This window comes from Ochlerotatus camptorhynchus, unplaced genomic scaffold (genome assembly GCF_037179485.1).
Source record: "Ochlerotatus camptorhynchus isolate MF236.1 unplaced genomic scaffold, CSIRO-AGI_Acam_v1.1 ptg000128l, whole genome shotgun sequence".
Taxonomy (NCBI): Eukaryota; Metazoa; Arthropoda; class Insecta; order Diptera; family Culicidae; genus Ochlerotatus; species Ochlerotatus camptorhynchus.
In genome coordinates this window covers 5,010,193-5,137,500 of record NW_027040618.1, presented here as the reverse complement: position 1 = coordinate 5,137,500, position 127,308 = coordinate 5,010,193, and the positions used below count along the sequence as shown (strand labels likewise).

The following is a 127,308-nucleotide window of genomic DNA, read 5'->3' as shown; positions in this document are numbered from 1 at the left end:
GTCCATATCCTTCTCCTGTTTCCAACGCCCACCTTCATCCTTACTCCTTCCCGTTATGTATTATGTGTTATGTGTTGTTGGTGTGACTGAGTTACAATTTTTAATTGGACCGTTGGTTTGGGAGTACATATTTACAAAACAAGAATATATTGCATACAAGAAACTGACATACAGATTGAATTCACAATGAATACACATATACCCTATTCCTCGCTCTCGCTATCTCCTGATTTTTCTCGCTCGAAGTGAACCAATAGGGTACAGGAACCAAAACGGTAACAATAGCAAGGAATCAAAACAATGTCATATGATTTCTGAGAGCTTCGTAGGAATTCGGGGATTTGGGGTTTAAGCTAGGGAACGTTGTAGAACTTCAAGGAACTTCATAGATCTTTATGAAGTATTTTAGAACTCCAGGAAACTTAACTTAATATGTTCTGGAAACTTTTTAGAAGCTCGATTAATTTTATAGAAGTTCAGTTTTTTTTTAACTTCAGTGAACTTCTTGAAAATGTAGAGAATTATATAGAAGCTCAGCAATTTTTGTAGATGTTCAGATAACTTTGTAGAACTTAATCAAAATTTGTTAAAATTTTGCTATCTTTAACTAAGTTTAGCGATTTTCGCAGAAATTTGAGGAAAACCGGTGAAATTCAAAGATATTTTTTTCTTTAACTTCAGAGAACTCTGTAAATCTTTAGAGACTTCGTAGTTGTTTAAAAAACATCGTAGTTATACAAAAAACATTAACGAGGAACTCGTAGAGCTTTCGAGAATTTCATAGATATTCAAGGTATTTTTTAAGAATTCAAAGAGCTTTGTTAAAATACGGGACAACTTCTTAGGAACGCGAACTTTGTACAAGTTTGGGGAGATTCATAGAATTTAAGGGAACTGTGTTTCACTGGGGTCTCCCTAAGCTCAATCGGTAAAGATGCAGCTACAAAGCCAGACCATCATGAAGGTGGCTGCTTTCGAATCCCGGTCCGGTCTAGGAATTTTTTGGGTTGAAAAATTTCTCGATTACCCTGTATACGTCCACCGAATGACCGGTTGGGAAACTAACGATTTTAAATTGGCTCACTACTTGACCAGTAGACTGATGCAAAATTTGACTTTTTCGCTCCACAGTGCTTAAATGGTTTCAAATCGGGTCCTGATTAGCCTCCCAAAGTTACAACTCATTTGGTTAGAAACAGACTTCGCACAAGCCATTTGAAGTTTACATGTAAATTACTATGGGAAATCTCAACTTTTTGTTGATTGCCTTCTAGTCTTTTTTCATATCGAGCTGCGAAACAGTTCGATAGCCATTATTAAAGAAAATTTTCTTAGCTACAACTTTGCTGAAAATCGTTTTTATGTAAAACGAGACAGGAAAAAGTTATTAATTATTTAAGAGATTGGTAAACTTATGACATGATCAAGCAGCTGCTCTGTAGGGAACACTGTATTTTGCAGTGTGACATAGTAGCCAAGATTTTGGTGTCCTATTCAACGCCCCAGAAACACCAATGTTGCCTGCTGAGCAGTTGATTGAGCATGATCATAAGACATCAGTGCATTGAACCATTGATAACTTTCGATCCTTGCATTTAATCAAAAAGTAGTCTTGGGCAGCTTTGTAGCTGGGAAAATTTCCTACAAGTACAGTTGAAATCTTTTGAAGCAGACCGATATGGTGAATTATTAGATAGACATGAACAAAAATCTTGGTTTTACCATAGTGATTCCCATACAAACTTCAAATGGTTTGTGCCATCTCAGTTTCTCACCAAAGGGGTTCAAATTTTGAGAGGTTAGTCAGGATCCGATTTGGAATCGTTTAAGTATTGTGGAGCGAAAAAGTCAAATTTTGCATCAGTCTATTGACTAGCCTATTGGTCCCAAGCAAATCGATTAATGCACCCCATTCTAGTGGAAATTCTAGTACTACACAATGTTTGTTATGATTCGCTATGAAAGTTTGACAGATAAAATGAGGGGTTCGTGGATTTTCCTATGTTTCGAGGGGTGCATCGATTAGCTTAGGACCGAAGATAGTACCAAAGCTGAGCCAAAAATTTGAGCACGTTTCTTCGGTACCTTCTGGTCTTAGAGTTACCTCTATGGTATGACTGCACTTGATGCTCAATTAACTAATGGTAAAGGCATCGAATGCTCTCAATTAATAACTGTGAAAGTTCATCCGGAAAATGCATAGAAGTTCAGGAAACTTCGTAGAACTTCAGGGAACTTCACAGAAAATCAATGAAATTCTTAAATGTAGAAAGAACCGAGGGGGATGACACATCTAAATCTCAATACTAGATGCTCAACATATCTCAAACTAGGGAATCAATCTTCGAAAACTTTTTTCTTTTCTCGCGTCTACTTGCATCACGCATCATCTAATTGAAGGAAATCTTAAGAATCGACATCAATTTTCTTTCTATCTACTAAGCGTGCGCGTAGCTAACCACAGAAAAACTCATTTTTTCCTGCCTCGTAGATAGAGTCGCCCCTCTCGGAGAGAACTTCTTAGTTGTACAATGAACTTCATAGTAGTTCAGCTAACTATGTAGACGTTTAGCGAATTGCGTAGCAGTTCAATAAACTAGACCGGCAGTGAATGTTGTTTAAGTTCAAGGAACTTCTTAAAAGCTTGGTAAACTTTCTTAAAGCTCAGCAACTACTTAGTACTTAGTACTTACTTAAGGGATCTTCGTATCAGTTTAGGTAACTTCGTAGCATTAAAAAAAAATTCAATAAACTTCCTTGATTTGTTTTCCGTCGATCTTGTTTTCCGTACTGAGCACAAATGCTACCGACGCCAGGAAGGCAACTCCCACATCTGGACCCTACCTATCAACCCATCAACTCATGAACCGGGGACCAACGGCTTTACTTCCCTCCCGAAGGAAGGCGTGATCAGAGATGTTGTGCCTCAGAACATCCCGGCGGCGCCGACTGGGATTGAACCCAGGCCTGCTGGGGTGAGAGGTAATCACGCTTACCACTACACCACTGGCGCCGCTGTTCTTTAAACTTCGTGGAATATTAGAGAACTCTGTTTAATTTCAGGGTACTGTCCAGCTGTTCAGCTGTTCGGAGAAGTCCACAGATGTTCTGAAAAGAAGTTTAAAACAAAATTTCAAGGAGTTAGGTGCTCAACGAGCAGCACCGGTGGTGTAGTGGTAAACGTGATTACCTCTCACCTGTAACTAGTGTAACTCTACTGTCTGTTCCCGGTAAGTTCTCAATAGCAAGAGACCTCTCGAGCTGGGTCTCAAGGTCGGCTTACTACTGGGCAATCGGAGGGGCTACGCGACCAAACGTGCAGAATACTGTCACCTGATTAACGTTATGGAAAAAATGCAACTGTGGTTCAAGATGGAATCAATTTATTGAGGACAACTCTTGTTTGAGAGGGGGTGTAAAGTGGGTGGTTTATTATTTAAAAACGTACCGGTACTGCTAATGATGATGACTGATGCTGAAGATGGACGGCTTCGACGACGATGGGCGAACGCTCGCTGGACTTTCTGTACTACGAATTCTGCCAGATTCGGTGTGGCGATCGTAGTCTACGTTGGCTGAGTGGCGAGTGAGGAAGCGGTTTCGTTGGCGCGTGAAACTACTATAGGTCCTCCCAGGGGTCTTCCCTCATAGACTTACATCGGCAGAGCCCAGGCAAGGCCGGAGTTACTCTACCGAGAGGCGAACGTCTCCTTGGCGGTTATGGAGGGTTCCCGAGACCAATTCCTTCCAGCCGATTATTTCTGGTCTGGCTTGAGGAAGGCTAGTTCCTTTGCTTTTAGACCTAGCGGCCCCTAGAGACTGCTGAGCCGGATCACGTGCGCGTCGGTTGATCTTGTCAACGGACAAAATGGCGGTGTGTACCAAACGGTAATACAAAAGTTCCTGTGAGGGTATCGAATGGACGTTAGTTCAGCCGTTAGCTATAGTTTGGGCAGAGAACTATTTACCTGAATTGTGCGGTGGTGCAGCAAATTGTCACACTCGAATATTACCACTCACTACTGGCTATTTCAAGCACTTTAACTGTTCAACACCGTTCACACGTGAACGCCTGGATAGTTATGAGGAATGGCGGGTCGTTCGTGGGCTATCTGACCTCTGTCCCTTCGCTTTTCCATCCCTCCATCCTATATCCCAATCCAAAAAATCCTTTCTCCATTTTCCCGCCTGCATCTGCTTGCAGTAGTTACACCCACTGTGCTGTAACCTATCCCCACTTTACTGTTATACAATTTAAAGTTTAAACAATTCCCTACTAACAATATTTCAATACATAATATTTTAATAATCCTACTAATCAATATGTCACTGAAGTTATCCAGTACCATACCATCCAGCATGTACTAATTTGTAGTACAGGAAGCCATCCAGTACCATACTATCCAGAATGCATCATAAATCAACTATTGCATACTTCACGGCGTAAATGGAGCAATTGTGCTAAATTAACTTTTAAATCAAAACTTACAACCATTAATGATATTACATATAATTTAACCATGTATGGTGGGAAAACCAGTGACAAACCATTCCAGCTCTTCACCTAAAATATTCTAGAATATCTAAACAAGATAAACATTAAGACATCATGGCTAATTGTTTTGAAATTGTTTGATTGATTTTTTTTACTTCAAAGAGGAGTTCTTCAAAGAAATTTTCATATTATTTTACAAATACTTGCTGGATGGGAATACTGAGTCAAATATAATTAAAGTGATTTATTCAGAGTATTCAGTAATATCTTAAGAAGACATTTGCATACTTAAACATCATGGCTAATTGTTTTGAAATTGTCTGATTGATTTATTTTTACTTCAAAAAGGAGTAAGTATTTGCAGAAAAAATTTTAAATTTCCTTGAAGAACTCCTCTTTGAAGTAAAAATAAATCAATCAGACAATTTCAAAACAATTAGCCATGATGTTAAAGTATACAAATGTCTTCTTAAGATATTACTGAATACTCTGAATAAATCACTTTAATTATATTTGACTCAGTGGGCCGTATGAATAAAAAGATTTTACTTTACTTTCCCGTGCTATTCTTACGGGAAAAGTAAAGTAAACGCTTTTATTCATACGACCTAGTATTCCCATCCAGCAAGTATTTGTAAAATAATATGAAAATTTCTTTGAAGAACTCCTCTTTGAAGTAAAAAAAAATCAATCAAACAATTTCAAAACAATTAGCCATGATGTCTTAATGTTTAAATGTCTTGTTTAGATATTCTAGAATATTCTAGGTGAATAACTGGAATGGTTTGTCACTGGTTTTCCCACCATACATGGTTAAATTATATGTAATATCATTAATGGTTGTAAATTTTGATTTAAAAGTTAATTTAGCACAATTGCTCCATTTACGCCGTGAAGTATGCAATAGTTGATTTATGATGCATTCTGGATGGTATGGTACTGGATGGCTTCCTGTACTACAAATTAGTACATGCTGGATGGTATGGTACTGGATAACTTCAGTGACATCTAAACAATACCAAATTACTTATAAAAACGTGACAGTATATTAAAAATTATGCACAAATTAAAAATCATACAAATCTTGTAACAAACGGTTACACACCCCAGCAGACCTGGGTTCAATTCCAGTCGGCGCAGCCGGGATATTCTGAGGCATAACATCTCTGATTATCTCAAGTAAAGCCGTTGGTTCCCGGTTCATGAGTTGATGGGTCGTAGGGTCCAGGTGTGGGATCGACGGAAAACAAATCAAGGAAAAAAAGGTGCTCAGCAAACATTGCATGGGATTTAGAAAATTTGTATAAGTTCAGCTATCTGGGCAGAAATTCAGTGAACTTCCTAGAAGTTTAGTAAAATTTGAATAAGCTATTGAAAATCGAAGAAGCTCAGAGAACTACTAAGAAGTTGTAAGTTCTTGGAACTGAGTTCATGTTCAAGAAACCTTGTGGAAGTACAAAACCCTTCGTAAAAGTTCAGGGAACTTCGTAGAATTTTAGACAACTTGGTAGATATAGGGAAAATGGCTCTAATGCTGGCCTATGGATCTAAGATTGGGCCCATCGCTAAAAATCTGCTATAGGCTTTTTGACATGGAGCCAATGAATATTCACAAAACTCCTACTATCCGCACCAGGTAGATAAAGGATCATCAATGCTATTTAAATTCTAATAATCAGAGAAGGTGATTCTGGTGACATTCTCATTGCCATCCCTATGGTGCGCTATGATAAAAACAAACCAAAATCTTATCGCAACTCCTCCACACCAGCTTCCCGCTCAAAAACAAACATTTGCAGACCGGGATGAGCACCCTTCTCCGCCTGCCACCGAGACTATGGAAAGCAAACTGCCCATAAACACAGACGCAATTATCCCCATCTTTTTGGCGGAGCGAAAATATTTTCCTCATCACAGCTTATTTAGAACCCCCCGAAGTTGAGGTTAAACCGTCGGCATCGGCGCTACAGTTCCAGGCAAAAATATTAAATTAAAGAAGACGAAAACGAAATTTGACCGACAATCGCGAAAATAGCCCTCGAACGAAACAACTGGAAGTGAAAGTGTGGTCCCAAAATTCCTCCCCAAGAAAGTCATTCCAACTTAAAGGCTCCGATTTTCTGTCGATTTATGAATACGATTTGAAGACGGTAGGATAAGCAAACCAGCAGAGCAAGGCGGAAGTGAAAATGAAATTAGGACTTTGTTTCGGTAATGACGGCTATCCCGGGATAATTGATTCTGTTTGTTAATTAAGGGAAATTTCTTCCTTGATGAACTCTCGTTTGATGATGTTTTCAAGTTTGTTTGAAGATTCATTGCCACGTGTTGAGGCTCCCGCAAACTGAACCAACCAAAGGAGACGCATGGTAGTTAGTCTAACGGTTAACAATCTCTTACAGCCGCAGTGACCTGGATTGCAATTGTCAGTAGGACACCACCTGCTGCATTGGCGCAGTCGGCCGGATGTGACTATTATAGGCAAATAGATTCCGGTCAAACTTACGCCATTTACTCGCCAAACTATGGGAATCTCTATCCACCGAACACGGACTGCCGGTGGGTGCTAACAACGACACCAGGATCCAGAATAGCGCTATCTTGCCCGGACGTTTACATACCACAGGTAAATTCCGACAAAGTTTCGAAGAACGGACTTGACAAATATTGAACCATTTCTGTGTGTGTGTTCGTCAAACAAATAGAGCACATCTTGCTACTACGATAAGCTGGTGGTTTCAACCGGTGGGAAAATGGATCTTTCCGATGGGCAAGCCTACTGCGGAACGGGAACGGTGACGACGGAATCGAGTGGCAGTTCGATGGTCGTTTCGTTACAAGCGTCTTCGATGACCAATGGCGGGCGATTCTACTGTACGGCAACCAAGATCAATTGCCAGTGTGGGATGAGCCGAAAGGTGAGAGGAACTCGTGCGGTGGTGGGGGAATTGCTTGCGTAATTAATTGCTAGCAAATTTTCACAGAAAAAGATAGTCGGAGGAACCGAAACGTTGGTGAACGAGTTCCCGATGATGGCAGCAATGGTGGATACTGCGAGTGGAGCTGGAATTTTCTGCGGAGCTACAATCAGTGAGTTATCAGGATTTAAAGTTGAGGGGGTGGTATCCGATAAGACGGAAGCGTAATGGCCTGGCGCCCACTGATGGTTGGAGCCAAGTTGTTTGTTTCTATATAGGGGAAATGGCTCTAATGTTGGACTATGGATCTAAGATTGGGCCCATCGCTAAAAATCTGCTATTCCCGATTACTTTTACGAAGGGATGTACCACCTTTTGTAAACAATGCATTTGATTGTCAATTTTTCAATTGGCAAATCAAAGTTGGCACTCGTGGAGAATAGAAGAACTATGAGAGTGATGATGGTTTCAAAATTTTACACGGGGAGGTATACGAGTGCAATCTTAAATAGCTTTTATTTTGCAAATGGAGCATTTTATTTAAATCTGGTTGCTGCTGCAGTTGTAGAAAAGCTGAAATCTACACAGCTAAAAAAAGTAGTGTAAATTACCGTTACTATGATTCACATAAATGGAGCGTCATATATCATACAAGTTTAGATTATAGATCATGTAAATTAATGAGACATGTCATGCAATATTCCATATATTGTATGCAAGTGTCCACTTTTGTTTGCAAAATTTCTTGCAAGCTGCTAGTTTACGTGAAAAGGAAGTTTACATGTATGATTTTTGCATGCATGGATGTTTACATCGCCAGTCAAATTCAGAATTTTTTGGTGTGTATGTCCACACATAAAAATCTGAAAAGATATTATTTTTTCTATATTATATGTGCATTAATCAGATTTAAATAAAATGCTCCATTTGCAAAATAAAAGCATTTTAAGATTGCACTCGTATACCTCCCCGTGTAAAATTTTGAAACCATCATCACTCTCATAGTTCTTCTATTCTCCACGAGTGCCAACTTTGATTTGCCAATACACGACGTGTAAATATTTACATGATTGACAAATTTCAAGTAATCATGACATTTTGATCTTTGAAAACAACGCGCATTAGAAAAAGAGACCTACCATAGAGGTAACTCTAAGACTAGAAGGTCCCGAAGAAACGTGCTCAACTTTTTAGCTCAGCTCTGGTACTGTCTTCGGTCCCAAGATAAACGATTCAACCCTCGAAACATAGGAAAATCCACTAACCCCTCATTTTATCTGTCAATCTATCATAACGAATCAAAACAAACATTGTGTAGTACTAGAATTTCGACTATAATGGGGTACGTTAAATGTTTGCTTGGGACCAATAGGCTAGTCAAGTAGTGAGCTAATTTAAAATCGTTAGTTTCGTATTTATTGTTGGACCTACTGCGTCAGGATCTGTCATCATTACCTAAGTTTTGTAAACAAATCGTAAATATTTACGCTGTGTACAGAGAAGAATTTGTCGTAGCTGGTAGCTTGACCACGCATACTAACACTACCATTAGATAGGAGAAACTTGACCCTACCTGATAGTAATGATAGTATGCGTGGACGAGCTACCAGTTACGCCAAATCGACGATCAAATGCATTGTTTACAAAAGCTGATACGTCCCTTCGAAAAATTAATCGAGTATTTATCAATTTTATCTAGATGAACGCGTCATTGGATCGGTACTAATGGATATATTTGGTCGCTATTGGAAAATCAAAGTTGACACTCGTGGAGAATAGACGAACTATGAAAGTGATGATGGTTTCAAAATTTTCCACTGAGAGGTATACGAGTGCAATTTTAAAATGCTTTTATTTTGCAAATGAAGCATTTTATTTAAATCTGGTTAGTGCTACGTTAGTAGAAAACTGGAGGACTACTCAATATAAAAATAATAATTTCTTTTCAGATTTTTAGGTGTATACATAGATTTCAGCTTTTCTACAACTGCAGCAGCAACCAGATTTAAATAAAATGCTTCATTTGCAAAATAAAAGCATTTTAAGATTGCACTCGTATACCTCCCGTGGAAAATTTTGAAACCATCATCACTTTCATAGTTCTTCTATTCTCCACGAGTGCTAACTTTGATTTGCCAATTGAAAATTTAGTCGATTGCTGAATTTATGTATGGGCCCAAATTAGGGGCATGTAGGACTCATTACATCAATTTCCCCTATATAAAGGGTGATACGGTCAAAATTTGGTCAAAGGAAAACGCGTGTAAATCGGTGAAATCGTTTATTTAAAAAATCAAATTAAATTTCTTTTTCAAGTTCAATTAGTATAAAATTCAGGAAAAATATTCAGTTAGGCTTCCGCTTTTCCAAATCCGAATTGCCGGGCCTTACGCTTGACCCCTGCCATCAGATTTTGTACAGCCACCTTGTCCACCTTCTTCGCCGCAGAAAGCCAGTTTGCCTTGAACTGCTGCTCGCCCTTAGCAGTTTTTTTGGTCTTCTTTAGGTTCCGCTTGACAATAGCCCAGTATTTCTCAATTGGGCGGAGCTCTGGCGTGTTGGGAGGGTTCTTGTCCTTGGGAACCACCTGCACGTTGTTGGCGGCGTACCACTCCATGGCCTTTTTACCGTAATGGCAAGATGCCAAATTCGGCCAAAACAGTACGGAACAACCGTGTTTCTTCAGGAAAGGCAGCAGACGTTTATTCAAACACTCTTTCACGTAAATTTCTTGGTTGACAGTCCCGGAAGCTATGAAAATGCTGCTTTTCAAGCCACAGGTACAGATGGCTTGCCAAACCAGATATTTCTTTGCGAACTTTGACAGTTTCATGTGCTTGAAAACATCTGCTACCTTTCCCCTTCCTTTTGCCGTATAAAACTCCTGTCCCGGAAGCTGCTTGTAGTCGGCTTTGACGTAGGTTTCGTCGTCCATTACCACGCAGTCAAACTTCGTCGGCATCGTCGTGTACAGCCTCCGGGATCGCGCTTTGGCCGTCGTATTTTGTTTATCATCGCGATTTGGAGTCACTACCTTCTTGTAAGTCGATAGTCCGGCTCGTTTTTTGGCTCGATTCACGGTTGTAGACGATACACCCAGCTTATTTGCGGCATCTCGGATAGAGAGGTTAGGGTTTCGCTTGAAACTACCGGCAACTCTCTTTGTCGTCTCAGCGGCTTCCGGTTTTCGATTTCCCCCCGATCCAGACTTCCTGGCTGTCGACAAACGTTCCCCAAACACTTTAATTACATTTGTAACGGTTGATTTGGCAACTTTTAGCGATTTTGCCAACTTTGCGTGCGAGTAGCTCAGATTTTCGCGATGCGCGAGCAAAATTTTGATACGCTGCTCTTCTTGCTTGGACGGCATTTTGACAACTGAAGAGTGAATTCCAAAATCAAAATAGGAGCAACATTCTACACACACACCTTCAAAATGAGGGGTGTTCAGGTTTTTTAAATGCAAAATTGAAAGAAATACGTCAAGTTGATATTGACCAAATTTTGACCGTATCACCCTTTATATAAAAACATACAGTCTTCAAATGATGATCTCAAGGCGGTGGGCCGTTTTTTTTTCAGGCGGCATCTGAAACTCTGAAAGGTCACACTAGTCAAATAATTGCAACACAGAAACTACCATCAAGATAGCGCTATAACATGTTATAACCATAGAGGTAACTCTAATAGTACGTTCAGACTACAGAGTTATAACATGTTATAGTGCTATCTTGATGGTGGTTTCTGTGTTGCAATTAGTTGACAACCGTTATAACATGTTATAACTCTCCAGTCTGGACAGCGTTTAAAACGCTGTCCAGACTGGAGAGTTGTAACATGTTATAACGGTTGTCAAATAATTGCAACACAGAAACCACCATCAAGATAGCGCTATAACATGTTATAACTCTGTAGTCTGAACGTACTATAAGACTAGAAGGTCCCGAAATAACGTGCTCAACTTTTTGGCTCAGCTCTGGTACTATCTTCGGTCCCAAGCTAATCGATTCACCCCTCGAAACATAGGAAAAACCAATAACCCCTCATTTAATCTGTCAAACTTTCATAGCAAATCAAAACAAACATTGCGTAGTACTAGAATTTCGACTAGAATGGGGTACGTTAATCGTTTGCTTGGGACCAATAGGCTAGTCAAGTAGTGAGCCAATTTAAAATCGTTAGTTTCGTATTGATTGTTGTTATAACTCTGTAGTCTGATAGTACGTTCAGACTACAGAGTTATAACAACAATCAATACGAAACTAACGATTTTAAATTGGCTCTCTACTTGACTAGCCTATTGGTCCCAAGCAAACGATTAACGTACCCCATTCTAGTCGAAATTCTACTACTACACAATGTTTGTTTTCATTCGCTATGAAAGTTTGTTTCGAGGGGTGAATCGATTAGCTTGGGACCGAAGAGATTACCAGAGCTGAGCCAAAAAGTTGAGCACGTTATTGCGGGACCTTCTATAGTCTTAGATTTACCTCTATGTTATAACTCTGTAGTCTAAACGTACTATTAGCACAAACGAAGTGACAGACGGAGCAGCTCGAAAACTTTGGTGACGCATCTGCTATTGCATTTTTTTAGTGTACCACATGGCAACACCACTACTACTGGATTGTACCACATGGCAACACTGCTACTAGATTGAACTAGCATTTTCACCAAATGTACTAGAATGTTTTGGTTCTATCTCTTTCACTCTACTCAAAACTGAAATGCATAAAAAAAATGACAAAATGATACGCATTCTTTGCACACTGTCAAAGAATCATTGTACACAAAATCAACTTTGTTCAAATCAAAACAAAAAAACTAACCCATCTGGTGGATGATGGCATAAGCTTCCAAGAAAATTCTATTACAGTGAACCACATTATTTAAATGGATTTCTTTGCCAGTTAGTCGTCTGTCACTTCGTTTGTGCTATTAGCATAGAGGTAACTCTAAGACCAGAAGGTCCCGAAATAACGTGCTCCACTTTTTCGCTCAGCTCTGGTACTCTCTTCGGTCCCAAGCTTGTCGAATCACCCCTCGAAACATAGGAAAAACCAATAACCCCTCATTTTATCTGTCAAATTTTCATAGCGAATCAAAACAAACATTGCGTAGTACTAGAATTTCGGCTAGAATAGGGTACGTTAATCGTTTGCTTGGGACCAATAGGCTACTAAAGTGGTGAGCCAATTTAAAATCGTTAGTTTCATATTGATTGTTGGTTATAGTACGTTCAGACTACAGAGTTATAACAACAATCAATACGAAACTAACGATTTTAAATTGGCTCACCACTTTAGTAGCCTATTGGTCCCAAGCAAACGATTAACGTACCCTATTCTAGTTGAAATTCTATTACTACACTATGTTTGTTTTGATTCGCTATGAAAGTTTGACAGATAACATCAGGGGTGTGTGGATTCATGCAGAACATGCAGGGGTGAGTGAAATAGCTTGGGACTGCTTGGGACCGTTGTTCTGGTACTGAGTGAGCCAAAAATAATAATGATTTTCTTCGGGACCCAGTGGTCTTAGAGTTACCTCTATGGTTATAACATGTTATAGCGCTATCTTGATGGTGGCTTCTGTGTTGCAATTATTTGACAACCGTTGTAACATGTTATAACTCTCCAGTCTGGACAGCGTTTTACCTCTATGGTTATAACATGTTATAACGCTATCTTGATGGTGGTTTCTGTGTTGCAATTAGTTGACAACCGTTATAACATGTTATAACTCTTCAGTCTGGACAGCGTTTGAACTAGAAACACTGGAATAAGAGACCAGCGGAGACACTGTTATGATTCCAATCGAACTGTCAAAAGCGGTTCCAATCTGCAATGTTTACAAATGGTTTGCTTCAATTAGGGAGGAGTATTAAAATCGTTTAACAATCACTCATGAACTCGCTCGTCGGTGCATTTGCTAAGTCACTAGCAAGCAGTTACAAATGCAAGCGATGCCAGGATTGCTTTGATGTTTATCTTGTTGCCAAATTCATGTTTTTTTTCTCCGCTGGTCTCTTATTCCAGTGTTTCTAGTTTGAACGTACCCTGTGTTTATATATCAAGCTGAACATTGCATTAGGTCCTAAGTAACATTGATCGATTCTCTTCGTCGATTTCTCTTGCGTTAATAACTTGAGCACAACATCGTTTCTTGTTGTGTTTGTCATATTAGATGCTAGATAAAAGCATCATTTATCGATCTGTGTGCTGAAAATCCCTGGGAATGTCTTGACATGGCCGTGGGGATACAAAGAGAAAGTCGACGAAGAGAATCTGTCAATGTTACTTAGTACCTAATGCAATGTTCAGCTTGATATTTGTCGATTCAATGTTAAACGCTGTCCAGACTGGAGAGTTATAACATGTTATAACGGTTGTCAAATAATTGCAACACAGAAAGCACCATCAATATAGCGCTATAACATGTTATAACCATAGAGGTAACTCTAAGACCACTGGGTCCCGAAGAAAATCATTATTATTTTTGGCTCACTCAGTACCAGAACAACGGTCCCAAGCAGTCCCAAGCTATTTCACTCACCCCTGCATGTTCTGCATGAATCCACACACCCCTGGTGTTATCTGTCAAACTTTCATAGCGAATCAAAACAAACATAGTGTAGTAATAGAATTTCAACTAGAATAGGGTACGTTAATCGTTTGCTTGGGACCAATAGGCTACTCAAGTGGTGAGCCAATTTAAAATCGTTAGTTTCGTATTGATTGTTGTTATAACTCTGTAGTCTGAACGTACTATTAGAGTCGGTAAAGTAGAAGTCGATAAAGTAGAATATTGTAGAACAGTTAACTATGATGTGCAAAACTATGGACGAGTGCACCGATGAATTTGAGTTCACTCACTCGAGAAAAAGTGACACAAGCTGCGGGCAATGTTTACTAATCATGAAAACATTTAGTGTTCATGATTAGTAAACATTGCCCGCAGCTTGTGTAACTTTTTCTCGAGTGAGTGAACTCAAATCTATCGGTACACTCGTCCATTGACCAATGCACAGAATGAACTGCATGAACAAATTTGACGTTTGAGCGGTGCCGTGTTTACAAAAAAAGAACACATGAATAATACTCGCGTAACATTTAAAAATGGCCTATCAACTTATGTACACAAAACTTGTTATACATTTTTCGCGCGAACCGAAGTACGCTCATGCAAATCAACAACACCATCGGGTAGGATGAATTCTCTTCTTTCCCACAGTGGTTTGGTTTGCGTGGGCGTTCTTCGACTCGTGAGAAAAGGGCCTAACAAGTTGTTTATAAAAGGTGATAGGACCTTTTCTAAAGTTACGCGAGCATTGTGTTCATTTTTAGTAAACACGGCACCGCTCAAAAGTCAAATTTTTTCGTGAGTTCATTCCGAGCATTGGTCAGTTGATGTCAATGAGCTGGATTACCGAGGTGAAGCAATCGGTTAAGTTGTGTGAGTAAAACCCCTGTACGATACAAGCAATTAGTGACGTCACTACTTGCGTTTACGTTGATTTTTTGGTTTACTAATACAACCATATTTCACGATCTGCTTCACCTCTCTCTGTACCTCATTGAGTTGATGTCACCATGTGAGGCACATAGACTCGAAGTGTGTCAAAATTCGAACCAATAGCGTTGAGGCATGGTTCACAGCATAATAGTACGTTCAGACTACAGATTTATAACATGTTATAGCGCTATCTTGATGGTGGTTTCTGTGTTGCAATTAGTTGACAACCGTTATAACATGTTATAACTCTCCAGTCTGGACAGCGTTTAATAGTACGTTCAGACTACAGAGTTATAACATGTTATAGCGCTATCTTGATGGTGGTTTCTGTGTTGCAATTATTTGACAACCGTTATAACATGTTATAACTCTCCAGTCTGTACAGTGTTTAAGATTCACACATGAAATGGATATGGTTCACAAGAGTGCTCAATCAAGTGTGAGACACATAATGATGACGTGTTGAATTTTTTGAGTGTGCCATAAACGAACCACCAGAACGACACTTCATTCATATTAAAGCCTAGTATACAGATCGAAGCGAAACGAAATTTGAAGCACGCGAAAAATCATGAAATTTCGCTAGCGAAAAAGGTTGTGAAAAAATGTTTGTGGAACATTTTCCAGTTTCCTTTTTTCGCACTTTACAGTTCATGTGAAACGAAATCGATCAGTTTACACCTCCGGTGAAATGAAAATCTGACAGATACGCTCTCCCGAAACGTCAACTTTTCGCTTAGCTGCAGCTCTTTTCGCGAGCGCTGCATGCGCGAAAAAGAATAAACGTAAGCGAAAAAGATGCGATCCACAACATTAGATTTCGCTGGGTCGTATCTGTATACAGTTCAAAGCGAAGTAAAAAAATTGCCAATTACGTTTTTCACGCTGGTGAAAAATTTAGTATTTTGTATGAGATTTTCGCTTCGCTTCGATCTCTATACAGGCCTTAACGGGGCTCATTTTTAATTTGAACTTCTACACGGTGAATGAGAACGACCCAAATTTGAGTTTAGTTCACTCATAATCGCCAAAAGTGCAGGACTCAGCGATGAGTAAATTTGCCTCATGTTTTCCCAGGATTTTCCAGGGAAAAATTCCAGAATTTGAGAAAAGTAAAGATTGGATTCGCTCAGTCTATTCGTACTACTCCGAGACAGAATAAAATTTTCGTCAATTTCCTCATTTTCCGGCAGATTTTTTAGGTTTTCCACAAGAAACCATGAGACAAATTGTACTCATCGCTGAGTTCCTGCACTTTTGGCGATTATGAGTGAACTAAACTCAAATTTGGGTCGTTCTCATTCGCCGTGTAGTATACCTATGAGCATCAGGAAAACGTGATTCAGATAGCCTTTTGCTTTGTTTTGTTTTGATTTTGCGTTCCGTTTCACATTGTTCAATTTTGATTTTCTCCTTTCCATGAGCTAAATAACGTTTGAGATATTAAATTTTGTAGTTTGCATCGCGTGCAGATGAGCGTGGTTCAAATTAAAAAGTGTCCAGATTAAAGACGATCAGATTACCGAGGGTCCACAGTACTTGGAAGTGCGATAATGCAAGTATCTCTTCATTATCTTTATTGAGAAGACTTTCAGCCATACACACTTGATCTAGCTCGGTGAAAATCTCCAACAGCCGATTACCTCGGCATTTGCTTTTACTGATATCTCTGCAAAATATCTGTTTGTTTGCTGATATCTCAGCAAAATGTTATTTGTTAGCTGAATCTCGGCGATTGTTTTACTGAGTCTCAGCCAAATAAATGCAGATCTACTCGGCTGTTGGAATCTCGGCAAAAAACTAAATTTGTAGACTGATTTATCTCTTTAATGATAATAAATCGTCACACATTTAAATCTGAATTTAAATGCAACGAGATACCAAGGTGATTCAACCTGATTCTACACTTTTATTATATTTTTGCAGTTCGTTTAAAATAAGCCCGACAATGCTATTAACATTAACAAGTCCAGTCAAAAATATTGACGTTTATTTTCAATACTAGAACATGAATTTATGTGGTGAGATATTTAATATAAACGTTGATGTCACATGACTTCTAACATGGAATACGTTTGATATCAACCAAGTTTATATTTGTGGCCAGAACAAACTGAGTTTACGTTTAAATTTACCTCAAATATTTTTGTATCGATGACAGGTTTGTCTGCGTGATAAAATAGGGAAAACAACATTATTTGAATTGAATAAATTAACTATAAGAATCCTCAAGAATAATTCGAAATCTAGGTATATGTGACACATGAAAACCAAAACATAACAACATACCGTGAGCCTTCGGTAAACTGACCGATCTTAATCTGCACACTTTTTAGTTTTTTTTTTTTTGTTTATTAATTTATTTGATAAGGCTCAACCGAATTAACTTTACAGAGCCGAGGATTATTGGTCACTATACAATACATTTTAAAAATATAGTCAAAAGGTACAACACAATAAACACTTTATCTTCCGCTATCCAAAAAGCCTCCTCCATCAGAACTGGAGCCGCTTCCAGTAGTTTCATTGTATGGCAAATTGTTGTACGCCAACGAGGGTCAGAGCGCGTCCATTGCAGCAATGGACGCAAAACGTGGTCAGCACTCACACACTCATCACGAAACGGTTGCTTTCCAAAGTCGACGACGCATCGACCGAAAGAACTGCTGATGAAGAACAATGAGGAGGACCACACAATGGTTGCTGCCGAGAAAACAGACGATCGCGTAGCACACATCGAGAGTGGTCTGCTTTTGTCGACAGCCGAGTGAACACTCCACTTTTAAGTTTGAACCCCGCTAATCTACATGCCGTGCAAACTAAAAATCAAACGTCATCTAGCACATGGAACAGGGCAAAGTGAAATGCAATGCTGCAAAACGGAACGGTTACCAGAAACTTGCTTTTCTGATGGTCGTAGGGTACTAGAAGTTCAAATTAAAAATGAACCCCTTTAGTATGCACGCAGTGTCGTTCAGATTAACGGGGATCCACTGTCTTCACCTCAAGAATAATTTCTCCAACGCACGCAAACGTGGAGCCTTCAGTAAAGTTGCTTGAAATCATATTCCTTCTCGAGGGTACACATCTAAATCTCAATTCCAGATGCTCAACAAATCTCACACTAGAGAATCTATCTTCGAATAATCTTCTTTCATTTATCGCATCTACTTGAATCGCGCATCCTCTTTTTGCAAGAAATTTTTAGAATCGTCATCAATCTGCTTTGCGTGCAGCTAACCACAGCAAAACACAATTTTTCCTGCATCGCAGATAAAGCCCAACAAACAATTGAGAGCTCTTATAAAACACCTGAGTTGATCAAACGTTGAATAATAGCTTCCAGAGTTGAACAAGAATGTAGTTGTATTGCCATTTGATTAAAAGTTTTAAAAGCTGTTGGAGCACTCTTAAATGATTGTTTACGTTCGGTTTAACTATATGCTTTATAAGACCTACGATAACTTTTATAGCACCTTAGTAAACTGATTCACAAGAGCTATACAGAACGTGGAATAAACGCATCAAAACAAACCATTGGGAGCTCTTATAAAACACCTGAGTTGATCAAACGTTGAATAATAGCTTCCAGAGTTGTACAAGAATGTAGTTGTATTGCCTTTTTGGTTAAACGCTTCAAAAGCTGCTTGGAGCACTCTTAAATGATTGTTTACGTTCGGTTAAACTGTTTGACAGGAGCCTTATAGAACGTGGAATAAACGCATCAAAACAAACCATTGGGAGCTCTTATAAAACACCTGAGTTGATCAAACGTTGAATAATAGCTTCCAGAGTTGAACAAGAATGTAGTTGTATTGCCATTTGGTTAAAAGCTTCAAAAGCTGCTTGGAGCACTCTTAAATGATTGTTTACGTTCGGTTAAACTGTTTGACAGGAGCCTTATAGAACATGGAATAAACGCATCAAAACAAACAATTGAGAGCTCTTATAAAACACCTGAGTTGATCAAACGTTGAATAATAGCTTCCAGAGTTGAACAAGAATGTAGTTGTATTGCCATTTGATTAAAAGTTTTAAAAGCTGTTGGAGCACTCTTAAATGATTGTTTACGTTCGGTTTAACTATATGCTTTATAAGACCTACGATAACTTTTATAGCACCTTAGTTAAACTGATTCACAAGAGCTATACAGAACGTGGAATAAACGCATCAAAACAAACCATTGGGAGCTCTTATAAAACACCTGAGTTGATCAAACGTTGAATAATAGCTTCCAGAGTTGTACAAGAATGTAGTTGTATTGCCTTTTTGGTTAAACGCTTCAAAAGCTGCTTGGAGCACTCTTAAATGATTGTTTACGTTCGGTTAAACTGTTTGACAGGAGCCTTATAGAACGTGGAATAAACGCATCAAAACAAACCATTGGGAGCTCTTATAAAACACCTGAGTTGATCAAACGTTGAATAATAGCTTCCAGAGTTGAACAAGAATGTAGTTGTATTGCCATTTGGTTAAAAGCTTCAAAAGCTGCTTGGAGCACTCTTAAATGATTGTTTACGTTCGGTTAAACTGTTTGACAGGAGCCATACAGGATGTGGAATAAACGCATCAAAACAAACCATTGGGAGCTCTTATAAAACACCTGAGTTGATCAAACGTTGAATAATAGCTTCCAGAGTTGAACAAGAATGTAGTTGTATTGCCATTTGATTAAAAGTTTTAAAAGCTGTTGGAGCACTCTTAAATGATTGTTTACGTTCGGTTTAACTATATGCTTTATAAGACCTACGATAACTTTTATAGCACCTTAGTTAAACTGATTCACAAGAGCTATACAGAACGTGGAATAAACGCATCAAAACAAACCATTGGGAGCTCTTATAAAACACCTGAGTTGATCAAACGTTGAATAATAGCTTCCAGAGTTGAACAAGAATGTAGTTGTATTGCCTTTTTGGTTAGAAGCTTCAAAAGCTGCTTGGAGCACTCTTAAATGATTGTTTACGTTCGGTTAAACTGTTTGACAGGAGCCATACAGGATGTGCAATAAACGCATCAAAACAAACCATTGGGAGCTCTTATAAAACACCTGAGTTGATCAAACGTTGAATAATAGCTTCCAGAGTTGTACAAGAATGTAGTTGTATTGCCTTTTTGGTTAAACGCTTCAAAAGCTGCTTGGAGCACTCTTAAATGATTGTTTACGTTCGGTTAAACTGTTTGACAGGAGCCATACAGGATGTGGAATAAACGCATCAAAACAAACCATTGGGAGCTCTTATAAAACACCTGAGTTGATCAAACGTTGAATAATAGCTTCCAGAGTTGAACAAGAATGTAGTTGTATTGCCTTTTTGGTTAGAAGCTTCAAAAGCTGCTTGGAGCACTCTTAAATGATTGTTTACGTTCGGTTAAACTGTTTGACAGGAGCCATACAGGATGTGGAATAAACGCATCAAAACAAACCATTGGGAGCTCTTATAAAACACCTGAGTTGATCAAACGTTGAATAATAGCTTCCAGAGTTGAACAAGAATGTAGTTGTATTGCCTTTTTGGTTAGAAGCTTCAAAAGCTGCTTGGAGCACTCTTAAATGATTGTTTACGTTCGGTTAAACTGTTTGACAGGAGCCATACAGGATGTGGAATAAACGCATCAAAAGAAACCATTGGGAGCTCTTATAAAACACCTGAGTTGATCAAACGTTGAATAATAGCTTCCAGAGTTGTACAAGAATGTAGTTGTATTGCCTTTTTGGTTAAACGCTTCAAAAGCTGCTTGGAGCACTCTTAAATGATTGTTTACGTTCGGTTAAACTGTTTGACAGGAGCCATACAGGATGTGGAATAAACGCATCAAAACAAACCATTGGGAGCTCTTATAAAACACCTGAGTTGATCAAACGTTGAATAATAGCTTCCAGAGTTGAACAAGAATGTAGTTGTATTGCCTTTTTGGTTAAACGCTTCAAAAGCTGCTTGGAGCACTCTTAAATGATTGTTTACGTTCGGTTAAACTGTTTGACAGGAGCCATACAGGATGTGGAATAAACGCATCAAAACAAACCATTGGGAGCTCTTATAAAACACCTGAGTTGATCAAACGTTGAATAATAGCTTCCAGAGTTGAACAAGAATGTAGTTGTATTGCCTTTTTGGTTAGAAGCTTCAAAAGCTGCTTGGAGCACTCTTAAATGATTGTTTACGTTCGACCAACCACCAACCACAATTTTGTTGCTAAAAATAGCACAAGTGATAGGCACGTTTATATGACCATAAGGCAATGATTATTCGACTGCAAGAGAAGTCACTCAAGATGAGCTTCATATACTTCTATCATATGATCAAAATATGTATTCAAGAATAAAGCAGATGGAAACAGAAGCGGCTGGCAATCCGGGATCATGAGTTCAAATCTTGCTTCGAGAAACCCTCGGTGGAGTAGAGGTAAATTATATATAGGTGTTATTAATAAATGCAAACATTAATTTAAGACATATATCATATAATCAACGATAACATTTCTAGATAAATTCTCTCAATTAATGATTAGAGAGATTAATTGAAAGAATATCAATCCAAAGATCAAACAGATGCTTGTTACTACTTCCTCCATGATCACAGAATGTGAATTATGGCATAATTACATATTTTTTCAATGTGCACAAATAATTTAAATTAATAAAAACTGTACAAGCAATTATTTTGGCGTACCACGACAATTGTTAAATTAATTTTAATCTGTGAATATTGTGAGTACTTACACAACGGTTATTAAGGAGTCATTAAAAAGTGCTATAAACGCTTTTCACCGCTTGCTGTACAATGATTATTTAGGAGTCATAAAAGAGTGCAACAAACGCCTCTCAGGTTCACTCTCTACTAAATTTCAAAGCAGCTGTCAAGAAGTGTCTACAAACGTTGTATAAGAGCTTTCACCAAAATAATAAAGCTTGAGTTTAAATATGTATCTATAAACGTATTATAAAAGTTGCTTCTATCCGGTTGTTAAGGAGTCATTGAAAAGTGCTATAAACGCTTTTCACCGCTTGCTGTACAATGATTATTTAGGAGTCATAAAAGAGTGCAACAAACGCCTCTCAGGTTCACTCTCTACTAAATTTCAAAGCAGCTGTCAAGAAGTGTCTACAAACGTTGTATAAGAGCTTTCACCAAAATAATAAAGCTTGAGTTTAAATATGTATCTATAAACGTTGTATAAAAGTTGCTTCTATCCAGTTGTTAAGGAGTCATTGAAAAGTGCTATAAACGCTTTTCACCGCTTGCTGTACAATGATTATTTAGGAGTCATAAAAGAGTGCAACAAACGCCTCTCAGGTTCACTCTCTACTAAATTTCAAAGCAGCTGTCAAGAAGTGTCTACAAACGTTGTATAAGAGCTTTCACCAAAATAATAAAGCTTGAGTTTAAATATGTATCTATAAACGTTGTATAAAAGTTGCTTCTACTCCTATACCGCGTATACATATAATGCTGTAGTTGAACAGGTTCTCCAAACCAGTGTAAACAAGAGTTTTACAGCAGTTGTAATAAACAAATTGTACAGTTATTATTCAGCATGCAGTTGAATAAAATCACAATGGAAGCGTTTCTTCAACAAGAAATTGATTTTGGGCAAACGTTTTACTGAATACGTTAGACAACACCTTTGTGTTGCAGTTGTATAGGTTCTCCAAACGAGTGTAAACAAGGGTTTTATAAAAGTTGTGGTGAACACATTGTGCAATTATTATTCAACATGCAGCTGAACAAAATCAAAACGAAAGCGTTTCTTCAACTGGAAATTGTTACTTGGGAGTCGCCCCTTCTCGTCCATTCTTTACTTGCAAAAGTTGACTAGAGTGATCCCGATTTAAATTTAAATCCAAAATGTTACTTGAGCTGCATATTTCAGCTAAATTGAAGACAATAAGACTTCAATCAACCTTACTGAATTTACACAGCTTCTAAGACTTTGTTAGATAGGTACTACGAGTAAGAAATTGCGTGAAAACATTCTCTCTTCCATATTTACAGTCACAAATTACCACGCACTAACCGCCGCCCACTGCCCCATCGGGCACAGCATCGCCAATCTGGCATTGCTTGTTGGCGACCACAACATCACCACCGGATCGGATACAACCTACGCTGCCCTCTATCTGCTGGCATCGATCAAGGTGCACGAATCGTACAGCAAAACCACTAACCTGAACGATATAGCGATCGTCCGAACCCAGAAGCAGATCATCTTTTCCAGCGGCGTCAGCCCGGTTTGCCTGCCGTTCAAATACTACGGAGCTTCCTTCGTGGGGATCGCACTGGAAGCTGCCGGTTGGGGTTCAACGGATTTTGGTGATCCCAAATCGAACGCACTGCTCAAAGTTGAACTACCGGTGATCGATCCAAGCAAATGTTACCAAACCTACACTAATTTCGCCTTGACGCAAATTTGTACATTGGCTGCGGGAAAAGACACGTGTCAGAGCGACTCTGGTGGCCCACTGTTCTACACGGACTACTACAATGGGCTCGTTTATCACATCGGTATCGTCAGCTATGGGATGGCCTGCGCTACCAATGACCCTAGCGTGAGCACCAGGGTCACAGAATACCTCAATTGGATAATGCAAAACACTGCTGAATGGAATTATTGTTATCAATAAAGATGAGTGCATTGTACAAGATGTATGTGTTTTACTGGTTCAGATGAGAAATATTTACCCAGATGCGTGTTCAAGGCGAGTCTGGCTGAATTCTGAATACGATGATGACAAATCGACCATTACTCTTCAGTAGTGATCATGATCGCGCAACGATCGATACTATTTTTCATATTATTGCCAGCTTTGATAGAAGCTTGGTTCGAAGGATGTGATCAGCAGTACCAATTGGCGGAAACTGCCAATGTACAGCTGGTGTCGCCTTTCTATTCCAATGGAAAGTATCCATCAGGAAGCTCCTGCCGCTACATGCTCATTGCCCCTCCCGGATATAGCATGCAAATGAGCTGTAACATCAATATCGATACACCGCAAGGTTCGGCTTGTTCAACCGAGCTATTCTACATCTCAACCGAAGGTTTCTCCTCGGTGACGGGAAGTGAATTCATGTGCGGTTCAGGCACAGTGAATCGAAACTCTCTGTTCAACAAGATGATGGTCGCCTACACTTCGTCCAGTTCAACCAGTGGAGGGTCCTTCAGTTGCCAAATCCAGGTTCAAAAGCAGGACTGCGACTGTGGATGGTCTCGATCGCAAAAGATTGTCGGTGGAACCGAAGCCGGTGTTAACGAGTACACTTCGATTGTCGGGTTACTGGACAAAGTGACGGCGAATGTGTTCTGTTCCGGAGTTATTGGTAAGTGATTCAAGAATGCCAGATGGATTCGTTTATTTATGGAAACCTATAGTAAATTACAGATATATTGTAACGGCCGCTCACTGCGTCCAGAATACGCCGAACCCACAGCGTATTCAAGCTCTCGTCGGGGATCAAAACTACCGAACGGGCCTCGATACGCCATACTCGCAACTCTACGACATTGCAAGCATAGTATGGCATGAGAACTACAACCAGGACACCCGTGACAATGATATCGCCATCTTGACGACCACCACGAACATGCAATGGACCCGTGGAGTGGGACCGGTATGTCTGCCGTTCAATTACTGGTACTACGATTTCAGTAAACTGCAGGTGGACGTGGCCGGATGGGGTACTATGAGTTTCGGAGGTCCAACCAGTTCAACCTTGAGACGTGTCACGTTGGATGTGATAGCCAATAGCCAGTGCCAGGTTCAGTATGTCAACGATCAGAAGCTTTGTGCTTTTACGCCCGGCAAGGATACCTGTCAGTTCGATTCAGGCGGTCCGCTGTATCTACGGGGAGTCCAGCGGATGTATTCGATCGGAATTGTCAGCTATGGGGGAGCGTGTGCCGGATCTACACCTTCGGTGAATACCAGAATTACATCCTATTTGGGATGGATCCAGAGTAAGACTACTGATGCCACTTATTGTGTTAAGTAAATTGAGGAAAAAATTAAAGATTATTTGTTCGCATAGCGAAGGTTTTTCCGAAAAAAATATGTTTTTAATTTCTTCAATCCTGTCTCCCAACAAACAATCTTCTATCGAAAAAAAAACAACTACTTGATGATTTTATTCAACTGCATGCTTAATAATAATATTACTATTTAAATTCTGTTCAGGCTTTGTTCACACAAATCTGGAGAATTTATTCAACCACATCATTGAACTAATTGGTGTTGGTCGAGAAGCTTATAATCGACTTACATGAGATGTACACGGTAAAAAACATCACGTTCATGTAAAGTAATTTGCTGTTGAATTTGCACTACTTGCCAAACATTGGAATTCGCTGTGCAAAACCCTTGGATGAGATCATATCGAAGCACGATGAAATCAACAGCAAATCACTTCATTTTAAATTGTATTTGTTGTTGATGTGCTTTCACTTGAAGTTTAAATAATTTATGTTTGGATTTAATTTTGGCTGAAAATGGGTTTAAATAAATGTACTATTTGTTCATACTGAAAGCCTTACTATATGTTATTCAGAATATGACAATATCATATTACTACCCAGATCACATGTTTCCAAGTGAAATTGAACAACATCGCAAGGCTTTTAGTAGAAGTAAGATGAGACATTGAGCAATAAATTTGATAAGTTTGACAATGTTTTGTAATCGAACTTATCTGAATAAAACACTATTATTGAATACAGCAGCAATTTCGTATTACTCACGCTCTTGAACGCAAATTATTTCGGTTGAAGATGGAGAACTATCGCTTCTCTCGCTTGACCTCATTTGTTGTTGACTTGCCATCTTCGAGAGTAATGGTTGTCATGTGACTCATGTGCGGTTTTGACAGTTGCTTCCAAAAGCAAAACTAAGGCCGTTCGCAATGCTGTTGTATTTTATAAGGACTGTTTCAATTTGAAACTAGAACAGAAACGCACCTCTCGCAATGCTGAGTTGCAGTTTCATAATTCGAGCACTATTTTGCACCAGATTTGCAACTGCTCGACTATTCTGTTTTATTTCTGAGCGAGTTTGAAACACGAATGGAACTCTGTTTCAAATTTCTTTGGATGTGTTGAAGATGTTTCGAAGAGCTCCACAAATAAAAAACGGAGAACTTCATAGAGAACAGTAAAGTTTATGGAACTTGATGATTACAAACATGTTTTAGAACTGTGCGTTGCGCTGATCGTGTTGCAGTTTTATTTTTGACAGTTTCAAATTATAGAATTGACGAGTAGTTTAAAACAATTTTGAAACTCAGCATTGCGAACGGCCTAATTAACCACTTCATTCGAGCAGCTAAAATGACGTTTACTACCACTCGAACCTTGAAATAAAACATTATTTTCAGATTTTTTGCTTCTAGAACCTCGAGAAAAGTAGCCAACATGTGTACGTTTCATAAAAAAAATTGAAATAAGTTGGTCTAGTTTTGTGAAGTCGCTGGTAGAAAGTCACGCCAAAACTGCTTGACAAAGTGGTCAAATTGAATCTACGTTACGGTCGACCAGCAGATGGAAATGATGAGAAAATGAAAATGACGTTTCGCTACCTGTCAAATCGTATGGAATATTTTTTAGTACATCATCACCTAGGTGTCGCATGCACTGGTGCAGTTTCGCGTAGATTCATCAATCAAATTCAATGCATGAAAACAGTGGTGCCAATTCAAATGATAATCATTTTGATTTGAAGGTTTTATACAGTACATGTATTTCAACGACAAATCACTTTATTTCAAAAGGTAAATAACTTGAAAATCAATGATAAATCACTTAGATTCGTAGTGCCACATAACGGACTGAGTCAAGTGCAAGAGCATTTGGATTAGATGTGATAACTTTTTACCGTGTAACAGAACATATTCGATCAAATTTTTTGATGATTCAGCAAAGTGTTGATTATGTGATCAATTTTTTTTTGGAACAAAATATCATGCTTGATAAATATTGATTTCACAAGCTCCTTTGATATTGCGAGATTATCAACATGTAAAATGAAGCTGAGCGTTGACTCTATACAAAAGTTATTCCGGTTCACATAGTTTTCTTAGCAAGAGGAAGTATAGTTTGCTATCTCTCTTTACTCTTCACCGATGGCAGACACGAACTGGGACACGAAGCTACTGCTGCCAAGTGCCATCAGTGACGGTATTTTCAGAAAATCATGAAACTCAAACTCACCACGGTTTAGCAGGTGTAACTGGTGAGTTAAGTTAGCTTGATATTCGTAGCTACGATACCACCGCTTGTAATCCACAGTTGCTTGCTAGTTGATTTGTGTCTACAAAAATCATGCGTGATCTTGGGCATTGCAATCATTGTTTCCTTATAGTACGTTCAGACTACAGAGTTATAACAACCGGTGGAAACTTACGATAGTAAATTGGCTCACTACTTGACTAGCCTAGTGGTCCCCAACAAATCTATTAACGTATCCCATTCCAGTCGAAATTCTACTTCTACGCAATATATTTGTTTTGATTCGCTATGAAAGTTTGACAGATATAATGAGGGGCTCGTAGATTTTCCTATGTTTCAAGGGGTGCACCGATTAGCTTGGGACCGAAGAGAGTACCAGAGCTGAGCCAAAAGTTGAGCATGTTTCTTCACGACCTTCTGGTCTTAGAGTTACCTCTATGGTTATAACATGTTACAGCACTATCTTGATGGTGGTTTCTATGTTGCAATTATTTGACAACCGTTATAACATGTTATAACTGCTCAGTCTGACCAGCGCTTTAAACAACGATGCTAAATACGCTTGATTCTCATGTGAAGTAACGTTTAATTAGACTCTATTATCACAGACTTACTAGAAAATTCCTTCCTTAATAAAATTTGTGTGGTTATTTTGCTTTACGACGTGTTCGGGTATCATCCAAACCTTTTGTGGAATAGTTCTACCATTTGGGTTATCGTTCATATTATATTTGTTGATTAGAGTTTTCTGTTCTGAAACTGTCCCCACCGACAAACCGACATGAATGATCATACAAAGTATCATAAAATGTCTGATCAAAGCACAAAACTGACATCTGCCGCCGTGTTCGCGAAAAATGTGTATCCTAGCCACGAACACACATACTAAATGTATGAGTTGGTTCGTGTCTAATCTATTCCGGGCAAATTATTTTTATCTAGATAAAAAATTTCTATGGTTATTATTATTTAACTTTATTAAGGAGGCTTTCAGCACAGAACAGAAGGAGAAGTGCAAACAAATCGGTGAATCAAAAAGTGGTTCGTTTTTCTGCTCAACAAGCGATGTGTTGTGGTAGCGTTCCACACGGGCTTTCTATGTGCACTCATACTATCATAGCATGCTGCCTATCTTAACTGCAGGTAGAAGATGCCTTCTACCGCTAGGTGCGCTAGTGTTCGCAAATGACAAGTGGAGCCACTTTCTGATCCGAAGTTCCACTCCTGTGCTTTCAGCCTTGGGCTGGTTCACCTCCAAAATTTCTATGGTTTTGACATATGGGATCGCTGCACATTTGAATCCGCCTATATGGATTCTCGATCAAGAGTTAAGTTTTAGTTTCATGTCGGTTTGTCGGTGCTGTCCCCTTTCTCCTCAAACTGACAAATCAACTGATATGTATGCTAGAGTCGGTGTATAATGAGTCACGCCAAGAGTGAAGCCAAGTCTACCTATTGAACTGTCAAACTGGCTACCTATCGTGCAAAGTAAATAAACATTACGATGCTATGAAAGGTCCACGAAAGGTATTGCAATAAAATATAAAATATAATCGAAGAAATGAGCATAAACACGCAGTGAGCGTTAAATTGTCATGGGATACGCTCGGTAATGATTAGTAATGAGAATTTCTACTATTTTTTGTTAAGATAATTTGACAAAATCACTGATATAATGATTTACTACCGTCGCAATATTTTTTCTCTCGCTAGAAGTCATTTGAAGTTGACGTAGAAGTCCTCTGTTGCCAAGTGAAAAGAAAGGGAATCCTTCGAAAACCGTGATGCGAGTTCAACTGTTTTTCTCTTGGCGTGACTCATTATACACCGACTCTAATGTATGCGGGGTCCCTCAAAATAATTTCTTCAATCACCCCTCGTACAAAACCGCGCGGGCATCAAAAACTTCTTTACCGATTTCAGCGTAACAGAGCATCAGTGAGAAACGTCAAAATTGTGTTTATCTATTTCTCACCGCTGCTGGTGCGAGTCATCAAACTTGCAGAAGTTGCTTTAGTTTTCCACCGCGGAACCACCTAAATCCTAGCAAAACAACCACCATGGGCGATCGCTACAATATTCACAGTCAGCTGGAACATCTGCAGAGCAAGTACATAGGTACGGGCCACGCTGATACGAACAAATACGAATGGCTCACCAACCAGCATCGGGATTCGCAGGCCAGCTACCTTGGCCATTACGATATGCTGAGCTACTTTGCCGTGGCGGAAAACGAATCCAAGGCTCGCATTCGGTTTAACATCATGGAAAAAATGCTGCAGCCTTGTGGACCACCACCGGAGAAGCCGGAGGACTAACCTGCTGATTTCATCTAAGATTTTCTCATTCACGCAAATAAAACATTCTGATGAAATTGATAAAAAAAATACTCTATTCAAGCATCTGCAGCAACCGAAACCTGACTCGCACTAGTTGCGTCTAAATCCTCCTTGTCTTCCTCTGGTTCATCCTCTTCCTCCAGATCGATTTCAGCCATATGTTTCTGCACCTTACTAACGAGCATCTGCTGGACTACCGGAGCAATTTCGTTGTTCACTTCGTTCAGCCGTTGACAGGCCTCCTTCAGTTTATCCAACGAAATGTCCCCTGCTTGACGGATCTCCGAAGTCTGATCCAATGTGTGCAGCTTTGCCAGAGTAATGACTCCATGGTTACCCCTCTTTCCACCTTCCAGGCAGATCCGTTCCTCCGCCAGTGTCGGATCCAGATAAATGTGATCTTCGAAAACCGCAACCGTGGTTGCCGTAACGATATCAAACATCGAAATAGTCGCATCGCTCAAAGCCAACCCGGCTGCCGTGATCGCGGCCGCCAGTACCGAGCCATCATCTTCCAGGACATTGGCGAAGATATCAATCTGAAAATTGGGAAACAAATGCCGACAAACGACCGGCTGCAGAGCTTTAGTCATGGCCGCCGCCAGAGACCGTTCCTCGGCATCCGTCTGTGGATTCTTCCGATGGGTACAAGCGAACGGGGAAAACTTAAAATCACAGTACAACTCGCCCAGTTCTCGGAATTTGTTCTGCTTGGGGATCTCGCGAGGATCGAACACCGACACTATCACCTTGGTGTTGCCCAGTTCCAGATAGGCGGAGCCTTTGGCCGTTGAGACGACACCGAGTTTCATAACTGAAATTAAATCGTGAACAAATAATGTTGAGCTGAAGGTAAATTTAAATGAACGGTAACTTACAATACTTCCGGCTTTCGGTATCCTTTCGGCCACACTTCCGTTTACCACTGGGATCGAACACATCCGCTAGCCGATCTTCAAAGGTTTTATCCCGGTTCTTGCCGAATATTTGATAGGGAAGGGATCCCTCCGGTCCGTTGATTCGTTTCTGATCAATCGGCATGGTTTTCTGGTGAGGAAATTGTTTTTTTTTCAACTACAACACAAAAGTAATGCAAAATCAACGACAAAACGATGCTACTCACGGCGGGTTTCACGGATTTTCACGTGCGTCGTATGTTTTTGGATGTTTTGCTTTTGCGTTATATTCGCGTTTGACAGTTTCTTCGTTTGTTTTGAACTTTATACACGCTATTTCAAAACTACCCAAATTTGGGTATAATTCACCCAGATCGGTCAAAACTGAACCTACCCAAAAATGGGTACGCTATGTTGGGAGAGACAAGTTGACAAATGGACAACATCGGCATGAATCCGTCGACAAAAACGGCCAAAATGAACATTTATTGAATATTGGCGTCCTATAAAACTAAACGATCCATTCAACCTCTGGTGGTGAATAGGAGAACGTCAAAAAGAGTGTTGTGGGCATAAATTTTTGCCTTGAGACATAGGAAGCGGAACACTTTTTTACTTTTCCTGATAAATTGATTCATCTGAGATGCTGCAAAACTTAATCTACAGTTGAAAAATTTAATTCTGTAACGTTTTTGAAAAGATCCTGCAGGTATTCAAGAATATTTTTGAAAAATGGAAAATTAGAAAAGTGCCTTAGTGGTTATGATCTTCCGGATTTCTTGTGTGTGAATAGTTCAAGAGCAAATTTTCATTACGTCGAATGTAACAAAGGTAAACAAAGTCGAGCTATCAGTGTCAATCGATGCTCCTGCTATTACACTATATACTGTCCGAATATAGGATCACATCCCATTTTTAAATTTATTTACCAGTCGAATTGCTTTTTGACGTAATCACCTTCCGATCAAAATAGTTTTCGATGTTACTTAAGTCACCCGATTTCTATGGAGATGCCGTTTGCCTTAAGTAGCAGCACTGAGAAACCCGTGAAAAGTGTACTTTCGTCGTTTCGCTTTCTCATTATTAAAGTGAATAAATCGAACGGTTTGTTGCTAAGATGATCTCGGTGGTCCTAAAATGATGAATGGGCTGCACGTAAGGAGACGTAATTGATAATTCTCCCGAATATCCTGGTAAATACACTTTGACTTAAGTAACAATAGGGGCCACCAAACGACGTATAATATCTTTTGTCTTAAAAACCAGTATTTCTTAGCATGAAAGCTAGCGATTTGCCTTTGTATGATTAAAACCCGGCTGAATATGTTAAACATTGCTATCACTATGGGATTATATGTGTTTAATTGGAAATAGGAATAAATTTTCGGTCATCCAAACAAAACTTTATTTTTCTCGGATCGGTGCGAATGTTACTTACGACATAATGAAAATTTGCTCTTGAGTTAAGGTGCAAATCAGTTCAGATTTGTGGAAAATCGTACAATAAGACAATTAAATATATGATTTGAGTAGTAGCTATACTGAAGAACCGAGAGATGTCGCCCCTTCATTGGTAGGAAAATCATTTTTGCAGTATGGAGAATATCAGAAAATCCACGATTTGTGACTAAACCTCGGACTAAACATGCTTTCACAGAAGGAAACAAATAAACGAGTGTTTACCTTATAACCATAGTAATGTACTCGTGCAATTTTTGTGCACCTGAAACTGCCCATAAAGACGATAATGAATAAAAAGTGAAAATTTTCATGCATTTCCAAATGGTTTCCTACCATTCCCATACATTCGAAGTGACTGGCCCTCTGGATGTGGATGATGTCAAAAACAACAAAACATGATTAATTACCGATGGAAATTGATGAATCTACGCGAAACTGCACCAGTGCATGCGACACCTAGGTTTGAAATCCAAAACCACAAAAGTGATGATGTACTAAAAAATATTCCATACGATTTGACAGCTAGCAAAACGTCATTATCATTTTCACATCATTTCCATCTGCTGGCCGACCGTAGCGTAGATTCATCAATTGGCAAGATTTTGAATGAAAAATGCTGTTATTTGCGTTGGGGAAAATACTTATTCTGATGTTTACAAACGGTTTGGTTGACGTTTCTTCTCGAACTCGCGTGGCGCACTCTATGTTGATGGTGCTTTAAAAAGGCGTATAGTTAAGCCAATTGATGAATCTACGTTACGGTCGACCGGCAGATGGAAATGATGTGAAAATGATAATGACGTTTTGCGATTTGCTATCTGTCAAATCGTATAGAATATTTTTTAGTACATCATCACTTTTATGGTTTTGGAATCCAAACCTAGGGGTCGCATGCACTGGTGCAATTTCGCGTAAATTCATCAATTCAGTGTCAACATTTCAAAGGGGCGTAATTGCATTTGTAAACAATGACTTTAGCCGTCGATTTCTCGTGAATTAAAACTTACTCATGAAGATTAATGACACCAGCAGGTAGAGGAATGTTTCCTTTACCAGCTAGCATTGTTAATTTGGAGGGATGGACTTTTATTTGCGAGAAATCGATAGCTAAAGCCATTGTTTACAAAAGCAATTACGCCCCTTTGAAATGTTGGCACTGAATTGATGAATTTAAGCAAAGGTAAATCTGAAACCTAGTTTTCAGATTTGCAATTACAAAACTGATGATATACTTTACTTTTGTGTAAATTGTAAATTCTCAAATTTACGTGAATTAAACTTAAGGCCGGCGCACAATGCATACGTTTTCGGGTTTTTTGACAGATAATGCATGGGCTAACTGTCAAAAAACCTGAAAAAGGTATCTATTGTGCACCGGCCTTTAATTTTGGGTAGAATATATCACCTTCACCGTAAACACCTTCCAATAAAAATATTTTTCTATGTTACTTAAGTCACCAGATTTCTATGGAGATGCCGTTGGTCTTAAGCAGGCTTGCAATTGCTCATTATAGCTAAAATGCTAGTTTTCGTAATTATGAAGCTATGGGATACTATAATGATAATGTTTATTTAAGAGGCGAGAAGATGTGGTAAAGTGTGTTTATTTATTATCGCTGATTGCTCACTCATCGCGTTGCTCAGCGTTACAGCTAATCGCTATTGTAACCCTCTGAAAGCTAAATTGACAGTTTTATGTGTCATACATTGCACCTTGTAAATAAGAATTAGGGCCCATGCATTAATTATGTCACGCTAAATCGAGCAAAAAATCACCTCCTCCCCCTCTATGGTGACGTTTTTCCTATACCTTATGCATTGCTTGTCACAAAATCTTAGACCCTCCCTCCCCCCTTAGAGCGTGACATAATATATGCATCAACCCTTATCATTTTCATTTTCATTTTCATTTTTCATTTTCATTTTATGATGTACAAGGGGGTCAGGGGCCATGTCACCGATGTGAATATTCACACCATCCATAATACACCAGGGAAGGGGAGAGGAGTGAGCAACACAACATCTTTACCCATGGGGGTTAAAAAAGTTCTGCGAGGTATACTTATGGTAAACCAGCTGCTCAGGGATTGTAGAAAGGAAAGGATTGGGTAGGTTTTGTATGAAAAGCGAATAAGTTATTATCGTATCGTTGAAAAATGAACTAGATTACATCACACCGTCAATAAAAATAAATTAAAAGATATTGAAAGAGATTATTAGTGAGTTTTAAACTGTTACCTAATAGAAATACATTTGTAAAATTATCTCCATGTACTGAACAGCCATCTCTCTCGCCCTCCCGCCGCCTAAACGTCTGAAGGAGTGTGACGTCAAACTCCGTCATCCATTCAATCAGCCGGAGTACGAAAGAGCGTGCAATGAGCGTCAACGACCTTAATAAAAAGTGGGGGAACACCATACCTGAACGATACCACAAATCGTGCCACCGTATCACATATTGTTGGGATGATAACCCGAATAGGTTGTTAGGCACTCCTTATGGTTATCGTTCATGCGGGTGTTTCTAAGCAATTTACATCTTATCAACCCTCTGTGCGACTCAACCCGTGCAATGTATTTAATGTTGTGTGCTTTATCATGAGTGGTCACGGATCTGGCAATCTTCACATGACTATGCGTCCCGGTGGCGACGACTACGATCTAGCCGGTTTACAATAGGTTTTATACAAGAGTACTAGAATAGATCGGAGTATACTTACAGTTTCAACGTTCCTATGAACTCCTTGTTTACCTTCAATCCTACTTCCTTCTCTTGTTGTATTGTGTTTCTGGATATGCCACTTCCATCATCTCTCTGACACAAGATAATGGATCCTCGCTCCGGAATGTCTTCAAAACTGGGGGGATTAAAATCGCTCCTCGTGCACAACCCTTCCAGATGACCGAAAGAGCGCCCGGTCCGATTGGTCTCACCCGATATTCTTGAAATACTTGACATTTTGAATAAAACGTTGCCATTTTCAGACTTCGTGTTGTTAGTTTTCTTGAAGGTCTTGTGCTTAATGCTTGATTTGTCTTTCGCTTCGTATTTCTAAGAATTGACTCTATAAATAGATTAAAAAAAAACAAAAACAAACACAACGCTTCCCGCCCACAAGCTGTAGACCGAGTGCAGAATCTTTGTGATGATGCTTTCCAAACGTGCATATCCATAGAAATAAATCCAATTCAATAAAGGATTGATTTCCACTGCGACTAAATCCAGCATTCCTACTAAAATATCAAATGCTGTGCTTAATCATTTATTATTAAAACAGAGCAATAAACAATGTACGGTGATGATTAATCTGTTAATATGCTTTTATAAGCGGGTTCAAATGCACTTTTGGTAAGCATCAACACTGATCTGGCAACACTAGTGTGCATCTTTCCAATGTGGTAAAGATCCAGATCAGCCCTGGGACCTGGTAGCCTAATTAAACTACCTCAAGGTTTTGCCAAAGCCCAGGGTAATATATGCATCAACCCTTATCATTAAAATATCTCATAGCTTCATAAATCCGAAAAATAGCATTTTAGCTGTAATGAGCAATTGCAAGCTTGGTCTTAAGTAGCAGCGCCGAGAAGCCCGTGAAAAGTGTACACTCTGAAAAATATTCACGTCCGATTGACGTGAAAACATAGGTGGTTAAATAAAATGCTCCATTTGCAAAATAAAAGCATTTTAAGATTGCTCTCGTAAACCTCACCGTATAAAATTTTGATACCATCATCTCTTTCATAGTTCTTCTATTCCCCACGAGTACCAACTTTGATTTGCCAATACGTTATATCAAATTATTGAAAGCGCTTGCCGGAAATTGACGGGCTGCTTGAAAAAGGCCAATAAAATGGCACATTTTAATTCGAAATTTCCGAAGTCTATTATTTCGGATATTTTTGACCATATCATAAATAACTTTCTTAAACACGCCGTCGTTTATTGGCAATATCATTAAAAATTTTAAAACTACAACACTTTGGAAATTTCGAAATATGAATGTGCTAAAGTTGGCCATTTTCCGGTAAGCGCTTATAATAATTTGATATTACTCACACGAAAAATTCAGCATATTTGTAGTTCTGTGTCAAAATGTGTCACTGTAGCTAAAAAGATTCAAGACATTTGAGTCCAGGGTAAAAACCGTTCTCCGCAACTTTCAACGAACAGATTAGCAATGAAAACTACCAACTTATTATTGTAAAACTATTCACATTGTTTATTTCAAACACTCGTTGATAAGCTACAACCTTTGGCCTCTAGTGCAACACTGACAAAGAGTGAGATTGTAGAAAAATCTGTATAGAACAATACTTGGGTTGTCTTTTCTACCTATGATATCATCATGCCAATTATTAGATTATCTAGACTGACTATAACATCATCCATGATGCCTAGAACTACGCTTGGATCCAATAAACAACGCTAGATTTGCTGATATATTGATAACAGGAAAAGTTCTCGATAGATTGCTTACTAAAGCTTTTCAGACTACACAGAGCTTCAACTATCTATTTGTCTATACTCTACGTGGTGTGAGAGAAAAGTTTAATCTGTGCGTCTACTAACACGTGTGATCACTCTAAAACTTAGCATACGGTATTGTTGATAAAGTCGTAACACCCCAGGGTGTTCTCGCTTTTCTTGCCCAGTTTGATACTGTTGAGCTTATATTTGACGTACTCTTCAATCCACGCCTGCGTCAGGTCCAGATACTTCTCCGGTGGTCCTGGGAGGTAGTCCCTGAACCCAAACACCGGTATGGCGGCCTCTATCTGAGTGCCATCGACCCAGTTATTGTAGCTGTTGATCGTGATGATCTGAGCATTGTTCTTCAGTGCCGTTCGCCATGCTACGTCAAAGTACTGCCCATTGGAGCGATAGCGTTTGATATTGGAGATTCCGTGGCTTTGGGCACTGCGAGAGTATTTTTTCCGATCGTAATACCCGGGACCGATGGTCGGTACAAACATCAGGTGGTAGGTGTCGGCAAACTTTTTCAACTGTGACCAATTCTTCCACGTGCTCACGTAGTTTGCTCCATTGCTCGGGAGATACGTGTAGAAGCCGTCGAACCCCCCTCGCCGGACGATCGATTTGTGCTCTTTGGTAGAGATATGTGCCAAGACGATGGCATCGTAATTGGTTCCACGGATTGTCAAGATCCCGTTCCGGGACAGCAGCCGCATCCAATCCGCGTCACCGATCTGATACGATTTTCGTATGTAGAATATTGGGAGATCACGTTGCTTCGAGAGGACTCGGAAGTAGCTCAACGTGCTTGCTTGATCCTTTCCGAACAGGTCAATGAAATACTTGATAACGTTCCGGATGCTTTCAATTGTTCGTTCCGGGTATTCCAAAATCTCAATGGCGACCTTGAGATTGTGAATGGCAGCGGTTTTGAAGATGGCCCGTAGCAAACCCTCATGGAAGGTCGGATGCCATACGAGGATCACAACTCCAATCCCACAGTTTTGGATGTCGTTGAAGTGCTCCCTGATGATCGTTTCGGTTGTGTTGTACAGCTTGCGTTTTGGATAGAATGCAACATTGATGATCTGGTCGTCGTTTGGACGGAACGAAACGGCGGAACCGTTTTCGGTGATGCGGCTGACGACCTAGAATCGAGTCTGGTTATACGTTGCCAAACGCTTCTTAGCGATAGATAACTCACCCGATCGGTTGGCACGGTTGGATGTGGCTTATACCATGCTACCGGAGCATAGTAGAAGATCTGGATGTTCCGGTTCAGAGCAATTGTGCGGTTCCGTCGGGCGGGGGTACTGAGCTCGGTGTTTCTTCCACCGGCCAGTCTTTTGATCTTGTCTCTGATGATGCGAGATTTCACCTCATGTTCGTTGTACTTTTCCGGTACGAGGGCAGCATTCTGACTTCGCAGCAGCTCGTAACTGATCACGTGTTGGTCGGGGCCCGGAATCAACGGCTGTACGACCTTTTCCGGAGTGTTGAGCGTAGAATAGAGACAGAACACCAACAACAGCACCGAGGACACTCCGATGAGGCAGATTAGCAGCTTCATCGATTTGATGGAAAATTTAAACTTGAGGAAGGACATTTTCGCAGGTTGATGCAACGGAAGGATTATAAATTAACTTTTTCACAGCATGATTTGTTTGGGATAGAAGTTCAGCTCACTGATCTGTGAAGAACGCTTCTCAACTTGGAAAACGTCAAACGAGAAGTGTTTTATCGCATAAAATTTGCGAATTGTTTCGATACAAGGGATTAGGACTAGTGTACGCATGTGCGGAAACCAATCCTGGAGAATGGTATTACCAGCTGTTCTCCCCACATTCAAAATGAGCTGATGAAGAAGGAATGTGTGTAAGGGTAGGCGTGTAGTACGAGATGCATGTTTGTAAACAGAATTCTATTATTAGAATATGCCGCGACGGGCGGGAACCTGCATCGCGGGTGCGAATTATATCGGTAGGTATTTACATATTGCATATTGCACGCTGTAGTATCGAATCGATGAGATGCGCCTGTTGATTCCTTCGGTTTGTACGCTGTCGTGCAGCGTGTGGCATTAGTACTGATACTTAGCTATTTTTAGAAATAATTGAAGAATTGTGCGAAACTGATTTTGCTGAAAGATGGCAGTATGAACACATGGATTGTCATCGAACATCATGCAGCCAATTTACTCTGACTAAAGGATACCTTCTTATTACACCCAAACAGACGCTGTTACTCACTATTTCCCACGATCTTCGCACCGTGATGGCTCCTCAGATGTGCTCTCAGGGCGTACTTATTCTGAAACGACTTACCACATTCCTGGCATATATCCTCCCGAGGATTCTTCCAGTGGGTATTCGTCTTCTGATGTTGACTTAAGTTGGAAGACGTAGCAAACTTCTTCCCACACCCATCCAAGGTGCACACGTAGGGCCGCTCTCCCGTGTGAACCCGTTCGTGCTTTACCAGTGCCCACCGGAACAGGAACCCTTTGGAACATACCGAACACACAAAGGCCTTTTCCGCCACGTGCGACATCATGTGAGCGTTCAGAGTCTTCCTCAGCACGAACGCTTTCCCGCAGATTTCGCAGGAAAACTTCCGCTCTCCAATGTGCACCGATTCTATGTGCGACCGGAGCTTGGCGTTGGTGTAGAACTTCTTTTCGCACGTTCCACATGTAAATGGCCGGATTTTTGTGTGAGTTCGCATATGTACCGCCATGGCCGTGGACGTTACGCCACATATAGGGCAATTCTTGTTAGGCGGTGGTTGTATCGTTTCAGGCAATTCCTCTTTTCCTTCTGCTGCTTCTTCCTCCTCCTCCTCCATTTCTTCGTCTTCTTCTCCGTGTAGCATCTGAGTCACCTCGGAAGTTGCCGATACCCGATCCTCGTCCGACAAACTCTCCTGGATGTATTCTTCGTCCACATAAACCTCTTCGGTTTCGTCCGCTTGCTGTTGTTCATTCTGTTCACACTCATCATAAACTACCCATTCCGTTTCGGCATACTCGCTTGCCGCTTCCGGTTCGATTCCCTCGACGTCCACTTCCAGCTTCACCTCGTCTCCGCCATCTAGCGTGACGGTTTCCTCGGTGTCCTCAGCGACCGATCCAACATCTTCGCCGTTGGAAGCAACCATCACTTCGTATGCCACATCCAGGGCGGTGGGTTCCTCGAATTCGATTTTTTCCTTCACCACCTCAGATGGTTCGTCGTCAAACTTTGCATTGGGAAATTCCTTCAAAAGCCTAGCCTGATCCAAGAGTTGCATCGATTTCTGTACCCTTTCGCGAAAGTTCTGAATGGAGTGTAGCAAATCCCGGCAGCTACCGCAGATGAGATTCGGGTAGACATCGTTTTGTGTGATCTGGAACATTGAAAACCGTAATTTAGCTGAGAAAAATGTTGTTCTGGAAATGTGGAATGCACACCTGAATTCCGAGTATCGTCAGGACGCTACGGACGGTAGTGTTGATGGTAACGATGTCGGCTTTTCCGGTGATTTGTTCGTATAGATTGCCGAGATCTTGTGAATTTGACTGCAAGCAGAAGCGACAAACTTTGGAGTAGTTTTCCACCAGCGATTTGATGTGCGATAAGGACATTTTTAAGGCGGAAAACTATAAAAAAAAAAAACTTCGACTTTTAGTAATGGAACAACGGCGATTGATTAAAAAGACGCGAATTTCCAATCAAAACAAAAAATGAAAGATGACGACAATTCCAAACATCATAGTGACGCTCAGATTATTAATGTGAATATTCTAATGTTTTCAAAAGGGTCTAAGCACCCAACGCTTTAGCACAAAAGCACGCTAAAAAATAAATTTTAAAATATTTCTGATTGCATCTGAAACTGGACTGTCCCAAAAATGCAAAAAGTGTGTAAAAGCGCACGTTTCCGTCAAATCGTTTTGATGTTTTTGGAGTACTTATTGCTTGCATAATAAGGAATAAGTGCATCGAAGACACCAAGACGATTAGACGTAAACTTGCAGTTTTATAACACTTTTTAATAAGTGAAAATGCGCTTATTAGTCCAATTTGGTGTGAAAGGCGCAATATTTCGAAATTTCGATTTTTCACCAACGTGAAAAATCTAATTGACTAAAATTCAACTTCACTTGGAATTGTAAACATATGCGATCCATGTGAATGCAGTGAAATCGACTATTTTTCGCTGACGTTTACTTTTTTCACGCATGCAGCTGCTTGTGAAAAAAACAGCAGCTAAGCGAAAAGTTGACGTTTCACACAGAGAAATGATTTTTAAATTCAAATGGATATATTGTTGGCTCAGGGCCTAATATATTTTTGGTATTGATTCAAATATAATATTCGGTTAATTCAAAGAAAAATATTTTTGAATCAACAAACCGGTTGTAGAGTCAATAATCTGTTTGTTGATTCTAAAAACCATTTTGTTGATTCAAAAATATGTTTCGTTGAAATAGTGATACAATACGTTTGAATCAATAACAAAATACATTAGGCCCTGAAACAAAAATCCATTTTTCTGCGTGTTCGAGAAAGAGCGTAGGTACCCTAATAAATAAATAATTTTCGCAACCTGTTTTCACTAACAAAATTGTTTAATTTCAATGTAATTTCATGCAAATTTCTTGTTAGAATAGATGAATCTTGTACAAAATGCATAATAATATTTTGTAATGCAAAATATAAAGCTACTTCAAGACTTATAAATTACAGAGTACATGTTAAGGTTTGAAATCATCTGCCGATCAAACAGCAGACAAAGCCGGTCGACTAAATCCATCGACGAAAAACTATTAAGGCTCTGAACCATTTGGTGGATTATTTTAACTTTTGGTTAAAATTTGACAGATGGAAAGTTATCGATTAACCCTGCTATCCGAGCATGGTTATTTCTGACAGACAAGAAGTTAAATTTTGACTACCATGGCTCGAAAACCGGTCGATCGACAGCACGGGGATTTTCGAACATAGAAAATAACTTTCGAAATGTCACTTTTAACCACGAGTTAAATTTAACTCGGCAAATGGTTCACAGCCTAAGGCTGTGTTCCATTTGGAAAATTTTCACTTAGATTTGACACTTCGTAAATAAATTAAGATGTTCGAAAAATCCTCTGTTGTTGATTGCGAGGTTGATTGGCCAATTTTCGAGAAAGCGTCTGTCAAAATTGATTCCTTGTCTGTCAGAAATAAGTCTGCTGGAATAGGCGGTTTATTTGAAAATTTTCCATCTGTCAAATGTCTGGATTTTCGAAATTAAACAACCCAACACTGAAACAAGGACCATAGTTAAGAATACTATTTTGAAGAAAACACTTAACACTTACATACGCTTAATACTGTTACATCTACTATCTGACTTCAATATGATTGAAAACCAATGTAGACAAATGTACTATGATCACCGACGAACCGACATGACACTGGAGCATTTCGTTTGTCCGCAATTCGATTTGTCAAATGAGCGATTTGATCTGTTTAACGGGCGATCAGATCTGTCAAACGAGGTGAGACGCAAACCAAGTCAATATAAATTTAACGTGTGTTAGTGTCCTTGCTCATGATATGTCGCGATCGGATGAGTAGATGGCGGTATAGTGTTTAACATATTTTAAATATGGCGTATTGGGCAAGATTTTGAAAGTAGCTTCTATGAGCTGTCACGTCGGTTTGTCGGTGCTATGATTCTGACAAAACTACTATGCTTGCTCAAACTTCATAGTAATTTTAATAGAAAAAATAATTGAATTAAATGGAATTGTTTTCTGCAAAAAATCTATTGGTGGGGGCGTTTAATTTAAACCATCAATGTAGTATTTTTGACGATGGGTTTTGTTTCCGTGAAGAAAAAATCGACTAAGTCCACGTAAACAGTACCACTGAACTGTCATCCGATCGGTGCTAAACTAGAAATACTCAGAGGGAGAGATGGGCGGAGAGAATGTTTTGAGCCAAATGAACTGTCAAAATCTGAGCCAATCGAACATTCCCATTAGAATTTTTCCGAGGATTTCTTATTCTTTCTAGAATAAATTTGAGAGTATTGCAATCGAACAGAAATTCAATCACCTTTATGTTCTGTGTGCTTCTCAAATTTAACTAGTTTTTGGAATCAAAAACAATATTCTAACTCTATTGATTAATTGATCTTCGTTGGTTAATGAATGGCACCAAGAAATGTGCAAAGTATTGCGATGCAATCAATTATTATTTTGTACGTAAATCGAATCAAAAATACAAGTCATTTGAAATACTTGCTTCTAGCAAGGGTTGCAAGATAATTTAGGAACAATTCCCTGCTGCCGAATTGTATTTTCTTTTCTCCGCCTATCTCTTCCTCTGAGTATTTTGAGGCAAAACCTTATTGATCGATGGTCCGAAAGTAAGGATAACAATAACAAACCCTCGAACAAACCAACATTTTTGGCTGGAGCGAACCCTAATAAACAAATACCATTAACGAACTGTATCCCGGATGGGTAAACTATCCCACAAATGGTTTGGATGATACCCCAAACGACCCCAAACACGTCGTTAAGCTCTCTTTTATGGTTATTTTTATTAAGGAAAGTGAGGATAACTTGGTGGATTATTTTAACTGTTGGTTAAAATTTGACAGATGGAAAGTTATTGATTAAAGGCCGGCGCACAATAGATACGTTTTCGGGTTTTTTTGACAGATAATGCATGGGCTAACTGTCAAAAAACCTGAAAACGTATCTATTGTGCGCCGGCCTTAACCCTGCTATCCGAGCGTGGTTACTTCTGACAGGCAAGAAGTTAAATTTTGACAACCTTGGCTATAGAGCTTTTTGACGTTTAATCGACGCACACTACTGCACCATTTCAATCGAACGAGTGTGAGTAAGAGGGAAACATTTTAGTGGGAAAACAAACCGTCCATTCATTCATGTGTGCTAGATAGAGAAAGACGATTAAACGTCAAAAAGATCTATGTTCTTCTTGAGAACCGGTCAATCGACAGCACAGGGATTTTCGAACATAGAAAATAATTTTCGAAGTGTCACTTTTAACCACGAGTTAAATTTAACTCGGCAAGAAAGAGAGAGAAGGATTAGTAATAGTCCATTTTATGAAATCTCGCGTAACTTTTCAAAAGGACCTATCTAACAATTGCGTCAATTTGAGAAAACCGAAGTTGAAGTTCGAAGGATTGTTTTTTAAATTGTTTTAAAATGGAACAATTTGGATCAAACTTTTAACCGTGATTAATCAATAATAATTATAAAAAGTCAATAATAGCTGTTTTTTATAATTTTAGTTCAGGATTTATGCTTTATCGAGAAAAAAAATCACTTAGGACTTTTTACTAATCATGCTGTATATTGGACAAGTTACATTGGACGTTTTGTCACAGCGATTGTTACATAGGACTTTTTTATTTTTGCACGTTGATATTAAATAAATGGTGCAAGAGAACCAGAAAAGCTTTAATATCAGAAAGCTGGGACAACAGAAGCTGGAAGGTGGAGTCTCGGATGTAACTACAGAAGCTCGAAGTTTGACCAGCAGAAAAAAAAAACTTCCAAGTATTTATTTACTGGTAGTGTGGTTCTATTTTACACCGGATATTCTGTGGAACTGCTGTTTTTCATAAGGTTTTTCATGTGAAGAATGAAGCATTATGTATTAAAGTTAAAAGTAAAATGGTAAACCTCCGAGTGTGTTTTCCATTCAAATCTATGATTAAAAAACGAAAAAAAGAACAGTGTTGTACTTTGATTAACTTTATTTTCAATACCGATGAAACAGGTGACACTTGCCACGTAATTACCACCCATAACTACACAACTGTCTTAAATGAATGTGCATAGGATTAATCAATCACTATCTGCCGGATCCAAATCGGCGTCGAAGTTTTCACTCACCGTGTTTTTTTGGTTTTCTTGCACGTCCAGGAGGAGCCAAGGTCTTAAGGAATGCTTCATAATACCATTTCTGAGCGACAAATGGCAGCAGACGGCGTAGATCTTCTTGTTTGGCAGTGGGTAGTTGGATAGGGGTTGTTAATATAGGTTTTTGCTGAATGTCTCCCAATCTTCCAGTCTTCGATGAAAATAGTTGGATAAAACGAAAATTTTCTTCAACAACATCGTTTTTGAACTTCACCAAGCCAGGTGAATCAGAGGAACAGCAGAACACTCTAGCATCTTTAAATCTGAATGGTTCATTCGATGTGATGAACTTTGGAATCGTGTATCTGGTATCCAGAGCCAACAAATCGAAAAAATCCTTCTGCTCCATATCCTTCACGACAATTGGAGGAGACCGTCGAATGGAAGCAATAAACAAACTCCAGTCATGAGGGGTTTCGATGTTAGTCTGCGTCCTTTTCTTGGCCCGTTCTATTGCCGAGTGAATCGTATCACATTCCATGTGGCTATGGCCCGTAGCCATAAACTTATGGCATATGGTCAGATTTCACCCTTCAGATGCTGCCAATTCTACAACGTAAGCCATAAGAAAAAGAACTATACGGTTGTTATTTTGTCCAGCGCATCTATCACTGTACATATTAACTTCCTCCACGCATGCCGGTAGCCCTTTCAAATAATGCCACAAGCAAGATCCGATTTCTCTCGATCCCCGTTTTGCACGCGTTTCGTCCCAAATGTAACATACCGGAATATTTGCACCTATCTGGGTCTCATATACCGTAAGGTTATATGTATAAAGTTGTCGGCTATAAAATGCTTGACCGCATGTGAGATAAGGTGTAGCAAGTTGCTTCTGAAGGTCGAAAGAAATTGTTCGCACCGACATATCCTGATCCGCCCGCTTTCGATCAGCTTTTTTCTCGTCATAGATACGTTGAGCCGCTTGCTGATGTGCCTCCTTCCGTGCGATTATCTGCTGTCGCTTTTCCTCATCTGTCTCTACCTGAAGCTCGATTTTGAAGGTATCACATGCGTTGCATGTATCAATTTTTGGCTTTCTAAGGCTGTGAACCATTTGCCGAGTTAAATTTAACTCGTGGTTAAAAGTGACATTTCGAAAGTTATTTTCTATGTTCGAAAATCCCCGTGCTGTCGATCGACCGGTTTTCGAGCCACGGTTGTCAAAATTTAACTTCTTGTCTGTCAGAAATAACCATGCTCGGATAGCAGGGTTAATCGATAACTTTTCATCTGTCAAATTTTAACCAAAAGTTAAAATAATCCACCAAATGGTTCAGAGCCTAAATTTGAGATTTAGGGAATTGAAGGCAAGCCGATAAGTATTATAATGGACTGGAATGAGATTGTCTTCTCCACACTGGTCTTGGTAAAGCTCATACATGCGCTGAATAGTCAAATCAGACGACAAGTAGAGTCGAGACGATTTCTCACGACCGTAATGACTTTCTGCAGCTGGAAAAGACTTGATATGTTTGACGATGTAGTAGGCATGCTCTGGACTAATTTTTATTCGGGAACAATTGTTCTTCCGCTTATCATCTGCAGCAATTCCTTGTCCCAAAACAAGTTTATCAGCGAGACTACACACAAAGAACAAAAATTGTTGCTATAAAAATAATGCATGATCAAATTAAAAGTTTCTCAAATTTCGTAGTTTTAACTATGAACATTTTCAAAATAAAACATATTTTTTTGGTTTAAAAGTGTTTCTTTCACTTTCAGCTTGTAATTTTAAAAGTGTATTTTTTAGAATAAAAGTCGAAAAACTGTCAAAAACCTCTTCATTGCAAAGTTTTTGACAGTACTGGACCACCGTTTCCCGCCAAATTGGACATGTGAAAAAAAAACGAAACCAGCAGCTAACATGAGCAGCAGCAGTTTCTTCAAGTTTCAAGTTCAAGTTTAATGACAGGAGCTGGTTTGCCTGCCAGAATTTGATGATATTGATAAATATTGCTTCTCACAGCCGTTAGGTAACCGCCTCCTGTCAAAGTTCATTCATGAGTTGAACCAGAAACGTCTCATAAAATGCTCTATTTCTAGAAAAACTCAGAGCGAGAGATGGGCGGAGAGATTGTTTTGAGCCAATGAACTGCCAAAATCTGAGCCAATCGAACATTCCCATTAGATTTTGTCCGAGGATTTCTTATTCTTATTAGATTAAATTTAAGAGTATTGCCACAGACAAACAGACGTAACACTTCATTGTGTATCTTCGTCTACGCATTTAACGGTTGATTTGAATATTATCAGTTCCGCGAACTACTCGCCACGGCGCTGGCATCGTATCACTTTGACGTTTCTATACATTCTATAGAACTTTTATGCAATATTGTTTGCGAGTTAGCGAGCAAGCTTGTTTTCCACAAGAAGCCCGAGAGATGTCGTTACTGAGGTCCTATGTTTTGAGATACTATGTTTTCAAGAAAAACTTTTTCAAAGAGTTACATCTGTTTGTCTGTGGTATTGCAATCGAACAGAAATTCAATCACCTTTTTCGTCTACAATGTGCATACTTCTTCAATGTCTTGAACTAAAACTCGACTCACAGTTGCCAGAACGTATTTGAGTATTTTCCAACAAACATCTAAAACTGTATAGTAGCTTATTCAGCTTTAAAGAAGCTTATACCTGATACGGTTATTAATCAGCTAAAATGTTTGATGAGTTGAAACCCTAAATCTCTAAAATATCTCAGATCTTCCACGACCTCATCAGTTCCATGAACACTAATTAAGGTGTATTAAAACGTTTGAAGCTTGCCTCAGAAGCTCTTCTGAACCTCTTCGAAATCTACTTAACAGTTCTGATGTTTGCAGATCCTCTCTTAAGCACTTTTCAAATCTTCGAAGCTCACTGAACTAATCAGTAGTTCGTCAAACCTCTGAGAAGTTCTATATTTTTTCTGATATGTTCAGAGCGTTTCGTAGAAGTTAAGTGCACTCCAGGAAATTTTTAGATAAAGTTCTGAATTTCAAAGGAGATCAGTAGACTTCAGAGAAATTTAGAGAAGTACAAGGACCTTTATTGTAGTTGAGAAAATTTCAGGAAATACTTCAAATATGTTTGGGTGAAGTTCAGAGGAGTTTAGTGAAATCCAAAGAAATGCATTTTAAATACAATCAATGGACTTCAGCGGAATTTAAAGAATTCCAAGAAACTTGATTGAAGTTTAGGGCATATAAGAAAGGCTCAAGAAATACATTTTTTTAACTCTTTATTTGTTCCAAATTAAAATTAAATTACATTTCATTTTAATCTAGGTGCTCCAGCTGCTACAGTTACGTACCAGCCTTAATTGTTATGAGGTATAGTTAAGTGTGTTTACATTGATCCTGCTTTGGCAATTCAGTATTTTAAACAGGTTTTCTATACCTGCATGTCAGTATAACAATTTGCATCTTAATACGAAACATTAAAACTAAATTTTATCTTAACATAAAGGGAATTAATCGTTGAAATTGAGGATTCCAACGATTTCCGCCGGAAATTATTAATTATTTTGTTGAACATATGTTCTAAAGTCTCAACATTCGAAATTCTATGTACCTCGGCAGTACTGTACCATGGAGGCAACTTCCAAATTATTTTCAGAACTTTGTTCTAAATTATTTGTAGTGCTTTTTTTCCTGGTAGTGCAACAACTAGATCAAATTGGTACAGTACAGTATGTCGAGCTAAAAACTTGTTTAAATATTAGAAGTTTATTCTTCAGGTAAGACTCAAGAAATTCCTGCGATTATTTTAGACTAGGTTACTTGATTAAAGAGACTTTCAGCCATTGACTAGCTCGTCTCGGGGAACCCCAGAAGCGGGTTCGAAATATCTCAGAGATTTTTTTTTCCTTTATTAAAGAGACTTTCAGCCTTGGGCTGGTTCGTCAACTTTTTGGAGAGACGTTTAGGAACCTCACAGAAGCTTAGTTTGGGGTTCTTCAAAGAAGTTTAATTTTTTTTCAAAATATTTGAAGCGTTTTGCAAAGAGAACATTAAGAAAAATTAGCAAACTTTTCAGTACTTTAAAATTGTCCAAAGAACCTAAACAAAACTCAAGGTTGAGGTTCCTGCTTTGAAAACAGAGAAAATGGTCAGGATACATCCTATCATGGATAATAGGACACTTAGTAGAAGTTCAGAAAGGGAGATTTACAGACGGGTTTGTTGGTTGTCCTTCATTAAAGAGATTTTCAGCCGTAGACTGGTTCATCTATTAGAAATAACTGAAATATTATTATTTTATTATATATACTTTAACCACAGACAAACAGACATAACACATTGGATATTTCTCAATGTAAAACATCGTCGCTAAAACATTACCGCCATCTGTTGAGTACACTGTGGTAGGTAGTACGCTGAACAGATGGCGGTAGTGTGTAAACGTCAAACGCAAGGAAATTGACTATGCGCGCCACAGGTGGCGGTGCTACCAACTACGATACTTTTAAATTTACCGTTAAATGCTTGTTCGAAGAACAACTTGCGAGTGTTATGTCTGTTTGTCTGTGCTTTAAAAACAACTTGGATGGTATGGGGTCACCTTTGAGCATCTCTGTGGAATGTATGCTTCGGATAACTGCTTCTAATTTCTGCAGTGATGGTGCCTCGTCACACTAAGATTATTTCACCGAAATCTGTGAAATTTTACCGAAATCTCAACAGCTGAACGTTCGGTGATTTTTCACAAATTTCCTGTAATTTTTCACCGAATATCTGTGAAAAATTACAGGAAATCTGTGAATAATTACCGAACTGTTTATCGCAGCTGTTGAGATTTCGGTAAAATAATCTAAGTGTTGACACATTTTGGAAACACGGAAATGTTCACAACTTTTAACAAAATTACACAGAGACATAAAGAACCGAGACAGCTAAATTTGGATTTTTAGGTTTACATGTACATTTAAATAAATGTTAAATTCCACGCTGCTCAAAACTAGGATTCCTAGTTAAAATGCAAATGGTTTAATGTGTATCCGTGCCATGCGTCTTGGTCCGGTGCGCTTTCAGTGCTGCTTGAGTCTGGAAAGCCTTTAAACAAAGCGAGCAAATCTCCACCGCTACTTCCTTCGAGTGGTTGACGGTTTTCTGATGCTGAATCAAGTTTGAAACCGTAACGAACCTCTTTCCACATTCTGGCCAGTCACAAGAGTACGGTCGCTCGCCGGTATGGATCCGTTCATGTGCCGTCAGTGACCATCTGAAGAGGAAACTTTTCGAGCAATAGGAACACACGTGCTCCCTTTTGTCCGAATGAGACATCATATGGGCTTTGAGGTTCTTCTTCAGCACGAATGCCTTTCCACAGATTTCGCACGAGAACTTTCGTTCTGCGATGTGCACGGAATCGCGGTGGCAGCGCAGTTTTCCACTGGTGTAGAATTTTAAGTCACATATGTCGCACGCGTACGGCCTATCGTTGGAGTGGGTTCGCATATGGACTGCCATAGCCGTAGTTTGAGCACCACATATCGGACAAATGTGATACGTTGCTGGCTTACGTTTCTTCAGTGCCTTTTGCTTTGGGATGATTTCTAATTTACACTCCTGAATGGGGATGTAGCCATTTTTCAGGTAAGCTTCCTCGGATTCTTCTTCTGGTTCTGGATCGTTTGGACCGGTGCTGCTTTCGCTCATCGAAAGCATAGTTGTTGCGACTTCAATTTCCTCCTTCTCCTCGACTTTCGTTTCGTTGTCGTATATCTGTTCGTCGATTACTACTTCCGATATCAATTCTTCGTACAGTACATTATCCAGGGGTTCCCTGTCATCTATCACGTACTCGTCCGAGTCATTTTCAGCTTTTATATCGACCGGTTGCTGCATGGCCATGGCTTGCTCCAGCAGTTTCATCGACTTTTGGGCATTGTTCCGGAAGTGATGCATCGACATCAACATATCGCGACAATTGATGCAGACAAGCTTGGGGAATGCGTCACTTGGTCCAACCTGTTTGCGGAGGGATTTAATTTGTTTTTGCATTAACGTTAACATGAGTAAAACAATTTTTCTCAAACCTCAATTCCAAGCATTGTCAACACACTACGAATCGTATTATTTATAGCAAATACATCGTTGGCGACTTTTTCATAGAAACTGCTCAGTTCATCCGCTTTTGTATGCAAACAGAAGCGGCACACTTCGAAATTGTTTTGCTGTATTGACTTTAACCTAACAGAGTACATGTTTAAGCTTAAAATAGTGTAAAACTTTGATCAATAATCGAGCCGACAGCTGATCGCCCACCGATCGTTAATCGATAGAAGTTTGTACAAACTACCGAACAGGGTTGCCAAAATTACAGATTAATTAAGTTTTTTTTTAGAATTTTCATTCACAGATCACAGATTTAATACAGATTATACAGATTTTTTTGTTTTTTTTTTTATAAATTAGGAGTTTAAGCTTTTGATTGTGGTTAAACAGTAATAATTCTTCAACCTTTGTACAATTTTTGTATCACCTACTTTTATCCACAAATTTTATTAGCTTTGGCATGCTTTGGCCCCATAACTTTTCTTAAAGGAAATACATAGATTTCCTAAAAAAACAAAGATAAGAAGATTTTTTTGAGCAAAAACACAGATTTTAATTTGGTAGCCCTGCTTGAGCCGGCCGAACCGAAAGACGAGAACAAAACAAAACACCATGAGTGACATTCAGCCCTCGCGCTGTGAAAGATGCTATGAAGAGCTTTTTTTCCGCCTCTGTAGGCATCGAAATCCCACTCCGCAGCTGTCAAAGTTCGTCGTTTTTCGTGTTCTCCATCTCACGCTGCTTTTCCGTCCGAGGAGGAAAACTCGCACTTCTCCACTGTTCGTCGCCCGAAAGACATTGTGCGTGAAAAAATAGTGAAGAACCTTTCTTTTTTATTATTTTCCCAGCAAATCCCACAACTAGCGATCCCGAAAAGTGAGTGAAAACATACCTCCCGTCGTTTCCCGTGTAGTGCTGTAGTGTACGTGTGTGTGGAAGGCAATTTGGACCGGAAGCCGATTTTAGCCGATCCCAAACTGGGCCCCAAAATTTTCACAATTCCCGAACCCCAATCAGGAGCACCAGCAGCAGCGGTAGCTGCAGCAGCAGACAGGGACAAGAATCTCGTGCTAGGAGAGCAAAAAAAAAAAGATCACGACGACGACAGCGACGGACCCGTGTTGAAATAAGAAACCTGATAGTGTTCCGAATGGCCCCAAGAAAGTAGGAAAATACAGAAAAAAACTGGCAGCGGTAGCAGTTTTTGGACTGCTTTTATTTGTATAAGGGAATTTTTACCACAGTGAAGACGGAATTTGTTGATCCAACACGTCTAGCCATAGAAGAGGTCTGAATAAGGCGAAGAAATTCGCGAACGTGGTCGTGATTGATTGCGTGGAAAGAATCTTCCTCGCTGCTTTCGATTAAGACCCAAGAGATCACAATGGAGGAGTCGTACCTAAAGGATTTGGAAACGGCTGCTCACATCATAATGGTAAGTTTTTTCTATTTTTCGAAAGAAGTTGGATTATATCCTCGGGAAAGTAGATTTAAGCAGATTTATAAGCTAAACAAATCATAAAACAAGAACATCGTTTTTCCCCCAAACTGCTAGCGCGTAACCAAAACAAAGCAACAAAATATTATTGATTTTTCCCGTGCAAGCAGAAGCTGTAGCAAAAGGGTATCCACCCACCCACTTATACACACATACAAAGTTAGTTAGCTAGCGAACCAACTACTGTTTGACGTCCACCTGCATTCACGCACGCACGATGCACAGCTGAAACGCACGCGGATGGCTGTTGACGTTGGTTGGTGTGTTTGTAGTACCTAGCTATCCTTACATGACTCTATTTTGCGATGCATCGTTTGATCGTGGTGCAACCTTGAGGGCAACCCGCAAGGTAATTTCTTTTGTTTCGCCGGGAGTGAGCGGGTGGATCTAAAGGCAAATGCGTTCAAAGTGCGACTCCTCAAATGTAAAATGCTCTTGCATGTTCGATTGCATTTTCAGTTCCAAACACGAACTGGTGGTTGTTTGCTTTTGGCGTATTTCGGGACTGTTTTCAGCTCTTTGTTGTAAGCGAGAATCTGAGATGCGAAGGTAAACGGATGGTTAAAAATAGGAACTTACTTGGCAAGGTCGTTCCGTTTTGTCTGTCTGTCAGAGTTGTGCGTCTCATCTCTTGTTCGAGTAAATAAAGATGAATAAATTGTGGAGATTCTTAATCGAACTTGGGATGATCTCGTAGATAAAATGCATGACACGTGGTAAGGGCTATCGATCTGTCCTTAAAATGTATTCCTAAGGGAGCTTGCATTAAGTATGTCACGCAAAATTCAAGGAAAATTAACCCCAACTCCCCCCTTTTGTCACGTTATTTCTATACCCTAATGTATAGTTGGTCACACATTTGTAAACCGACGTTAGGACGTTTTGCACTCCAGCGTGGATACCATACATACGTTGTTGATCCTTATGCATGCTTGGGACAATTCTTGCGCAACACGAGAAAAGGGCCTGTCATTGTTTATCGATTCTCTTGATCAATTTTCTCTTTCGCGACTAACCCGACTGCAAATGAATTTCCCATTCAGCGTGTTGTTTCAGGTGCAAGCTAACTGTCAAACTGTGCTTGCCGCTTTGCTTATGTTGCCGTGGTAAACCAAAGAGAAAGTCGTTGAAGAGAATCGATCAACGAGGATAGGCCCTTTTCAAATGTTACCCGAGAATTCACAAGTATGTGTTCTACGGATTGTTGTATTTGGCATATATCGCACCGTGTGTGTCTGTCTGGTACTATGGAATAATCATGGGTAGCTGGAGTGTGACCCGTTCTTAGACGCGATAGGATTCGTTGGTTTTTCCAGCAGGACTGATTGGACCATTTCAGCTTTGGGCTCAAGCATCTTGGATGATCGCTTTAACCCATGTTTTGATGTCGCCAGCTGGCGTTTCATTGGTATACAAACTTGACTCCCGACCGAGCTATTTCGCAGTGTCCGGGTAGCCAGGCAAATCGAAGGTTGTTATTGACCGCATTGTGTTTTATTGTTGTTTTACATCAACAGGCTGGATGAAGCCCCAATGATGTTTACCTTATCAACTGTAGTAAAAAAATACATTCAAGCTTGGTCATAACATAAAAAAAACATATATCTTATAGTCAGTTACTCCTGCCAGCTCCGCCGCCATGAGCCCCTGGGTGTGCCTCTGCTGCGATGTCCTGCCGGATTCCAATCCAGCGCTTGCTTGTCGAAGTGTGTGGCCAACCCACCTCCACTTTCGCTCTCGAATTTCTGTTGCTATCGGCTTCTGATGACATCGACGATAGAGCTCGGCATTCGAGATCCAGTTGTGAGGCCACCAGGCACGAATTATATACCGCAGGCATCGGTTGATGAAGACCTGCAGCTTTTGAGTGTTCTCCGCTGATACACACCACGTCTCGCTGGCGTATAACAACACAGATTTCACGTTCGAGTTGAAAATTCGGACTTTGGTGCGTTGACTTATCTGGTTGGATCTCCATACGTTTCGTAAACTCGCAAAGGCATCCCTAGCCTTCTTGATTCGTGCACCTATGTCGCTCTTGGTCTCGCCGTCCGATGCTATTTGGCTGCCCAAGATATTGGAAACTTTCGACCATCTCCTCTGCTTGCCCCGCTACCGTAAAGTTGGAAGGGTTGCCCGTGTTGATATCTAACGATTTGGTCTTGTTGACGTTGATGGTGAGACCCGCTGCAGAGGAGCGTTCGGCTAGGTCATTGAGCTCTGCATATCAGAGCGCCGTTGTGCTAGTAGAGCAACATCATCAGCCAAATCGAAGTCGTTGAGATGCTCCATGGTAATAGGCTGCCAAAGCAGCCCACGGTTCGGTACACGGTCAATTGCACCTACCATGATCTCGTCGATTACGATGAGAAACAGTAGCGGTGATAGTATACATCCTTGTCTCACATCAGCGACTACCCGGATAGGGTCGGACAAGGCTCCGTTATGCAGAACTCTGCACGTGAAAGCCTCATACTACGCTTCGATGAGGTTGACGATTTTATCCGGCACTCCCTTGCGTCTCAGGGCGCCCTACAGATTCTCGTGATTGAGACGGTCGAAAGCTTTTTCGTAGTCAATGAATACCAAATAAAGGGACTGCGAAGCGTGGTCCACACAAGATCTTCCGGCACGGAATCCTGCCTGCTGCCGTCGGAGAGTCGCGTCGATCTTCTCCTGTATCCGATTCAGGATAACTTTGCACAGAACTTTGAGAACTATACACAGTAACATGATGCCTCGCCAATTGTCGCACACAGCCAGACCCCCTTTCTTTGGAATCTTCACTAAGATTTTTTTTTTCTTTTTTTTTTTTTCTTTATTTTTGTGATTTTTAGCCGTAGGCTAGTTCATCACTAAGATGCCCTGCATCCAGTCGGCCGGAAAAGTCGCGGTGTCCCAGATATTACAGAATAGTTGATGCAACATTTGTGCGGATAGCATGGGGTCAGCTTTGAGCATCACTGCTGATATGCGATCGACCCCTGGAGCCTTGTTGGATTTCATGTTTCGGATAGCTGCAGTGATGGGGCCTCGGAATTGACGCGAGTGATGCGCCTCACCCTAGGCGGATCATGCCGAGATGTTGATGGCTGGTTGGCCGTCGAAACTTGAAGAAGTTGTTCGAAGTGCTCAAACCAGCGTTTCAGCTGGTCAGTGGGGTCGGTAAGCAATTGTCCAGTCGTGTCCTCCACTGGCATCCTCGGGTTCATCCTTGCTCCACTCAGGCGTCATGAGATATCGTAGAGGAGGCGTATATCGCCAGTGTTTACGGTTTTCTCCCCTTCGTCGACCAGGGAGTTCACCCACGCTCGCTTGTCCCGTCTGCAGCGCTTGACTTCCTTCTCTAGAGCCAAGTACCGTTGACGGGCTTCGTTCTTGGCTCCTCTGGTTCTCGCCCGCTCTATCGCGGCTTTTGCTTCTCTACGCTCCTCAATCTTCCGCTAGGTTTCATCTGTGATCCACTCTTTTCTCTGGGTGCGCAGCTCACCCAAGTTGTTCTCGCTTGTTTCTATAAAGGCATTCTTGATGGCCGTCCATTGTTCTTCTATGCTGCCACCTTCTGGAACGTCCGCAGCTCGAGTCTTAAGTTCTTCAACAAAAGACCTTTTTACCGCTGGATCTTCAAGTCGGCGTGTGTTGAACCGCCGCCCGAGTCTCTCGTCCCGTCGCTGGATCCGCGCCATGCGTAGGCGGATTTCGCCGATTAGAAGGTGATGGTCACACGCGATGTCGCCGCTGCGTTTATTCCGGACATCAAGAAGGCTCCGTCTCCATTTTCGACTGATGCAGATGTGGTCGATCTGATTTTCGGTATGTCCATCACGGGAAACCCACTTGACTTTGTGCACTGGCCGATGGGGGAAGAGCAAGCCCTCGATCACCATGTCGTTATTGCCACAAAATTCTGCAAACTGCTCACCATTCTCGCTCATTTCGGCGAGACCATGGCGTCCCATGATACGCTCATAGTCCGTGTTGTCGGAGCCGATCTTCGCATTAAAGTCGCCAGTGTAGATCTTGATGTCACCCTTTGGAACCTTATCCACAACGGCATTCAGTTGACTGTAAAAATTCTCCTTGTCCTGTAGCTCTGCAGCATCGGTTGGCGCATAACATTGGATTATGGTAAGGTTACGAACCCGTGTTCTAAATCTGGCAACGATTATCCTCTCATTAACAGGCTCCCACTTGATGAGCGCAGCACTTGCCTTGACGCTAAGTAGGAGACCAACTCCACGATGGCGGGGAGCGTTTTCACCTCGAATACCAGAGTATAGTAGTACCTGTCCTGACGGCAGTTTGTGTTCTCCAAAGTTTGGCCAACGAACTTCACTCAGTCCCAGGATTTCTAGCTTCATGCGTCGCGCCTCGTTGGCGAGTTTTGCCAGTTTACCCTGCTGGGATAACGTCAATACATTCCATGATCCAATTCGTGTCCGTTGCCTTGCGCTAAAAGTCGTTGCCGTTAAATCAGTTCGATATCTTTCTCCGTTGGTTTCTGTAACAATTGTAAAGGTTTCAGAGACAGTACGTGGTTGGCCTAAGGTCTCCTATCCGCCGTGATGGGGCTGCCATCTTAGGTGTAGCTTCCGGGGAAGAGCATATCTTATTCAGCCGCTGGATGCCAGTCAGACGCTGTTTGAGCCGCCCCTCCATGGTGAACAGACGCTCGGGTTGACGAAGCATTTCCTCTATCACCGTGCTATGGTTATCGCGCCAGTGTTCGCGTCGCACCTCCTCACTGTGCTATTGTCGAATTGACAACATCTCCCAGGCTACGCCAACCAGCTGTGTCCATGTTTCAGCTGGCAGTCTTTTGTGATCATATTACTCGTGGAGGCGTGAGGTAGGAACTTATCCACAGCTCGTTTACTTCCTTTTTTGTGAACGGGAAACATGTGCGCAAATTTCCAGCAAGATGGAAATATGCCACTGGAGAGAGACATTCGAAACAGGCGAAGAAGCGGAATTAACAAGCTAGCAATATGTCTCTTCAAAAATACAGATGGAACTCCATCAGGTCCAGGATTGAAGGATGACTTGAGCAGAGTCGCGGCCTTAGAAATCATATCAGCATTAACATCAATTGCACCCAGCGTTTGATCATTTACTAGAACGTTCCTGGCAGCCAGGTTAATATGGTCGTCAGTTAGTATCTCAGTTAGAAAATACACTGGCAAACTTTTCGGAAAAAAGGTGGCTTATATCGAAAACTACAAATCCATAAGACTGGCAACTGTTCCCTTCTCCCATACAAATGTCAAACGTCACTGATAACAGCGCCGCTGACAATCAAAGGTGGAACTTTGAAGCACAAGTGTTAGTGAGACTGCTCATTAACAGTGACTGTGTGTGTGTGACCTAATGTCACCGAAACGAATAATCATAACACGGTACTCGTTGTTGTTTTTGTTTTGCTCTACAAAATGTTACGGCAATTTGGATCCTAATCACTGCAAGCCGGTGGTTTTTCAACTCCAAACCGAAAACTGGTCATGGTGGATCAAGTAGAGGATTGAAACTCGAATCGATACCTAGTGAAAGTAATATTTACTTGTGTACGATGAACCGAAATATTGTTTACTTTGCCTGTTGGAAGCAATCAAATAAAAGGAATTGGCCACCTCCGTTGAGTGAACTGCCGTCATTCGAAAGCTGCTGAAAATTCAAGGATTCAAAAAGAAGAATGATCCGGTACCTACATCACGATCCAACGGAAGGCGTAGCAGGATCTAATGTTGGAGAAAATGAAAATGAAAGGTTGGAGGACTACGATCTCAAACGGTATATATTTCCATTTTAGATGTTGTCAGAACATGAAACCACCGGATAGTGATCCTCTGTATGCATTAACAATTCTTGGAATCGACCAACCCCTTCCAGTGAATGATAACAGTGTCTGATTGGCCAGTGACATTCAAATGGTCTGCGTGTACTGTGTCAAGTTGCCGAGCGTCACAACTTAACTCCCCCCGTTGTGGCCAGGTGCCAAAGCCATGCGGAATGGGCATGCATTTTACTAATGCACCTTACGAATCCCCATAAATGCATCACTAAGGGGCTTAGGAAAAGTGGAAGATAATTCTGAGATAGCAAATTAATGATCGAGGAAGGTCCCACCATCATTGTGAATGGCATCATTGCCATAGTTTTAATTTTCAAAACAAATTTACTTATCAATTTCAGCTGGAATTTTTAACTCGTTATCAGCATAAAGCAAAGAAAGAAACATTTCACTTTTTACGTCATAACAAAACCAATGATTGACAGCTAATTATTTCTACCTATGTGTGTGAATGCACTCGGTAGTTAACACACACCATCATACACAGGTTCCACTTTTGCTCAGAAGAGGCGTTGCCGTTACTCTCTCCTGATTTTTGGCAGAGTTGCCAGTCTTCTTGATTTGTAGTCTTCGCTTATATCCTGAACGGTGGCAGCAACTTCTCCGTTGAATTCCATAGACGATGGGAGGCCGGATTCCCTGCGTTGCTCGTTCACGTAGTTCCAACAAGATTTCGGGTGTAGCTTAAGTTTGCGCTGGATGCCCCGTTGGAAACTTGAAAAGCATGCACGACTGACTCGCTGGTACATGTGATTCAGCCTCACATAATGTTGTTTCAAAGGAAGCGTGCGATACTTCGTAAATCTTCTCAATGCTGCTCTCTTGATTGATTTCAACCTACGTAGCTCTCTCGTCTGCTAGGGAGGGTGAGACACTTGGTGCTGAGTTCGTTTCGGGACGTGTCTGTCAATGACATATGCCAAGACATGTGAAAAGGTTTGCGCTGAAGCCTCAACGTCATCTGGATCAAGAATGTTCTCCCATACCATGCTAGACAACACATCTATGATGCTAAGGAGGTCAGCTTTACCGAAGTCATAAGAAACCGTAGCAGGATAATCGTCGAAATCACGCACGAGTTTGTCCTCAACAGTGACAATTAGAGGAGGGTAATGTGGAACTAGCTTAGTTAGTGCACAAGGAGCCGAGGAAATTAATGGAGCCCTGTCCTGTGTGCCCACGAAGCAGAGGTCCAAACTACGATCATGTTCGTTAACTACATGGTTAATTTGAGAAAGCGTCGCTGCGCTGTAGTTGTCGAGAAGCTCCTGTGTGACATGTAGAGTTATCAGGATCTGGGTACAGGAATCCGCTATGAGATGGACTCCACGAAACTACAAAACTTCTTCAAGAGCAACCGTTGCTAGGCAGCAAGAAAAACAACCCGGTCTTCGCAACCAACTAAGGCAATCAAGTGCAAATGGGTGTACAAAACGAAACGTGATGCTGCTGGAGGAGTTCAACGGCACAAGGCGCGGCTGGTCATCAAAGGCTACTCACAGCGAAAGGGGGTAGACTACGATGAAACGTATGCTCCCGTTGTTCGCTATAGTTCGCTGCGATACCTTTTCACGCTGGCTGTCAAGCACGACCTCACGATCGACCAGCTGGATGCAGTGACGGTTTTCCTGCAGGGTGACCTCGACGAGGAAATATACATGAAACAGCCCCCATGCTTCGTTCACGGAAGAAGAAAGACCTAGGTGTGAAAGTTGAACAAGGCGTTCAGTCAAGTTTGGAACCACAAACTGGATGCTGCGATTTGGCCTGGTATCAACGCAATACGATCCTTGTGTCTACGTCTGCATTAAAAATGGCTAAATTCTTATTGTTGCTATTTATGTAGACGATTTAATGATATTCAGCAACGACGAGACATGGAAAAATATGCTGAAGCAACAGCTAAGCAACACTTTCCGGATGAAAGATCTGGTTTGCACCGGATCAAGAAGCCTACATCAAAACGATTTTGAAGCGGTGCAACATGGATCGGTGCAAATCAGTGAAGGTGAAGGTACCGATGAACACTAGCGAGAAACTTTCCAAGGATGCGAGCCCGAAGGATCACGAGGAATCTGCTGCTATGAAGGATGTTCCGTATCAGGAAGCTGTCGGGTGTCTTATGTATTTGGCGCAAAGCACTCGACCGGACATACTGTTCGCCGTGAATACCCTCAGCCGGTTCAACAATAATCCAGGTATCAAGCACTGGAATGCGGTGAAGCATGTTCTGCGTTACTTACGTGGAACCTCAAACTTGAAGTTGGTCTACAACAAGCATGCCGATTCAAGCATAATCGGCTACTGCGACGCGGATTGGGGATCCGATCCGGACGAACGTAAGTCAACCAGCGGCAACGTTTTCATGGCTCAAGGCGGTGCTATTTCGTGGTCATGCAAGAAGCAACCTACGGTGGCGCTATCGACGTGTGAGGCGGAATATATGTCCGTTTCGGCTGCGGTACAGGAAGCGTCCTGGTGGCGAGGGCTTTCTGTGCTATTCAACGAAGAAGGAGAAATGGAAATCCACTGCGACAACCAAAGCTGTATTGCAATCGCCAAGAGTGGTGGTTATAATCCTCGTACGAAGAATATCGACATACGCCATCACTACATCAGGGACGCTTTGGATCGTGGTGTGGTGAAACTGGTTTACTTTGGCACGGAGAAGCAGATCGCTGATGGACTAACCAAACCATAGCAGAGGACGAAGTTTGAAGAGAGCCGATGATGGGAATCTCTGCGGCTTGAGGAGGAGTGTTGAAGCGAAGCTGTTAGCAATCGAAGCAAGCCTTGACATTTATACTTAATTGTAAACGTCTTAAATAAAATTAGTTCTTCTCTAACCACTACCAAAGACAGACGTATTTAGCTACTATGCATACAATCTCCCTGAATCAGCCTAGGCGTAGTAATTTGTTCCTCGGCTTTATCAAGCAGTACCTAGTTCAATGTCCGGTATTCCTTGGCTGGGAAAGTAGAAACTGACTACAGAGACAGGAAAAAGAGTAGATATTCTGGAAGCTGCGATCAGAAGCTCAGTAGACACATATATCGGAGTAAAGGGCACCGATTAATGCATACCTTAAGCCGATGATTGGTACGTGTTTTTCCCTTTTTAAGCAACCAATTATATTGACCGCTGAGAGTCTTTTCCATGGCATCTATGTTGGTTCTATGGACTTTCTGTATTGCCAGTGCTATGGGAGGGTTGTCCCGTACCAGTGGCGTCGCTCTAACCTCAATCTAACTGTTCAACAACTCTCAAAACGTAAACAAACAAAACAATATGGGTTCAAATGGATACAAATCAGTGTCCTTTGAAACTGATTGGAATGTAAACATGACCCTAAATAACGTTTTCAAAGTTGTTGAACAGATAAGAAGTGAGGTTACGTGACGCCGCTGTCCAGTACCATCGTCTCCAAGTCGGTAAGATTATGAAAATATCCGTTCATGTTCCATTGAATGGTGATTCGCGTGTGATGATGAACTAGATTTGAGCTTGACACAGATTCTTGAGTAGATTCCGAGAATCTTGATTTTGATGGGCAGGAGATTGTTTCATGCATGCTATAGGTGGTGCCGATCCTGTTATTAGAGCTAGTAGAACTCGGTTGATTGCCCCACATAGGTCCGAAGAGATTGCGTTGTAATCGGTCGTATTCGGTTGCGTCCACCAAGGCGTGTAGGGGCAACGCAGATGGGAAATTATTTGTTAACGGTTGAACCATAGAGGTAACTTCGCCGGTGGAAGGAACGTGCATTGGCTTTACCTATATCTTGTTGCGGAATCCGTGATGTGGTCAACTCTGGCCTTTTCCGGTATGGATAAAGTTCTTCTATGATCCTCCGATCCAAGGGAATGGACAAGAGTGCCCTTGTCCGTCCATCTACTGCGGTCCTCAGGATGCCGGGGCGTAATTGTTTTTGTAAAAAATGGCTTTACCCGTTGATTTCTCGCATATTAAAGCTCACCTCTCCAAATTAACAATGCTAGCTGGTACAGGAAACATTCATCTACCTGTTCGTGTCAATAATTTTCGTTTGTGAGCTTTTATTTGCGAGAAATCGACGGCTAAAGCTTTTGTTTAGAAAATCAATTACACCCATTTGAAATGTTGACACTAAAATATTATTTTGTACAGCCTTGTGCACTGTTATTGGTGAGAATAATGACCACACAGAGAAGTTCCCTGGGCTTTGGCAAAACCTTGAGGTAGTTTAATTAGGCTACCAGGTCCCAGGGCTGATCTGGATCTTTACCACATTGGAAAGATGCACACTAGTGTTGCCAGATCAGTGTTGATGCTTACCAAAAGTGCATTTGAACCCGCTTATAAAAGCATATTAACAGATTAATCATCACCGTACATTGTTTATTGCTCTGTACTAATAAATAAATGATTAAGCACAGCATTTGATATTTTAGTAGAAATGCTGGATTTAGTCGTAGTGGAAATCATTTGTTTTTTAATCCATCCTTTATTGAAATGGATTTATTTCTATAGGTATGCACGTTTGGAAAGTATCATCACAAAGATTCTGCACTCGGTCTACAGCTTGTGGGTGGGAAGCGTTGTGTTTGTTTTTGTTTTTTTTATCTATTTATAGAGTCAATTCTTAGAAATATGAAGCGAAAGACAAATCAAGCATTAAGCACAAGACCTTCAAGAAAACTAACAACACGAAGTCTGGAAATGGCAATGTTTCATTCAAAATGTCAAGTATTTCAAGAATATCGGGTGAGACCAATCGGACCGAGCGCTCTTTCGGTCATCTGGAAGGGTTGTGTACGAGGAGCGATTTTAATCCCCCCAGTTTTGAAGATATTCCGGAGCGAGGATCCATTATGTCAGAGGAAGGATAGAAGTGGCATATCCAGAAACACAATACAATACACAACAAGAGAAGGAAGAAGGATTAAAGGTAAACAGGGAGTACATGGGAACGTCGAAAACTGTAAGTATACTCCGATCTATTCTAGTACTCTTGTATAACACCTATTGTAAACCGGCTAGATCGTAGGCGTCGTCACCGGGACGCATAGTCATGTGAAGATTGCCAGATCCGTGACCACTCATGATAAAGCACACAATTGCTTTGAAACACCCGCATGAACGATATCCATAAGGAATGCCTAACAACCTATTCGGGTTATCATTCCAACAATATGTGGTACGGTGGCACGATTTGTGATATCGTTCATGTATGGTGCTCCCCCCACCCTTTAGGGTCGCTGACGCTCATTGTACGCTCTTTCGTTCTTCGGTTGATTAAATGGATGACGGAGTTTGACGTCACACTCCTTCAGACGTTTAGGCGGCGGGTGGGCGAGAGGGATGGCTGTTCAGTACACGGAGACAATTTTACAAATGTATTTCTAATAGGTAAATCACAGTTTAAAACTCACCAAAAATCTCTAGCAATCTCTTTTAATTTCTTTTTCATTGACGGTGTGATGTAATCGATACGCTATGTGACGGGAGCGTAAACTAAACGAGGCCATTTTTCAATGATACGATAATAACTTATGCGCTTTTCACACAAAACCTACCCAACCCTTTCCTTTCTACAATCCCTGAGCAGCTGGTTTACCATAAGTATACCTCGCAGAACTTTTTTAACCCCCATGGGTAAAGATGCTGTGTTGCTCACTCCTCTCCCCTTCCCTGGTGTATTATGGATGGTGTGAATATTCACATCGGTGACATGGCCCTGACCTCCTTGTAAATCATAAAATGAAAATGAAAATGAAAATGAAAATGAATAATGACCACACAGAGAAGTTTAAATCCTTACTGTGCTACCATCAATATTACTACGTCGGTTACAACCTTATGAAGAGCTTAGTAATAAAATTAAGAGCAAAACGACCATTTCTAGCGCGACTGAATTAAATCCACAATGCCTTTAAAAAACACATATTTTCGACTTTAATTCATCGCCATTCTTTTTCCACTTTCACAGGCCCCACCAACGGTGGTCAGCAAGGAGCAGCGGCAACAGTCGGAAAGCATCTTCATGAACTTCCGCAAAACCAAATCCCCATACGTCCTGTGCCAGACCATCCTGGAGAAATCCGTCGTCGATTTGGTACTGTTCGAGGCTGCCGACGTCCTGAAGAAGGCCGTCATTGCCGAATGGAAGTACATTCCCGATCACGACAAAGCATCCCTGCGTCAGTATCTGCTGAACTACATCATTCAACGGGACATTCCAGTATTCATTCGGGACAAACTGCTCCAGGTGGTAGCGATCATGATAAAACGTGCCAGCCTGGAGGATGTCGGTGCCGAGCGGGGTCAAATTATTGAAGAGACGAAGAAGATGCTCACTTCCGGTGACGTGAAGCAGCAAATCCTAAGCTGCAGCATCATATTGGCCATATTGGAAGAGTACTGCAACATAGTTCGATCGGACGATACCGGTCTGACGACGTACGAACACTTCCGGGCAAAGAAGCAATTCGAGGATTCGGATTTGCTCAAGGTCTTCGTCATGACACTGCAATCGATGGAAGAGTTGATTAAAATGTTCGATGCTAGCAATTCGATGCATTTGTATCTGTTCAAGCAGATGCTTTCGGTAATGGAAACTATACTGACGTGGGGATTTTTGCTGCCCAAGTTGCAAATTGTACGAGTCCTGCAGCCCTCGCTATCGAAGAAAATTATCGATACGTCGGAAACGGTGACCAAAGCTTTGCATGCACCACCGTTGCGATTGCATGTCCAGTGGAAAAATATTATCTTCGAGCCGAAGCTGTTGGAGATATTCTTCTACATATACTGGAAGACGAGAGATAACGAAGAACTGCAACCGAAAGCGCTGATCTGTATCCTGCAGTTATCCACGTTAAAAGGACCGATCATTACCGAAAACAAGGACGAAAGCATGACCTACTTGGTGAACTACTTAACGCATTTTCTTTCCATGCTTTCCACGTAAGTCGTAGGGGAACTATCCCGGAAACCTTGATGCTAACATTTTGTATTTCTTCGACAGAATCGAAATCAAAGAGAAGGAAGCGTACAGCTTTTCGCTCATCCTGCGAAAATTACTCCAACTTCTTCCCCGTGCTGAAATCAAAGGGCTACCGAATAACCTGTTCGAGGCATTCATGCAGCAAACTCTGACGTTGACGTTGAAGTTCATCGAGCTCTCAGCGATGGAGGAAGCTGTGAGTCCGTTTTAAATTTGAGTGCGAAACATTTTCTCTATGATAGATTCTATTTTGCAGATGTCTCCCGACGAAACGGTCTACATCGACGCACTGGGTAACCTGCTGGAGATTTGGCTGCACATTCTGAACGACAAGGAAAACTATCCCGTCGAAGTGATGGTGCCCTTTATAACGCAAATGTTTGAGAAGTATATTCAGTACCACCTGGCCGCACCGGATGGAATGCGTGGTGTTGGGCGTGACGGGGAGGCAATCGATGAGATTGCAGAATTCGAAGAATCCGACCGGGAACGCTTCAAGGAGCAACTGATCATCATCGGATACTTTGGGAGAGAAATTCTGTCTCATTCCTTACCTTTGCTGTCGAAACTGCTGGAAGACCGTACCCGCAGCTTGGGAACGCAGCTCCATATGCTTCATTCGACTAAAACAATGAGCGTTAGCAGTTCGAAAACGTTGGTAAACTTGTTCGAGGACATTCACTGGATCTTGCTTATTACCGGACATGTGTTGGCTCTGGAAGCGGACGGGGAGTCGGCGATGATTCCGTCGGAGATTCTGCATATTTGCAATCAACATATTGTTAACAATGTGACAGACGTCAACAATAGTTTGAAGTTGTTGGCTTCTCCCAATCAGGACATCCAGGAGATCCCAAATGCCGAGGTCAATGCAGATCCGGTGATTCGGCTGATTGCCGCTGGCTTCCGATTGTGCGAGTTGGAGAAAAGTGCCATCGAAGTTCGGATGTATCAGTTCCTAAGTCCCGAGTTGAGCACCACGTTGGTTTGGTTCCTGCGGCGTTGGTCCGATGCATATTTGATGCCACTGAAAGAGGATACGGTTAGTGCGACCTTCAAGCAAGCGTTCGGAGCTGGATCACACGGATCGGTGTGGGTGATAAATTATTTGCTAAATAAGATTTGTACGAATGCGCAATTTCTGCGTTCCGAACAGTCCGTTATTGAGGAAACTTGCGAACTGTTCCTAGTGCTTCTGAGCCGGAAACAACGGTGTCAAGCGATCTTCAATTCGGAATTCTTCCGGTCGATCTGCGACCTGAAGAGTGTGGACCTGCCGGTGTCAATCAAGCGGAAACTGCTGAAAGGTTTTGTGATGGTTGCTGCCAGCGTGGAGAGCGATGAGTTGCGAGCTGACTATCTGGGGAAGATTTTGTTGCCCATCGAAGAGAAGTATGTTTGGATTGTCGTAGCGCCGTACGAAGATGCTCGCAGCTAACGAGCCGTTGTTGGTTTATGTTACAGGTACAAAATGTTGATCTCACATCAAAATTTCCAATCCGTCTATCAGAATGAGGATGTCAAGCTGAAGGTGATTGAAATCCTGGAGGGACTAATCGGTTGTGTGCAGGGTGCTTACTCGAACTCGCTGACGATCATTTTTGCTAAAATCCAAGGAATATGCAAAGAGCTTCCGACATTCCTGGATCTGTATCGTAATTATATGGTAAGTTAGGAATCCGGCATTTTTTTTTCAGGGTGTTAGAGATCAGTGACTTTCTATGAATATTGCACTACGGAATGAGATGACTGACTATCATGTTTGTTTGTAGAAACGGGAAATTGCAAAACATAAACAGGTCGGTTTCGGCTTAACTTGTAATCGAGTATAGCTGAACGTCACGCAGAAGAAGGGATTTCAAATTCAACTAAAATATAGTTGACACACAGGTTATTATAATTTCACTGTTGATTCAACAATATTTATTAGCGGCGCCGGTGGTGTAGTGGTAAGCGTGATTGCCTCTCACCCCAAAATGTTTGGATTCAATCCCAGTCGGCACCGTCGGAATTTTCTGAGGTATAAAATCTCTGATCACGCCTTACTTCCGAAGGGGAAGTAAAGCCGTAGGTCCCCGGTCCATGAGTTTGATGGCTCGATAGGTAGGGTCCAGGTGTGGGAGCTGCCTTCCTGGAGTCGGGAGAATTGGTACTCCAGTACAGAAAACAAGATCGACGGAGAACAAATCAAAAATAAAAACAATATTTATTGCTGCAATAATCGTACAATAGTTGTGGAGGCGAACCAGCCTCAGGCTGAAAGCCCCCTTAATAAAGATAAATCAATCAATCAATCGTACAATATGTTTGAATCAATAAATAAAATATAGGTTATCGAATTTAAAATAAATTTCTGTTCGTAGTGGAAAAGAAAATCATGCGATGCAATCACTGAAATCCCTCAACCATAAATGGAAGATTTTTAGTGTGATGGCCTCAAAGACAAGTGCTTTTTTGTCATTAGGAGAAGCACCTAGTTTCTGCAATAAAAAGCATCAGTCAACATACCAAGCATAACAAAGCCTATACTAGCGCGTTGTATGAACATTTACACTCATTGTTCTCAAAACAAAAGAAGTCCTCCTAACGAATCCATTTTATATGCGTAGAACGAAGAAAAACCTAGAAAAATCAATGGCGTTTCAATACGTTATTACGACGGAATTGAAACTCGTAGAACGAATTTGGAATCAAGAAACAGTGTTAGATTTCTAACAATATCTCAATAATGTGCGACTCTATCAAATCCAACGGTACGTATAGAAAAGTAAATAAATTATAGTAGAATCAATCCATGTTTGGGTTCATATCCGTTCCAAAAAGAGAGGTTAAGTGCGGGTTGTGCTTAGTATGACGGAAATTAGATCAAAAACCCTACTAGGTAAAATTGCTCGAAACAACAGCTGTATTTTCTCATTTGTTTACGTTTTTAAGTAGGAGAGTTAAAAGTGAGGTAACCCGACGCCACTGTTTATGGGTCCAAATATGGCCGTCATGATGGTTGATATTCCCTGTCACTTCATGTTTCCTAAAGCCAGGGCTGGTAGCAGGTCACTTTTTAGTGACTTGGTCACTATTTTGAAGCCAGTCACTAAAAAGTCACTTTTTACACCAAAAAGTCACTATTTCCCTAAAAATAGTCACTAAAGTCACTTTTTCACTACTAAAATAGAGTGACATTTAAAAATATCAACGAAATGTTTAAATTAGGTACATTGCACTAAGAAAGTCTACAGTAGTTTTAACAAATTGTTAAAAAATTTAAAATTTTAACCAGGGTGACCAGTGAACCGCAAATTTTAAAACACCAGGAAAACTATTGGTAAATGCCTTCAATTTCGATTAAAAATCGGGGAAAATATACCTTCTTTCCCAGAAAATAGGTGGTAAACCTTGGAAACTTTCCAAAGGTATTTGTCTGTGATTCAAGGATGATTAAGAACTTTAAAAAATCCAAAGTAAATTTTAGAGAATTTTAAAGGATTCTAGGGATGACACCAAGATATATCAGAGAAGAATACCAAAGTACCGACTACAAAAGTCTCATGTAAAATTAAGTGCTCTGAACCGATTTCTTCATCTCCGCTTAAATCTTAACTTCGATTAAATCACTTTACGAGCAAACGTTCTCCCTTGATCTTTTTTCGTGTACTTTTTGCTCTGACCATTATCAATAAACTTTCAAACCCATTTGGAGCCATCCTCATAAAGCTCCGAAATCCTTTACCTTTCCTGTATCTTTCAGTTTTAAGGTGTCCAAAAAGATCAAGCAACAGAGCTCACAGTTATGGAATACAATTTCTGAAGTATGAATTTGACATGATGGCTGACCTGAAAAAAAACTCCACGACCTTCTGAGGATCAAGATCCGACGGAAGCAAGAAATCATAAGGCTATCGCAAAAAAAAAAAATGATTGATTGCAAACCTTGACGAACCCCTGCAGAAACCAGATTGCAGTTGAAACGAAGCGATAAGCGGTGCTAGTATCCTCATCACTTATTAGGAAATAATTGGATTCCTAATGCACCTGATGATGGGTACCCGAGCGGAGTTGTGCTTCATCGGTGGATATCTTTCGAGGTTTAAAGACACATCACTGGCTACACACGAGAAGAGTGCGAAGATATGTTCAAGGAATTAGAGTTGGTTCATCAATGGAGCCCGATTGCCTGTTGTTGTATGTGGCGAAGAGGACCGGATGTGCGTTTCAGGATTCCTACTGAAAATTTTCGGATGGCTGTGGCGTGGTCTGCTCGGAAACAAGGTGCGGTGGCGATGTCATCTACTGAAAATCTCTGGTTTCTTCATCGTTTTAAAAACTATACAAGTCAATTACGATTAGAAGTAAGCGACTGAAAGGGGGTAATAGTAAAATTAAATCAAAATAGCGATTGACTTACTGGAAATGTCGAAAAAAAAGGTAGAAGAAGAAACAACGAACATTTTATGGGACCCGTACAAGAGGCCGAATCACAAAAGGCCGAAGCTCAAAAGGCCAAAAATATTCTAAGGTACCACAAAAGGCCGAAAATCGAAAAGGCCAAACCAAAAAGGCCGAAAACCAACATTTGTTTATTTGTTATGTTTGCATCAACAGACTAGAAATAGTCCCAATGATGTGTTGTAAAAAAAAATACAGATTATACAGACTACATATACTACAGTTACAAACGAAAATAACTTGGAATGCATTGTCAAGTTACTAAAAATGTATAAGTCTAAAATTTTATACTTAGCTGTTGGGCGTCAAGCGCCTTCGGTCAGCAAAAAAGGCAGAGAATCTTCGGCGAAGCATTTTCCTTTGCAAGTGAAAATCGAACATCGACGCTACTCGGTTGAATACTCGCTGCAAGCCGTAAATAGCGCTCCCTAAGCTATAATTAGTTTGAAGAAGTGGAAGTCTAAGCATAAGATTGTTGCGTAGTGATCACTTGTTCACTTGTTGCAGAATTGCTTCGCAGTCTCTGTAAGGCTCTGAAAACATTTCTTCGTATACGTAAGGGCTCGACATTGATCAATTGGCAGCGATTTTTGTAGCTTGTAAGACGAAATGGGTATCTGCAAGGTAGCGCGAAGCGAAGAAAACGTCGTTGCACAGATTCAATTCGCTCGGCCCCATTATTGTAGTTCGGGTTTCGGACTGCAGAGCAGTATTCCAACGTAGATCGTACGAGAGAGCAATAAAGCGATTTCAAGCAGTAAATGTCTGTTAAGTTCTTAGTAATCTTGGAGACAAATTCAAGAGTTCTGGACGCTTTGTCGACGACATACTATATATGGTGTGAGTATGTCAGCTTTGAGTCTAGAAAAACGCCTAAGTCTTTCACGCAATGCACCCCCCTCCCCTTGGCTAGTTTTTTAACCTGGACGTTGGTGGGCGGGCCTAATCTTATGCTTCATAGTGGAGCGTTGGAGACGGTTGGCTTAGGTCCGGCATCGTTGGCTCATGCCGTGACAGAATAGCGTCATGAGCATGCGATGAGGATTACTGAGCTCCCCTCTCTGATGAACCATTGCATAAGAGAACCAAAGTTCTAGCCTGAAGTGATAGTATCACACTTGTTACTCCTTTATTTGAAAGCCGCGTTGTATTACGCTTACGTATAGGCACTGACGTTGGGTGCGATACTGGCGGGTTTTGCCGCAAATCACTCTTATTTTTTTACGCAGATAAATTATTTGGGTTTGCAAGTGAATTATACCATAGAGATAGAGGTAGCTCTAAGACCACTGGGTCCCGAAGAAAATCATTATTATTTTTGGCTCACTCAGTACCAGAACAACGGTCCCAAGCAGTCCCAAGCTATTTCACTCACCCCTGCATGTTCTGCATGAATCCACACACCCCTGATGTTATCTGTCAAACTTTCATAGCGAATCAAAACAAACATAGTGTAGTAATAGAATTTCAACTAGAATAGGGTACGTTAATCGTTTGCTTGGGACCAATAGGCTACTAAAGTGGTGAGCCAATTTAAAATCGTTAGTTTCGTATTGATTGTTGATTATACTATTGAAATATTTCAGAAAGTCCCCACAGTGCTCCTTCGACTTGCGTGACAAGCTTTCGTTGTTGTTTTCATTGAGGTATTACTCAGGGCACAATGTTAAACGCCATTTTTGTACATGGTATTGCAACTAATCTTATATGTGCTTCATTTTGATTTGGGAGAAATGTTTGAACTATGGCTCGAGATTTCCACTGTGGTGCGCTTCTATTGTGACATAACCATACGTAATTTTGTGGGACGACATAGTGGAAACGTGTGAGCGTAGTTGGAGCATTTACCCTATATAATTTAAAATCAGCTAGGAAACTAACTTCAAAATGAAGCATTTTAGTCACTTGAAGGTGTCACCTGGGACGAACTAATATATATTAAATACACTGGAGTCGCTTTTTACGCGGGTGATACGTCCCGCGTAAAAAAAAAACCGTGTAAATTCCGGAATCCGCGTAAAAAAAAACCGCGTAAATTCCGAAATCCGCTTAAAAAAACCGCGTAAAAAAGACCGTGTAAAAAAACCGCGTAAAAAAAGACCGTGTAAAAAAACCGCGTAAAAAGCGACTCTAGTGTATAATGATAAACCGCGTAAATTCTGATATCCGCGTAAAAAAAAAAGGGCGTAAAAAAAACCGCGTAAATTTCGGAATCCGCGTAAAAAACCGCGTAAATTCCGAAATCCGCGTAAAAAAAACCGCGTAAAAAAAACCGTGTAAAAAAACCACGTAAAAAGCGACTCCAGTGTATAGGTCAAATTAAAAAACAACTTGAAACACGTTAAATTTCAGATTACGTTCACAAGTGCAGGTACTTACGTAAAACTACATAATTCGTATAAATGTAAGTAAATCATCAATCACTCAACGAATCGATTACGTAAGTAAATATACTTCCAACTAATTAAAAATGGAAAATTACATCAAATTGAGTCGCCAACTAATTCAGTTGAAACTAAACTGTTGACAATTGAAAGCATAGTTAACTTTAACATAATTTTGATAAAACAATCATTTCAACCAGTTCACTTTAAAACAAACAAGTATGAAAGGAGGTTGCTTAGAATAAAGATAAAAGTAATAAGCGCAATATTAAACGACATTAAATTTGAATCTGATACGGTAGGCCATATAACAGAGTCGATAGCCATTGCAAATCAACCATCTCTACCTGCTTATTTTCCTAACTTTCACTATTATTGCTGTTACTCTGACTATCCCCTATGTTCAACAGCTTTCCTTACTATCCGGTATCGTAAACAGGATTCATTTGACCCCTGTGGTTATTATTCTGTGATGCCAAATCTATACCTCTACCCTGGTGCAGTATGGACAGCGATTTTTCGGTGGTGACTTGGCCCTATGACCCCCTTCTGTGCTTGAAAATGAAAATGAAAATGAAAGTCTTTCACGCAATGCACCCGTTCGATAGTCGTGCCTAGTAGTTTGTAATTGAAAATAATCGGTTGTTTCTTGCGTGAGAAAGTAATGAGTGTACACTTAGCTGGGTTGACCACCAGTCGGTTTCTGATTTTGGAGAGAACGGCAGTCGGCGAGTGAGCGGATGCGCAGAAAAACTTTCAGATCGGTAGTTGTTTACGTCACGTTTGCTTCCCTTTTTACGAACAGGAAATATATCCGCAGACTTCCAGCAAGACGGAAAGATGCCACTGGAAAGAGAGAGGTGGAGTATGCGGCGCAGTGGATCTAAAAGACAAGTGATGTTCCTTTTAAGAATAATCGACGGAACACCATCCGGTCCAGCCTTAGCTGAAGTCTTAAGTTTAGATGCTGCTCTATAAAACGTATTTGTAGTGGCTTCGACCATGCTGAGCGTTTGGTTGACCAAAGGAAAATTACTGGCCGCGGAAGTAATGAGATTAGCGGAGAGTTGCTCATTTTCAAACGCACTAGAAAATTTGGCTGAGAACAGGTTGATTGCCAGCAGTTTCACCATTAAAAATCATGGAAGAGGGTAAGCCGACTTCCCTGCGTTGCTCATTTACGAAGTTCCAGAAGGATTTCGGGTGTGATTTTAGCCGCCGTTGAAGGCTCCTTTGATAGCGTTGAAAACAGAGACGACTTAACCGCAGTGTGCGGAGTTTAGTGAATCTTCTGAAAGCAGCCTTCTTAGTTCTTTTCAACGAGCGAAGATCTTTCGTCATCCACGGGACGCGAGAGTCGAAATGGATGATCTTTTTGGAAACGTGTCTGTCAATGACATATGCCAAGACGTGAGAAAAGGTTTGTGCAGCAATGTTGACGTCTACAGGATCTAGAATATGCTCCCAATCTAGGTTAGGCTCATGGACTGCGATGGTCAGCTCTTCGGAAGTCATATGACACAGCGTTTGGAGTGCTGGTAAAACAATGGACAATATTATTTTCGATCACGATAACTAAAGCAGGGTGATGATGCACTTCCTTGACTAAAGGTTCGGGTGCCGTAGAGAGGAAAGGAGCTGTATCACGAGCACTCACAAAGCAGAGATCCAGGGTGCGGTTGTTTTCATTCAACAGGCCATTGATTTGTGGCATGATTGCGGTACTATAACTGTCCAGGAGCTGGATGGTTCCTACGTGGAAAGATGAACGCTCGTGATCAGGACAAAAGAAACCACTGTGGGTTGGAGTCCATGCAATGTCCGGTAGGTTAAAATCGCCAAGAACAATAACTTCGTCGGAAGGGCCTGCTTTGTCTGAAGCGACCAATACGGATCGACAATGTGCGTCAATAAGCTCCAAGTCACGGGTTCGATCTGGAAAGATGTACACTGCACAGAGAAGGAAATGACGATCACCAAGTTGAATAGCCACCCACACTTGTTCAACCGGGTTCCAGGAATCGTTTGGATGGGTTTTAAATTAATTTTATCAAAGTGGTTTGAAAACCGCTATATCGTTATCAGCCATATTAGACTCAGTTTGAAATCAGTTCAGTAAATTCAGTTTAATGGAGAAATTCCCTGGTGTACTCAGCACACACAGCAACTTAAATTGAATCAAATTAACTCAAAATTCGCATTCCACACTGATTGCCAATCTTCCTTTCCAGCTAATCGTCGAGCTCATCCTGGAGCTGGTGTGTGAAATCGTCTCCAACATCGCCAATGCATCATCGGAGAAGGCCATCCGGACGGCCATCCTGGAGTGCTGCTTCTCCGTGATTCGAATCTACGTGAAAAATAACACCAACCGAGTGGCGCTCGACAAGGACAGCGATCCGGTCGATTTGATTCTCATCCTCAAGCTGATCAACAACCTGACGTCGAAGTTGCTCTTTTCGGACGACTTTGCCGGCTCGGACGAAACCAATGCCCAGACGTCGGAGATTTGCATTTTCGGCATCACGCACATCGTGCCGCTGATAACGATCGATCTGATCAAGTATCCGGATCTCTGCCTGCAGTACTACAGTACAATTACTTCCTTCATCGAGGAAAAGTCGCATATTGTGAGAAAGTTTTTTAATTGAAATTTGAAATGGGCATTTTTTTTAACTAGAATATTGCCGTTTCTAGATTCCTACCTTGCATCCGGACCTGCTGAAACAGCTGCTCGGGTCGATCGAGCTTGGCCTAAGTTCCTTCACGTCGGAGATTGAGTGCAGGTGTTTGGAGTTCCTGGAGATCTACGCCAACAGTGTGTACTTCAATCAGGACCCGCAGGCGCCGATGGCACAGCTGCTGCTTCCTTTCCTCAAGCTGATGCTGGACATGATCTTCGGCCAGAAGATCGACCTGAATAACACGATGGACTGGTACCGGACGGTGTTTGTGTTGATCTGTTGCTTCCCGGAGCATTTCAAGGAATTGCTGCACAACTTCCTCAGCGAGCAGTTCGATTCGGAGGCAAGCATGGGTAAGGACCTGGCGGCCAGTAGCATGGCTCTGGTGAACAATATCGAGTTTGTGAACAATCGGTTGACCAAGTCGAAGTTTGTCGATAAGTTCGACAAGTTTGTCACGTTGGTTAGCACGATGGTGAAGAAGTAAGCTACAGTAAAGCGTGTTTCAGTTCTACGTAGGCTACGACCGGTAAGTTGGAAAACAGTTCTGTTGTTTCTTGTTATTAGTGATTAAACCTAGTTGTTATTCGTTGTTTTTTTTTTTTGAAGAGACAATGAACGGTGTAGCTTGACGTCAGGCAGATTATCACCAAGTGAAATTGGAATTAGAAATTTTTTTTTTTTGACAAATTCACACCGTAATCGCTTTCTATAGATTACTTTTACAAATACACGAACAGGAAGAATTGAGTGAAAAGCATTTTCATCTGAAAGTGATATGATTCGACAAACATACAGTGTATCGCACAATTGAGCGTACATCTGAGTGAACAATGTTGTAAAACACTGTGCATAGATAGATTTTTGAAATCTTGGTTGGTGGTTGAACAACTGTTTATTGATTTATCGGACTTGGACTTTATTGACAGAGCCGATATGAAGTTAGAGCAATTTGAGTAAAACGCTCGATTTGCATTTTTTTTTTCGTAGTGGGCAGATTTTAGTAAAAATTGTGTTATTTTAAAGATATTTATTATGACTTCAATAGAGCAAAATTTCAAAAATTCGGTGCAGTGTATTTCAAGAAAAAGTAGTTTTTTGAGAAAAGGCGTTTTTCTAACTTTTTACTCACTCAACCAAATAAGCCACACCGATAAATGTTTGATGAGCCAGCAGCTAAAATTTCAGAAATCTGTCTTTTTAAATTGTGCTGTTTTCCTAAAATTTATGGACAGCCGTACGCTCAATTTTGCGATACACTGTAGATCAAATGACACAATGAACGTGAATGACCTATTAGGAATAAATGGTAACACCAACAGTCAGATCGATGGGTATCGGATGATTCTACTTAGATTAAATAGGAAAACTTTTCTACATTTTGAAGGCTGTTTTGTGTCTTCTCTCTGTTGTACTGTTCTAAGTTACTTTTTTTATGGCCGTCTCTTTGAATGTTTGCAACGTTTCTTCGGAAAGCGCCGGAAGTGTTTTGTATAGATGGTGAACGATCGTGATCGTGTAAAACTATTGTAGATAGGAACGTGTACTTAGATAGGGATAACAATTGGAGCAGGTATTTTCATCTTTGCGCAAATTTCCGTTTCGAACGTCTGTGTTTATGAGGAATGAAATTTTTGGCAGGAAATCCGGTAATACTTTCCACTCTTAAGTAGAGAACTATACATAGTTGTTCAAACAATTCCATGGCCTTTCTCCTGTTGATAGAATTGATCTTACTCTTATTGAACGTAATCTGTCGAAATTGGACATCTTTCTCTGGAGCACTATTCCCAGCTTATGGCATACAACCACAACACAACAATCACTTACAAAATTGTACGTTTACTCTTTTTTCTGTTAACGTGAAGATCCCCTGTAGGAAAAGCGGAAGCTCTCGTGTGGTACGATTAAGTAACGAAAAAAAAAATGCATTCTCACACTATAAACATTAATCGGAAAATCAACAAACGAGGTGGACTAGAAAACAATGTTTTGAGGTCGAATTTTACACGCACTTTTTGCATCAACTTTTTATTAACAGTATCAAAGTAGAAAGAATCAAAGTGAAAAAAAAAAACTATATATTTATACAGATGTACCAAAATGACGACACACACACGTATAGTTATTTGAGTGGATGAGTAATTTTAGGATATGTAGCGTTTTGGAATGAACGTAGAGGTGAAGTTGTTTTTTTTTTCTTCTGTAAACGAAATTGGTATGAACTTTGTGGAAAATTTTCGATTATTTATTCACTTTATTATACGCTTCGCTGTTGAAGAGAAATCGATCGAACACTAGAATATTTTACCTTATGATTATTGAATTAAGCGTTGCTATTTATAACATAGGATCAGATTTTTACCATCGTTATGTGAACAAAGACTTACCGCTAATAAATATATTTACATTCATGTGTGCATTCGCGTAGTAGTCATTGCGTGGCATCTCATCCATTGGTTGACCCCGAAGGTGCCACTTTCAGGGTCATAATCTCATTCAGTAGAATGTTTTCGCAATCCATAGTAACATGCACATACTTCATGACAAAACGCGAAATATTGTTTTCCAAATTCACTACCGCACTCCGTAGAGAAATTAATAACGTCGTTGTGAAAATACATTGAACATTCATCATCTCAGAATTGTTTATCCATGTAAATAATATTCATAACCATTTATATCGGCCATAATGCATGTGTTTTAGTTATATCATATTTTTGTAAAAGCTTAGCAAATCCCTCCCCCGGAGAAATGCAAATCACTTAAACCGATGAGCTAGGGAAAATTCAAGAAATAACACTTGACAAATTTAAAATTTGTTGATAAAACACTGTAATATTGGTAGAAGCAAGAATAGAAGCAGACCATTACCTTTTTCCGACACACTCTTAACAACAATCAAATATACACTATAATACACCTACATGCATACACAAACCCACTCTCTCTTTCGTAGAATAGCCGATAAGTTTTAAATCCGAAATCAGGGGCCTCATTGGGGAAGTCAAAACGAAGCGTTTTTCGTATGAACGCTTGTATGAAAAAGTCGATTCGGCTTGGTTCCATAATGTGACGCCAGATTTGACCACAGATAGATTCGACGCGCGTATATACAACAAAATGGATACTTAACGAGGGAAAACATTGCAGTCCTATTTGCGCGAGCAAAGTTGCTCATTTATAGATATATATCAAAAATAAAACAAAAAGAAAGCAGTAATTACTATTACACATTGAATCAAAGATATTAATTCTTGAGTGGAGCCATTTTGCGAACAAGTCACAAGACACACACACACACACATAGCGCGCGTACACAAGCATCATGGTAGCACAGAGAAAGCTAGCGAAATCGGTTCCCGTGTTTGCCAATAAAAAGCGGATCCTGTTAAGAATGAATAGAAGACGATGCTAACGGGAATCGACGTATCTATTTACTTTCCAAAAGTACAAAATAACCATTAACGTGGGGAGAAATTAAAGCAAACTAAAACAAAGTGAGGAGAAAATTTGGAGAGCGATGAGTCACAGATATTAGCTAAGCGATTTTAAATTTATCTTTCCGAAAAGTGATACTGAAGTAAATAATAATAATAATAATAAAAATAATAATAATAATAAAACATTGGAGCCAGGACGACGATCTTGGGTGATTGAAGACAATGCTCTTCGTGAAAATAAATCGTACATTTTATTGTTTCATCCGAAATCCTTAAAAAAAAAATCTTTTCAAGATACCGTAAAGTGCCTTAATTCTGCGCACCTAAGGCCTGATAAATTTTGAGGGTACAATTCTAAGAATAATTTTAAGGGAATTTCCAAGGATTATTTCAAGGGTATCACGAAAAGAATTTCTTTAGAATTTTAAGGAAATTTCCAAGCAAAATTTCAGAAGAATTTAGATGATAACTCCAAGATATTTCCGACCAAAATTTTAAGACAATTCTGACGTGAATTGCTTGGGAATTCTAAACAGAATTCAACCGAATTAAAAAAGACGTATGGAAGAAAGCTTCAGTGAATTCCTAAAAAAAATCTTTAGGGTTCAAAGAATACCTAAGGATGAATTTCTTGATTTTTTTTTTGATTGATCTGCAGATAATTTCTGGACTGTTATGAAACAATTTGCAATGGACTTCCAGATAATCTCAGACTTATTTTAGAAAAAATTCTGAAATAAACTCTGTGAAGGGAAATGATTCTAAAGAAAATGCTTAAGAATATTCCAATAAAATCCAGTAAAGAGTTTCGAGTGGATTTTCATCATAGCCACTGAGAATAAATCAGAGAGAGAAAGTCACTTCTACTCTGTTGTATGAGAAATTTCTAAAAACTACAGATACTCAGCGCTGAGTTCCTGCAGTTTTTAGAAATTTAACCATAACTCTGAGTAGAAGTGACACTCTCTCTGAGTTCCTCTTTGAACTCTAGTCAAATCTCTCCTCAGAATTCGTTCGAAATTCTCCTCAGATAACCCTTCCCCCCTATTCTGCGAGTCACGTGACTCTCTCTCACCGGTGAGGTGACAATTGTCACCTCACCGGTGACAGAGAGTCACGTGACTCGCAGAATAAGGGGGCTTGTTATTTTCCTCATAAATCGTTGGAAAGCTCTTCTCAAACATTCTTACATTTTTTAAATTTACCTCTATTTTAATGAAGTTGACCTCAGAATACGATTCCTTTGGTATTTTTCTCGAAATTTAATTGAAGTTCTTGAATCTTTAAATTTGGTTTGTAAAGCTCTTTGCGTTGTCATCACAACTCTTGAAATGTTCATTAAATCTACTATTCTCCTCATGATCACCATACAATTTTTTTAAAAATCAACCAGCATTTCTCCTTGATGTTCTCCTCACAACTTCATTGCAATTTTTCTAATAATAACCTAGGAGTTCTATTCAGATCTTTTTTTTTCTCCCCAGAAACATGCTTGGCATGCACAGTTGTATACACCAACTGCTCATTTGTTAATATCTTTTCGCTCAGTTATTGAAAATTAATTTTCTTTAAAGTAATTTATAGATTAGGATCATAGCTTACTAAAGATATGCAAAGAGTAGGTAAATCTTAACATTTGAATCAACACCAATGATTTTTTACACTTAAAGACCAAGGTGTGCAGCGAGCATTTCTCTCTTCATTTTTACAACGCAAACATATTACTAGAATTAAAATCTACCTTTCCTTACGTACATTTCATTACAAGCTTGAACTTTATTCTATCTACTGCTTCAAACAGAACTACGTTTTGACAACTGTGTGCAAAGTTATTAGCAAATGAGCAGTTTGTGACCAAAACTGTGTATGCCTAGCATGCTCAGAACTCCTTAAAATTTCGAATCCTCCTTAACGCTTCAATTCTTTTTGAGCCCTCCTCAAAATTCGAGACAGAATCCTATGCATTTTTTTAATTGTTAGAACATGGAAAATATTCCTAGCACTGTAATATATTTTTTTTAATCTAACTAATCTAATCTAATCACTAAAAAATCAGAATGATTCCAATACTTTTCTAACAGAACTAAAATGTCCGCCGAGAAATGTCACATTAGGTGAATGAATCATTACACCCTCAAGAAAATTTCAAGCGAACGAAGATCGTGGAAAAAAGTACACGCTGGACCGTTTAAGAGGGAAAATGTCCCGGTATCCACCGTATACCGTATGCTGGCATCCATGGCAGTTACCCGGAAGAAAGGTAGCGGCCGTCCAACGAAGATAATCCCCCTTATTCTGCGCTGCGAGTGAGGTGACTCTCCGTGCATATCAAATGGAGAGTCACCTCATTCTCGGTGATTATTGTCATCTCACTAGTGACAGCGAGTCACCTCACCTCACTCGTGATCCAGAATAGGCCTCAATGAATAAGAAGACGCTCGCGGATTCGGTAGTCAACGGGAAGCGGCCAGAATGCTTCGTTGTTCGAAGTCACACATCTGCAAGACTCTAAAGGGCCACCAACATTAGATCCGTTTGCGTTGCGTTGACGTTAATTTGACAGTTAGACAATAGATTTAGCTGTAAGCAGCTAGCTTGTAAGAAATATAATATTCTTATATTTTCTTGTGCATTATTATATTGCTTTCTCTTTTTGTACCATTCGTTCTATTCTATTCGATATTTCGTCCCTATTTGGACCATTCGACCATTTGTCCATTAGACCTTTTGTCTCCCTTCTAATTACCCATTCGACCTTTTGTAGCTCTTTGGATCATTTGACCTTTTGTCACCATCTTTAGTCCAAAGCGGCACCGGTGGTGTAGTGGTAAGCGTGATTGCCTTTCACCTCAAAGGCAGTTGAGTTGTGGTTACTGTTTCCAAATAAACCACAGGTAATATTTTACTTATTTTGCTTGTGCTTGTTGCTATAGCTGTAGCCTAAGTATAAGTAATTATTTAATAAAACATCACTTGGACCTTTCTCATCGACAACTTCACGAATTAGTTACTTGGGTCTCCCCCATGGCTCATGTTTAAGCCTCCTTCTTTATAATTTTTATGTAAATAACATTGATGGTTGTCTTGATGGAAATTCCTCGCTAAGGCATCTTGCAGATGATGGCGTTGTGTCTGTTATAGGGCCAAGTGCACCGGACCTGCAAGGACCATTGCAAGATACCTTAGACAATTTGTCTACTTGGGCTATGAATGGGCTATGGGCTATGTATTGAATTCTCTCCGGAGAAAACTGAGTTGGTTGTTTTTTTTTTTATTTCTAGGAAGCACCAATCTGCACAGTTACAGCTTCAACTAAAGGGTAGAACAATCACTCAAAGTATATCTTTCAAGTATTTAGGTATCTGGTTCGATTACAAAAGCACGTGGGGGAAAACATATTGCGTATGTGAAACAAAAATGTCAACAAAGAATCAATTTTCTTCGTACAATTACCGGATCTTGGTGGGGAGCACACCCGGAAGATCTGATCAGATTGTATCGAATAACCATCTTGTCGGTTCTAGAGTACGGTAGCTTCTGCTTTCAATCCGCGGCAAAAACACATATCCTGAAGCTGCAACGGGTTCAATACCGTTGTCTCCGAATCGCGCTTGGCTTCATGCACTCGACGCATACGATGAGCCTCGAAGCACTCGCGGGTGTTCTCCCACTGACAGATCGTTTCGCGGAACTGTCCTTCCGGTTTCTTATCCGTTGTGAAGTAATGAACCCATTGGTTATAGAAAACTTTGAGAAGCTGCTCGACAGAAATCCTCAAACAAGATTCATGAGTCTCTATTGCGAGTACATGACGCTGGAGATTGGCCCTTCTTCATTCAATTCCAATCGTGTTTGCCTCCAAGACTTTTTTAGTTCCTCTGTAAATTTTGATATGACCATGTTGCATCCGTGGAATACCAGATCACACTTGGCTACTGGTCTATTTTGTTATTACTTCTGTAAAACCGAAATAGCCACTGGCATAATAAGTCCAATAATTTCATGATTTTTTAAAAAATATTTAGGTAAATCAAAAATCAAGTTATTATTATCAACAAAATGTTTAAAAAATTTTTTGAATCAGAATAATATTTTTTTTTGTTTCAAAAAGAAGCGCATCATTAAAATAACAAGAATTGCTTTGTTTCAAAAAAAAAATCATGATAGATACAAATAAAAAAAAATGTTATTGAATCTACTCACAGTCATATGGAAGATTCATTGTAAAAACAACAAAAATTTGCTTAGAAGTCAATAACAGATATTGTTGATTCAAAGAAAATTGCTCTTGTGCCCTGATTCTATATTTTTTATTGTGGTTTATTTTTTAATTGAAAAGCCATTTCTCTGTGTGTAGCATCTGGAAGAAAAAAAAAATCTCTAGCAAATAGTGTATTTAGTTTACGTGGATGTGTTGTCATTCATGAGAAATCGATGCTTAAATTTATTGTTAACATAATTAGCTCATTCGCCTCTTTCACATGTTTGTCTAGAAATCTCGAAATGCCGTAGTCTTAGACTTTAAACTAATCTCGATTACTTTTTCAAAGGGACGTATCAGCTTTTGTACAATGTAAGGAATGAATTTCAATCCGGCACTAGTAGCACTCATCAAAAAGTTCATGGAGAATTCTTTTTCGAGAATATTAGTGAATGGTCATCTAACTCCCGAAATCCACATCCAGTGTTCGGTCCGTCAAGGAGATCCCTTGTCAATGTTACTTTTTGTGATGTATATGCAACCTCTATCTGACGTATTAAGGCGAGCTTTTCCTGGTGTGACAATTAATGCTTACGCAGATGACATCTCGATGTTCCTGGAAAACGAAGGAATGTTAGAAGTCTCTGAGCTGTGGGTTTAATGATTTTAAGGCAACATCAACTTAACTGAAGCTAACGAGTGGCTCTCAATTGAGAACCACGTCAAGATCCTAGGCATCTTTTATTGCGAGAATACCCGAACTGCCAGAGATCTTAACTGGAATTCGATCTTATCGGGTATGAAACAGCGGATTTGGGAACAAAGTCCCAGAAACTTGCCACTTACTCTAAGATTGACACTACTAAACACGTATGTGTGCAAAAAAATGTGGTACGTGGCCTCTATCGTGTACTTGCCAAAAAACTACGAAACTCGCATTATAACTGAGCTGAGAAAGTTCCTGTGGATGGGGCACCCTCAACAGTTCAAGATCTCCTTTCAAAATCTTACGCTTCCCAAAAACCGTGGTGGTTTAAACCTACACTCTCCAGCGTTGAAATCAAAAGCTCTTCTACTGAATCGATTACGGGTGTCACTACATGGTGATAAGCAAGTGATACTCAGAATAAGAGCCGTGATTACCGTACAAACAAATATATTATATTAACAATATGATCCACTCTTTCGCTTAGCTGGCGAACCAAATTTCTAGCGATGAAAGCACCTCTGTGGCCAAAAAGGCTACCAATGTATTTGTTTATCGTCACGAGGGGTAAACCAAATGAACATTTGTTTAATACTTCAAATGAATGTATTTCAGCATTTTATTTTATTTGATGACAACAGTGACATGTCAGACCAATTTGAAAGTAATATACACAATGTAATTAATGACAATAATTTGACTATTACTTTTGTAATAAGTGCTGTATTCGCACCCCTCGATTGTAATTGAATGATTGTTGCTGACCTTTTTCAACGCTAGATGGTGCGTGAAGCAATATTTTGCGGGTCGCCATTGCAACATTTAGAAAAGGCATGAATGGATCATATTGTTAATATGATATATTTGGTACAAATCAAATGGGAATCACTTCACCGTGACGACAAGTGACAACTTTTCACCGTGAAGTGACATCCGTAATAAGCCCCATAGTAGACTGATGCAAAATTTGACTTTTTCGCTCCACAGTGCTTAAATGGTTTCAAATCGGGTCCTGATTAGCCTCCCAAAGTTACAGTTCATTTGGTTAGAAACAGACTTCGCACAAGCCATTTGAAGTTTACATGTAAATTACTATGAGAAATCTCAACTTTTGGTCATTGTCTTCGAGTCTTTTTCCATATTGAGCTGCGAAACAGTTCGATAGCCATTCTTATAGAAAATTGTCTCAGCTACAACTTTGCTGAAGATCGTTTCTATGTTAAACGAGACAGGAAAAAGTTATTAATTATTTAAGAGATTGGTAAACTTATGACATGATCAAGCAGCTGCTCTGTAGGCAACACTGTATTTAGCAGTGTGACATAGTAGCCATGACTTTTGCGTCCTATTCAACGCCCCAGAAACACCAATGTTGCCTGCTGAGCAGTTGTTTGAGCATGATCATAAGACATCAGCGCATTGAACCATTGATAACTTTCGAGTCTTGCATTTAATCAAATAGTGGTCTTGAGCAAAGTTGTGGCTGGGAAAATTTCCTACAAGTCCAGTTGAAAGCTTTTGAAGCAGACCAATTTGGTGAATTATCAGATAGACATGAACAAAAATCTTGGTTTTACCATAGTAATTCCCATACAAACTTCAAATGGTTTGTGCCATCTTAGTTTCTCACCAAATGGGTTTAAATTTTGAGAGGTTTGTCAGGATCCGATTTGGAATCGTTTAAGTATTGTGGAGCGAAAATTTCAAATTTTGCATCACTCTACCCCATAGTCATTGGATCAACTTACACTGCTAGCTGATTTTCTGGAAGGATCTGGTAATCCACCGAACGTCCCAAGTATTCCTGCAGAATTTCAGCACGCTAGGTTGGCATTGCAGGAAATATCATATCTCTCCTCCAATCTTTTGGAGAACCTGACGGCGAGTGGTTTGTACCAACATTACCTTTCGCTGCTTCCGGATCCACCGACCTTCATCGGCTCGCAGATAAATTGGAAAGCGGTCTTTAAAAACATTCACTCCAGCCTGCTTCCAGCTGAGCAACGGTCAGCATGGTATCTCATGATACATTAGAAGATTTCCCACAACCAGCTTCTTCATCGCCAGAATTCAACAATCGACCCATTATGTGCCTTATGTCCAGGAGAAATTGACACTATTGTTCATCGCATCTTCAAGTGCACAAGGAGTCGTAATATCTGGTTCTATCAGAAGTCTTTATTAGCTCATCTAGACCCTAGGCTTCGTCGCATGGAATCAGAAAAGTTTATGTATCCAGTCTTCTCAACATTTACAAGAGCAACAAAACAATCTTTGATTAAACAGTTAGGCAAAATGTTCCTTTATTTAGTTAATACAAATTTTTCAGATTTAAGCGTCTAAAACTTTAGAATTTTTATAGAATGTATGTAACTTTAATGTAACTGCCAATAAAACATGAAGATATTATATAAAAAAAGGAAAACAAAAATCTACTAAATTGACCTGAAAAAGAACTGACATGACTGATAAATTCGAAATATAGTGGCTTGCTTAACGCTCCAGTGGTGCCATCATGATAAATGCGAGCACATTCCCAAATAAAACCAGATTTGCGAAGAATGTGATTGTGAGTCTCATGTCTGTTTGTCTGTGGTCGTAGTCTTAGACTTCTAACAAATGTTCAGAATATTGTAAATTTTCATAAAATTTACAAATTTTTTTGGTGGTACGGACTTCGGAGTGTTAAATCTTTTTCTTGCTCCGAGTTCTCGGTATCGTAAAGAATAATGGTTGGTTTTTGAATACATATTTACATAAAAAAACTTCCTGTATAACTTCCGAGTATAATTTTCCCACAAACAACTTCTAACATTTGCACTTGCTCACGTTTTTAAAATATGTAAACATTGAACACTTTCGTTTTCTGATAAGTACTAATTGGGAATTTTTTTTTCAGATTTCAATCGGGAAAACCGGGAAAAAACCGGGAATTTAAAAATGAAAATACACTAGTATTGTGCATATGACCATTGCTCTACGACAAATTTAAGAACAGCAGATTTTTATCGATTGCCCAATATTTATATCCAAAGGCCAACATTAGCAGAGCTGCCAGGTGGTTTTATAAAAAATCTGTATTCACTCTATTAAAAAATCTGTATTTTCTGTATTGACGATTTTTTTTCTTAATTAATCATGTTTTGTTGTTTTACAAATACAGTGCATACAAAATAACCATAAAAAGTGCTTAACCACCTATTCGGGCTATCGTACTAACCATACGGGATATAATTGCGCCATTTGTGATATCGTCCGTACTTATTTATAAGAGTGATATGAAGCCGTTTGAAAATGTATGGAGATTTTAGTTTCTATTCATTATCTTCCTGATAAGCAGTTTTAAATGCAAAAAAGTGCACGAGTTCATTACTATTTGATATTTTTAATATAGATGAATACAATTAATTACATCAATTGTGTGGTAGTTACACCGAAAAGTCGAGAGATGTCGCCCCGCCAGTGCTGGTAAAATCATTTTTGCAGTATGGAGAATATCAGAAAATCCGCAATTTCTTACGAAATACATTTTCAATGCAAGTAAAATGTTTACGAGTACTTGTATTTGTACCATTTTATTGTGCTCGGGCACTTTTCTTGTATTTAACATGCATGATTATATTGGAAATATTCAATTAATACTGTAAATCCCCATACAATCTCAAATCGTTTACTACCAGCTCCATATGCATCCGAAAGCGGTTGGTCCTCTGGTTGTGAATGCTGTCAAAAACACCATAACATGATTAATTATTGAGAAATCCAACTTAAACTCCTGCGCGCCTGGTGGCAGGAATAAGCACTAACCGACGGTGATAAGTCTGTGACAGCCCTTGTTTAATTTCAATGTAATTTCATGCAAATTTCTTGTCAGCATGGATGAACCTTGTACAAAATGCATAAAATTATTTTGTAATGCATTGTTCCTAAATAAAAAGCTACTTCAAGACAGTTGAATTACAGAAAACATGTTAAGGTTTGAAATCATCTGCCGATTAAACAGCAGACAAAGTTGGCCGACTAAATCCATCGACGAAAAACTATTAAATAAGCCGATTGCTCGGTGTAGCACCAGACGAAAAACGATTTAATCTGCTGATTAAAACACCGACTGAAATTAATTTTTAAGAGACAATAGATTTAGTCGGTGGACGATTCGGGTGATTTGGATGATGTTTGTTTATTTGGAAGATATTTTCGAAACGAAGCACGATAAAATTCAGAATTATATACCATTATTACGAGTACTACTTTTTTGCTCGGATCATGTTTTGACTCCCACAGAAACTCGCTAGAATAAATACAAAATAATAGTTTTTTGGTTGAAATTTCAAAAATGTATTCAGCTTGACACATTATTTCGGACTTATCACCGCAGCGATTGCAGCGCCACGGTGGCCGATTGAAACTTGGATTTGTCAATTGTTGATGGAAATTTGATAGGTTCCCGAGCAGAGGGTGAGAACAAAATGAAAACAAGAATTATGTTGTTTTCATTATTCCTGATAACTCAAATTGATTTCATTTTGAAGGAGTTGATGGCTAACAGAACAAAAATGAGAGCTTAAAGATATGCGAAGAATATCAAAATTATAACATATATTGATATTAGTGAGAACTGCTTGATAACTTATTTTGATATAGATTTTTTTTTCTCTAGCATTTTATAAAAATCTGTATAAATCTGTATTGTAATTTAAAAATCTGTGATTAATCTGTATTCTGTATCGGGTCTGTATTAAGATTAAAAAATCTGTATAATACAGATAAATCTGTATAAATGGCAGCGCTGAACATTAGAGCCATTCCCCCTATATATCATTGTACATTAATGGTGGTAAGGTCCAACTCGGTTTAACTTTTAATACCGTCCCTGTTTGGATGATCTGCAAAGTGTTTGCTTAGAGTCGTGTTGAATAACTCTGATGTCGACATCAAAGCAGCCGGACAGTCTTGATCGGGATTTAATCCGAGGATAATACCGGTTGGAGCATACCACCATAACTGATCGTATTGTTGCCGAAATCCGTGATAGTCAGCTCTGAAAAGAAGAAATCATGAACATTTCGGATAAGACAAATACCATTTCACTCCACATATTTTTCATCGTGTTTTTATTTCATGTCCACTTTTTCTATACATTCAATATAAAGATTACCCATCGAATAATTGGTTTTCTCTCCAGTTCTACAGAATACATTTATTTTTCCAAAAAGAAAAATTTTCAATGCAATCGCTACACATCGGTCGTATCTTCCTTCGCCTCTTGCGACGACGTCGGTTTTACCTGCTTTCATAAACCTAAATCAATAGTTCAACTACGCACTACGCAGTTTCAGTTGATAGTTTTTCTCTCATCTTCATTCTTATATTACCTAAGGTAGTTTGCTCTATCGCAAAACACGAATAATCAAATCTAACATCTAGGCAACGATTAGGTTGTGTTTGGAACTTGCTTGCTTTTCTTTATTTATTTTTTTGATTATTTGATTTCTTTCTACCGCTAATAGTAGTGATTAGTTTTAATTTAGCGAAAATAGTATAATAGAAAATAGATGTAATAATTAACTAAACATTCCTCTTCTCATTCTGATTTCAACCTTTTGCGTTCTGCTTTGTAATCAGTTGGTTGTTTTATTACTACATGTACATATTCATTTCTACCCACATTTTATGTTTACTTTAGTTTAGTTTAGTTAACTGGCGTCAGCAATGGTCCGCACGTTTCCATTTGTTCATATGTTCGTGTATGGTTTCTTCTTCCTGTGTAGTATTGCATCGCCCCAGCACTATTTTCTGTTTTAAAATTCCTCCCCCATCTGGAACCATTTCCATTAGTAACTACGTAGTATTTAGCGCTGCCAGTTCGTTTCCGTTTCTTTATGCTTTGCTTGTTGTGAATAAATATCTAAGTAATCGAAATACAGTGTTGTATAAAAAAAAACGGCGAAAAAGTCTAAATCAGTCTTCAAAATTCATTCGAAAGAATTAAAGTAAATATAAACGAAAAGTACGGAATCGGCAAAACAACTCATTTATAACTGTGCCTTCTTGATATCGTTGTTTGTGGTTCCATTTTCTACTCATCTCATATAATGTAAATCAAACTTTAGCACATTTTAGTTTGCTTAGAACCTTATTCCCTTCCTTTCGTTTCCCACTTGCAGCTTTGATTCTTTCTGCTTCTTTAGTTAACAACAAATTTTCGCTTAATCAGTCTTGTTTTCAATAGATAGAGGGGAAAAATGTAATAGTTTGATTTTCTTGCTACACAATCTGCACCTTGCGCTTCCGTTTCTGTTCCTTTCGCAATCTACAACACTAATCAAATATGGCATTCCTTCCAACTAACTGCTAAGCACATTAACACTACACAGATTTTTTTAGTTAATTTTTTGCTAATAGGTTTTCTTCATTTTCTTTTCCACAGCTCTAACTCTAACAACACATCTACCAATTACTTCTTAAAACTACGCTTTCTTGTCCTAAAAAAATATTTGATTTTGCTTTTTGCTTGCTTAACTTTCCAATCGACATATGGCTTCGCAAATTAACAGTTCTTTAGTCGGGAAAGTAAACACAGAAACAGGAGTTTTCATTTTTGTTTTATAGGCACTCGTTGGTGGTGATAGTTCAACAAATTTTTACTTAGATGTGATTGAGGAAAAAAAAAACAAATTAAAGATAGTTTCCACCTAAGATTACAAATAGTTACTAACCGAGAAAAGGGATTGAATGATGGTTTCTAAAGTAATAGTACAGACTTTGACGGTTTGCATGCTTGCGCGTGCCTATGTTTGTTTGTGTGTGTGTTGGCGTTTTTTTTTAAACCTAATGTGTAACAAGGATTTCCGATTTTAGAGATATTTACAATCTTTGCTTGTCAGTGTGTTCCCATTTTTGTTTTGTTTTGCAACCAAACTTAAAAAATGAAACATGTCGAATCTACTGCCTAGTACGGAACTTGATATGATTTCTTCTCTCCGTTTTCTTTTGCTAACGTTTTATAGTACACAAATCTGCTATAATGTAAACGAAAATACTAATAATAGTTAAACAAAAAAGCAAGCAAATAATGCAATAGGTTGAATAATTTACAATATAATCAAAAAGAATGTAAAGCAAAATAAGGGCTTTCCTGCGATGTAAAAAAAAAATAGTTTCGATTTATTGCACCTCGGTTTGTATGATTGGTTCGTAAGGTAGCGCGTCTATGCTGGTCTTCTATTGGATGATTGCAGTATGTTAGTATGTGCGTTGAGTTCACTTAAGCGACACAGTTCTTTGTTCAGTCTATTGATTTGCGTGAATTTGATGATTGTTTTGAGTTGGTTATTGTTATTATTATCGAAAACGTCATAAAACAAAATTGTTAACTTTTCCTGTTATAAATGAGACTATCATTATTGTTTTCTTGCAATCTGAAAAAGTAACTAATTTTGTTATAAGTCATTTTCATATTGTGTTTAGAACATTGGAGATTCTTTCTCTGACTCGGCAATGCATTACACATTGTTCTGAAGAAATGATACACTTCATCTGTTAATGACTTAATAGCTTTAAGGCATTAGAACATTTAAATAAAAATACAGCATATATTAATGTAAACAATAATAGGTGGGATTGCTTTCTCAGGTTATTTCAAGGTAACTTATGTTGCGCGGCTTCGTTTATCGTATTGTTTCGTATATAAAAAAAAACTCAGTCCCTTAACCACTAAAATTCGTACATCCTTGTTTGCTTGAGCTTTTTCAAATGTCTTTTTCTCGTTATTCATGCTATAATCTTGAAATATTAAATAGGAAATAAAGAAAATCGAACATTAACATATAAGTAATAAAGGAAATTAGTATTTACCCGTTTCACAGTACAGAACAAAGCTTCGAGTTCGAGTGTTTTCTGCTGGTAGATTTTGTTTTTGTAAGGAAACACAATAGTACGAAAAGAGAACTATCCGCTCCTCCGAGAAAGAGGTGTGAAGCTTGTGAAACAAACAATAGATGGGAAAGGAGCGGAAAGGGGGGAAGAGGTTGATCCATCGATCAGACCTTCTTACGAAGACGACTCCATGGGGGCGTTGCTATCGGCGATCAGTTCTCGCTTAATGGCATACTCGTCTTTGATCTTGCTCGGTGCCGGAACAATCACGCCCTGTTGCTGTGGAGGCATCAGCGGTGGCGGTGGTGGCGGCGGCGGCTGAGGATGAGACAGGTGATGTTGCGGTGGATGCTGCTGCTGCTGCTGCTGCTGCAAATGACTTGGCAATGGCAGTGTTGGTGGTGAAACCGATCCACGATCCGAGTCCGGCCCACGTCGTGCCATAGACAGATCCTCCACGAGATCATCCGCCCCGCCGCTTACATCCCGAAGATCTTCGTGCTCACTTGGCCTGCGTTCCGGCCTTTCGTAACCTTCGGATCCGTTGCTGTGATGGTGACGATCACCCTCGCTGGGATCACGAGGTCCCTCACGATCCTCCGGAGAGCTCATTGAAACTGAACGCATGTACTTCATCAGGACATTCGGACTAGGTGACCTAGCGGAACCATGCGTACCGGGAGAGGTATTGATTCCATTTACAGCAGCATGAGCCGCTGCAGCAAAAGCCATCGCTTGCAGTGCTTCTCCCCCACGTGCCTCCAGGGCCTGCTGGAGGAACGACGGATCTAGCAAGGCTGCCGCCGGATGGGGAATCGTCGGCGGCAAGTGGTGGCCTGAATGTTCCATTCTTCGCGACTTATCTTCGTCGCCATGTTGCATTTGCGATTGCGATGGCATATGCTGTTCTGCCGGGTGTCCTGGACCGAACATATGGGACGCTCCACTCAATCCGTAGGGGAATGATGCAGGACTGCCACCTGAACTAGGACTTCGCTTGATCGTACGGTTCATCGGTCGACCGGTTGTGATTCCTAACTTTTTCACCTTATCGTACAGAGTGCGCGATGGGACGCCAAACTTACGCGATGCCTGTAGGGCACTCATACCCTTGCGGACGCATTCGATCGCATTCAGGATGTCCGTGCGGGTGTATTGCTTGTATCGTTTCCACTCCGGCTTCTGTTGCTGATGGGGAACGTACGACGCCAGGCGGGCATCGTCGGCACTGTAGTTGAGGCGGGGTTCAAGCATGGCTTCGTCGTCGTACGATTTGTCGGCGTATGGCGACAGCGGCTCTTTTAGGTGCTGTGGAAGGAAAATATAATTAGATTTGGATCTATGACTAAAAGGACCGAGGTTTACCTTGTATCCACCACCGTTGGAGTGATGGCTGCTGACCAGTTCCGAAGGATGATGGTGTCCAGCGACAGACGTGGCTGCAGCAGAAGCTGTGGGAGGTTGTTGAAGTGACATCGTTGAAGGACAAGATTGAGACGAGTCGGCAACATTGGGTTGAGCAAGTACATTCCGTAGGATCGGGGTGTCACGAAGCATGCTGGACATGGACTGGAGTTTCTTGCGTTTGAGCGGGTTCATATCCGAGCTTGAGTCGTAAACTGAGCTGAGCATATTGTGGAGCTGCGGTTGATGCAGGGTAACAGGAATCTGACCCGGCAGTGACCACCGGAGGTTTTGTGACGGATGCGGAGCTGAGGAGGATGACGAAGCGGACGATGTTTGTGGCTGTTCATCTTGGGGAGGTTCATTCTGATGGGAATACGAAGGATGCGGGGGAGGATGGGTGTAGGATGATGATTGTTCGCGACGTTCTCGGTCTTCGAACTCGCGTTCCCGGTCCCGTTCACGGTCGCGTTCACGGTCTCTGTCTCGTTCTATGGCTGTGGGACTGGTGCGAGAGTACAAACTCGTGTATGGCGACTTGTACGTGTACGGTGGAGATGAGCTACTGCTCTGAGCAATGGAAACGTTCGTAGAGGTCGAAATGACCGGAGGTGACTGTTGATTGCTGGACGGTGGCTGAGGTTTGCCACTGTAGTTGTTATTGCTTACATACGGCGGGTCTCGATCTCGCTCATGATCTACGACCATCTTCTCGAACCTTCCTTTTATGTCGGCCATGTCGAACAGTCCTTTGACTTCTAACTGTTCGGCAATCTTCATGATCCTTGGAATCTGTGACTGTGTTACGTTAACCTCTCCAGTGTACATGTACTCCAGGAGAGCTCGCATTTCGAACTCCTGCACCCCAGGAAATAGAATAGTGCAGTGATCCATGGGAACGTCCTGCAAAATGGCTTGGAAATAGGGGGAATTGGCCGCCAGAACGACCCGATGCGCTTTGAACTGGACATGCTCGTCGACGAAGATCGTGCAGTCGACGTAGCACTCCATCTTGATGAGCGCATCCAGGATCTCGACCAGGTTGGACTTGTGGTTGTTCCATCGTAGGCAGTAGGTCTGCGCTTCACTGCTACCCATGGTGGCCAGTGTATTGGATTTTCTTGGCTGGAAAAAAAAGGATAAAATGTAACAGAAGTCATTAGCCACCGGAAGTTGCAAAGGATTTTGCCTACGATAGTCGAGTCACGTCGGCTTGAGCGATGCTCGCTCGCTAATTTTCAAGGTCATCTCACTTGTTTTTGTTTACCGTCGAGGAGTGTAAAGATAACCGCTTCCCATGAAGCCGGTTGTAGCCAGTTAACGTAGACGTGCCGCTTATTGCTCACCGTGTGATTCAGATCACTGCAAATGATGTCAGCAGCGGTGTGCGCAGGAAGAGTGGGAAATTCCGCCACGTGTACTTTGAAAGGTTGTAGTGGCTGGTGACGGACGAACACCAGCCACCACTTCAGACGATGAAGTAGCGAAAAATGTTCTTACAACCCAATCGTGATTACGATCATCGCTCGGAACGGAACGGAACTACACGGTAGAAAAATCATCGCGTGACTAATCAAGCGTGACGAGCTTCTTGGAAGCTAGAATTTTGCAAATTTTATTATTTTGCCTGGTTTCGGGCGCAAAAAAAGGAAGACACGAAACATGGCCACGGTGGCGCTGGAAAAACAGCCGGTAATTACGGCCTGGGAGGTTTGTGCACCCACCAAATGGGGTTAAATGCGCCATCTTTCTTGGGAATTTTTTTTTTCGGGAAACATGGACACACAGATATGTATTGACAAAAATAAGTTGATAGTAGGTCAAGGTTTATTCATGTCTTTATGTTCGAAATTTCCAACCATGATTTTTGTTTTGCTTGGTGAGGCGTGTTTTTTTTTGTCTGGACATTAAACCAGTAAACATGTTACGTTTTTGCACCAAAACATGTTAGTCATAGGTATTCATTGATCTATCGACAATCATTCTCTGACAAGCAAAGGAATTGGTTCTTCCAAAACGGGTTTGAACAGGCAATGACTTTTATCGTGAAGAGTGCCTTTTATCTCCTCTTCCCCAACGGGCTTCCTTACGCCTTTGGCGAATAGGAGTGTGTGTCGGCGCGTTTCCGCTGCCGGTTTATGGTAGCTACCTACATAAATGTGGAATGATTTTTCATTCCATCAGTTTTCCTCTTCTGTGTTTTTTTTTGTGCAGAATTGTTGAATGAAGGCGCAGAAAAAAAAGGAAGTGTAATTGTATGGTTGGATAAGTGATTTGCATAAAATCGGGGGCTATTCCGCGATTAGTGTTATTACTGGAAGTAAGCTTAACGTTAACTTTGGATTTGTTGGTTGAAAGTTTTCCGAAAAATTTCATAACAAATTCCGATCGCAAGCCGTTTAATGCTGCTCTTTTCTGGTATATAATAAGTTAATTAACGCCAATCAGCCTGCGCTAATCAGTGGATCAAAATTTATGACACACATGTGCTCCTTTCCAGGCGTCGCCAGGGGTTGAATGGATTGCACAATTCGGATAGGGAAGCGGGTGGCCAATTACAGGCCTCGTAGCTCAAACACAACTCACACGCACACACGGGTCGTCGAATTCGGAAACACAATAGATCGAATGGTGAGAGATGCAATAAAATATGTCATGTCGACTGGCGGAAATGAGGGTTAGCAGTGCCCAAGAGCTCCCTTTTGCTCTCCGGTTTCTGGTTGGGTAAAGCGATTGTAAACCCGCTGCTTGTGGGTTAATTTGTCGGCTATGATGAACTTACTTTCTCTGCTATGCTAGAGACGAAAATAAGGGACTCGGCAAGGGTCAAAGTACTTTCGACTTTTTTGTTAGTGAGCAATGCATTTCGCACCCTCATTGGAAGCGAAAAACGCACATTTTCATTCCCGGAAGCTCGAAAACTGAACAATCATTTTTTGTTGTTTTATTTATCAAAACTTCGAGGGTCAAATCAGTCAGCTGCACTGAGCGGTTGCTTAGAAAGAAGGTTATTTAACCGCAAAATTTTCGCTCGCTTCTGGTTTGTTATCAAATGTGTGGTTTTGAAACGAAAATGAAAATCAATCAGCGATCTTGTGAAAAAGAACAAACCCATTTAAAAAGTAAAATAGGATTAACATTATCTGAGTAGGTGGTAGCTGCACTAGGGTTGTCGTTTCCCACGCTATTATTGTCGTTCGCCTAAAATTGCAAATCAAATGGTCCTTCGCAGGGACAAAAGAGTGTTTGTGGCAAAAAGTGGGATAAATAAACTATCATCACCTATTGTCATCCGGCACTGTGTCATTATGTGCGGATTTGTGTGCTAAATATTACACATTGGGGTGTAGGCCTGCCAAGAGATAGAGACGTGCAAACAGAAAAAAGGTTGATCAAGTAAAAGGGATGTGGCGCGATTGCATCGAGGTGCATAAAAATGCAAGATTATGCAAATTTTGCCCTCGAAATGGGAATGGAAAGTGATTTTAAAAAGGGATGCATAGTTATGCAGATTTTTTCCCCTGTCTGTGCTGGGATGGCAAATGTGGAGGAATCCTTCAGGAGGATAACAGTCCTAAAGAGGTACTGTGGGAATTTTGTCTTTGGTTGCGAGTGGAAAGTAGAGATAGATATCATTGTGCAATAGAAATCATAAAGCATGGGAAATGGGAATGTTTTCTATCGATCTAAAGTCGATCTGAAGAAAGTTCACTTACTTTAGCTGAACAGAGAATTCATACCGCTGTCAACGAATTGCCCACCCGAACAATTTGGCTGAAGACAACAGATTTCTATCTTTTCTAGGATATTGACACACATATAATAGCTTAGAAATTCATCACCTGATGAGAGTGTTTCTGGCTACTATAAACTGCCGTTCAGTCTAACTCAGTGACTGACTAAAATTATATTGCCATCTCTTTTTTTTCACGGAAATATTGATTAATTAACATACAAAATGGAGTTACCACCCGAGCAGGAACGAATATCCCGTTATCTTAAGTTGGTATGGATTAGCCTGCCATAAGAGGTAAAATACCAAAACATAGTACCAAAAAAAAAAGGCTCCCACAATACCATTTCAATACCAAATTGAGTAAATGCAATACCAAAACTATACCACATAAGGTATTCTTTTGGTATAAAAATATCAAATTTTATTAATTACAAAGCATTTTACACGCAATTTTTTGGTATTTTTTTTTTTTTTTTTTACTGATCAACACCAAACTTTGGTTTCAGGTCAGAATTAGGTAGGGGAAACGCTCCTATAGTTGCGGTACGTTAGAAGCGTTAGGTTCCTATAGTTGTGTATGGAGTCTCCATACACAACTATAGGAACCTAACGCTTCTAACGTATCGCAACTATAGGAGCGTTTACCCTATGCATTAGTTATTTCTTCTGCTCGGGCACTGCGTTATTTGGTGGATTCCTGTTTGTAAATTCCTATAGCATGAGTTTAGCTGATCTAATACTGATATTATTAGCAAAGTGCAATTACAATAATTACAATCCTTAAGTAGGGTCTCTACTACGTGGAAAAACCTGAAATCTTCAGAGAATTTTTTGTTACAAGGAAAAACCCGGAATTGTCAGAGAATTTTCAAATTCCTTTATCAAACACATTTTTAAGAATAAAATTTATTGAAGTACGATAGCGAAACTTCTCAGGACTTTTAAAATATTTTATATAACAACCAACTTTATCTTCCTCGTTAGTAACTTTTACTATTTGAATATAATAATTCTGTGCGGATTTATGTTCAGTAATAACATAAATTCTTAGGCTTGAGTTGTGTGCTTTTTTTAAGGACTGGAACACGGAAAATTTCTACAGATTTTAAACTTAGACTATTTTTTTTGAAATCTTGGATCTAATAATATCAAACTTGGAGAAATTTTCGGGAATCTGGATCGAAAATAAATAACCTACGGACATAGAATAAATGCCAAGAACCAGTGTTGTGAAAATATCAAAAGATCTAATCTCACCAATGTGCATAATCTTATTTGAGTATCGTAGACCAAAAACTCAACACGCAAACAACAGTCGATCATATTACAAGCTGTGATAGGGTTGCTATGATATCATGGTAACAAAACACCCAGGCTACAATTCTCACCAAACTGTGTTGAGATTGAGCTTCAAGATTTTTGCTGTACATCCGAACAAAAAACGAAACTTCCATCACTGCTGGCAGCAGTAACTTCGTGTCTGCCATCTGTGAAGCGTAAAGAAAGATAGCAAACTATGCTTTCTCTTTCTAAGAAAACGATGTGCAAAGGAATCATTTTTGTGGTAAGTCAACTCGTGGCTGCAATTTTACATGTTCTGAATAGTCTCGCAATATCAAAAGAGCTTGTAAAAACAATATCATGCTTGATATTTTATTCCAATATCATGCGTGATATTGGGAGCCCTTGAGAGCGAAACAAAATCATTTGAGTGAGGATTATGCCATCACTGCCAAGAACTTTCTTCTTCCTCGCATTTCAAGCTTTTTGCTTATCGTATATTAGCTTATTGCATGCCCTCAACTTAGTGTTCTAGATGCACATCCACTGTAATTAATTGACAGCTTTTGATGCCTGTACCATATTTGTATTAGTACAATTATGTGGCAAGTACAATCATACTCTATGCCCAGGGAAGTTGAACCCGAATAATTCCTAGACCGGACCGGAAATCCAACCCACTCACCTCCATCATGGTCTTGCTTTGTAGCTGCGCCTTTACCGACTGAGTTAAGGGAGACCCCAAAATGCCAAGAACCCAAATACACTCAGCTCTTTTTTTGCACGGGATATATACTGCCGTTATACGCATAACTGTCCCATGTTCTATGCAACCCTTATGCACCGTGGGACTCTTATGCGTATAACGGCATTATAGTATGTACCTTGTAAAAAAACCTAGCAAGATTTTGATTTTTCTCATGCTAAAATATTATCAAAAAATTGGATTTTAATGCCATTTGTAATCATAGCGTGCTATGGTCTCTATAGATTTTTTTAAATTAAATTAAATTAAACCAAAAAATTTAGATTTTGTTATTCGATTACCTATGATTTGAAACGAAAAATGTGATTCGAATGAAGCCGATAGGTTGTATCGTTATCGAGAAATCGTTTGAAACTTAACAGCGTCAACCGCGTAAAAAAATGTGTGTACAGTAAGGGCCATACAAAAGTTTCTCAGCTAATAAACTTTATGAATGAATTTGATGATTATATTCAAGGATCTCAACGAATAACTTAAAGGGAATTAAGAGGAGGATATTAAAGGATGCATTTTTGGGAATGTTAAATCTGAAGATTTTTTTCAAAATATTTCTGACCAACGTTTTTCCTAAGAGAGTTCAAGGAGAGTTCTGACTTAAACTAAAAAGTAATTTCTAATTCATTGCTGCAAAATCTCGAAAATACATGGTGATATTCAAAATTCTGCTTCGACCACTCATTTGAACTAACAGTCGTCATCAAGGCAAACCATGTCAATTGTCAATGACAATCCTGTCAGTGACGAACATGTGCCGATTTGCTTATTAGCTAAATTCTAGATAGAGCTGGAATTAGGGCGTAACAGCTTTTGTAATCAATGCCTTCTCGCGATGATTTCTAGGAATTCAAGGCACGTCCACGCAAACCAACAAAACCAGCGGGTAGGGTAAGTCTTCCCCTATCCGATGAAGATGATGGTTTATATGGGCGAGCCTGTTACGCCCTAATTCCAGGTCTATCTAGAATTTGAAAAGAAATTAAATTACATGAGCAGCACAATTACATGACTTGAGCCGTTATAGTGAACAAGCATCTACGTCCTGGACAGCTTGGATAAAAATTATGTGACTCAAAATGTACGAAATTACATTTTTTGTTACCAGGTAATTCTTTGTCATTCATTGGCGAAAAAATGAATGAGATTTTGACAAAGGGTTTCTTGAGGATCAACTCTGTCAGTGACTATGTGAACAACAATGTTGTCAATATCGCGCGAAAGTCTGTTAATGACAAATCTCAGCACTGATTGTAAGGAGAACTGAATGTGAATTCTAAGGAGAATTCCAAGGTACTTGTAAGTACAATTGCAAAATAAAAAGGAGAATCTAAAGGGAATTCTGAAAAGAATTCAATGAAAATTCTGAGGATGATTCCAAAAGCACACTTAGGATTATATCAAAGAAGTTTTGAGGTAATTTTTAAGGAAATTTCCAACGATTCTTTAAGATTAATTTCATAGGCATACATACTATGGAGAGCAGGGCTCTACATTTTCGAAGCTCTAAAATGAACTCGAGTTTTGTTTCTCTCATACAAACGTGTTCAACGCTTCATTTCTATAACGCCTAGCTAGACTATCAGCAAGAAAAAGAAGCGCGCTTAGAAGAAAACGCTGGCTGTGGATCTTCTCGTCGTTGCTTTGCTCATCGCTTTCAATGCAAGTAATGTCGATTTTCTAGTTAAACGAAACCTCATTATGGCTTTCAATTCCCTTTCACGAACACTCTATCACCGCTCTTTCAATATGTTTAAAATGCGTTATGTCCCGTTTTCGTTCATTTTTTTTTTAGATAAATATGTGGATGGAAGATAAATTAAACATATTACGTGTAATCTTCAAGTGTTTTCACACGAGAAGTGCTTTAAATGTGTTATTTCATTTTCCGTCATATGCGTCATGAAACCCCTGTTGATGTGTTTCATGAAAGAGAAAACTATCAAAGTCGAGCGCTCTTTCGCTCATCCGTTTCACCGAAGCTTGAAAGGAGCGACGGGAGAAAGAGAGACAAGCGATTGAACATTTGTTTGTGCACGCCGACTGAGGTTCTAGAATGCTGCGAAGCTGTTCGGCTTTAACAGAAAAAGAAAGCCAGCAGTCTCTTCGTCTCATCGATTTGGTCGAGTGAAGCTGATATTGTGACGCCCTGATGGAGAGGCTGCTCCTGAAATCATCTTTAGAGGAGGTTTCTTTTCGAAATTCCTAGTGAGAATTGTTAAGAATTGTATTTATTTATTTATTTATTTATTTATGTATTTATTTATTTGTAATTCATCTGACATATGTGGTCTTAATGAATATGAGAATACATTTTCAAAACAGCTACAAAATTGACAAACTAGTAATTCTTTTTTTAAAACGACCAGAAGTTTCGCCGAACTCAAAGAGATCCTCCACCACCGAAAAAGCTCAAATCATCGACGATATTGGTTCATTATATCCAAACAAAGTACGGTGAAATCTGTCCTGTAGTAGTGACCGCTGTCGAAGAGGACGTTGAGCAGCACGGAAGTCCAACATAGAAAGTAGTCGGGGAGAATCGACTTCACCATTTAGCAACTTTGCCACGAATGTCGCCTGTTGTAGTCTTCGCCTTCTTTCAAGGGTGTCCATGCCCAACAGTCTACATCGATCGGGATAGGCAGGGAGGTTCAACGGATCGTGCCAAGGTAGATGACGCAGTGCTAGCCGGATGAATCGTCGCTGGACACGTTCAATCCTTAAGGTCCAGGAAACATCATTTGGAGTCCAAACAACAGAAGTGGTTTCGAGTATTGGCCGTACCAGCGCGCAATACAAGGATTTCAAGCAATATGGATCCGTAAAATCTTTTGCTATTTTTGAAATAAAGCCCAACTGTTGATTCGCCTTGGCAATTATCGAAGTGTAGTGAGAATTGAACGTCAGTTTTGAATCCAGCACAATTCCGAGATCAGTAATCACTTCAACTCGTTTAAGTGAAGTACCCTTGATGCGATAATCGAACAATATCGGTTGTTTTGAACGATGAAAGGTCATAACAGAGCACTTCGGTACGCTAATAATTAACTTGTTCCGATGGCACCAGTCAGAAAATAGGTCTAGAAGATATTGCAAACGGTGGCAATCTTCAGTTGAGCGAATAACTAAATATATTTTCAGGTCAACGGCGTAGATGATCACGCAGTCCAAGCCTAATTTCGAAGCAACGTCGTTGAAAAACAGTGTGAACAATTGGTTCCAAGTTGCTTCCTTGGGGAACACCGGATGTATTGCAGAAGGTCGAAGAAACACAGGAGTCAAATTTAACGCGGAGTTTCCTTCCCATTAGGTAAGAGTTCAGCCAATACACTAGCTTTGAGCAAGATCCGAGACGTGACAGTTTAGCCAACAGCACATTGTGATCGATCTTGTCGAAAGCCGCCTTCAGGTCAGTATAGATGACATCAACTGGTGAATCTTAGTAGATTCGTCGTGACCCGATCTTCCAGGCATAAAACCGTGTTGAACGGTAGAAATATAGCTGTGCGACTGGCGTAGAATCATATCGCTGACAATTATTTCAAACAGCTTTGACGCAGCTGATAAGCTCGTTATTCCTCTGTAGTTCCTGACGTTTTTCTTGTCGCCATTTTTAAAGACGGGAAACATAAATGACTGCTTCCATACCTCAGGAAAAACCCCTTCATCGAGTGACCGGGTGAAAATTGCAGACAGTGGCTCAGCTAAGTCAACAGCACAGCGGCAAAACAAAATCGATGGTATACCGTCGGGACCAGCAGAAAGTGAACTTTTCAACTTTTTGGCAGCAGATATGATCATTGCAGGAGTAACTACGAATGTCGACAGACTAATGAAGTCCATGGGAATGTTTAAAGCAGCAGACTCAGCTTCGATTTCAGAGGCAGGAGTTTGGTCAAACACAGAAGCAAAAAATCTGGCAAACAGTTTGCAGCTTTCAGTAGAAGATTTCGCTTCGACGTCGTCAAAAATCACGTTGCTCGGTACAGATGAACTTTTCCGCTTACTATTGACGAACTTCCAAAAGCTTTTTGGATTTTTCCGAAGATTAGTCTGCACTCTCATGACATGAGAATTGTATGAGAATTGCAGGGTGAATCAAAGAGAATTCCTAGAGTAATATGGAGCAAATGGTAAAGGAATACCCAAGATGAACTCTAAGAGAATTTTAAATTCATTCTAAGGAAATTCTTGAGACAATTCTAAAAATACCTGTGTAAAGTTCCACACGATAAAAAAAAAAAAACGAAGTAGATTCGCATATTCAAAACTTTGAATTAGCCCAAAAATGACGGAAAACAATTTATTAAGGTTTTGACTCCTTTCTACCTATAGTTGCGGTAGTGTTCCTATAAATGTGGAATGCATTAGAAACCAATGCGTTCCACTATTATAGAAAGCAAAGTTAACAACTACAATAACTATTGGAATAGTGTTCTTATTAATGGAGGACGAATTTCCAGAAATGTATTAAATTAGTCTTTTTTTCGCTTGGTACGTGGTAATATCAGGGCACCATAAACTCAGGAAAACCGGGAAAAAGTCGCGAATTCGAAATCACCGGTCAAAAACCAGGTAAATACAGTGAATTTCGATGATAGTTCGAGAAAAAAATAAGGGAGAATTTTAACTTGATCACAAAGGCAATTGTGTAAAGAATCCAAAAATAAAATGTGCGAAGAGCTCCAATTCTAATGAAATTTCCAAAAAAGTGCTGAGAAAAATTCCAATAGAGTTCTGTTTAGAGTTCCCAGTAAATTCCAAGAAGAACTTTGAAGCTATTGAATTGTGAGGATAGTTCCTAAATAATTCAGGGTAATTTTGACGATAGATCCAAGTGGATTCTACGGAGAATTTTATTTGGAAAATTGTGAAGAGAATCCCAAGCGTATTTCGGCAATACCTTTAACTTTAAAATCAGAGGGGTTCACAAAGTTTCTGAGGGCTCAATTTTTTTATTTTTTTTTATTTTTTATATCTTTATTAAGGAGATTTTCAGCCGTTGGCTGGCTCGTCTCCGCCAAGGGCTCAATTTTGGCGTACGGATGCTCTGAAAGATGATGTATCGTCATGCGAACAATGGGCGTTAATGGACTTCATTTATTCCTCTGACGATAGTACGTAAAGGTTTTGTCGAAGCCGTAAGTTATCCTAGTTAATAGTCACAAAAAAAAAAAAACATTTTAGGAGAAAATTGAACGGTATCGAAATCAACTTCGTCCCATTTCACGGTACCGTAAAAGTGACATGAAATTCTGAATCCACTTCGCATTTCAAGCTTATTGCTTATCGCATACAGTGACCGACACAAAAAAGATCCACCTATTCAAATATAAGATAAACACCTATTAATGTCTATCATATCAAAACTAAAACAGGTTTTAAGTTTGCTCCAGCATCATGTGTTAAATTTCATACCACGTTATTAGAAAAAAAAACATCAGTTTCATTCTAATGTAAATTAAATTCATAAGGAAACTCTGATCCTGGTATGACATAAAAGAAGATCCACCAGCGAAAGAAATATTAAGCCGTTTGAAAATTTCATTGGCATACCCCTCGTATTTCATGGTTTTGACATTTCATTGTTTATTTGCATCACAAAAGTCTACTGTAGAACTGTACAAGTTGACCTGTTGTGCTAAGTGAAATATTTTTGAAGCAGCAAAAATATACGGAAAGAAAATTTCATTGCAGGTCCGAAATCTCAACGTGCGTGATTGCCAAAGAAACGAATCGCAACGTAAAATAAGCCGAAAAGTATGGAATAAGCCGTGGTACAGTTCAGAATAACTATTTGAAGTATCATTTACTTGGAAGTGTTGCTGACTAATCTAGAAGGGAACAAAAACGAAAAACTGATTCACGGACTGACATCAGGATAATCCCTGAGATTAAAAAAGATTCACGAATCACCATCCGCGCAGTGAAAGAAAGGCTGAATCTGCAGATTTATGATCGAACCATTCGACGACGAACTATTGCTGAACATGGTTTGAAGAGCTACCATTTATCAGGTCATCAAGAACAAACTGCTGATCTTCGCAAGGAATCACATTAATGCGCCACTGGAGTTCTGGAAACTTGTTGTCTGGTGGGATAAATCAAAGTTCGAGCTGTCCAACAAGAAACGACGTGTAAGAGTATGGCGGAAAAGTGACGAGACGCTACAGGACAGACTCATCCAACCAACCATGAAACACAGCGGAGGAAATTATATGGTTTGGGGCTGTATCTTATTGTTTTCTGTAGGGAATCTGACCCAAATCCATGGCATAATGACCGCAGATGGGTATATCAATATTCTTTGTGAAAATTTAGAAGAGTCCTTGCTGAAAATGGGACTGGAAGGTAACTACACGTTTCAGTTTCCGTTCCTGTCGCATAAATCCCATGGAATGGCCATTTCAGAGCTCCGATTTGACCCTAATCAATAACTGTGTGGAGAAAACCGGTGTTAGAAACATACAAATATATTTTGCAGCACTGCTAAAGGTCTGGGGGACGATTTGAATCCTTAGCACCTCAAAAACTTGGTAGAATGTATGCCAAAGCGGCTGCAATTGGTCATCAAAGCGAAGGAAGGCCACATTGACTATTAGTCATTTGTTTTGATTATTTTGTTTTACGAATTAAAACATTTTAATTTTTTTTAAATTCTGCAATAAAAATCATTATTACTATGAAGGCAAAATAGCCCCTGGTTTTTATTTTATGGAATATAAATTAAATCAATTGAAAAGTAATAAATTTTAATCCTTTAAATTTGTCGAACCTCTTAACGGAATCCCTTTATGAAGAGCTTTGAGTGGGTTGGTTTATTTCCTTTAAATTCCGTTATAATTGCTTATCTTTTGACGGATACGCGTATTTCGTCTACTACTTGCAGACTTCATCAGTGCCAAGTACTCAACACCACTGAGTACTTGGCACTGATGAAGTCTGCAAGTAGTAGACGAAATACGCGTATCCGTCAAAAGATAAGCAATTATAACGGAATTTAAAGGAAATAAACCAACCCACTCAAAGCTTTTCATAATAAGTTTTGTTTAAATGTTTCTGTGCACACTTAGAAATAACTAATTTTACACGTGACGGAATCCGTCGTTGACATAAAAGATGAGACGTAAACAAACATGTCATGTAATATTAAGTGCTCCGAGACTGAAATGTTCGTTGCTCGACGAAATGTACGTTTGATTGAGCTATATTTCGCGTCTGTTATGACTCAAATTTATGTCAAAATTGACGCTCGTATATGTCACTCTCAGAGCACCTAAATTTACATGATTTTTTCTAAGTGTGTGGATGTGGATCTTTTTTTGTGCCGGTATCGATGCCAGTACCCTTTTTGCATTTGCATAATTGTGTAGCAAGTACAATCATACTCTAATGCCTAATCTAATGAGAGATTTTCCAACCCGAAAAATTCCTGGATCGGACCGAGAATCGAATCCAGCCACCTCCAGCATGGTCTTGCTTTATAGCTGCGCTTTTACCAACTGAGCTAATGGAGGCCACACACTTAGAAATAACTAATTTTACACGTGACGGAATTCATGTTACTCGATGAAAGTTGATCTCAGATTGATATCTCAGAGCACCTAAATTTACATGATTTTTTAAAAATGTGCTCTTCGCTTTTTCAGATCTGCACGACTTTTGGAGGTTTAGATTTAGTGCCCTTGAAAACGCAAAATGGAGAGATTCCATCAATCACTGACCTTGAACCTTGGGTTACACATACAATTATAAATAACAAATCGTCACGTACCAGATTATTGTACACACATATAAGATTTTTAGGATACTATCGTCTATGAAGTGAACTGATGAATATTTAGCAAATATCTGTGTCTTTTGGAAAACAAGTTTATTTTACGATTGCTTCGATTGAAATTAGTTGCTAAACATACTTCTAATCTCCACTAGATGTGGTCTAGGATAAGGGAGGAGTGACCTAGCTGAGTTTGTGTCACCCAAACTATTGCCAATTTAGAGAAAAATAAGCATTTATCGATAACTTTTTCCAAGGGACGTATCAGCTTTTGTAAACAATGCATTTGATCGTCAATTTGGCGTAACTGGTAGATCACACACGCATACTAACACCACTATCAATTAGGGTAAAATTTTCCCTGTCTGATTAAACTATAAATCGAGATTTGTCGTCAGATGATCAGCTTCAATAGTATGCTGCGCTGTAATTTTTCCCTAAAATGACAATATTCAAGCCAGAGAATTTTTTTGTTTTAATTGGCAGTGTTGCTAGAAACCTCCTAGGCATAGATTGCCAAGGCAGTTTGTTTCGAATTCACTCCTATCTTCTCCTGGACCTCTCTTGTAGTGGATGATCACATTGGCATATGTTGGAGACGAACCAGCCCAGGGCTGAAAGTCTCCTTAATAAAGATATATAAAAAAAAAACTATTGGCATATTCAAATATGAACAATCCTGTATACCAGCGCTGCCAAACTAGGTGTGGTCCGTGGCTCATCAATGGTTTTATTTTATGCATCATAATGCATTTCTGCCCAAAATGAATAAGAAATAAACAAAATGCAGCTTGAAACATGTTTATCGAGCAGAGATAAAGCTATTTCAAAATGCAAGTTTAGGAAGGTTAGGCAGGTCCTAGAAGCCCTATATACACAAGAAGTGTTAGTTTGTTTACTAAAATGAACTATGACGATTGTATATGGCAAGTTTTGCTATAATCAATCCTTCTCGTGTTTAGTCACGAAATTGCAAGGAGTAAGTCACTCAGCACATTGTGCCCAAATTAAATTCGATACAGCTCGGGCACATCCATCGGCATACCTTCGGCACAATCTCGTAGGCATTGGATTGTACATTGCTATTGTAAATGAAATAGGAGCACTGCTGGACAACTGTCATTGAAGTTGTCCACAACATCACGTGCTGTTTGACTGTATGTTCAGGAACATTCTCTAATTGAATATAACAGAGGAACTCAGACCAGCAGTTCTCTTATAGATCTAAATACGAAATGTAGGTTCTAGAGTGAGAGAAAGAGGCAGTTAATCAGACCCCATTAGTACCTTTAATTCAAATAATGCTGAAACTCACACAAAACAAACTACATAAGTCTATTCATCATCCTCTATAGTTGGTCTCCAACAATGTTCCCCACCGTTTTCAACTCTTTCCGATCACTGATAGACCGTTGCTTTCGCTTCACGAAAGGCTAGGTTTCTGGTCTGCCTTTGAGGGCATTATAAAACCCTAAAACACAGGACTTTTATTATCCTATGAAAACAAATTTCGCACACCCGTCACTTTCAGCGTCATCCTCAATCCGATTTATCCTTGCGATTTCAAACCAAAACATTCAAGGTGTCAGAAATACCGGGTTGCTACGATGAGTATTTTACAAATAATCGCAGCTTGCTCTATGACCGGCACAATCAACAAACCTGCGGCACAATGACAAAAAAATGACCCAAGATTGGTATGCGGAGTGACCTACCCCTTGCGAAATTCACATATCTTGCGTAGGAAATCAATTTGGCAAGGCAATTATGACCAGCATACACCTTTTGATTGTAAGAAACAGGTCCAAATATGTCCAGATCCCCTCGTAAGTTTTTTTTTATGACACTTTTTATGTATATTAACGGCATTGACCACCTATACATACTCTCATTTTGAGACAGGCCTGCTGTATACCAATAATCAGGATGAGTGCTCATGTACTAAATAAGAAATTCAAACTTTAAGATTGAGCCACCATTTAAAAGATGTGAGTCTCTAATATCAAAAAGATCTAGTAGAGATCATGTCAGAACTGATAAAAAATTGCATGTTGATTTGCGCAGAACTTGACAATTATATAATTTTCTCGTTAAATTAAATCAATATTTCTTCTCCACTGTGCTCATATTTAGTACCTTTTTGGGAAGCCGGAGTATCTGGGAAAAGTTACCATTTCCTGAAAGCAGTCCTAGAGCTGCAGGGATTTTAATAAACTATATTAAATCTTGAGAAAAGTAGAAATACTGCAATGCACCGAAATCTGGACACTTTTAAAACTTGAGTATCATTGCCTACTATGCTCAAAACAGCACGTCAATTTTAAGGTGATTCCTCGTAGAGTCCACAAATGGCCGCCACGTAGGCTATACATGCACTACCACTTCGAATTTTCGATTACACAAATCTCGGAAATCGGAACTGAACTTGCTACTTCATGTATGCTGCAGTGCAATTTGAATGTTGCACGTGTCGTAGAAGCTGATATTTGTGCACGACTTTATGGCATCGTTCAGAATCATCACTCATGTTTACTATGCTGCGAAGTAGACGCCCTAATTAATTACCAAATTGAGTTAGCCTGTACACAGTCCTCGAGATTCACTAGGCAAATAGCCATATCCTTAAAGAATGTATAGTCTTTTATGCATAGTATAATTATGCCATCGCCGTATCAATTGACTCCGGATGACCAGTAAACGGTTCTCTAGATTCCGGATTTATGGAAAAATAGACACATTTAAGAATGTAGTACTAGAGCCCTGCGATTTTTTTTTCTAAATTTATAGACTTTTAAGAACAGTGGAAACTTATCATAACAATATAGATTCAGCTATCGGATGATCAGTAAATGTTTCCCCGGATATCCGGATTCCTCGGGAAAATGGCCGTTTTCTAGAAGTTTTTCAGAAGATCCACGATATTTTTCCCAAATTGAGCTTAATGGAAACACATTTATCTCCATCATATCCACTTTGCTTCCAAGCGATCAGTAAAGGATCCTCTGAATGTCCGGATTTACTGAGATAAATACTATATCACAATAGAAGTTTTAAGGGCTCCACATCTTATTCTTAAATGTATAGAATTTCAAGTACAGTGGATATCTTCTGATACTCTCTTCCGAATATCGGCATTCTCTGGCAAAATAGCAATAAAGAACGTGATATTCTGCTTCAAAACGAGTGAAATAAGTAATTAGTTTTTACTAAACATGTTAGAGACAGTTTGAAAATATAAATCAAAAATGTTATTTACAATGAGACTCATTTTCATAAGATTGTCTTATGATCATCTTTCATAAGTGGATGTTATTAAATTTCAAAGAATGTCTTGTGGCAAACATCCATACGATATTCGTATGCATTCCTTAAATTAAAATACTTAATGATCTTAAGACATGGTTCTAGATTTTCATCCAACAGTGAAATCTACATTTAAATGTTGGCCTACATCTCCTGAAATATTTCATCAACGAGTGAAAATTCATCCTTTGTTTACATTAGAAGAACTTAGTCGAAAATGGCGTCGAAAGAAGAACAAGTCCGAAAAGCACTGGTGTGCGGCCGCAATGAAAATCTGGATCTCTCGGTCAGAAAACTTTCCAAAAAGCTTGGTTTTCCTGCAACCACTGTTCACAGCATTTTAAAATCGTTCGATACTCGTTTGACGATAGCTACACACTTAGATTTTTTACCGAGGTGGCCTCCACCGAGCAGCTCGGATATAATTCAAATAGTTCAGAAAGCTTCCTTGGACATCTTGACAAATGCTAGCGTCTTTAGTGAAATACCTGTTATGTATAAAGAAAAGGAGAATGATTGGTGATTTCTATTTAATTATACCACCTTAATTGCTTATCCTTGACAGATACACGTATTTCGTCTACAATGTGCAGACTTCCTCAGTGTCTTGTACTGGACTGAAGAAATCATCGCATCTTTCCGATTACATACTAAGCCTAAGTTTCACTTAAACCTAGCTCAGTAAGATGCAATGGTTTCATCAGTCGAGTACTAAAGAAGTCTGCACATTGTAGATGAAATACACGTATCTGTCAACGATAAGCAATTAAGGCAGTGAAATAGACATTATTAATCCTTCTTTCTTTCTGCAGCTAAAAATGTTAGTTTTGAATTGGGCTGGTTGATGTCTGTGGCTACAAAATTAACGTTGTTGTCTTGGTCGAATAAATGATAGAATTCTCTACTGGAGATAATCTTTTTTTTGTAGATCTGGATGTTAATTGTCTGATCAGTCAATGCATTTTGTTTCTCCCAGAGATGCAAATATTCTGCCACATCATTAGCTTGCGAGCAAATTTATCCACAAAATCAAACGAGAATTTATCAGGGACCCCTTGTCGTGGAAAATAGTATGTTTGACCAGCAATCTGTATGCAATCTGTTTGGACATATTTGTCATCGTTCATTGGTATCTTCCAAAACTTGACTCTTCGCAAGTAACATTGCAAGTTCTACCGTGATTTTAAAGCATTCTTCAAGTTTAAATCATGGTCTACAGAATCCTTATAAAACCAAAATTGTTACTTGGGTTGTGTACACAATTTTCGTACACGGACTTTAGCTACCTCGTTCTGCTTAATCGTCCTGTTTGTTTGAATGGGATAAACGGTACTGCAAGGTGCATCGAATGTTTTGGCGATATTATGGTCAGAACTACCAGAGTTAGTTTGAATTGACCTCAGCACCTTCTCCGGAAGTTTTAGACCAGAAGTTACACTCAAATGGTTCAAATGATCTGCCAGGATAACGCGCGAGCCCAATATAAACGATTGATTTGGAAATTCTATATAGATTCACGAATTTGCTACCCAATCATGATGGATTTTGAAGGTGAGTGTGCAGAATTAAGTTTCTTCCTAGGTATCCATCTCAGATTACTAACGAAATCGTGACAATGTTACAATCTTCAAAAGACTAAGTGGGCCAAGCTGAATATTTAACTTCTTTGAAAATGGATAGCGAACTTAATTAAAAAGTAGGTATATATAATTTCCTGGAAATTTCTCAAATTATTCATGTTGTACTTTGATAAATTTGAAAGACAAGGCCCATGGATTTAAAATATATACAAATTCCACACATAGCAATATTTTAAGGATCCCATATTTTGGACACCATCTGATTAACTTTCCAGGCCAATTGCTTAGAATTTGAAGATGCTGGGTAGCTTTGGATTAGATTTACGGGCTTCAAAAAATTACTTTACCTAATACTCATTTTTTTGGGTAAGAAAAAATAGTTAGAATTATTATTCATAGAAAATTTATTTTATCCTTGCATTACATTCAACATCAGAATAATGAACCCTGAAGAATGCGGCCAAAATTTAGTTCATAAGAAATCATATGAAATTATTACTTTGCATTCACCAAAGAATGCATGTTTCTTATGTGCTTTTTATCACCGTGATCCAACAAGTGTCGTTGGTCTAGTGTGTTAGGTGTGCGCCTCCAAGTCCCAAAACTCCTGGATCGAATCCTGATTGCAACTGTTATTTACAATGAGGATCATTTTCATAAGATTGTCTTATGACCATAAGTGGATCGTATTAAATTTCAAGGAATGTCTTGTGGCATCGTATGGATGCGATATTCGTATGCATTCCTTAAATTAAAATACTTACAAATCTTAAGACCTGGTTCTAGATTTTTATCCAACACACAACAACTACATTTAAATTTTGGCTGATATTTGGCCTCTTCCTTCACAGAAAAAAAAAATCTTAATTTTAACTATCGCGTAAAATCTCCCTTCGTTTAATTTTGAGCTATACCTACTTGGCATAAACAGTGAAATCGTTTGCATGCTTGCATACAATATTGCTAATTTATGCGATATTGCGCTTAAATTTACACGAAATGTCGCGTAAATTTATGCCAAATCTAGCGTTAATTTTATGTGCACTATATCTCGCAGAAATTTACATGAATTTTTCGAACGGTGCTGTTAACAAGTGACCGATAAAAGCTTTGGGTTAAATTTATACTATGGTAACTGAATGTTTGGTGCAGCACTACCAGGATCAATCTTTAGGATATGGAAAAAATAACAAAGAGTAATGATATTCAGGTGTTGATAAATTAAACGGAATGAAGAATATTTCATAGTGAAAACAGGGCCTTAAACGTACACGACAAAATCTGGATACCCCTAAACACATACATCTCCTGAAATATCTCATCGACTAGTGAAATATTTCGCAGAGTGGTGGACGTATCTCTGTTCTTTCTGAAAATAGGGTTACGGTATGTAATGTGGGTCTAGTCCTTTCATTCGGCCTATCACGCAAATAAATAATTAATTAAGGAATATTACACAAAAAATAAGGAAAATATTGATCACTGATGGTTGATAAATGTGTACCACACACAAATCAATTTATATCACAACATTTCAATACATTTTCAGCTCTCGTAAGTAATAAAACTGGTTGAGAATATCACAATGTTCGGAGTTTTTAGCCGCCATGACTTATAAGGTTAAGATGGGAAGGTTGACTGACGATCATCAAATGGCCTGATTATGGCATTTATTGATTGGAATTACCTGATAATACACACTAGACGTAAAACTTACAGTTGCTGTTTGAATATTTTATGTTTATTTTAATTGTTTAACAACGTTTTCACAAGTAAAACATGGACCCAACTTTAGGGACACATTTCTTTTCTATGTTCCTAACTATGGCCCATGAAATTCATTTGACAGCATATAGCAATAAGAGTAACGTCAACAATGTTGTTTTGCATTTGGATGATAAGGAACGAACAGGAAGGGAGATTTTTTCTGCCAAACCTGTATAATGAACATCACAATGTTCTGATTTAGATATTCTGCGGTCAAAAGACGATAAGCGAAATTTTTAATTTTTAATTTTTAAATTGAGTGATTTAATGTAGTTTTCGTAAAATTTTCTCTAAGAAATGTTTTGAGGAATGAAGAGCATTAAGTTAACAGTGATAGTGATAAAAAAAAATACATCAGAAAACGTTACCAAGAGCGTTTTTTTGAGGATCAAACAAGATAGGACGAAGTTGCATCCATAAATAGACCCAATTTGGGGACAATAGACCCATATTACATACATTTCCCTCGTGAGTTATTGTCTTAAAAAAAGTAAGTTTTTCAACTTTTCGTGGTTTCTGATAGCAAACGACATGATAAGCATATCTAAGCATACCATTTAGCAGTAGAATATCGTTTGCAGGTAAATTCATTGATGAGTTATGATTAAAAACGTAATCGATGGCTGCATATTAGACCGAGGTTAGGGACGTATACCCTACAACCTTTGTTTACATTAGAAGAGCTTAGTCGAATATGGCGTCGAAAGAAGAACAAGTTCGGAAAGCAATTGTGTGCGGTCGCAATGAAAATTCGGATCTATCGATCGGAAAACTTTCCAAAAAGCTTGGTGTTCCTGCAAGCACTGCTCACAGCGTTTTAAAATCGTTCGATACTCGTTTGACAATAGCTGCCCACTTAGATTTTTTTTAAACGAGATGGGCCCCACCGAGCAGCTCGGCATTTTATTTTGCTGGATCTCAGTTAAAAACTTGCCGAGATTCAGCTAATAAATGGGAATTTTGCCGAGATCTCAGCTAACAAACATTAAGCTGGTCAGTGGTGCCCATATCGGCAATAAAATCTAAGTATACAGGAAGACGGGAAGCGGAAGAAAAACTGATTTAAGGAACCACCAGAAGGACGTGAAGGTGAATCAAACATTAAGGACGCGGCCAGATCTTTCGGTACGTACTCGTACTCGTACTCGTAAAATAAAAATATCGCCAACTTTCGTGCATACTTAAAAGCATCGACAAAGAATGAAGTCATTCAAGGTGAAAACTGTGCCGAACTGCAATGATAAGCAGAATGTGACGACCAAAACAGGTGCTCGTAAGTTGTATCGTGAAAATTTGACGAAATTTTCCTGCGTGATAATGGACGATGAAACTTATTTCCTAGAGGACTTTGAACAGCTTCCTGGCATGGCTTTTTACACAATTACGCATGCAGGCTACAGTTCAACTAAGATGTCGAAAATCATTGCTACAGCATGCCTTCACACTAAGATTTTGTTTTCGTGTTCGGTAAATTTTACCGAAATCAGAACAGCTGAACGTTCGGTAAAACTTTGACCTTCATTTTAAAGTCCATTGAATTAAAAACATGTTCAACCTTGTTTAAAGGATCAAATCTTGTCCATTTAAGCTGGGTTTACACAGGGCAAATCAATTGATCAAGTCAGTTGAATTCAACTGACTTGAACGCGAATTGAACGTCTTAGCCATGCCATTCAACTGACTTGATCAACTCACATGAATTGAAAAAAGTTGGACCAGGCTCAACTTTTCAAGCCAATTGAATTCAATTGAGTTGATCATTTGACTTGCCTAGTCTCAACCCAGCTTTAGTGTAGATTTAGTTTGAAAGTAACTGAAAAGCACCACCTGAAACAAGTCGAGAATTAGTACAAGACACTGAGGAAGTTTGCACATTGTAGACGAAATACGCGTATCTGTCAAGGATAAGCAAATAAGGTAGTGAAATTAAATGGAAATTACTAATGTTTCTCTCTCTCTCTCTCTCTCATTATAAACTGAAAAGCAATTGAATTAAATTGCATAAATTTTACCGAACAGTTTAGATTTCGGTAAAAATTACCAAAGTCGGCGATAATTTCTAAGTGTGTTGAATCAACCGTTCATGTTACAAAGAGGAAAAACGCTGCTATGGAATTTACTAAACTAAACATATATTCAGATGAACATTTTTAAAACGTGAAATAATTAACCATTTTGTCAAGCTTCTGCATTAGTTTTCTATCAGATGTAACTGCTGTTGCTTGCGGTGACATCTATCGGAAACTACGCATAATCTGTTTGCTGTTAATTGTTCACTGAGGACAGTGCAGTGCAAAACATATCTGGTACCTCTATAAATGCAAGGAAATTTCGAATTATAATTGTGCCATTATTTGGCCATTTTCAGGAAGCCCGTCAATTTCCGAAAAGCACTTCCAATAATTTGATATTACGTACACGCAAAATTCAGCATATTTTTAGTTATGTGTCAAAATTTCAGCTCAATTGATCATAACAAAACATATTTGCAACATGCCAAAGTTGGCTACTTTGTATAAAAATCGGCCTATTGTGCTTACTTAAAGGCCACCACTGTATATGCATTTAGATTAACATCCGAAGTCCTTCCTTTCTTATTATTTTACAATGGAACAGCGCCATCTGTGTAAAAATAGTTTTATAGGAGGAGAAATCTGCAACGACATATCATATACTAAAAACTGCTTAGCTCGAAGTGTTCTATGTACATGCGAAATCTCAAAAACTATCTGTCTTAGATCAAAAATCATTTTCCAATTTATCTTAGTCACAGAACTTTGGAAAGTTTTTTAAGATGGAGATATTAATTAGATGTAAATTCGAGCCTATTTTTCCCTTTGAATAGGATCGTTATTTTTTTAAAGACTGAGAATTTTTTCAAGTCCCAACATTTTCACTTTTTTTTATCTAAGAGTGGGATTATATATTGTTTATACATCAACACTCCTGATTTTTTTTCTTTGCTCAAGATCTTGTAATATGAGTTTGTGTCTGATTAAGAAGACTTAGGAAGATCTTGGCATTTTTTCAAAAGTACAGTGTGTTAAAAAATGGTTCAACTGCACACTCAGAATTTATTGTCGTGTTCGGTAATTTCTTACCGAAATCTCAACAGCTGAACGTTCGGTAAAGCTTTGAACTTAATTTTAAAACCTGTTTTGCACACACATTATTACAAAATACGTTCAATCTTGTTGTAATGATCAAATCTTGTAATTGTGGTGTCCGCGATTTCTCAAAACAAATCCGCGACTTCAAATACTAATCCGCGACAAAAAAAAAAAAACTGTTGTCCTTACCTTAAAACACCATTTGTATACTACTACATGGCATTTCAAGCTTATTGCTTATAGCATATTAGATTTTTGCCTGCTCTCAACTTAGTGTTCTTTGAAGTACTTTTACATTTTAATTGAGTGCTTCCTATGCCCAAGGAAGTAGAGAAATTTTCCAAACCGAAAAATTAATAGACCGGACGAACTCAGTCGCCTCCAGTATGGACTTGCTTTGTAGCAGCGCCTTTACCGACTGAGCTAAAGGAGTATCGTTTGTGACCTTTGAAAAAAATAATTAAAAAATAACAATGTATCATCTTCAGTTATTTATGTATAGTATAAATTATGAGTAATTAATGAACATAATAAAACACCATTACATTATGAGATTCTATTGAATAATTCCGGTCTAGATTTTATGGAACATTATTTAAAAAAAATGCATTTCATTTGAAATGCAAATTTTCTTGAAAATTAAGCTTTTCGTCTCTGACGTATTTTGCTGTTATTTTTTTTAGTTGATTTTGGCTCTAGTTTTCTCAATTTTTTACCCATTCAAACCAAACACCCTGCACATAATCGAGAAATTACCAGGGTTTCATAATTCACACTTGTTGGCCACGTCGCGGTTCTGTATTGACACTTATTCCTTGGGGTCTGTCGAATGGTGAGACATTTTCATGATATTTTTTTTATTTCTAATATGAACCTAGCATTTGTTCGTTGTCAAATCATAACCGAATCGTATATATGTGACATTGTGTATCATGCACGACTTATTACTATGTATACCAGAAATTATACGTTTTCCAAATCGTCCAGGACATCAGTTGATTTGTTCTACTAGATCAACCAATACTGCAATAATGTCTGTAGTATCGAAAAATGTCCAATCAGATTCAAAGTGTCTATGTGGATCATGCATGATCTATTTCCGAGTAATCCACATGTTCAAGGTTCTTCAAATCATCCTGGAGTTCAGTTAATTTGATCTACTAGATCAACCGAGATTGGGACAATGATTTTAGTATCGAAATATTTCCAGACAGATGCACAGTGTCTATGTGGATAATGCATGAACTATTGCCATGTATACCAGATGTTTTAAGTTCTCCAAATCGTTCTGGAGTTCAGATGATTTATTCTACTAGATCAACCATGATTGGGATAAAGTCTGTAGTAACGAAATATATCCAAACAGATTCATAGTGTCTATATGGATAATGTTTAATTATTTCCACGTGTACCAGACGATCTAGGTTCTCCAAATTGTCCTGCAGTTCAGTTGATTTGTTTAACTAAATCAACAAAGACTGAGATAATATTTATAGTAGTGAAATATCGATTTGGAAATCCTAGAACATTTGGCATACACGGAAATAGGTTGGCATGATCCACATAGAACCTGCAAATTTGTATGGGCATATTTCGATACTAAAGATATTGAATTACTTTTGGGTGATCTATCCACATAGACACTTTGAATCTGTTTGGACTATTTCGATACTACATACATTATTGCAGTCTTGGTTGATATAGTAGAACAAATCAACTGAACTCTAGGACGATTTAGATAACCTAGAATATCCGGTATACATGTCTCACATTGTACAGACCCCAGGGAATTTCCGTATAAATCCGGTGTGACTTATGGAATTGAGATCATTGCTCGATTATTTGCAGGGTGTTTGGTTTGAACCGGTAAAAAATTGAGAGCCAAATGAACAACAAAATTGATGACAGCAAAATAATCCGGGACGGAAAGGTTACAATGAATTCCACAATTTTTGTGACAGCATCTCAGTCCCTTCGCGATTTTCGTGACTGAAAGTTCAAATCTGCGACAAATCCGCGAAAATAGCGAAATCCGTGAAATTTGCGAAATCCGCGCTTGTTGTAACAGCCCTGCAAATGAAGTGAATTGTCCAAATTTTACCGAACAGTTTAGCGCTTGAGATTTCGGCATACATTACCAAAGTGGGCGATCATTTGTAGGTGTGTATAGTCAATATTTTACTTATCGAAATTCAGCCTAATGAACAATTCGGTCTAATGGTTTTTATTGGGCCATGTTTGGCCTTATGATTATTTAGTATTTTGAAGCATTCCAAATCAACGATATTACGATTACTTTCAAATTTCTCAATTCAATAAAATATATCTGGTCGTTTTTGAACTAAATATTGTCCCTAAATAATCAAGGTTGCAAAGACTCTTTTCAGCTAAAATAATGTTTTTCGGAATAATAAAACCAAAAGATGGTATGATGGCATGTTTTACTTGTAACTTACAAGAAGAGGTTACAAAGTATGCGTTGGAAACATAAAACCTGTAAATTTTGCTTTCTATGAGTCACAATCAGCGATTTGCTGATCGCTGAGTGAGTGAGTGAGTGAGTGAGTGAGTGAGTGAGTGAGTTTGTGAAAAATCGCTGACTGTGACTCTCATGAAGTGAAATAAACAGGTTTAATATGTCAAACACATTCTTTGCAACCTCTTCTTGTATCCTACCAATTCAAAATTTGATCATGGCATCTAATTATTTCATAATTTAGAAAAACATTGTTTTAGCTGAAATGAGTCTTTGCAACCTTGTAAATAATACTGGGTACATCTCATTAGATAGACTAACAGTGCTGTTTGATAAAATAGCAGCGCCCGCCGATTTTCATTCAAAATAGACAACTTTGACATGTTGTAACTTTGTTCTCTTAAGATCAATTGAGCTGAAACGTTCGCCACAGAACTACAAATATGTGATTGTAAAATACCAAATTTTTGGAAGCATGTACCGGAAAGTGAAATACTAGGTAAAATTGTTCGAAATAATAGCAGTTTTTGATTAGAAAATTTTGTACTACTGTAAATATTTGAAACATTTTTAACTATTATGTATACATTTGTTAATACCCACCCATGTTTGAATTTTGAGAAATGTAAAATTTTAAATCTCAAAATTGAGTTGAAATGCAAATTATTAAAACGGTTGTAATTTCGAACCATTTTACCTAGTATCTCACTTTCCGGCAGATGCTTCCAAAATATTGGTATTTCGTAATCGTAAAGTTGAATATATTTGTAGATCAGTGACTGTGGTTTCAGCTCAATTCATCATAAGACAACAAAGTTACATCATGTCAAAGTTGAGCATTTTGTATGAAAATCGGCATACGCTACTTTTATGTCGAACAGCACTGAATGTATTTTTAATACCTTCTATCAGGGTTGTACAATACTAAAGCACGGGAGTTGTTATTCTTGTACATAGTTTTTTTTTATTTTCTATATTTTGATGAACCCAAAAAAACTACGATATCACTAGTTTTAGCCTAAAACCAAGAGAACCGTCAAAAAGCCAACATCTCAATTAGTTCACCATCTCCCTCACCGCGGGAAGCGGAAATCCGTAAATTGGATAATCATTAGTTTTTTCGTAATAATCCCTCAGGCAGGCAAACAAAACCCCATTGTCCTGATCCTACCCATCATTATCCGGAAATCAGGACCTCAAAAAGAACTTGACAACTTAACTTCTAGTTTCCCATCGAATCCTGCTCTCGGGTAGCGAAAAATGCCCTTTTTTTCTACCTTGTTCTCTTCAGTGCAATTCATTGAATGTTGGTGAATAAATGGCGAAACCCGAAGAAGAAAAACAAAAAAGCCATGCGGTGTTGCATTCTTCTGCATCCCCGCAAGTAAAGTGCAAAAATCCTCTTCCCTAATCCGGCTCCCGGATCGGAAAGTTAGTTCTGCTTCTCTCTGAGGTTGGCTTTTGTTCAGATCTGGGTATTCTTTTGAAATTGTGATCCAGTTTCGTTGGCACGGTGTTCTTACAGGTTTTTTTTTGTCGGGCTTAGAAGGAGTAGAAGAACGTTGATGACGATGAGTCGAAAATGGAACAAGAAATTGTGTAACTTTTACTTTCATGGGTTTCGTTTTTGAGGAAATTTAAGCTTCTAGGATCACGATCGTTTTATAGTGCAATTATGCGGCATATGTGTTGAGCCGTTAGGGTTGCAACTTTTTAGTTTTTCAAAAATAATCGGACGATTTTATTGTTTTTAATTTGCATGTTATGGGATTTTTCTAAAAATTTACGTTTGAGCAAATTTGCGAAAATTGATAGCCTTGAGCAACTACCACGCGTCCCCATTGTGAGTTTAGCTTCAAGGCAATCACCAAAAAGCAGTTGACCCTTTTAGTCAATTATTTAGTTCAACCCGAGAACAGCTGCCCGGCTTTCGATCGGTTGCAGCTTGACGTCCTGATCCCAACTGTATGCTAAGCGAGCGCGTCCTTTTTCCCGTGAGTTTGCATTGTGCAATTTAATGCACTCAAATCCCATTTGTCTAAACAGCGAAATGGAAAACCGCCACATGTGGCGCTCGTCGTCGGTCGGTATAGAAAGTAGACGCACATGTGTGCTTGAGTTTTGAAAAATTAAGAAAACTGTTTTCGACGTTTGCTTTTCGGTGTCCTTTTGGTTCCGAAGGGTAGTTTCGTGGCAGTAGGAGAGTAGGAGTGTTATCTGTTTTTTTTGTTCGTGCAGTTTTTAGAATTCTAGTCCCAAGAGGGGTGGAAACATCAGGCTTGGTTTGCTCTTTCTGCTCACATAATTTATTTTTGAATATTCGCTGGGCAAAAAGAGCAAGCTTAGCTTGTTTTTCATAAACTTATCATAATGGTGAAATTTTTTAACTTACCTTATTTCAAAAATAGTTGAATTCGTTGATCATGAACTCATTAGATGTTCTTCATAAGGATTGTGATTGCCGGATCCTACAGGCGGTTGTTCATAATCACAAATCGTTGATGTACTTCTGCTTACTTTAACATAGACAATTGCAAATTTTGATTTGCGTCCGTATCTTTCTTTTCTCAAGAACGGGGTTGGTTGAGCAATTTTAAAATTTTGACTACCTCAAACACAGCGGGTCCGAAACGATTATTGCAAAAAATGGTGAGATATTTTTTGGACAGAAAAGGCAGGAACTAAACTAAATTTAGTGGATGAAAGTGATAGCTGTTGTGCCTTGATTCTGCTTTTTTTCTGTTGTTGTTTAAAATCCAAAATATTTGCTGTGCGAGGGAATTTTTATACTTTAGTTAATTTTGCTTATATTCGGTGCAATACTCATGCGATTCACTACACTTCTTCCGAAATTTTCATATTTTTTACATCATATCGTTTGTTCAATATTGCTTCCACTTAGAATATCACAAGTTTATCAATTGATTCCATCAGTTTCAAAATTCATCTGTAGTTTTTTTTTTGCGGTTATTTGCCCTTCACACACGCTTTCATTCGCTCTTGCTCCTTTGCACACTTGACTGCTCACTTTTCCACCGCACTTTTCCTCTGCCGTTGCACTTCCTGTGTGTGCGCGCGCCCGTTCGCCCGCACTTCTGAGAGGCCCACACTATCTCTTTGCGGAGAGGGGCAAAAATTTTCGTCCTCACTCAACAAAATTTCATTTCGTACTGTTTTGATAGTTTTATTTTCATTTTTCACACACTGTCTCTGCGCTGCGATTGCGATGCGATTATGCTGCTGTGGCTGTTCCTATTCGGGAATAAGAAGAACAGATGTGTGGGTGAGTTCCCCAAAGTGATGTTGTTGTTGCTGTTGTTTTCTTTAGGGATCGCGAAGGGTCACACGGTGCGTGAGTGCCCATGCACGATCGACAAGAATGTTGCACTACGCGTGACAAGTGTAACACGTCCGCGCGTGGATTCTTGTTGCATGTGCACTTTTGCGCCTCCACTCTTGTAACACTTTCAGCATGCACACGTGGGTCTCAGCGGAAACACTTTTGATCAATTTTGCCAGCACTTTCTTATTTTGAATTACTTATTTAAAAATCACAAAGTACATATGTCACTTCTCCATTAAATTATCAGTTTATGAAATATTCCGTCGAAGGATTAACTCTCAATTTGGCCAAAATAATCACGACCTGCAACTGCTCGTCCCAAATTTCGGCCTCGATATATCACAATCAACCCAACAACGGACTCGTCGAACGTCACGGTTGCAGCACGTCAGCGGAAGGAATGAAGAAGCTGTTTACACGTGAACTGACTTTCGGGTACTGGCCAAACCGATTCGGCCGAAAAGTCGTAAACAAACTCACAAACGCGACAATGTCTCGCACAACAAAGCTTCGTGTGCACGTACGTGTATGTATGCCGAGCAGTGAGTTCCGTGCAACCGACCTTCCCATTTTCCCTTTTCCCTAAAAAAAACCTAAAACTTCACTTGATTGAGCTTTCCTGCACGGCGTGGCGACCGGCAATCAGAGGACGTCCTTTTCATCCCTTCTGAGCTTCAACCGAGCACTCGGTATCCCTTTCCTGCGCATACTCCGAAATCACTCACCCATACAGTGTCACACACCAAGCAAGCTCGACCGAGAGAAGGATTGCACATAACGCTTATGCACTATCTACAACAACAGTAGGCATGTGTATCGCAACGCGAATGCAATGTGCCCTTTGTACCTACCCAAAATCCAGCAACAAATACAGCACACAACACAGCATCTACACATAGGGAAGGGAAGACGGAGGGTTTCGCTATATTCTGCCTATGCTTCTATGTGAGATCGACTCTAGCTTGTACGGTAAGCAGGGAGCAGTGGAATAGAAGAGGCGAGACGAAGTGACTAGTTTTGGTGAGTGCATTCGGGTGCAACAGATTCGGGCGATGCAGTGCCAGTATGCGTGCGGTGCTAGTGGTGGGGGTAATGCAAAATTTATGATTCACTTGGACTAGAGCATAGATTGCCCCGGTGGAGGGGATGAAAATGCATCTCATGTTGCGGTGGGATTTTGTGAGTGAGTGACTTTGGTGATTTCGGCTTGCGCTTCCCGACTACGACTGGTTGTGACTTTGTAGCTTGGCAGAGTTGCCAAGAAGGATTGGAATTCCGATTCGGAACTTCAAGAAGATACATTTTGACTTACTTTACCCAAAAAATGTCATTCCACTAAATGGCTGAGCTTGGTGCACCATGCGTCTCCATGAAATCGAGTGTTTTGGTGCTATGGCAGGAGAGTTCCAGATTACATGTGATTCTTAACATTTCGACTAAGAATAACCCGGATTTTACCTGTCTTTAGAACATATTTGAGCAAAAATGTGATGTTTCTACTAAAGATGACTTCTAAATTTGATAAAGAGCCACAAATTGTCACTAATTTTACTAAAAATCGAACACTGCTTCTTAATTCCAAATTCGTCACACGAGTTTCAATTCCACCCGAGCAAGAACCGATACCCGAGCAGAAAAAAATAACTAAAAAATAAATAAATAAATAATAAATAAAAGGTAAAATACCAAAAATAATACCTCAAAAATATTCTAAGAATAACGAACTAATAAATAATTTAGTTATTACAATAACAAACGGATAACAGACGCTTTTTTAGATGCCAGAATACCATAGTTTGTTATTTTGAAGGTCTTCTAATACCAATTCAATAACTCTTTTAGGTGTTATTGTCCAAAAACTGAAAGTTGTTATTTTGGTATTCATTTGATATTTTACAAAATATTTCGATAACTGAATAATATAAAAACAAGGTTTTATACCACAAGCATACCAAATTCTGGTATCATACCACATTAAGATATTCATTTGTTATCGATTAGCTATCGGTTCCTGCTCGGGTAGCTGACCGATAACATATGAATGCCTTATTTTGGTACGCTTGTGGTATACAACTTTGTTTTGATATTATTCAGTTATCGACATATTTTGTAAAATATCAAATAAACTCCAAAATAACAAAACGTGATCTTTCAGGTTTTAGATTATAACACCTAAAAGAGTTACTAGATTGGTAATAAAAGACCTTTTAAATAACGAATTATGGTATGCTGGCATCAAAAAAGCGTTTGTTATCCGTCAGTTATTAATGAATAACTAAATTATGTATTTGTTCGTTATTCGTAGAACATTTTTGAGGTATTATTTATGGTATTTTACTTCTTATGTCAGGCTCATCAATACCATATCTAGGATGCCAGTTATGCTAATATCATACCGGAATTATGCAATCATTAGATGCAATAATGCTATGTTGTACTTGTTAGTAACAAGACAAGGGAGTAAAGTATGTTTTTGACTCATAAAACCTGTCAATTTCGCTTTGAGAGCGTCACAATCAGCGATCTTATGATTCGTGAGTGTTCACTCAGAGTGAGCGCTCACGAGTCGTAAGATCTCTGATTGTGTGATTGTGATTTTATGTGTCAAACATATACTTCATGACCTCTTCTAGTAACTTACAAGTACTAATAAGCATTATACTATATCATGATTTCATAATACCAAAAAATATTTTTTTATAGCAAGTGAGTGGAAGTAACCCTGGGGTTAACATATTGGCAGCTGCCATACCCACAGTGGAATAGCTCTATACAAAAGTCGGTAATAATTATTTTTCCAACTTTTAAGCAATGAAATGTGCTTGGACTATCATATAATGATAATTCAGACAATATGTGATGATAATAGTAGAAAAATAAAATATTGCATTAGTTTTATTCAAAAACTTACGATGGAGTAAATAAGATAAATGACAAAATTAGATAATTTTAAATTTTGTTTAGCGGTTTGATAATATAAAAATTATAGAGGCAATTTTGTTTTCCTATCTCATTAATAAATTGTTTATATGTTCAATTGTAAGAACCATCTACAAGTTTTTCGAGAATAATGAGATACCAACAGAAATTACATCAATGAACTAGCGCACATTTGCACAACAGTTTATTGCCGTATTTTGAAAGAAGTGAGAAAATCCTATCAAGTGGATATGTTTTCATTGATGCGCAATGATTCGCATCAATGTTGCAGTATATTTTAGCTACAACATGATTTTCGAAAAATTGAAGAGTAAGTAAAATAGGCTATTTAGCAAATATATGATTCTTTGGAGTCCAACTAAACATGTTAATAGTCACTATTGGTTCATATCTTTGATATAAATATGTCTACATAAGATAATATACAAATGGTTCAGAGTTATAGCACAGTGATTTTGTCAATATTCCACCCATTTTTTTTAACACTAATCTTTCAACTTTACTTTCAAATTATCAGCAATAGTGCAAGCGATAGTAATGAAACTTTGGAAAATGATTCTATAGGGAATATACTTTCCTATTTTAGAGCAAAACTTGAAAATTTTTCACATAAACAAATATCGAATTATGACCAACCTATACCCCACTGTGCTTACATGCTAAGTGTACACTCAAAAAATTTCACACGTTTGATCGAAGTGTTTAAACGCTTGATTTTTTAAATGCAGAATCACATTTACTTTAAGTGTATTTCACCTTGGTTTGATGTGTTATACACGTTAATTTAGAGTGTTTCAAACTTTGAAATGTTGAAAAATTTTCACTTTCTATTCAAGTGTATTGCACATTGAATCACGCTACTGTTCAAAACAGATGGATTTAAAGTGTTTTGCATTTCAATAAGATGTGAATTGTTTGCTCAGAAAGGTAAACATCGAAAACAAGAGTTGTGACTTTATCCTATTAACCCGCCTCATATATGAGAACAATCCTGGCACAGTGAGATAGAACGAAGACTCCGGCAGCAGCTTACCCCAACAGTCCATGATCGAATCCCAAATCAGACCCATTAAAAAGATATGTGAAAGCTCTGGCAGTTTTGATTATATATTTGTCGTTTCAATTTTTAGAGTCGGTAAAGTAGAAGTCGATAAAGTAGAATATTGTAGAATATTGAACTATGGTGTGTAAAGCTATTGATATCACCATATGAGACACATAGAATCCAAGTGTGTCACAATTCAAATCCATAGTGTTCAGGCATGGTTCATAGCATAATATTCACACATGAAATGGATGTGTTTCACAATAAGCGCAAAATTAAGTGTGAGACACATGATGATGGCGTGTGGAATTTTTTGAGTGTAGCTGAAAATTCGTGTTAATTTTGAAAACGGCATATCATGTAAATTTTGATATTTTTTTTTTTATTAATATAACCTCCAATGTTTATTTTTTAAATGAATATTAAACATGGAATTGGCCTAAACTGGCCCAGAGGGAACCTGATTGTACATCGGAGTTGGATCCGTAATCGGTACCAGAACCGCAAAAAATACATGCGATAATTCTCTGATAAGTCAACGAAACCCCATTTCAGAGCTTATCTTCAGAGCGTACAATTATTCTCGATTTCTTTTTCAAAGGGACGTATCAGCTTTTGTAAACAATGCCTTTGATCGTCGATTTGGCGTAACTGGTAGCTTGCACACGCTTAATAACACCACTAGCAGGTAGGGACAAAAATTCCCCTATCTGATGGTAGTGTTAGCATGCGTGGGCGACCTACCAGTTACGCCAAATCGACGATCAAATGCATTGTTTACTAAAGCTGATACGTCTCTTTGAAAAAGTAATCAAGTATTGACTGCTTAGGCTGAGTGTGAAAGCACTGCACTATTCAATCCATTGCTCTGTGCAGACCGTTTGTACCAAACGGTAATGGATGAGGCAATGAAAGAGCCAACAAAAACATTCAGTCACTCTCACGAACAGGCGACTCACACCGGTTGCCTTCGCTCACACAGCATGTAATTGAGGCATTTTTCCATTTTGCGCACTGATCTTATGCTGAACAATGTAAACCTTCTAACCCCGAATGAACCACCCCTAAAGAGGTTGATTTAAGTGATATTTGTCATGCCTCCAAACAGAACAGTGGTTCAAAAGTTAAGAATTTTTAAAAATGGTCATTCGATTTTTTGGAACCATGGAAATGGTCACCCTAATGTCAAAATAAAAAAAAATACCGGTCTAATATTTTGCGATAAGGAACAAATTTACAACTTTACAATTTTTACGAAAATCTGAGAATCACTAAATCGTTTTGCTATGGAATGGATGTAAAGGGTGATACGGTCAAAATTTGGTCAAGGGAAAACGCGTGTAAATCGGTGAAATCGTTTATTTAAAAAATCAAATTAATTTTCTTTTTCAAGTTCAATTAGTATAAAATTCAGGAAAAATATTCAGTTAGGCTTCCGCTTTTCCAAATCCGAATTGCCGGGCCTTACGCTTGACCCCTGCCATCAGATTTTGTACAGCCACCTTGTCCACCTTCTTCGCCGCAGAAAGCCAGTTTGCCTTGAACTGCTGCTCGCCCTTAGCAGTTTTTTTGGTCTTCTTTAGGTTCCGCTTGACAATAGCCCAGTATTTCTCAATTGGGCGGAGCTCTGGCGTGTTGGGAGGGTTCTTGTCCTTGGGAACCACCTGCACGTTGTTGGCGGCGTACCACTCCATGGCCTTTTTACCGTAATGGCAAGATGCCAAATCCGGCCAAAACAGTACGGAACAACCGTGTTTCTTCAGGAAAGGCAGCAGACGTTTATTCAAACACTCTTTCACGTAAATTTCTTGGTTGACAGTCCCGGAAGCTATGAAAATGCTGCTTTTCAAGCCACAGGTACAGATGGCTTGCCAAACCCGATATTTCTTTGCGAACTTTGACAGTTTCATGTGCTTGAAAACATCTGCTACCTTTCCCCTTCCTTTTGCCGTATAAAACTTCTGTCCCGGAAGCTGCTTGTAGTCGGCTTTGACGTAGGTTTCGTCGTCCATTACCACGCAGTCAAACTTCGTCAGCATCGTCGTGTACAGCCTCCGGGATCGCGCTTTAGCCGTCGTATTTTGTTTATCATCGCGATTTGGAGTCACTACCTTCTTGTAAGTCGATAGTCCGGCTCGTTTTTTGGCTCGATGCACGGTTGTAGACGATACACCCAGCTTATTTGCGGCATCTCGGAGAGAGAGGTTAGGGTTTCGCTTGAAACTACCGGCAACTCTCTTTGTCGTCTCAGCGGCTTCCGGTTTTCGATTTCCCCCCGATCCAGACTTCCTGGCTGTCGACAAACGTTCCCCAAACACTTTAATTACATTTGTAACGGTTGATTTGGCAACTTTTAGCGATTTTGCCAACTTTGCGTGCGAGTAGCTCGGATTTTCGCGATGCGCGAGCAAAATTTTGATACGCTGCTC

The 127,308-nt window shown here is 39.4% G+C and overlaps 8 protein-coding genes across 10 annotated transcripts; 4 read left to right on the top strand and 4 right to left on the bottom strand.

The window, feature by feature from the left end:
- Positions 1-6,669: 6,669 nt before the first annotated feature.
- Positions 6,670-23,573, top strand: LOC135700102 (venom serine protease-like). Its single transcript, XM_065220493.1, has 5 exons — positions 6,670-6,706; positions 6,898-7,121; positions 7,201-7,413; positions 7,480-7,585; positions 22,926-23,573. The coding sequence occupies exons 1-5, from the start codon at positions 6,685-6,687 to the stop codon at positions 23,552-23,554; spliced, it is 1,194 nt and encodes a 397-aa protein (XP_065076565.1). The 5' UTR covers positions 6,670-6,684; the 3' UTR covers positions 23,555-23,573.
- Positions 23,574-23,669: 96 nt separating this feature from the next.
- Positions 23,670-24,926, top strand: LOC135700103 (venom serine protease-like). Its single transcript, XM_065220494.1, has 2 exons — positions 23,670-24,248; positions 24,301-24,926. The coding sequence occupies exons 1-2, from the start codon at positions 23,693-23,695 to the stop codon at positions 24,918-24,920; spliced, it is 1,176 nt and encodes a 391-aa protein (XP_065076566.1). The 5' UTR covers positions 23,670-23,692; the 3' UTR covers positions 24,921-24,926.
- Positions 24,927-29,125: 4,199 nt separating this feature from the next.
- Positions 29,126-29,500, top strand: Sf3b5 (splicing factor 3b subunit 5). The gene has a single exon (XM_065220465.1). It carries the CDS (start codon positions 29,205-29,207, stop codon positions 29,460-29,462), a length of 258 nt encoding a protein of 85 aa, XP_065076537.1. The 5' UTR covers positions 29,126-29,204; the 3' UTR covers positions 29,463-29,500.
- Positions 29,501-29,515: 15 nt separating this feature from the next.
- On the bottom strand, positions 29,516-30,643 carry LOC135700074 (exosome complex component MTR3-like). 2 transcript variants are annotated; one of them, XM_065220464.1, is made up of 3 exons: positions 30,619-30,643; positions 30,362-30,530; positions 29,516-30,297 (listed from the first exon to the last, which is right to left on the bottom strand). In XM_065220464.1, the coding sequence occupies exons 2-3, from the start codon at positions 30,522-30,524 to the stop codon at positions 29,540-29,542; spliced, it is 921 nt and encodes a 306-aa protein (XP_065076536.1). In that variant the 5' UTR covers positions 30,525-30,530; positions 30,619-30,643; the 3' UTR covers positions 29,516-29,539. The 2 variants fall into 2 exon arrangements, with proteins under 2 accessions (XP_065076536.1, XP_065076535.1); XM_065220463.1 differs by having other exon boundaries at positions 30,607-30,624.
- Positions 30,644-36,033: 5,390 nt separating this feature from the next.
- LOC135700111 (glycoprotein endo-alpha-1,2-mannosidase) lies at positions 36,034-38,423 on the bottom strand. Its single transcript, XM_065220506.1, has 2 exons — positions 37,519-38,423; positions 36,034-37,462 (listed from the first exon to the last, which is right to left on the bottom strand). Exons 1-2 carry the CDS (start codon positions 37,918-37,920, stop codon positions 36,431-36,433), a joined length of 1,434 nt encoding a protein of 477 aa, XP_065076578.1. The 5' UTR covers positions 37,921-38,423; the 3' UTR covers positions 36,034-36,430.
- Positions 38,424-38,507: 84 nt separating this feature from the next.
- Positions 38,508-120,016, bottom strand: rib (ribbon). The gene is made up of 7 exons (XM_065220491.1): positions 119,944-120,016; positions 91,720-92,883; positions 90,533-91,662; positions 63,967-64,135; positions 63,683-63,907; positions 39,763-39,951; positions 38,508-39,698 (listed from the first exon to the last, which is right to left on the bottom strand). The coding sequence occupies exons 2-7, from the start codon at positions 92,854-92,856 to the stop codon at positions 38,556-38,558; spliced, it is 3,993 nt and encodes a 1,330-aa protein (XP_065076563.1). The 5' UTR covers positions 92,857-92,883; positions 119,944-120,016; the 3' UTR covers positions 38,508-38,555.
- Positions 48,773-50,484, bottom strand: LOC135700114 (zinc finger protein 1 homolog). The gene is made up of 2 exons (XM_065220509.1): positions 50,264-50,484; positions 48,773-50,195 (listed from the first exon to the last, which is right to left on the bottom strand). The coding sequence occupies exons 1-2, from the start codon at positions 50,429-50,431 to the stop codon at positions 49,212-49,214; spliced, it is 1,152 nt and encodes a 383-aa protein (XP_065076581.1). The 5' UTR covers positions 50,432-50,484; the 3' UTR covers positions 48,773-49,211.
- Positions 51,015-77,708, top strand: LOC135700105 (exportin-4-like). Of its 2 annotated transcripts, XM_065220497.1 has the most exons (8): positions 51,015-51,717; positions 63,599-64,575; positions 64,637-64,811; positions 64,872-66,007; positions 66,080-66,281; positions 73,674-74,072; positions 74,140-74,655; positions 74,736-77,708. In XM_065220497.1, the coding sequence occupies exons 1-7, from the start codon at positions 51,667-51,669 to the stop codon at positions 74,611-74,613; spliced, it is 3,414 nt and encodes a 1,137-aa protein (XP_065076569.1). In that variant the 5' UTR covers positions 51,015-51,666; the 3' UTR covers positions 74,614-74,655; positions 74,736-77,708. The 2 variants fall into 2 exon arrangements, with proteins under 2 accessions (XP_065076569.1, XP_065076568.1); XM_065220496.1 differs by having other exon boundaries at positions 74,140-77,708.
- Positions 120,017-127,308: the final 7,292 nt, after the last annotated feature.

Excerpts from the sequence above, each read along its gene's own strand:
- LOC135700102 (XM_065220493.1), top strand. The coding sequence starts at position 6,685 with ATGAAATTAGGACTTTGTTTCG. Across the intron at positions 7,122-7,200 it reads CGGACGTTTACATACCACAG|AGCACATCTTGCTACTACGA; the intron begins GTAAATTCCGAC and ends TCAAACAAATAG. Across the intron at positions 7,414-7,479 it reads AGTGTGGGATGAGCCGAAAG|AAAAAGATAGTCGGAGGAAC; the intron begins GTGAGAGGAACT and ends AAATTTTCACAG.
- LOC135700103 (XM_065220494.1), top strand. The coding sequence starts at position 23,693 with ATGATCGCGCAACGATCGATACTATTTTTCATATTATTGCCAGCTTTG. Across the intron at positions 24,249-24,300 it reads GTTCTGTTCCGGAGTTATTG|TAAATTACAGATATATTGTA; the intron begins GTAAGTGATTCA and ends GGAAACCTATAG.
- Sf3b5 (XM_065220465.1), top strand. The coding sequence starts at position 29,205 with ATGGGCGATCGCTACAATATTCACAGTCAGCTGGAACATCTGCAGAGC.
- LOC135700074 (XM_065220464.1), bottom strand. The coding sequence starts at position 30,524 with ATGCCGATTGATCAGAAACGAATCAACGGACCGGAGGGATCCCTTCCC. Across the intron at positions 30,298-30,361 it reads TACCGAAAGCCGGAAGTATT|TTATGAAACTCGGTGTCGTC; the intron begins GTAAGTTACCGT and ends ATTTAATTTCAG.
- LOC135700111 (XM_065220506.1), bottom strand. The coding sequence starts at position 37,920 with ATGTCCTTCCTCAAGTTTAAATTTTCCATCAAATCGATGAAGCTGCTA. Across the intron at positions 37,463-37,518 it reads CAACCGTGCCAACCGATCGG|GTCGTCAGCCGCATCACCGA; the intron begins GTGAGTTATCTA and ends ACTCGATTCTAG.
- LOC135700114 (XM_065220509.1), bottom strand. The coding sequence starts at position 50,431 with ATGTACTCTGTTAGGTTAAAGTCAATACAGCAAAACAATTTCGAAGTG. Across the intron at positions 50,196-50,263 it reads TGACAATGCTTGGAATTGAG|GTTGGACCAAGTGACGCATT; the intron begins GTTTGAGAAAAA and ends CTCCGCAAACAG.
- LOC135700105 (XM_065220497.1), top strand. The coding sequence starts at position 51,667 with ATGGAGGAGTCGTACCTAAAGGATTTGGAAACGGCTGCTCACATCATA. Across the intron at positions 64,576-64,636 it reads TTTCTTTCCATGCTTTCCAC|AATCGAAATCAAAGAGAAGG; the intron begins GTAAGTCGTAGG and ends TTTCTTCGACAG. Across the intron at positions 74,073-74,139 it reads TCGAGGAAAAGTCGCATATT|ATTCCTACCTTGCATCCGGA; the intron begins GTGAGAAAGTTT and ends TGCCGTTTCTAG.
- rib (XM_065220491.1), bottom strand. The coding sequence starts at position 92,856 with ATGGGTAGCAGTGAAGCGCAGACCTACTGCCTACGATGGAACAACCAC. Across the intron at positions 64,136-90,532 it reads GCCCCCATGGAGTCGTCTTC|TGTCATGACGAAGACCTTGA; the intron begins GTAAGAAGGTCT and ends CATCGATTGCAG. Across the intron at positions 39,952-63,682 it reads AGGATGGTCTGGCACAGGAC|TTTTCCGCCTTAAAAATGTC; the intron begins GTATGGGGATTT and ends TTTTTTTTATAG.